The sequence below is a fragment of the Marmota flaviventris genome, chromosome X, assembly GCF_047511675.1.
Source record: "Marmota flaviventris isolate mMarFla1 chromosome X, mMarFla1.hap1, whole genome shotgun sequence".
NCBI classification, from domain to species: Eukaryota; Metazoa; Chordata; class Mammalia; order Rodentia; family Sciuridae; genus Marmota; species Marmota flaviventris.
This window is the reverse complement of record NC_092518.1, coordinates 47,047,583-47,191,761: the sequence shown is the minus strand read 5'-3', so window position 1 is coordinate 47,191,761 and position 144,179 is coordinate 47,047,583. Positions and strand designations below refer to the sequence as shown.

General features: G+C 39.6%; 4 protein-coding genes and 1 pseudogene across 4 annotated transcripts; 2 read left to right on the top strand and 3 right to left on the bottom strand.

Moving 5' to 3' along the window:
- Positions 1-23,547: 23,547 nt before the first annotated feature.
- On the bottom strand, positions 23,548-24,498 carry Foxr2 (forkhead box R2). Its single transcript, XM_027924835.2, has one exon. The coding sequence runs from the start codon at positions 24,496-24,498 to the stop codon at positions 23,548-23,550; it is 951 nt and encodes a 316-aa protein (XP_027780636.2).
- A 39,753-nt stretch (positions 24,499-64,251) lies between these two features.
- Mageh1 (MAGE family member H1) lies at positions 64,252-65,677 on the top strand. The gene has a single exon (XM_027924838.1). It carries the CDS (start codon positions 64,480-64,482, stop codon positions 65,137-65,139), a length of 660 nt encoding a protein of 219 aa, XP_027780639.1. The 5' UTR covers positions 64,252-64,479; the 3' UTR covers positions 65,140-65,677.
- A 20,161-nt stretch (positions 65,678-85,838) lies between these two features.
- Positions 85,839-89,522, top strand: Usp51 (ubiquitin specific peptidase 51). The gene is made up of 2 exons (XM_071606045.1): positions 85,839-85,996; positions 86,791-89,522. Exon 2 carries the CDS (start codon positions 86,840-86,842, stop codon positions 88,967-88,969), a length of 2,130 nt encoding a protein of 709 aa, XP_071462146.1. The 5' UTR covers positions 85,839-85,996; positions 86,791-86,839; the 3' UTR covers positions 88,970-89,522.
- Positions 89,523-112,266: 22,744 nt separating this feature from the next.
- On the bottom strand, positions 112,267-114,929 carry LOC139703126 (melanoma-associated antigen E1-like). Its single transcript, XM_071606067.1, has 3 exons — positions 114,778-114,929; positions 114,660-114,724; positions 112,267-113,810 (listed from the first exon to the last, which is right to left on the bottom strand). Exons 1-3 carry the CDS (start codon positions 114,927-114,929, stop codon positions 112,267-112,269), a joined length of 1,761 nt encoding a protein of 586 aa, XP_071462168.1.
- Positions 114,930-120,704: 5,775 nt separating this feature from the next.
- On the bottom strand, positions 120,705-121,327 carry LOC114083562 (ubiquitin carboxyl-terminal hydrolase 27-like; annotated as a pseudogene).
- Between the last annotated feature and the right edge of the window lie 22,852 nt (positions 121,328-144,179).

Genomic DNA, 144,179 nt, shown 5'->3' with positions numbered 1-144,179 from the left:
ACACCCATAAATCAAAGGCATTTCTGTATATCAGTGATAAATCCTCAGAAAGGAAAATAAGGGAAACTACCCCATTTACAATAGCCTCAAAAAATAAAAAAATAATACTTGGGAATCAATTTAACAAAATAGGTGAAAGATCTATACAATGAAAACTACAGAACCCTAAAGAGAGAAGTCAAAGAAGACCTTAGAAGATGGAAAGATCTACCTTGCTCTTGGATAGGCAGAATTAATATTATCAAAATGACCATACTACTAAAAGCAGTATACAGATTTAATTGTGCTACTATAAACATTGATGTGGCTCTGTCCCTGTAGTATGCTGTTTTTAAGTCCTTTGAGTATAGACTGAGGAGAGAGATAGCTGGGTCAAATGGTGGTTTCATTCCCAGTTTTCCAAGGAAAATTCGGATCAAAATCCCAATGGCATTCCTCAAAGAAATAGAAAAAGCAATAATAAAATTCATCTGGAAAAATAAGAGACACAGAATAGCTAAAGCAATCCTTATCAGGAAGAGTGAAGCAGGTGGTATCACTATACCAGACCTTAAACTATACTACAGAGCAACAATAACAAAAACAGCATGGTAATGGCACCAAACAGAATAGAGGACACAGAGACTAACCCACAAAATTACAATTACCTTATATTAGACAAAGGTGCCAAAAACATGCATTGGAGAAAAGATAGCCTCTTCAACAAATGGTGCTGTGAAAACTGGAAATCCATATGCAACAAAATGAAATTAAACCCCTATTTCTCACCATGCACAAAACTCAAAGCAGATCAAGGACCTAGGAATTAAACCAGAGACTCTGTGTCTAATAGAAGAAAAAGTAGACCCTAATCTCCATCATGTGAGATTAGGCCCCAACTTACTTAATAAGACTCCTGTGGTGCAAGAATTAAAATAAAAAATCAATAAGTGGGATGGATTGAAATTAAAGAATTTCTTCTCAGTAAAAGAAACAATTTGTGAGGTGAATAGAGAGCCTACATCCTGGGAGCAAATCTTTACCCCTCACACATCAGATAGAGCAGTAATCTTAGGGTATATGAAGAACTCAAAAAGTTAAGCACCAAAAAACAAATAGCCCAATCAATAAATGGGCCAGGAAACTGAATAGACCCTTCTCAGGAGAGAAATGCAAATCAAAACCACTCTAAGATTTCATCTAACTCCAGTTAGAATGGCAGTTATTATAATGACAAACAACAATAAGTGTTGGCAAGGATGTGGAGACAAAGGTATATTCACACACTGCTGGTGGGACTGCAAATTGGTGCAGCCAATATGGAAAGCAGTATGGAGATTCCTTGGAAAACTGGGAATGGAACCACCATTTGATCCAGCTATCTCTCTCCTCAGTCTATACTCAAAGGACTTAAAAACAGCATACTACAGGGACACAGCCACATCAATGTTTATAGCAGCACAATTCACAATAGCTAAACTGTGGAACCAACTTAGATGCCCTTCAATAGATGAATGGATAAAAAAATGTGGCATATATACATAACGGATATTACTCAGCAATAAAAGAGAATAAAATCATGGTATTTGCAGGTAAATGGATGGAGTTGGAGAATATCATGCTAAGTGAAGTTAGCCAATCCAAAATAACCAAATGCTGAGTGTTTTCTTTGATATAAGGAGGCTGATTTGTAGTTGGATAGGGAGAGGGAGCATGGGTGGAATAGACAAACTCTAGGTAGGGCAGAGGGGTTGGAGGGGAAGGGAGGGGGCATGGGATTATAAATGATGGTGGAATGTGATGATCATTATTATCCAAAGTACATGTATGAAGACATGAATTGGTGTGAATATACTTTGTATACAACCAGAGATATGAAAAATTGTGCTCTATATGTGTAATAAGAATTGTAATGCATTCTGCTGTCATAAATAAATAAACAAACCTTTTGTATAAAAACTTCCAGAAAATCAAACTTACAAAGGTCTTGGTGGAGCTATGTAAACAATTAGGCTAAATCTAATGACTTCAGTCTTGTTGTTTTGTAAGTAAGAATAATCTTTCCTTAAGACCATTTTTTATTAAAGATGTAGGAATTACTGAAGAGACATTTTGTATTTCTATAGAAAATTATTCATTGATTATAATAGGCCTTCAAGTTTTTTTGAGTCTAGGACTGTTCATTGTCTTCAAGTTATTTTGATGTCTTGTTATATACTTCAGGTTCAGTTGTAACTTCCCCAGTTGCAAAACCACTTTTGCAATTCAACTCAATATTCTCTTAATACCAATAAATCTTTTTCTTTGATTTGGTTATAACATTTCAAGTTTCCTCACTGAATGAGGAACAATTGTTCCTTTTTATTCTTGCATGAGAGTCATGATTTTCTGAAAATCACCTTTAACAAATTGAATAAATTTTGTTTTAGAAGTGTTACAATCAAAAAGAGTTCAGAACTAAATTTTCTCTATTACACTTTTTCAGATTGTTTGAAATTTTGTGTGATATATTGCCGCAGTCTGGCTGGGCACAATCAGGAGCCACTTGTCAAAAGAAACTAACTTTATTTTTACTACTACACACCAAACAAACCAGCCTCTCGGGAAAAATCCTCAGAGCCTCAACTGCCACCACCGGCTTTTTTACAAGCCTCTCTCTCCCCCCATCAAGCTTCTCCCCACCTCCCACAATCCTCCTGCTCTTGAGGCCGATTGGCTGGGTCACGTGGGCAGAGCCAAAAAAGTCCCCCAATGAGCAGCTCCGTGGTCTGAAAGGGCAGGGAAACAGTCCAATGAGCATCACCGCAGAGGAGCCAATCAGCTAGATGTTGCTGGGGCCGAGGAGCCAATCAGCTAGATGTTGCTGGGGCCGCTGTGAGCCAATCATCAGCCGGCAGCTGGATTGCTGGCAGCTGGAAGTTTGCTGGGGCCCCTTCGGCTGTGGCTCTCAATATCTCCCCCTCTCTGTTTAAACAACAAGCATGTGGCTTAGGGACCGTGTCTGTTAGGCAGTCCAATTCAACATATGGTCCTTACCCGTCATCGGATGAACTGACCTCTAGGCGTCAGCCTCCTGTCTTAGGTTGGTACCACTGCAATTGGATCATACCCGTCACTGACTACCGGTCCAGCATACAGCTATACTTGTGGATAGGCCTTTGCACCAGTGGGGGGGTGAAGTTCTTTGCCTCACCTCTGTTGGCCCCCAAATTTTAGACCATCACTAGTAGAGGAGGATGCAAAATGCCATGACATTAAGCCAATTGAGGGCTCCTTTGAAAAATTGTACCACCGGTGACATCATCAGCAAAAATACCCCAACACTACCACAAGTCGCTGCACCAACAGATAGTTCACAATGCATACAGGTGAGCTCACAATGTGTCCAGGCAAGTTCTGCAAGCAGTTCAGTGATGGCTATTGTAGAAGCTGTAGATTGGTTTTATCTTTGACTTCACCAGCACTGGGATGAAGATAGGAATTCTGGGAATAATGGCTAAAGAAAAAATTATGTAACATTACAGAAGGCACTAAAAGAAAACAATTTTCTTAACAATTTACATTGTCTTCACCGGCACTGGGATGAAGATAGGAATTCTGGCAATAATGGCTAAAGAAAAAATTATGTAACATTACAGAAGGCACTAAAAGAAAACAATTTTCTTAACAATTTACATTGTCTTTAAGAGAATTATTAAATATAATGAAAAGGAAAGGTGAAAGTAAACAAACAGATCTGTTAACCTTCTTTTTTGTTTACATATTAAAACAATCCTCAACAGTTGTTTACCCAATTTAAATTAAACCATATAAATCACGTGAAAAAAAAAATATTTGGATCCATTTTATCATGAGCGCTCATCATATATGATATATGGACATACATACATTCAAACATATAACACAAAACACAAGTGTGCACACATAATATAATACATACAACACATAACATTATAGTAAAGGCCTTATAACTTTTTACAGGTGAAATCTCCATTGCAATGTTTAAAAACTCTATAGTCAAAAAATAGAACTGATCAGCAAAACATTAACCTAGGTCTGTATGAGCTCAAAAAACAAAATAGAACTTCATGATATGGCAAAGGGCAATAATAAAATAGATATTGAAAAAAGCATCCTGGTTCTGTTGCAGATGTAAGAATAGCCAAACTGGAGTTTTGGATATCAGTTGTTATGGATTTGAGCCAAATCATCTTCTTTTTTTTTGTTTTTTTTTTTTTTTTAATATTTATTTATTTATTTATTTTAGTTTTCGGCAGGCACAACATCTTTGTTTGTATGTGGTGCTGAGGATCGAACCCGGGCCGCACGCATGCCAGGCGAGCGCGCTACCGCTTGAGCCACATCCCCAGCCCCCCAAATCATCTTCTTTTTGGTCTGTAGAAATCGCTTTAGTTAATCTTTCTGGAATCCAAATCGGCTGCTGTTCTCCCTGTGGAAACACATAAACAGACCCCCGACTCCAGACAATCACTGGGTCAGGACCTTGGTTAATCTCTCTGGAATCCAAATCGGCTGCTGTTCTCCCTGTGGAAACACACAAACAGACCCCCGACTCCAGACAATTACTGGGTCAGGACCTTTCCATTGTCCTGTTAGAATATCCGTCCAAAGTACCTTGGGCTTATGTACATTTTTTGGACACATATGCCTTTCCGCAGCACTAAGTCCTGATGAATCCAAATTTAAAAAGTTTAGAGTAAAAACGGTTATTTTAAGTTTATCTTTGGGGAATATATACCCCTTCCCAATTCCTTCTTTTTGCTTTAATAAGTACATTTTAATAGTTTGATGAGCTCTTTCAACTATGCCTTGTCCCTGTGGATTGTATGGGATTCCTGTTATATGAGTAATGCCAAATGTTGAGCAAAATTGTTTAAAAGAGGTAGAAGTATAACCAGGGGCATTATCTGTTTTTAACTGTTTTGGAACACCCACAGTGGCAAAATTTTGTAAGCAGTGAGCTATAACATCTTTAGTTTTTTCTCCGGCATGAAGGGAGCCCATCAAAAATCCAGAAGAAGTATCAACTGTAACATGCAAATATTTTAATTTTCCAAATTCTGGCAAGTGTGTGACGTCCATCTGCCAAATATGGTTAGGTATCAATCCTCTAGGATTGACTCCAAGATTAACTTGTGGTAAAAAGGTCACACAATTTTGACATTGTTTTATTATTTGTCTAGCTTGTTCCTTAGTTATTTTAAAACGCTTTTGTAAAGTATTAGCATTGACATGGAACTTTTTATGAAAATATATAGCTTCTTCTAGTGTAGAGAAAATATGTATGTCATGTGTAGTTTTATCTGCTAAATCATTGCCCAAACTAAGGGATCCAGGCAATCCTGTATGTGCCCTGATATGTCCTATAAAGAATGGATCTTTTCTGTCCCAGATTAGACTTTGTATAGTGGAAAGCAAAGAGAAAACAGTAGAAGAAGGGGAAATCCTACCAGCATCTTCAAGAGATACTATAGCATTAACTACATACTGACTATCAGAAAATAAATTAAATACAGAATCTTTAAACATCACAAAAGCTTGTAAAACTGCATTAAGCTCTACCTTTTGAGCTGATTGTTTGGGTACTAAAAATGTAAAAGTTTGATCAGGGGTAACTACTGCTGCTGTACCATTATTTGACCCATCAGTGAATATATTTGGAGCATTCATGATAGGTGTTTTTCTTGTCATTTTTGGAAAAATTACAGGATGCAATGACCAAAAAGACAATAAAGGATTAGATGGTAAGTGGTTATCAAATGAAACATTAGATTTGCACATGATTATTGCCCAAGTATTTAACTCATTAGCTAACTCATCAATTTGATTCATAGTATATGGAGTAATAATTTTATTGGGAGAAATTCCAAACACTCCCTTTGCTGCTTTTATTCCTTTGAGTATTAATTGTCCTACAGCCTCAGGATACCTAGTAAGAATAGTGTTAGGAGAATAAGATAAATGTATCCATAATAATGGACCTTCTTGCCAAAATACTCCTGTAGGAATATTTTTTGTTGGTAGTACAATAAATAATAAAGGCAAACTTATATCAATTCTATCCAAATGCATATTTTCCATATATGTTTCAATGATTTTTAATGCCTTTCTTGCTTCAGGTGTTAACATTCGGGGTGAATTTGGATCTGATGGACCTTTTAGGATATCAAATAAAGGTCCCAACTCTCCTGTTGGTATACCTAAATAAGGCCTTATCCAATTTATGTCTCCTAATAACTTTTGAAAGTAATTAAGTGATTTGAGTTGATCTACTCGTATTTGAATTTTTGGTGGACGGACCATGGTTGAGGATAATAGAACTCCTAAATAATTAATTTGAAAATTTAATTGTACTTTATCTATTGCTATCTCTAGATTATAATTTTTTAATAAGTTTGTAAGTGTGGCATAACATTCTAGCAATGTGTTTTTATCTTTGTGTGCTAATAATACATCATCCATATAGTGAAATATTTGTAGTTCAGGATTTTGATTTCTAAGTGGCTGGATTGCTTTGTTAACATAAATTTGACACATAGTTGGGCTGTTAGCCATCCCTTGAGGGAGTACTTTCCATTCATATCTCTGATCAGGACCTTCATGATTCAGTGCAGGGATAGTAAATGCAAAACGTGGACTATCCTCAGGATGAATTGGAATTGAAAAAAAACAATCTTTAATATCTATAAGTAAAACATACCAGGTTTTTGGCAAAGCAGACAACTGAGGAATCCCTGATTGAGCAGGTCCCATAATAACCATCTCATTATTAATGGCTCTTAAATCTTGCAATAATCTCCATTTACCAGATTTCTTTTTGATGACAAAAATGGGAGTATTATGGGGAGATACAGAAGGTTGTATATGTCCTTCCGCTAATTGTTGTTTGACCAGGTCATGGGCTGCTTGTATCTTTTCTTTAGTCAGGGGCCACTGAGGAACCCATACTGGTCTTTCTGATTTCCAAGTAATTTTTATTGTCTCAGTGGCCCTTTCTGAAAATCCAACCCATGTCTGTCTGTTCCTTGATCTATTTGTATTGGTGCTGCTATACCTTGTTCTTGTTTTTCTAATCTTTTTCCTTTCCTAAAACCTTGTCTAGTCATAATAGTGGGTGCATTTTGGTTGATGTTATTTGTTAATGTCAAACCTAATTGATCTAGGACATCTCGTCCCCATAAATTTACGGGAAGATGATCCAATACATATGGCTGTATAGTTCCTTCACATCCTTCAGGATCCTTCCAATCTAATACCATTGCACTTCTATGGGGATTAGTCGCCACTCCTAGGCCTCGAAGCGTTTGAGTGGCTTGTTGTAATGGCCAATGTTTTGGCCATTCTTGACGAGAGATGATGCTAAGGTCTGCACCTGTATCCAGTAGCCCATTAAATTCATGTCCTTGAATATTTAGTTTTAGCATGGGGCGAGAATCTAAATTTAAAGAAAGCATAGCCCAATCTACACCTGTGGAACCTAATCCCTTGGAACCTCTTTCTACAGTACGACTGGAAAATTTATCATGTAGGCTGGGTATTATTAGTAACTGTGCTATTCTATCTCCTGGTGAAATTACTGATATACCCTTTGGAGAACTGGCTATAATTTTTATTTCACCTTCATAATCAGGATCAATTACCCCAGGACTTATCATAAGTCCTTTTAGAGTAGAAGAGCTGCGTCCCAATAATAAGCCTACTGTTCCTTTGGGAAGAGGTCCTTTCACCCCTGTGGGAATGATTTGAACTCCCATCTCTGGAGTTAATACTGCTCTGGCGGAGGCGCAGATGTCCAACCCTGCGCTCCCTCTGGTTTGTCTGATGAGGGATCTGATGGACAATGTGTCCTGGGCACTACCCTGATGGGGTTGCTGGGTTCCTCCAGTGCTCCGTATATTTGTGGTTTTGGGCCCCGGAGCATTGGGCCCCCTTGTCCATTTTTTGGCAATGGAGCCTGATGCCTTTCTCCACGATATCGTGGATAAACACCTGGTCCTTGTTCATTTTTTGATAATGGAGTACCCTGTATGGTGGTTTGAGAACGGCATTCATTAGCCCAATGTCTCCCTCTACGGCATCGTGGGCAAATACCTGGTATTCTACTCCTTTGATACCTAGTTTTGTTAAACCCTCCTCCAATGGGGCAATTCCTTTTAAAATGTCCTGTTTGTTCACAATTGTAGCATGTTCTTGGCCTGGCATCTAAAGCCTGTTTTACTGCAGCTGCCACAATTTGCCCTTGTTCATTAATGTCTCTGGCATCTAAAGCCTGTTTTACTGCAGCTGCCACGACTTGCTCTTGTTCATTAATGTCTCTACATAATTTAATATATGTGTTTAAATCTTCATGTTTCCATGGTCTAATGATATCTCTGCACCAACGATTCGCTTGCTCATAAGCCAGGTGTTTTAGTAATGGCATTGCTTGTTCTGTATTCCCAAAAACTCTGGTAGCTGTTTGAATAAGCCTATCTACAAATTCAGCATAAGGTTCATTAGCTCCTTGTATTACCTTAGATAATTGACCTTGTAAACCTCCATGTCCTTGTAAAGTCTTCCATGCCTTAATTGCATCTGCAGCAATTTGTGCGTATACGCCAGGATCATATACAATTTGTTGCTGCTGATCCTCATAAGGTCCCTTTCCTAACAACATATCTAGATTTCTCTGAGGATAACCAGCTGCTGCATTTCGCCTAGCCGTCTCCTTGCAAAATTCCTCATTGGCAACCTTCCATAACAGGTATTGTCCTCCATTTAGCACAGCTTTACACATATTAGCCCAATCTGCTGGCGTCATGTTCAAGTTGTTAATGGATTCGACCATGCTTACAGTGAAGGGTGCTTGAGGACCATAGGTTGTTACAGCCTCTTTTAGCTGCTCCACTGTTTTGAAATTTAAAACTTGGTAAAATCGCTGCCCTCCTGCCTCAAATACAGGGCATGTTAATATTTGAGATCTTGTCTCAGGATCCCAACTATCAACTGCGGGGGTTGGGGACCTCCCAGCATATGGAGGTGGCCTTGTTAGTTGGACACTTACGTCCTCTGGTGATAGAAAGGTGTTAGTAGCAGTCTCCTGTAGAGGTGGTGCTGTTGGTTGGACACTTACACCCTCTGGTGATAGAAAGGTGTTAGTAGCAATCTCCTGTTGTAACTTTCCCCCTGATGGCTTTTTCTGTTTTACACTTTCTTTCTCTGTCTGACTAACTTGAGAGGCCTTCTCTTTTACTTGAATCTTTTCCTCTGTCTGACTAACTTGAGAGACCTTCTTTTTTACTTGAATCTTTTCCTCTGTCTGACTAACTTGAGAGACCTTCTCTTTTACTTGAATCATTATGTCTTCTCCTTCCTCTACCATTGTCTGAACTGAAGGCTTTGGACTAAGCAAACAAGATACGAACGTCCACAATGGCAATGTGCCAACTGGCAGAGTCCCTGGGCTTTTCTTTTCTATTCTTTTTAAATCTTCACCATGATGGTTCCATTGTGATATATTTAACAACTCCTCCTTAAAAAGCCATGGGCTACATTTTTGTATTGTATCAACGTATGCCCTGACTGTTCTTGATTTTACTGAGATGCCTCCTTCCTCTAACAATTTACTTAACACTCTTTCAGTTTGTTTTTTACTAATTTCTGATCCCGTATTTCTACTATAATACAACGCAACAAGATGACGCCAAACAAAACCGAGACAGAATGAAATAAAAAGGGAACAACAAAAAGTCATTATAGCCTTTCTATCCTCCTGACATGTGCATCCGTCCTTTCTCCCTATCTGTTCCTCAGACGTAAATAGTTTTTCCTCAGATGTGAGCGGTTTTTCTTCCGTCTCACTCATCTCCAGGGACAGGCAACTTAAAACAAAAGTGAAACAAAATAACAAAAGAAGAATCTTAAAATGGCTACCCATCCTCTCGCCCTGCCCTCAGGGGCGAGCAGTTTCACTTACCCTCAGTCGCTCCCCGTGCGAGCCACCAAATGCCGCAGTCTGGCTGGGCACAATCAGGAGCCACTTGTCAAAAGAAACTAACTTTATTTTTAGAACCACACACCAAACAAACCAGCCTCTCGGGAAAAATCCTCAGAGCCTCAACTGCCACCACCGGCTTTTTTACAAGCCTCTCTCTCCCCCCCTCAAGCTTCTCCCCACCTCCCACAATCCTCCTGCTCTTGAGGCCGATTGGCTGGGTCACGTGGGCAGAGCCAAAAAAGTCCCCCAATGAGCAGCTCCGTGGTCTGAAAGGGCAGGGAAACAGTCCAATGAGCATCACCGCAGAGGAGCCAATCAGCTAGATGTTGCTGGGGCCGAGGAGCCAATCAGCTAGATGTTGCTGGGGCCGCTGTGAGCCAATCATCAGCTGGCAGCTGGATTGCTGGCAGCTGGAAGTTTGCTGGGGCCCCTTCGGCTGTGGCTCTCAACAATATATACCTATTTACTGTTCAAATAATAGAATTCTGGAAGTGAAAAAGAAAAATCCCCTGCTAAAGCATTTGTTTGGTTAATGGATGTAGCAAGCGGTCTTCTAGCTGTTTCAGTCAATCTAATCTTTCGCTATTTTATCGACTAACAGGCTAAACAAAACCATAGACATTTTTATTCCTAGTAAGTTAAAGAGAAAAACCAGAAGCTAGGCATGTTTGACCTCTAGTCAAGAGGGTTTAATTCTCTGTGTTGCAATTCTCCCAAATGGTGAGAAAGCAAGAATAAACAATATAACGCCTATCATATAGCAGGAACTTTCCACATAACTCCTCCTTAATTTTTATAGCAATCCTTAAAATAAATATTAGTTCTATCTTACAGATGAGAAGAAAGAGATTTTGGAAAAACTTGCTTATGGGTAGTTCAATAATCTATGGAGTTGATCAAGTCTAGAGTGTTTATTTGCTTCTCTCTGCTACACCTAGCTCTAGTTCCTACCAAACTAATCTTGTTTTTAAGGGAGCAAACACTGTCTCATTTCTCACTCTTTGTTTTTGGGAAGGATTTCTCCTTCATAAGTACCAGGTGATTCATTATTAATTCAAATCAGAATGTTTTGCCCAAAATAAATCCCTGCAGGTTGGTTATATGGAAAGAGAATGGGAATGACCGTTGATAATATCATACATTTAATTTTTTTAGAGTCCCTACTGGCTGTCTTTATAATCCACCAATGCTACTGAAGAGGAGTTGGAGGCAATTTGGAGAGGTGGAGCTGGTGAACTGAGTTCCAGGTTTTAAATGTGCATGTTACTCCCCCTTAAAACAAACAAACAAAACAACAACAAAAACCCTTTCTCATTAGCCAGGTGCCTTTCTCATTAGCTCATGCTCGTATTCCCAGCTACTCAGGAGGCTGAGGCAGGATGATCCCAAGTTCAAAGACAGCCTCAGCAATTAATTAGACCCTGTCTCAAAAATAAAACGGGCTGGGGATGTAGCTTAGTGGTAAAACACCCCTGGGTTCAATCCTCATTACCATTTTTTTTTTTTATCTTACAGCTGTACAATTGTTGTAATGCAGTTGAGGGTAACCTGTTACTGTCAGTTCTAGGTTGGAGGGCTAGAAATATTGTTGCTGAAAGCTTAGTCCTTGTCCCTGATGCCAATCCAATAACAAGAACATAGTTTTGTGAAAAAAGAAAAAAAGAAGGTTTTTTGCTCTTCTAGCAAAGAAGAAACACAAAGGACTCCAGTCCCAGAGGCTGTAATTCTGCCCATCACTAGGAACAGGGGGCTTTTAAAGAGATGACTCAAAGGCTACATTCCACTGGTTCTCTGTCTGGAGTTGTAATTCACTTGTTAATTTGGGAGATATTGGTACATCCCCAAAGTCTGAATTACTTTGTTCCTATGGTGGGTTTATACTCGGGGACAGATAACTCTGCCAAGGATTGGGAAGAAAGGTAATCCTGTTTCCCCTGAGATTAGGGAGGGGGAGATATTAAGGAAGAGCAGTGTGAGAGGAAGAGAAAGAAATATGTCCACTTTAAAAATAAGTTGCAGATGGGAGCAGAAAAGATGGCCGCTGCGTACGGGGGTTGCTGAAGTGCTGAGCGTGGTGCTCAAAGCAGCGGCTTTAATAGAGATTTCTGTTAGAGCTCATTTCACCGTTAATCTGTAGCGGACCACTTTGCCAAGGAGCAGGAAGAACAAAGAAATCGAAAAAGAGACGCTTGGCTGCCCAGAGCCGTGGGCGCTTTGCTCCCATCTGCTTCCTCTTTCGCTTCGCTCCGGGCGGAGAAGCTGAATGTGTAATCAGCAGTGGATTGTAAGTACCCGAGGCAAAGAAAGCTCAGTGCGCCCCGCCTTCTTCTTTTTTTTTTTTTTTTTTTTTTTTGAATACTTTTTATACAGGGAGAGTTTGTGGATTGGGTTTGTTGGCGGGGCTGTGGTTTCTGTGCCGAAAATCCACTCCGCGGGAGCCGCCATTTGCTTTCTGCTTGCTGTCTTGATGGCTCTGTATACACTGTCCGGCAGCCGAACCTAGAGGTTGGAGCTGGGCTGCGTGCCGAGCCCTGTCCTCCGAAGGCTGGACTGCAGCCTCGAGTGTCTCGGTGGCCTGTTCGCCGCTGCACCTTCGGGCAGAGCCTGCTCTGGGGTCGTTCTGCACCCCCCTGCCAGGGGACCCGTGCTCCGGAGGAGGGGGACGGAGAGCCGCGGCGGCAGCCGCTTGGGCCCCTGGGGCTGGGCACAGGGCTGAAGAGCTGCGGAAGCCAGGGCGGCTCTGCTACGGTCGCAGACAAGCGTGGCCCAGAGACAGCGACAGCGGCAGGGTTTCATTTCTAGAAATCTGGACTGGAAACAGAAGCAGCAGTTTGTATAATCCCAAGAACTTGCTTATACCAGGAAGCTGTAAGGGCAACATGAATAGCATTGAGGAGATGTAACATGGTGGCAGGCGCAGAGAGATCAAGTCTCTGACATCTTCAACTGCGCGGGCATAGGGAGCCGTAAACTGTCTAAATGCTGTTTGCTCAGGATCACTAGGCAATGCTGAGCTGACGTGGATCTGGGGTGTACAGGCTGGGCCCCTCAGAACACACACACAGAGCCCGAATCGTAAGCAATTAAGCTCCGGTTCGCCTGCTTCCGGTGACTCAGCACTAACGATCCCGCTGAAATAATTGGCCAGCCCGTAGGAACTTACAGAGGTAAAAGCCAACCGAGCCTTCATAAGCAGTGGCCACAGGACTGAAACGGGGATTGGGAGAGACAGTCAGGACCCACCCGTTGCATTGGTCACCTGGCAAAGGGAACAAACGGTCACCATTTGCATGGGATATCACCATGGCAGAGAAACGGCGTCACGGGCGGAGGAGATAACTGCATTGAAACCAGCGCGACAGGTGTGTAATCCCCTAGTCATCTCTCTCCACACAGCAGGGAAAACTTAAGGGCCACTCCCAGCTCTCCTGTGAACGCAATAACCAGACCGAGGGAATCAGGAGTAGCGTGGGACTCGCGGCGCGGAACTCCCGGCTACCGCTCCCACCAGTGCTGACAACTGAGGTCTCTTGCACCAGCTACCGGGGGCGTGGCTACAGGAGGGCAAGCAAATTCGCTGGGGGATCTCAGCCCCAAGCTCTACAAACTTAGGGTCTGAGGGAGGCAAACAGGGAGAGTGAGCCCAGGTGTTCATGAAAACAGGGCTCCCAGGAGCAGCAGGCCTGGCGTGTAGCCAGTATTGTGGTGAGCGCCACAGGTGAGCACGGCCTGGCTTGAGGAAACACAAGACAAGGCCCTAGACACTCAGGATTGGAGACCCGCCCAGTCTAGGAGAAAGAGCGGCTGCACAGTGAATGGTTCCCACCTGTTGAGAGGAGAAGCTTGGCCCAGTGGGCACAGCGCCACCTACTGGAAGAGAAGTTAATAGAACTCTAGGACTGCATTTATTATTATTATTATCATTTTTTTTTCTTTTTCTTTTTTGTTTTTTTTTCTTTCTTTTTTTCTCTTCTTTTTCTTTCATTTTCAATTTTTATTTGTTGTTGTTCTTTAACTTTTTTCAATGTTTCTATTTTTTTTTTATTTTTTTTTATTTTATTATTATTTTTTTTTTAATTTTAATTTTAATTTTTTATTATCACTATTATTTTTCTTAAAAAATTTTTTTTTCATCTTTCCTTTCTTTCTTTATTATCTAATCTTTGTTATTCTTGTTTCTTTTGTCTTTTAATTTCTTTTCAATTTTCTTATTCCCCCTTCCCTGAATTCTACCTGCCTACTCTCATTCTCTTTAGTGACTTCTTCCCTTCCCTTCTAATATCTTTCCTCTCAAGCATCAAATAAATCTACAAGAGTAAACAGTAACTCAGCAGTCAAACAGAACAAGAAGAAACATGAGCAGCATAAAAAAGCAAGGAAGAAAAGTAGTACAAACAATGAAGGACAGCCTAAATATTCAGGAGGACCTAGAGTCAGCAGAAAAATGGTCATATAAAGAACTCAAGGAATACCTTAGACAGATGGAATGGAACCTTAAAGAAGATACGAGACAGCAAATTCAAACAGTGAAAGAACACTTTGAAAATGAATTACATAGACAGATAAAAGAAGAAGTTAAGCATCTTTATCAGGAGATTGAGATTATAAAAAAAAACCAAACAATAATTCTAGAAATGAAGGAAACGATAAACCAAATTAAAAACTCAATTGAGAGTATCACTAACAGAGTGGAGCAAGTAGAAGCCAGAACATCAGATAATGAAGACAAAATATATCATCTTGAAAAGAGCCTAGCCAACTCAGAAAGGCTGGTTAAAAACCACGAAAAAAACATCCAAGAGATATGGGATAACATAAAGAAACCAAACCTACGAGTCATTGGGATAGAAGAAGGTACAGAGATTCAAACCAAGGGAATGAGTAACCTGCTGAAAGAAATAATTACAGAAAACTTTCCAGAAATAAAAAAGGAAACGGATATACAAATTGTAGATGCATACAGGACACCGAGCACACAAAATCACAGTAGACCAACGCCAAGACACATTGTTATGAAGATATCCAATATACAGAACAAAGAGAAAATACTAAAAGCTACAAGAGAAAGGAGGCAGATTACATTCAGGGGTAAACCAATAAGGTTAACAACGGATTTTTCATCACAGACGCTGAAAGCGAGAAGATCCTGGAACAACGTATTTCAAACACTGAAAGACAATGGATGCCAACCAAGAATTCTGTATCCAGCAAAATTAAGCTTCAGGTACGATAACGAAATAAAAATCTTTCATGATAAACAAAAGCTAAAAGAATTTGCAGCCAGAAAACCAGCATTGCAAAGCATCTTGAGCAAAACACTACACGAGGAAGAAATGAAAAACAATAACCAAAACCATCAGTGGGAAGTGCCTCTATAAAGACAGAGGGCGGGGGGAAAGCTAACCATGGAGAAACAAACTAAATTAAAAAAAAAAAAAGAAGAAGATAAATAATCAAACATGGCTGGAAGTACAAACCATATATCAATAGTAACTCTAAACATTAATGGCTTAAACTCTCCAATAAAGCGACATAGGCTGGTAACATGGATTAAAAAAACAAATCCAACAATATGCTGCCTCCAGGAGACACATCTAATTGGAAAAGACATACACAGGCTGAAGGTGAAAGGTTGGGAAAAAATATACCACGCACACGGTCCTCGTAAGCAAGCAGGGGTGGCCATCCTCATATCGAATAAAATTGACTTCAAGACTAAATTAATCAAAAGGGATAAGGAAGGACATTATATACTGTTAAAAGGAACCATTCACCAACAAGACATAACAATTATCAATATTTATGCACCAAATAATGGTGCTGCGACGTTCATAAAACAAATTCTCCTCAAGTTCAAGAATCAAATAGACCACAACACAATAATTATGGGTGACTTCAACACACCTCTCTCACAATTGGACAGATCCTCCAAACAAAAGCTGAATAAAGAAACTATAGAACTCAATATCACAATCAACAACCTAGACTTAACTGACATATATAGAATATATCAACCATCATCAAGTGGATATACTTTTTACTCAGCAGCACATGGATCCTCCTCAAAAATAGACCATATATTATGCCATAGGGCAACCCTCAGTAAATATACAGGGGTGGAGATAATACCATGCATTTTATCTGATCATAATGGAATGAAACTGGAAATCAATGATAAAAGAAGGAAGGAAAAATCCTACATCACATGGAAAATGAACAATATGTTACTGAATGATCAATGGGTTACCGAAGACATAAAGGAAGAAATCAGAAAATTCTTAGAGATAAATGAAAATACAGACACAACATATCGGAATCTATGGGACACAATGAAAGCAGTTTTAAGAGGGAAATTCATCGCTTGGAGGTCATTCCTCAAAAAAAGGAAAAACCAACAAATAAATGAGCTCACACTTCACCTCAAAGCCCTAGAAAAGGAAGAGCAAAACAACAGCAAATGTAGCAGAAGGCAAGAAATAATCAAAATCAGAGCGGAAATCAACGAAATTGAAACAAAAGAAACTATTGAAAAAATTAACAGAACTAAAAGTTGGTTCTTTGAAAAAATAAATAAGATCGACAGACCTTTAGCCATGCTAACGAAGAGAAGAAGAGAGAGAACTCAAATCACTAACATACGGGATGGAAAAGGCAATATCACAACAGACACTACAGAAATACAGAAGACAATTAGAAATTATTTTGAAAACCTATATTCCAATAAAATAGAAGATAGTGAAGACATCGATAAATTCCTTAAGTCATACGATTTACCCAGACTGAGTCAGGAGGATACTCACAACTTAAACAGACCAATAACAATAGATGAAATAGAAGAAGCAATCAACAGACTTCCAACCAAGAAAAGCCCGGGACCGGATGGGTATACAGCAGAGTTTTACAAAACCTTTAAGGAAGAATTAATGCCAATACTTTTCAAGTTATTTCAGGAAATAGAAAAAGAAGGAGCTCTGCCAAATTCATTCTATGAGGCCAACATCACCCTGATTCCGAAACCAGACAAAGACACCTCAAAGAAAGAAAACTACAGACCAATATCTCTGATGAACCTAGATGCAAAAATTCTCAATAAAATTCTGGCGAATCGGATACAAAGGCACATCAAAAAAATTGTGCACCATGATCAAGTAGGATTCATCCCTGGGATGCAAGGATGGTTCAATATACGGAAATCAATAAATGTTATTCACCACATCAATAGACTTAAAAATAAGAACCATATGATCATCTCAATAGACGCAGAAAAAGCATTCGACAAAGTACAGCATCCCTTTATGTTCAAAACATTAGAAAAAATAGGGATAACAGGAACTTACCTCGACATTGTAAAAGCTATCTATGCTAAGCCTCAGGCTAGCATCATTCTCAATGGAGAAAAATTGAAGGCATTCCCCCTAAAATCTGGAACAAGACAGGGATGCCCTCTATCACCACTTCTATTCAATATTGTTCTCGAAACACTGGCCAGAGCAATTAGACAGACGAAAGAAATTAAAGGCATAAAAATAGGAAAGGAAGAACTTAAATTATCACTATTTGCAGATGACATGATTCTATACCTAGAAGACCCAAAAGGGTCTACAAAAAAACTACTAGAACTAATAAATGAATTCAGCAAAGTGGCAGGATATAAAATCAACACGCATAAATCAAAGGCATTTCTGTATATCAGCGACAAAACTTCTGAAACGGAAATGAGGAAAAACACTCCATTCACAATATCCTCAAAAAAAATAAAATACTTGGGAATCAACCTAACAAAAGAGGTGAAAGATTTATATAATGAAAACTACAAAACCCTAAAAAGAGAAGTAGAAGAAGATCTTAGAAGATGGAAAAATATACCCTGTTCATGGATAGGCAGAACTAACATCATCAAAATGGCGATATTACCAAAAGTTCTCTATAGGTTTAATGCAATGCCAATCAAAATCCCAACGGCATTTCTTGTAGAAATGGATAAAGCAATCATGAAATTCATATGGAAGAATAAAAGACCCAGAATAGCAAAAGCAATTCTAAGTAGGAAGTGCGAATCAGGCGGTATAGCGATACCAGACCTAAAACTATATTACAGAGCAATAGTAACAAAAACAGCATGGTACTGGTACCAAAACAGGAGGGTGGACCAATGGTACAGAATAGAGGACACAGAGACTAATCCACAAAGCTACAACTATCTTATATTTGATAAAGGAGCTAAAAGCATGCAATGGAGGGAGGATAGCATCTTCAACAAATGGTGCTGGGAAAACTGGAAATCCATATGCAACAAAATGAAACTGAATCCCCTCCTCTCGCCATGCACAAAAGTTAACTCAAAGTGGATCAAGGAGCTAGATATCAAATCAGAGACTCTGAGTCTGATAGAAGAAAAAGTTGGCTACGATCTACATATTGTAGGGTCGGGCTCCAAATTCCTTAATAGGACACCCATAGCACAAAAGTTGATAACAAAAATCAACAAATGGGACTTACTTAAATTGAAAAGTTTTCTCTCAGCAAGAGAAACAATAAAAGAGGTAAATAGGGAGCCTACATCATGGGAACAAATTTTTACTCCTCACACTTCAGATAGAGCCCTAATATCCAGAGTATACAAAGAACTCAAAAAATTAGACAATAAGAAAACAAATAACCCAATCAACAAATGGGCCAAAGACCTGAACAGACACTTCTCAGAGGAGGACATACAATCAATCAACAAGTACATGAAAAAATGCTCACCATCTCTAGCAGTCAGAGAAATGCAAATCAAAACCACCCTAAGATACCATCTCACTCCAGTAAGATTGGCAGCCACTATGAAGTCAAACAACAACAAGTGCTGGAGAGGATGTGGGGAAAAGGGTACTCTTGTACATTGCTGGTGGGACTGCAAACTGGTGCGGCCAATCTGGAAATCAGTATGGAGATTCCTGGGAAAGCTGGGAATGGAACCACCATTTGACCCAGCTATTGCCCTTCTTGGACTTTTCCCCGAAGACCTTAAAAGAGCGTACTACAGGGATACTGCTACATCGATGTTCATAGCAGCACAATTCACAATTGCTAGACTGTGGAACCAACCCAGATGCCCTTCAATAGATGAATGGATAAAAAAAATGTGGCATTTATACACCATGGAGTATTACGCAGCACTAAAAAATGACAAAATCATAGAATTTGCAGGGAAATGGATGGCACTAGAGCAGATTATGCTTAGTGAAGCTAGCCAATCCCTAAAAAACAAATACCAAATGTCTTCTTTGATATAATGAGAGCAACTAAGAACAGAGCAGGGAGGAAGAGCAGGAAGAAAAGATTAACATTAAACAGATAGATGAGGTGGGATGGAAAGGGAGAGAAAAGGGAAATTGCATGGTAATGGAGGGAGACCCTCATTGTTATACAAAATTACATATAAGAGGTTGTGAGGGGAATGGGAAAATAAACAAGGAGAGATACGAATTACAGTGGATGGGGTAGAGAGAGAAGATGGGAGGGGAGGGAGGGGGGATGGTAGAGGATAGGATAGGTAGCAGAATGCAACAGTCACTAGTATGGCAATATGTAAAAACGTGGGTGTGTAACTGATGTGATTCTGCAATCTGTATTTGGGGTAAAATTGGGAGTTCATAACCAACTTGAATCTAATGTATGAAATATGATATGTCAAGAGCTTTATAATGTTTTTAACAACCAATAAAAAAAAAAAAAAAAAAAAAAAAAAAAAAAAAATAAAAAATAAAAATAAGTTGCAGTAGGGGGCTGGGATTGTGGCTCAGCGGTAGAGCACTTGCCTAGCACATGCGAGGCCCTGGGTTCAATCTTCAGCACCACATAAAAATAAATAAATAAAATAAAGCTATTGTGTCCAATTACAACTAAAAAAAATAATATTTAAAAAATAAGTTGCTGTAGCAGAACAGCAACGTTTATATTCAAAGCATAAAGTGGACCACTGTTACAATGTGATCAAAAGTTGCCTCAGCCTCACTCTGAGTGGTGACCACCAGACACTGAGAGCTGACATAGGCTGCCATAAAAGGGTGCAAGAGTGAGGAGGTGGAGTTAAGTTATATCTCAGAAAATGCTTTCATTAGCATCCTCCACCTACCCCACCAGCAATACATGACTGGGCAGCCCCATCACTGCCAAGGAAGAGGAAGTCAGGGCTTCAGCGCACCAATCCAGTCCTGCCCGTCCTTCCCACCTTGAACAAACCTTTCATGTCTCCTCATTCCTTCTTGAAATCCACACCAACCCTGCTGCCCCTCCTGAACCTTACTCTGTCATTTCAGACCCCAAATTTGCTCCTACAGCCATTTGAGACTCCAACTCCATGGTCCCAGCACATGCCAGCCCAATGGCCCTATGAGTTGCTGTTGCCCTCTCCACTGCCTCCCTAAAGAAGTCAGTATTAAAGAACCTGAAAAGTGAGCTCAAATCCATAGAAGAATCTTGCTTTGGCAGAGTATCATAACAGTTACCTGGGTAAGGGTGATGGGCGACCAGAGGGCAAAAGTTTGTTTGTTTGTTTGTTTTTAATTACTAAAACTGACAAGGAAATTGGAGAAAAGGAGCTGCCTGATTTCAAAGCTCCTTCAAACTCCCCACATACAGCATTTTGAAGCATACTTGGTAGCAGAGATAATGTTCAAAACCAATTTGCCTGATGATACAGAATTGTGGGATTCAGAAGACATAACAAAGTTTAACAGAAATCCTTATACAGGGAGTTCATAACCCACTTGAATCAAAGTGTGAAATATGATATATCAAGAACTATGTAATGTTTTGAACAACCAACAATAAAAATTAAAAAAAAACCAGAATTTGGCCATGGATTAAAAAAAAAAAAGAAATCCTTATACAGTTACAGTGAAAGAGGATGAAATCTCTTACTAGGAGAAAAGAGGCATGAAAATGTGTTACTTAACTGACTTATCCAGGGGAGTTCTCAAATTGATGTTACAAATGCCAACCCCAGTGTGGGATCAATGGATAATAATATTAGTTTAAAACATAATTCTATGCCAAGCATATTATTATTTTTTCATTCTGCTTAACCTTTATAAAGGTCCAAATAAATGCAGGATTTTAAAAAACACAAACTCACTGACAAGAATGCCAGTGCAAGCAAAAGACTATCAGCTATATACCATTCTGCCAATCTTCAAAGTAATTACTGAGATTTACAAAGATTTTATTCATGTGGTGAGTGGTGAATATGTTCCCTTCTACAATCTGTTTTGAAGCTTCCAATGGAAAGATTAGTAATGCCAGAGCAAGCAATGGTGTCATCAATGAATGAGGAAGAGCTATAAAAAACTGTAGTTTTACAGTATCCTAGTGAGGATAGTGGAAAGAAGGAAAAGCAGGAGCAAAAACTTCCTCCAAAGGAAGACTGTCCTTCACTTGAATCATCAGAGATGACTGGAAGAAATGATCCAATGACTGCTTTTTCCAAGCAACAAGAGCAAAAAGAAGAATGGTGGAAAAAAAAAAACTAAACAAAGGGATTCAATGCTCAAAGTTGTGAAGTTGCAGCAGAAAAATTCAGGTTCAGTTCTGAAAATGAAAGTTTGACTTCTTTGGAAAGTTTACAGAGTAGATATATTAGAAACATGGTTTGCTATAAATAAATATAGTTTCATTAATTTCAGAATAGTCTCTTTTTTCTTTTTTTATTTGTTATTTTTAGGCTTTTTCTTATAAGTTAATTTGGGAAGAAAATGATCAGCAAACATTGACTACTTGTAAACACAGTAAGTTTATTAATCCCAAAACATTCTATAAATTTGGACAGAACAACTATGATACAGATGTAGCATTTATAATTATGCTTTTGAAAGAATTGTTTGAATATCTTGCTTTTGAAATACAACCTAAATGGTTGCATATCAGCTACAGTAAATCATTAGAAATGTAATCAGTCAATTGTTTAAATATTGAATTGTTTTTGTATTTAACAGACATTTTTGTATCCCCATTATTGAAACTTTTGCAACTAAATGGAAACTTAAAATCAATTTTCTAGATTTTAGTTAGTATATATTTGTTTAATAATAAATAAACATAGAAAACAAAGTCATTTTTATTTTTTACAAAAGCTTATTTGTACAAAAATACAAATTTTGAAATTAGAAAACCAAATACTGAAACATTTGTTTTGTTTTTGTTCTTTTGTAACACATCACTCATATCTCTTGATTCCCCAAAGCCCACGAAGAAAGTCTAAACACCCAAGTGGTACATAAAATGTCTTGTGGCTACTTTTCTTACAGCCATTCTTGGCCTTAATGTAACTAAACTGCACTGAACTTATCATTCCCCCAAACACCCCATTCACTTTGTTAACACTATTGCCCCTGTAATGTCCTTTCTCCTGTTTATCTGCTCAACAAATCCCTATTTATTCTTGGAAACTAGCTCAAAAATGTTTTCTTTTTGATGCTTTTTATGTTTCCCAGGAACAATCTCTCCTCTCCATGACAACTTCACGTTTCATCACATCTACATAAGAATTATCTATCTCCCACTAATATTTATCATTTTTTTAATCCTTAGCACCTAAGGTGGACCTTGACATATTGGCATTTTCTCAATGTAGGTTTGGTGAATGAAAGAATGAGGAAACCAAGCGTTGTCATCAAAAAGCTTGGGAGTTAATACAGCAGCAATTCAAGGTTTTTCAATATTCAAACAAAAAGTAGCTGCTTGTAATTAGTTGTCAGTACTGGAACTGGATGAAAATAGAACAAGGATGAGCAGACCAAGACCAGAAAGAGAAAAGTAAGGATCTGAAGAATAAAATGGCTCACTTAAAAAGTGACTAAACGTTAGGCCCAATTCTTTTTATATGTATAGAAATCTTCATGAGGTACTCAAGGTTGCCCACAGTCTGGGTCCATCATATATTTTACACTTTATAGGCCACCATTTTCTTTCATGTGTGAGCATACAGTGACTCTGGGACCTGACCATGAAAACTGTATCAAAAGTCACAAGATTTTAAGCTTTGGGGCTTTAGTGTAGGGATAGGTGAAGGAAGACATCCAAAAGGTCAGAAGTCTCTCAGGCATTTCTCGAAACTTCTGTTGGTGCATTGTTTGATGTAGTATATCGCGTCTAGAGAGCTCAGCAGTAGGCCTGCCAGAAGTACTGGAAAAAGGGGCATAGATATCTCACTGATCAGAGATCAGACTTAGAGAAACCTCAGCTTTCTGAAACAGCTCTGAACAGGGAAGTAAACAGAATTCCTTTCTCCCACAAAAATATTCCCTTCTTTCCTTAGCTTCCATGCCATTGTTTCTGGGATTTCCTGCCTCTATTCAAGGTATAGAACAACTGCCACTACCCTGATGAAATCTTCAATGATTTCCCACCTAGACTGAAGTCCCACCTCCTCTGAACCTACCTCTCACCTTATTTAACACCAGATTTGTAATACTAGCTAAAGACCAACTTGGCAATCAGGCAGGGTAGGCTGAGGGATTAATAAAGGGTCAATCAGAACATGGGTAGGCACAGAAAGGAGGGCAGTGTTCCAGAAAGGGAGCAGTTGTTCAAAGGTCAAAGAGGGAGGGCATCAAATCTGGTTGGCTCATGCAGTGTTGGATGCTCTCTCTTCGAGCAAAGGCTAAGAGACGAGTATTCTCCTTAAAGTGGCGGTGTCCTTCCTCGGTGAGCCTCCAGAGGCAAGAGCGAGGTTTTGAATCAGCCTCATCCTGAACAGTGACTGGCACCTTTTCAAAGCTGCCTAGGAAGCAGAGGTTGTGGCGAATGGTGTTTTTCCAGCCATCTGGAGCTGTCCAGAAAAAGGGGAAATGCTGTCGAGTGAAATTGTAGATCTGTTGCACATTAAGACCACACGGAGGGCTGTTTCTTAATGCTAGGGCAATGAGATGGCTATAATTGAGTGGGGGCCGTGGCCAGGATTTCCTTTCCTGGTTGTTAGCTTGCCACAGCTTTGGCTTCTGGAAGCAGTCTCTTTTGTTAAGGACCATGAGGGCCTCAGAAGACTTGTCCTTTTGTTCCTCAGCTTCCTCTTCTGTGAGCTCACAGTCACTTGGGGAAGAGAGGAGGTGCTTCTGTTGGGGAGACTGCTCATTGGAGGAAAGTGGCAGGGACTCCAACACTCCCTGAGCCTCTGAGAAGTTAGACTCTTCATCTTTTGTGGGTGCCTGAGGGGAAGAAGCCATGCTTATCAGATCCTTACTATTGGGCTTTGGGGCCTCCTGGCTGCTGAGAGGGCACACAATGTTGGGGTTTACCCACATCCACAAGTTGGGTTCAGACTGAGGAGTATCTTCATCAGGACCAGGTTTCCACTCCTGGGGTACTTCTGGGGGCTTCATTACTCGTATTTTGTATTTAACAAGGTTCTGCTCAGCTAAAGGGCTCTGGTCTGTGGTACAAGGCAAGAAGAACTCATTCCCCATGTCCCAGTCCAGAAGTCCTGGAACATGTCCATGAAGACTGTACCAGAAGTCAGGATTTTTTAGCTTTAGGTCCATCTTTAGTGTAGAAATAGGTGGAGGAAGAACTACCGAATGGACATAGGTCTCTCAGGCACGTCTCAAAACTTTGGTTGGGGCACTGATGTGTCTTTCTTATCCAGGGAGTTTATGAGTGGGTCTTCCAGAAGTACTGGAAAAAGGGATACCAATGCCTCACTCATCAGTGGTCAGACTTGGAGAAACCTCAGCTTTCTGGAACAGAGATTAACACAGGGAAATAATTTAAAAGAACATCTTAACAGGAAAAAGACCCAAGTGTATTTCCCGAGCTTTCACTGGAAGCAGGAGTTCCCCAAAGGCAGACCAAGAAACTTTGAATTATATGAAAACTAGGGTAGCTTGCATATCAGGTGATTATTTGGCCTATCTTCCAACTCTTGCTGGATTCATTTAATAAAAGGACAGATACAAGTAACAGTCATTTCATTTTTTAAAGTATCTTTGAATTTTTTCAAATGTTTTTACATAAATGACCTCAGTAAATTTTTCTGACAGACCTGTAAACTAACATAATTTGTATTCCTATAGGTATGAGAACAGATATTTACAGGATATTTTGGAACAAATACCTAAATAGGTAGGACCACAGCCTGGTTTTCTTATCCTTTCATGATACCCATTGCCTGCTGATCACATTCAACATAAAATAGGCAGCGATATATGTAACCTGAGTTTTAGAATACAATGGTAACTATCAGAAGATAGCCCCTATTAGTCTCAAACCCATGCTAGAACCCAACCTTGTTGTTATCTTCAATCATCTACTGAGAAACAATTGGTTTCCCTTTCTCCAGATTACCTTCTCAGGAAATGAGTTTTGAAATATACTTTGAAGATAGCAGGTTCAATGGTTAGCCATGCCATGCAAGGTCCTGGAAGCTCCAGAGCTCATCTTTCTAGTATGTTTATGCCAAATAAATTTTTTAAGAAACAAGATGAGAAGGTTTCATTTAGTCCAGTCTACATAAAATCCATCCATAAAGTGTTTGATTTCACTAAAACCATTACACAGGACTATATCACAGAGGTATGCAGCACATGCCAATGGAAGCTACTAAAGGGGCACACTAATTTTCCTATGGTTTCTCCACTCTCTGATTCTAATCTATTCAAAACTGATCCTCCATACAGGCTGCCAGAATGGCCTGTCTACTGCATCAATATAAAATTAATAATAAAAATGATATCAGCTGTTAATGCTTTATTGAATGTTCTAAATACTCTGTGATTAAATTTATTATTCTTAAAGGAGGAATTAAACTCATTAAACTCATTATTGGAGTGATTACTGTTACTATTCTCCCTTTACAGAATAAAAATCATACAACACAAAAGAAGACTAAGTTACAAAGCTAGCAAAAGGCTGAAGTTCAAACTCAGATAGCTTTGCTGCGAAAGATGTGCTTTTATCCACTATGCTAGTCTCTTTTGGTTTTTGTACTACAACATTAAATCCTATGATTCAATGAAGTATGAAAGGTCCTCCAGGATCCCACTCCTGCTTACCTTTCTAAGAGAACATCACTTTAGCTTCTTTACTTCATACTTCATATGCTGGAAATTCTAAACTGCTGGGATTTTCACCAAACACACTACCTAACTTTTGCCTATGTAGCTCTATTCAAGAACCTTTGCTGAGAATGGCCTACTTGCAATTACCTTGACTATGTTAACCCCTACTCATTTTTAAGACTTCAGAAATGCTGCATTCACCTCCATGCAGGGAATTAATAGATCCCCTTCACAGTGGGGCACTGGCCTGGGCAAAACAGAGGACAGAACTTGAAATATTTACCTTATTATGCCAATATCAGAGATCCTAATTCCTTAAGTGCAGGCTCAAGTGTTATAGAATTTCTCTTCTATATTCACCAGGAATCACAGTTCAACACATAGAGACTGGCTACTAAAACCAGGTCATTACTACATAGTCTATTTATTTAAGTCTCATTTAAAATATTCAATATTTAGATATTGAGCATCTACCATATGCCATGCAGGGTGTAATAGGCCTGCCAGATGAATAAGACACAACCCAAGAGGATAGAAATGCCTAATGGAAGTCAGACAAGTAAAGAGAAAATTAAAATACAGTATGATACATGCTAGACACTATGGTAAGATAGTAAAGAGAAGTAAAAACCAGATGGTAGTAATCAGAAAGGATCCCCATAGTAAGTGCTTCCTGAGGTTAAAAGACATGTTACCCAGATGCAGACACATGGAGAACAGGCCAGCATGTGCCAACCAGTTAACCAAAAACTTGTTTTTTAAGTGAGCTCCAAAAAAGGAGTTAGGGGCTCTTTACACACTCTGGAAAAAATACATAAACTCATACTTGTGGATATCCTGTTTCCCAGGCCAAACTCATCCCAAGTGTTAATATAAACAAAAACATCAGTGATTTATGAAACTATGTAGTAGGCAAAATAGGATACAAGAACATAATAAGTTAAATTGAAAAAAAGTGGAACCCTTAATGACCTTAAAAATTATCTTTTCCAGCTGGGTGTGGTGGAGGCGCACACCTGTAATCCCAGTGGCTCAGGAGACTGAGGCAGGAAGATGGTGAGTTTGAAGCCAGCCTCTGCAACTTAGTGAGGCCTTAAGCAACTTAGTAAAACCCTGTCTCTAAATAAAAAACAAAAGGGTCTGGGGATGTGTCTCAGTGGTCAAGTGCCCCTGGGTTCAATCCCCAGGACCAAAAACAAAAACAAAAACCCCTTTTTCAGCATATGTATGTTTATACTTGCTCTTTCTTTTACACACCCACACATGTATGCATGTGCACAAGTGCACATACACAAATAGTCCAACAGTAGAAGCAACACACTGGCCTGTCTTCAATTTTCAAAAGCATTCCTATACCCAGATATTGGTTCCCATTCAGAATTGGTAAGAAGAGTAGCTGATACATGTTTTGGATGACAAAAAGTTCGAGTTTTATTTAATAAATTCTCTTTTGAGAAAGTCAGGGACAGTGTTAAAAGGATAGAAATTCACCTTCGAGTGACTCTCACTACAAATTGTAATTTTGACCACACACATTATCATTAATTGAAACTACTTTTAATCAGTAAAAGAAACATGGTGCTACCCCAATGCTTTTATGAAAAGGTAGTTGTAGTGAAAAGAGCAAATGCTACAGCATATCTAAGTTTTGTTGCTTTTATATAGAAAAATGTTAAATGTTCACGGATATTTTCTCATTTTAAGTATATGTAAATATAGGTACATACTTGTTTCTATCAGTGGACAAGTAAGAAAGAGTACAGGAAAAACAATGAGGAAGTCACCTGTAGTTTCAGAAAAACATATACCATACCAATGGCTGTAATCCTATGGGTTGTAAACAGCCAATAAGAGAGCACAAAATTCAGCCTGAGCTTTGTTTTCCACACCAAGTGCCCCAGTTCTGGGCTGTGTCAGTCTACAGGAGGTACCTCTTTCTAATTCTTACAGGGGAACCATCCAGTTGCTATGTGCCACAAATTATGTCCATGGAGAGAGGCCATCTTTTTTAAAAAATATTTTTTAGTTGTCAATGGACTTTTATTTTATTTATTTATATGCAGGGCTGAGAATTGAACCCAATGCCTCACACATGCTAGGCAAGCACTTTACCACTGAGCCACCATCCCAGCCCCTAGAGAGGACATCTTTTTCTTGGTATACATTGCTACATAGACTAGTAGCAATGTATACCAAGAACTGGTAATAGAAATTAACATTGATGGATACAAATAGTCCCAGTAAGTCCAATAGAGTGTTGCAAGATGACTAACAATATAAACATAAAGAAGAAAACTACAAAAAAGACCCAATCCCTTATATTCTAGGAAATGAGTCCTCTAAGAAGCCATACTAATTATACCAAAATACAAATAAGGACTACATAAACTGTAATAATGCCAATATAATACATAAATATATCAAAAGACAGGATAGTTGATATTACTAAACATGTAAAAATTAAAGAATGCTTCATTTTTGCTAAAGACAAGTCACCCAAAACAACAACAACAAAACAACCTTGCGTGATACAAAGGAAATTAGAGATACCATGAAGTAACAAATAAAACATCATCATTGAAAGGATTTCAGCCAATACCTTGCAGTTAAATCATTTTACCACACAATCATATACTATGTCCCCCTAAAAATCAATTAGTTGATAATCTACATTCTGTTATCTTGGTATGTCTGAGATGGTATTTCTCTTTTTTGCTCATTCTGGTAAGATTATTGATATCCTAAAAATATTTTAAAAGTGAGAAGTAAAATTAGTGAAATCCTGAGAATATATCTAAATAAGTATAATATTAACCCAAGAAGGAAAAATATAAGGGCAGAAATAAAGAAGAAATAGTTAAAACCATGATTTTCATATTTTATAATAGGATTAAAAGTAAGTTCATATATATATCTTTGTATTTGTATAGATTCTACCCCAATGAGTAACTGAGAATATAAAATGAGATAATTAATTATCAATTAATGTCTAATGGGTATTAAGACCTAATTTAACATTATCCCATAAATATAAATTCTTAATTATGCTATTCTTTTTTGGGGGAATATAGATTCCTAAACATGAGTATGTTACACATTAATCATTTTGGAAAACAAAGAGGACTGATTTTAAGTACTATACATGGAAATTTCACTTATCTTGGCAAACTTGAGTGGATTTTTTTTTTCTTATAAAGACCCAAATCCTAAGGAAAACTGGCTGCTTTTATGCTTCAGTGTGATGAAGAACAGAGAACTGTGCAGAAATGGGATCTGAGGGTGACAGACAAGTGGGACCAGCAAGGCCTGTACATTTATTTATTTTTATTTTTTTAAGAGAGAGAGAGAGAGAGAGAGAGAGAGAGAGAGAATTTTTAATATTTATTTTTTAGTTTTCGGCGGACACAACATCTTTGTTTGTATGTGGTGCTGAGGATCGAACCCGGGCCGCACGCACGCCAGGCAAGCGTGCTACCGCTTGAGCCACATCCCCAGCCCTTGAGTGGATTTTTAACACTAAATTTAGTAATTACAATATGAGCTACAAAGCCTCAAAGTTTTAAGACTTATTTTATTCTAAAGACTGGAGAGTCCTGAAACTGTGGGGTAAAAATATCTGTTTATTTGGAATATTTTTCCCAAGTTTTCTGAGATACTTTGATGATCAAATAACCCCTTGTCACTTACTACTTGTTTCCCAAGGGCTTGACCTCAAGTGCCTAGGAAGGGACTCTCTACAAAACAAAACATAAAATCAAATGAAATCTTTGTCAAGATTGCTATATCCAGGACAAATTTCACATTGTTAAATACAAAGAAATTGTTCTACAATAGGGATTAAGTGACTTGTTCAAGAACACGGAGAGGCAGAAAGTAAAGTCAGGATCTCATGTCCAGTATGTTTCATACCATTTCAGCTGCTTGTTGTAATTCTCAAATATACATATATTAAACATATTGTAATGTTCATATACATATTGTATGTATATTTATATAAATATAAACATATTATATGTATTAAATATACATATTGTAATGGCAGCTATTATGAATACAAACAATAATAGTGTTGGCGAGGATGTGAGGAAAAAGGTATACTCATACACTGTTGGTGGGACTGCAAATTGGTGCAGCCAATATGGAAAGCAGTTTGGAGATTTCTTAGAAAATTGGGAATGGAACCACCATTTGACCCAGCTATTCCTCTCCCCGGTCTATACCCAAAGGACTTAAAAACAGCATACTACAGGGGCACAGCCACATCAATGTTTATAGCAGCACAATTCACAATAGCTAGATGCCCTTCAATAAATGAATGGATAAAAAAAATGTGGCATATGTATACAATGGAATATTACTCAACAATAAAAGAGAATAAAAATCACAGCATTTGCAGGTAAATGGATAGAGTTAGAGAAGATAATGCTAAGTGAAGTTAGCCAATCCCAAAAAACCAAATGCCAAGTGTTTTCTCTGATATAAGAAGGCTGATTCATGGTGGAGTAGGGAGGGGGGAGCGTGGGAGGAATAGATGAACTCTAGATAGGGTGGGGTGGGAGGGGAAGGGAGGGGGTATGGGGTGGAATGTGATGGACATTATTATCCAAAGTACATGTATAAAGACATGAATTGGTGTGAATATACTTTGTATACAACCAGAGATATGAAATATTGTGCTCTATATGTGGAATAAGAATTGTAATGCATTATGCTGTCATATGCAAATAAAAATATTTTTAAAAAGATAGTTTAGAAAATAAAAGCAACTTGAGATTTTTCTTAAACACATATTGTAGCCAGGTTAATATGGCACAGCGATTCCACATACTTTGGTAACCCTCTCCCCTTTACTCTAAACATATAAGTAATGAAGAAAAAAATTACATAAATAGGTACTGTGAAAGACAATCAAGCTCAAATACAAGAAAAAAAATCACATTATACCAGAAACACAAAAATGGTGAGCAGAAATTAAGCTATTTGCTTTCTGGGCTCTGGAATATCAAGCAGGAATTAGAAACCCAGAGTTTGTTTTCAAGGGAGGAAAGGAGACTAAAAGTCAGGGGCTATAACAGCTTGTGAAAGAAAAAAAGCTAAAATGTATGGCTGTCAAACTCTAGTGAATTAATAAAAAAGGTAAGACAGCAGAAAGTTCAGACAAAATCCTTGCAACTGTGAGCTATTATAAATGGTTCCATTGGCTCTGTGATACCCCCACTAACATCAACAGACAGTACTTGGAACTCTTATCCCGATATCTGGTGGTAGATTGAAGCCTAAAATGCTAGGAGGAAACAAAAATATTCTAGACCTGATGGGGGAAAGTGCAGACTAAGAAATAAAGGTAGGCAAGAGAATCAAACCTTCCATTCAAATTAGGCTGAAAACTAAAATCCCAAAATAAGTGAAAAACATTACTAATAAGGAAACAATTCATGAATTCACTCCCCCAAAACAGTAATATTATGGAGCTATCTGTAACATGAAATAAGTATGTTCAGGATGTTCAAAGTGACAAGCTAATACATTAAAATGTATATAATGAAAGGAAGAGATGAAATGAGAATGAGAAGGAAGCAATTTAAAATTTTGGAAATGAAAAATGTCACTGAAATTTTGAAAATGCAGCATATGAGACACAGTTAGAGACTAAATTGGTGAACTGAAAGATAGAGGACTTACCCAGCATACACACACACACACACACACACACACACACACATTTTTCAAAGAGAAATGGTGGATATATTAAGAAGCTCCAACATTCATCCAGTAGAGGTTTCAAAGGAATAAGAGTACAATGATAAAGAATCATCAATTAAGAGAAATTGCCAATTACTTTCCAGATTTGAAGAAGAGAAATTGACATTGATGCTTAGACAGTCTGTGATGCTAATATTTTAACTGATAAAGCCAGAGTGCAGACCCAGAACCACTGGTTCACCTACAATGTAAAAATGACACTGGAGATTATAGCCCAGTTTGTTTCAAACCTGGCTATGTAATTTGGAGAAGATGCAGATCCAAATGCCATGCTTCTTTTCTTTAAAGAATTTTCCCACTGTTTCATAAGGACTCTTCTGAGACCTTTGTATAGTGTGATGGCTGAACAACTGTCTCTCCCTTAGAGGGTACTAAGAGTTCTTTGCAGGAACTTTACAAGTTCTGAGCCTTTATAAAAAAATTAGAAATAACTTACTTATATTTAAATCATCAAACATACATTATGCCATTTAATCACTTTTGACCATTGCATACACCTATGAATACTACTACTACTACTAATAATAATAATAAAGCAATAATCATAAAAGCCACCAGAGGGAAAACTGCTTTCTTCTAAAGGTATATCATCTAGTCTGGTGGGCAACAATGAATGCTAGAAATTTTGACAAATGCTGAAATAAAATAATTGTCAATCTAGATTTCTGTACTCAAAAAATTAGTCAAGTTTGAGGACAAAATAAAGACATTTTTGATTGTTGATCAGAGATAATCCCTCTAATAATACAAAGGTATACAATAATTCTTAGCAATAAAAGAAGTAAGCCAGAGGGAAAACAGGGAAAAAGAGGACAATAATGAGCAAAGCAACTAGTAGACTATCTACATAATAACTATTGTGTGTTTAAAAGGGAGAAAACAAAAACAACTGTCCCAAATAATGAGCAGTTCAATGGGTAGCTATGGCATAATGAAGCCATAACTGAGAGGATAGGATGGGTAAAAATGTTGAATAACTAAAGACTTTGTTAGAGAAATTTATAGTCATGTGTATTTCTAAAAAAAAATAAAGTAAGATCATAAATAAAACTTATAGCATCCAAAGTAGCAGAACATAATAGAAGCCAATAAAAATGATGTTGAACTGAAAACAAATAAAAGATAGCATAAATGGGTCAAAATATATAAAAAACATAATAATGTAAACAAATGGATCTCACCTGATAAAGAAAAAATTACCAGAATAGATTTTTGTAATAGTTATATGCTATTTATTAAACTATACTTTAAAAAGAAAATACCAAATGATTAAAGTATAAAAAGCTTTGCCAAAACAGAAAAAGTGGATGAAGAATATTAATATCAGGGAAAACAGAATTAAAGACAGAAATAACCAATAATAAAAAGGGATAATCCACAATAAGAAAAAAAAAATACCACATACTTACATGTCACAAGGTGGCGATAAAATGTATAGAACAAAACCCGCAAGAATTACAAGCAGACATTTATACAAACAACACAGAATTATGCCCCTTCTGTTACAAACAGATCCAGAAAAAACAATAAAATGAGAAGCTTTGAGCAATAAATTTAAAAAGCTCAACTTACGAAATAGAAAATATTGTTTTCAAGAATTTTTTTAAAAAATTGCCAGATATTAGGTCACAACGGAAGTCTCAAAAAATTCAAATAATGTATAACATACAGACCCTTTGGCTGATCATAATGCAATTAAGTATGACATATCAATAAGAAAAGACAATCTAATAGAATATGCCAAGTATATGAAAAGGCCCATTTACAGAACAAAACAACCCTGAATGGCCAATAAAAACCCAAGAAGTACTTCAATAGTAATCAAAGAAATGCATACCAAACCAAAAATAAGGTCAAGTTACACATCGTTAGATTAACCATAGGTAATAAATTTGAAGACAATTAAACTTTACAACCTGGGAATTCTTCTTTTAGATATATGTTCAAGAAAAATTCTTTCACACGGGCACACTGAGCAATATTTAGGAAACTTGCACTATTTGAAATGGTAAAACAAATAAAAAATAAGGAAAAGGCTGTGTCTTTATAGCAAGCAAAAGGTATATATTGATGTATAATCATTATAACGGCCTATTCTAATATTATAATGTGAACAGGTATCTATCTAAATAAGTGGCTTTTCAATATGGATCAATTTAAAAATATAATTTTGGATAAAAAATTATAAATGAATATATTCTACATGCCATCACTTAATGAAGTTTTAAAGGCTTTAAACCAATACTATTTTAAATATCTAGATTTGAAAACAGAAATTTAAAACCATGCGAAATGCGAAAAGATAATAGGTTTAGCTATACTACAGAGCAATAGTAACCAAAAAAGCATGGTACTGGTACCAAAACAGGCGGGTGGACCAACGGTACAGAATAGAGGACACAGAGACTAATCCACAAAATTACAACTATCTTATTTTTGACAAAGGGGCTAAAGAAAAGATAGCATCTTCAACAAATAGTGCTGGGAAAACTGGAAATCCATATGCAACAAAATGAATCTGAATCCCTTTGCACAAAATAAATCTGAATCCCTTTGCACAAAAGTTAACTCAAAATGGATCAAGAAGCTTGATATCAAAACAGAGACTCTGCATCTGATAGAAGAAAAAGTTGGCTCCAATCTACATACTGTGGGGTCCGGCTCAAAATTCCTTAATAGGACACCCATAGCACAAAAGTTAAAAACAAGAATCAACAAATGGGACTCACTCAAACTAAAAAGTTTTTTTCTCAGCAAGAGAAACAATAAGAGAGGTAAATAGGGAGCCTACATCCTGGGAACAAATCTTTACTCCTCACACTTCAGATAGAGCCCTAATATCCAGAGTATACAAAGAACTCAAAAAATTAAACAATAAGAAAACAAATAACCCAATCAATAAATGGGCCAAGGACCTGAACAGACACTTCTCAGAGGAGGACATACAATCAATCAACAAGTACATGAAAAAATGCTCACCATCTCTAGCAGTCAGAGAAATGCAAATCAAAACCACCCTAAGATACCATCTCACTCCAGTAAGATTGGCAGCCATTATGAAGTCAAATAACAACAAGTGCTGGCGAGGATGTGGGGAAAAGGGTACTCTTGTACATTGCTGGTGGGACTGCAAATTGGTGTGGCCAATTTGGAAAGCAGTATGGAGATTCCTTGGAAAGCTGGGAATGGAACCACCATTTGACCCAGCTATTCCCCTTCTCGCACTATTCCCTAAAGACCTTAAAAGAGCGTACTATAGGGATACTGCTACATCGATGTTCATAGCAGCACAATTCAAAATAGCTAGTCTGTGGAACCAACCTAGATGCCCTTCAATAGATGAATGGATAAAAAAAAATGTGGCATTTATACACAATGGAGTATTACTCAGCACTAAAAAATGACAAAATCATGGCATTTGCAGGGAAATGGATGGCACTAGAGCAGATTATGCTAAGTGAAGCTAGCCAATCCCTAAAAAACAAATGCCAAATGTCTTCTTTGACATAAAGAGGGCAACTAAGAACAGAGTAGGGAGGAAGAGCATGAGAAGAAGATTAACATTAAACAGGGATGAGAGGTGGGAGGGAAAGGGAGAGAGGAGGGAAATTGCATGGAAATGTAAGGAGACCCTCATTGTTATACAAAAGTACATACAAGAGGAAGTGAGGGGAAAGGGAAAAAAAGGGAGAGAAATGAATTACAATAGAAGGGGTAGAGAGAGAAGATGGGAGGGGAGGGGAGGGGAGGGGGGATAGTAGAGGATAGGAAAAGCAGCAGAATACAACAGACACTAGTATGGCAGTATGTAAAAATGTGGGTGTATAACCAATGTGATTCTGCAATCTGTATATGGGGTAAAAATGGGAGTTCATAACCCACTTGAATCAAATGTATGAAATATGATATGTCAAGGGCTATGTAATGTTTTGAACAACTAATAAAAAAAATCCAACCATTAAAACCATGTTTAGCTACATTACATAAATAGAATTATAAAGGAAATAATCACAATTTATTGTTTTTCTTTTGAAAAATAATAAAATTTGCATGTTCAATGTTATCCCAACTTTACTAAAAAATGAAAACAGATGTTATGTATATAACATTATTATAGTGATTTGTTTGTCATGGATGGTGAAACAACAATCTTCATTTTTATGTTTTTCTGAATTATCAAAATTATCTTCAATAAACACCATTTTTATAACAAAAAAAAAAAAGATAATAGGTTTAGGGAGCAGTACACAGGGATTTTCAAATGAAGTTTTAATGTGGGAAAAATAAATCAACTTTGAGATATCAATTCATACCCTGGTTTTGGCAAAAGTTAAAAAGGAAGCCAGGGGCTGGGGTTGTGGCTCAGTGGTAGAGTGCTCACCTAGCATGTGTGAGGTACTGGGTTTGATCGTCAGCACCACATAAAAATAAACAAATAAAATAAAAGTTAACAAAAAAAGAAGCAAGCCAGACACCTGGCTCACACCTATAATCCCAGCAATTTGGGAAGCTGAGGTAGGAGGATCGCCCAGGTTCCAGGAGAGCCTTAGCAATTTAGCTAGGCCCTAAGCAATTTAGTAAGGTCCTTTCTCAAAATTTCAAAATAAAAGGGCAGGGGGATGCAGCTCAGTGATGAAGTGCCCCTTTGTTGAATACCCAGTATTAAAACAAAAACAAATAACAAAATAAGCAAAAACATTAAGCTTTGACAAAAAAGGGAAACATTCTCATCCACCATCTGTGGGAGCGTAAATTAGTGTAACTACTTCAAAGAGCAATTAGTCAGTGACTATTAAAAAATTATAATCTGAATACTTTCAACAATTTTTACTTCTTGGTATGTATCCTAGAAAATGCTTGGGAATATGCTTAAGAGAATACATAAGAGGGTTCTCCCCACAATACTGCTTGGAATGCTCAAAAATAATTAAATATCTGTAATAGAAACAGCTGAATTAAACACGGTAAAACACGGTAAAAACACTAAGCAGCTTTTTTACAATGCTTTTAGAACAAATTTGTCTGTAGGAAGACTAAATACCGTCGAGTTGAAACTGGTGAAATAAAGTTGGGAAAGGTTACAGTATACTACCAGAAGGTGGCTTTTATTGAAGTAAAGGCCAAGATATAGGTCTTGATGACCAAAAGTCTACCTATACTGAAGAAAAAGGCCCTAAAGTGGCCAAATTGAACTGAAGACTACCTATGAGGAAGAGAAATAAAAATACTGTTATGGTGGCACGCACTAACTACGCCTTAAGATAAGGATGCAAAAGAGAAATGTGGCTTACGGTGCGGTGCAGCTTTCCTGTATAGTAAACATTCCTACCTGAGCATTCGAAATGACCCATGGAAAAAAGAAACATTATGATGTGGGTGGCGTTAATGGGGAACTTGCCAATAGAAATCAAACACATCCTACAGGCGGCCGGTTACCCATAAATCTGTTCGTGTGGTGAAGACCCTTTCATGGAGGGGGCTGTCTAAAGGACTGCCTATAAAGAAAAAAAATTGCTGTGAACAGGCCTAAGGAGAGGCCTCCTAATAGAAAAAATAAGACCCTAGTGTTTATAAGGTTGAGCATGATATTGCCTATATGATGTGGAAGACCATGGTGATGAATGGAGGACTGCTTGTAATGAAGGATCCTGGTATTAGCGGACATACAACGTATACACATCCTTCACTTACTTGGTTAAGTTTTTCCTAAGCATGTATTTGATGATATTATAAATGGAATTTTCTTCTTAAATTTTTTTTGATAGTTCACTGTTAATGTATAGAAACATGCAATTAAGTTTTTTAAAAAATATTTTTTAGTTATAGATGGATGCAATATCTTTATTTCACTTATTCATTTATTATGTGATGCTGAGGATCGAACCCAGTGCCTCCCATGTGCCAGGCAAGCGCTCTGCCACTGAGCCACAACCCCAGCCCCTAAAACTAAGTTTTACATGTTGGTTTTGTATCCTACAATTTTATTGAATTTATTACTTTAAAATATGTATCAATATATAGTTTATGTACATAGACAAGTATATATAATAAATATATAAATACCATATATACTGGGAATTGAACCTGAGGGTGCTGCACTACTGAGCTAACATTCCCAGCCCTTTTTTATTTTTTATTTTGAGACAGGTTCTCTTAAGTTTCTTACAACTTCACTGAGTTGCTGAGGCTAGCCTTGAACTTGTGATCCGTCTGTCTCCACCTCCTGAGTCACTAGGATATATCTCTGAGCACAATAATCCTAAGTGACTCAGGAGGTGGAGACAGACGGATCACAAGTTATAAACACAAATATATAAAAATATATTTATAATATAAATATGTATACATAAATTTATGAATATATTAATATATTTATAATATATGAATATATGTACATATATTTATAAACATGCATATATTTATATGTCTATTTTTTTCTGTATATAACACCATGCCAGGGCTGGGGAGGTGGCTCAAGCGGTAGCGCATTCTCCTGGCATGTACGGGGCGCTGGGTTCGATCCTCAGCACCACATAAAAATACAATAAAGATGTTGTGTCCACCGAAAAGTAAAAAATAAATATTAAAAAAAGACCATGCCATCTGCAAACAGATAATTTTACTTCATCCCTCAATTTGGTTGCTTTTTGTCTCTTTCTTGTCCATTTGTTTGGGCTAGGACTTCCAGTAATAGCTGAAAAAAGTGGTGAGAACGATATTCTTGCTTTGTTTCAGCTACAGAAAAATCTGCTTTCATCAGATTTTTAAATCATTGAATATGTTATTAGTTATGAGATTTTCAAATGTGGCCTGTGTTATGTTAAGGTAAGTTCCTTCTACATCTTATTTGTTGAGAGTGTTTACCATTAAAGGGTGTTGAAGTTTTTCAAAGGCTTTTTCTGAATCTATTGAGGTGATCATTCAGTTAATATGTTCTAAAATATATAATCACCCATACATTCCAACTTTTAATGTACTGTTAAATTTTTTTCTAATATTTTATTAATGGTGCATGTATCCATGTTTATCAGGTATATTGGCCTGTTGTTTTCCTTTGTTATAGTGTCCTTGTCTAACTTTGGTATCAGGACAATCTTGTCCTCAAAACAATAGTTTTTGAGTGCTTCTTCTTATATTTTTGGAAATATTTTGGAAAGGATTGGTGTTAACTCTAACTTAAACATTTGGTAGAGTTCATTTGTGAAGCCATCTGATCTGGACATTTGGGGAGTTTTTGATTACTGATTCAGTCAAATTTTTGTTTATGGAGTATTTCAGCTTTCTGTTTCTTGTTGATTCAAGATTGGTCAGATGCCTCTTCTTAGGAATTTATCAATTTCTTTTAGGTTACACAATTTGTTGGTGTGTAATTGTTCATAATACTCCCTCATCTTTTTAAAATTTCTGTGGTATTGGTCATAACTATCCTCCTTCACTCTTGATTTTGAGACATTCTCCTTTTTTCATAGTCTAGCTAAGTATCAATTTTGCTTACCTTTCTACAAACCAATTTTTAGTTTCATTGTTTTTCCTTATCATTTTGTATCTTCTATTTGTTTATTACTGCCTTCATTTTGTTATTTTATTCCATCTACTAGCTTTGGATTTAGTTGTTTGTTTCCTAGTTCCATGAAGTGTTCATTTATTTAGTTGAGATCTTCTTTTAATGTAGGTGTTTATCATTAGTCTTTTCTCCAACTACTAAGTTTTATTTCATGTTTTAATTTTCTTTCCTCTGGAAATAATTTCTTGTTGTCATTTTGACTTCTTCTACTCATTGGTTGTTAAGGACTATGTTTTATAATTTTCATGTATTTCTTATTTCAATTTTCTTTTGTTATTAATTTCTAGTTTCATTCTACTATGTCAAAAAGGATACTTGGAATAATTTTAACCATAAATTTGTTCAGACTTGTGATCAACATGGTCTATCCTGGAGAATGTGTAGCATGTGTTTGAGAAGAACGGTTATCTTTTTTTTTCCATTTCATGTAATTTTTTCTTTTTTTATCGAATGTGTATCTTTTTGCTATTAAATGATGTCTTACTCTTTTAAAGCTACTATAACAAAATGTCATACATTGAATGGCTGATGAACAACAGAAATTTATTTTCAGAAGTTCTGCAGGCTAGGAAGTCAAATATCAAGGCACTGCAAGATTCATTGTCTGGTGAAAGCCTGCCTGCTGCACATGGCAGAGGGGCAAGGGAGTTTTTTTAATAAATATATATAAGGTCACTAATGAGTGTTTTGCCTTCACTATTTAATTGCCTACCAAAGCCTCTCCCATAAGATACCTTCACACTGGGAATTAGGTTGCAGTGCATTTAGTCTCTAACATAACAAAAATTCATTCTAGATCAAGTGAAAGGTTCTGTATATGTCTGTAAGGTTCATTTGGTGTATAGTTATTGTTCCAGTCTACTATTTCCTTATTTTATGGCTACCATATCCATTAACATTAAAGTGGCAAAACTCGTCAATACTAATATTTGATATATTTTTTTTTAACCTGGGTATAACAAAACAAAACAAAATATTAAGTAAAACCCTTTTAGAAAAATTCTTAAATCCTTCAAGGAGAAATTGTATCTGAAATACAAAAGTAATTTAGTGACTAATTGTAAAACTCATTAAACTAAAAGTAATTTATTTAAATGATCTTTGCTTTAAGGTTTTAATTGCAAATTTAATTTCATTGCTTGACATTGATTTTTTAAAACTTTTTTGAGTTTTCTATATCTTTATGTTTCAATTTGGATAGGTCATATGTATCCAGAAATTTGTCAATCTCTTCAAGATTTTCTAGTTTATTGGAGTATAAATTTTTATTCTCAATTTCATTAATTTTGGCTCTGATCTTAACTTTCCTATATTTAACTGATTTCAGTATTAGTTTGTTATTCTTTTTCTAGAGCCTTGAGATGTAATCTTAGAGTATTTATTTGGTATTTTTCTATTTTTTAATGTTGGAGCTCATTATCCCTCAAAAGGTCATGTGTGAGACAGTGTAAGAAAGTTTAGAGGTGAAATGACTGGGTTATGACAACCTTAACCTAATCAGTGCATTAATCCCCTGATAGGGATTAACTGGGTAGTAACTGTAGGCAGGTAGTGTGTGACTGAAGGAGGTGGGTCACTGGGGCAAGGCCTTTTGGGGATTTATATTTTGTTCCTGATGACCAAGAGTTCTCTTTCACTGCTTCCTGATTTTCATGTTCTGAGCTGCTTTTTATTTATTTCTAATGCTTAATCAAACTCGATTCTTCTTTAACTGACTCTTTTTTAGTGCAATTCATCCCTATGCTCTTTTCATTTTTATTTTTCATTTCTTTTGCATGAATTATTTCACTGAATGTATGTGTGTGTGTGTGTGTGTGTGTGTGTATACATATATTTTGTACCAGAAATTGAAGTAAGGGCACTCGACCACTAAGCCACATCCCCAGCCCTATTTTGTGTTTTATCTAGAGACAGAGTCTTACTGAGTTACTTAGCACCTCACTTTTGCTGAGGCTGGCTTTGAACTCATGATCCTCCTGTCTCAGCCTCCTGAGCTGCTGGGAATCCAGGCATGAGCCACCACACTGAGCTCATTGAATGTTTTATAGTGCAGGCTTAGTGGTTATGAGTTCTTTTGGTTTCTGCTTATCATGGAAGGTTTTTATGTCATCTTCTGAAGGATAGTTTTGCTGGACATAGTAATTTTGATTGGCATCTGTTTTCTTTTAGTGTCTAGATTGAGATGTCAGTTGAAATTCAAATTGGCTTACCTCTAAATGTGACTTGCCATTTTTCTCTTGTGGCTTCTAAATTCTCTTTTTTCTATATATTCATTTTATGTATAAAGTGCCTTGGAGATACTCTTTTTATCTTGCCTATTTGGAGTTCTTTATGTTTTGTTGTTGTTTGTTTGTTCTTTTTTTTTTTTTTTGGTACTGGGGTTGACCACAGGGGCACTTAACCACTGAGTCACATCCCCAGCTCTTTTTAGTTTTTATTTTGACACAGGGTCTCACTATGTTGCTCAGGCCCTCGCTAAGTTGCTGAGGCTAGCTTTGAACTTGTGATCCTCCTGCTTCAGCCTCCCTCTGCTGTGATTATAGATGTGAACAACCACACTCAGCTCTATATGTCTCTTGTATTTTCATTTTATTCCTACAGTTTGGAAAATTTCCTGTTATTATTTCTTTGATTGGTTGTACATTCCTTTTGTTTGTATTTTGGAGCCTTCATTTGTGCCAATGATTTTTAGATTTGGTCTCTTAATGTTATCACAGATTTCTTGCATATTCTGGTCATGGTTGCTTAACATCTTTTCTTTATTGCTTTATTTTCAAGATTATATACTTTGTCTTCAAGTCCTAAGAATCTGTCTTCAAAGTGTTCTAATCTACTAGTGATCTTTTACATTGAATTTTTAATTTGATTTATTGAGTCTTTCATTTCTGGCATGTCTGCTTCTTTTTTAAATTGATCTTTAAAAAATAAACAACAGAATGCATTACAATTCTTATTACACATATGCAGCACAATTTTTCATATCTCTGGTTGTATATAAAGTATGTTGATACCAAATAGTGTTTTCATAAATGTACTTTGGATAGTGATGTCCATCACATTCTACCATCCTTGCTAACCCCCTGCTCCCTCCCTTCCCCTCCCACTCCTCTGCCCTATCTAGAGTTCATCTATTCCTCCCATGCTCCCCTCCCTACCCCACTATGAATTAGCCTCCTTATATCATAGAAAACATTCAACAATTGTTTTTTGGGGGATTGGCTAACTTCACTTAGCATTATCTTCTCTAACTTCATCCATTTACCAGCAAATGCCATGTTTTTATTCTCTTTTATTGCTGAATAATATTCCATTGTGTATATATGCCCCATTTTTTTTATCCATTCATCTACTGAAGGACATCTAGATTGGTTCTACAGTTTAGCTGTTGTGAATTGTGCTGCTATAAACACTGATGTGGCTGTTTCCCTGTAATGTGCTGTTTTTAAGTCCTTTGAGTATAGACCGAGGAGAGGAATAGCTGGGTCAAATGGTGATTCCATTCTCAGTTTTTCAAGGAATCTCCATACTGCTTTCCATATTGGCTGCACCAATTTGCAGTCCCACCAGCAATGTATGAGTGTACCTTTTTCCCCACATCCTCTCCAACACTTATTGTTGTTTGTCTTCATAATAGCGGCCATTCTGATTGGAGTGAGATGAAATCTTAGAGTAGTTTTTTAAAAATATTTTTTATTAGTTATTGACGGACCTTTATTTATGTATCTGTTTATGTGTGGTGCTGAGAATCAAACCTAGTGCCTCACACATGCAAGGCAAGTGCTCTGTGACTGAGCAACAACCCTAGCCCCATAGAGTAGTTTTGATTTGTATTTCTCTAATTGCTAGTGATGATGAACATTTTTTTATGTATTTGTTGATTGATTGATTATCCTCTTCTGAGAAGTGTCTTTTCAGTTTCCTGGCCCATTTATTGATTGGGCTATTTGTTTTTATGGTGCTTAGCTTTTTGAGTTCTTTATATACCCTAGAGATTAGTGCTCTATCTGATGTGTGAGGGGTAAAGATTTGCTCTCAAGATGTAGGCTCTCTGTTCACTTCACAGATTGTTTCTTTTACTGAGAAGAAATTCTTTAGTTTGAATCCATCCCATTTATTGATTTTTTATTTTAATTCTTGAGCCACAGGATCCTTATTAAGTAAATTGGGGCCTAATCTCACATGATGCAGATTAGGGCCTACTTTTTCTTCTATTAGACACAGAGTCTCTGGTTTAATTTCTAGGTCCTTGATCCACTTTGAGTTGAGTTTTGTGCATGGTGAGAGATAAGGGTTTAATTTCATTTTGTTGCATATAGATTTCCAGTTTTCCCAGCACCATTTGTTGAAGATGCTATCTTTTCTCCAGTGCATGTTTTTGGTGCCTTTGTCTAATATGAGATAATTGTAATTTTGTGGGTTAGTCTCTGTGTCCTCTATTCTGTACCATTGATCTGCCAGTCTGTTTTGTTGCCAATACCATGCTGTTTTTGTTACTGTTGCTCAGTAGTATAGTTTAAGGTCTGGTATAGTGATGCCACCTGCTTCACTCTTCTTGCTAAGGATTGTTTTAGCTATTCTGTGTCTCTTATTTTTCCAGATGAATTTCATGATTGCTTTTTCTATTTCTATGAGGAATGCCATTGGGATTTTGATCAGAATTGCATTAATTCTATATGTTGCTTTTGGTAGTATGGTCATTTTGATAATATTAATTCTGCCTATCCAAGAGCAAGATAGTTTTTTTTCATCTTCTAAAGATTTCTTTGGTTATTCAGGATCTTTTATTTTTCCACATGAATTTTGGGATTGTTTTTTTCTACTCTATGATGAATGTCATTGGTATTTTGATGGGGATTGCATTGAATCTATAGATCACTTTTTTATATTTATTCTTTTTAGATATAGGTGGACACAATATATTTTATTTTTCTATAGTGCTGAGGATCGAACCCGGTGCCTCATGCTTGGTAGGTGAGCGCTCTACCTCTGAGCCACAACCCCAGCCCCTATAGATCACTTTTGATAATATGGCCATTCATCAGTATTAATTCTGCCAATCCATGAACATGGGAGGTCTTTCCATCTACAAGGGTCTTCTTCAATTTCTTCAGCATTCTCTTATTATTGTAGAGGCCTTTCATCTTCTTGGTTATTTCTAGGTATTTTAATTTTTTAAATATACTGTTAGTTGAATTGTTTGATTTCTTTCTGAGCTGGTTTGTTAATGGTGTAGAGAAGTCATTGATTTTTGTGTTTTGATTTTGTATCCTTCTGCTATGTTAAGTTTGTTTATTACATCTAAAAGACTTTGGGTCAAGTTTTTTAGACATCTAAGAATGGAATAATCTCATCTGCAAACTGTGATAATTTGACTTCTTTTCTTATATGTATCCCTTTTACTTGTGTAATGGCTCTGGCTAAAATTTCAAGTACTATATTGAACAGAGTTGGAGGAATAGACAACTCTGTCTTATTCCTAATTTTAGAGGAAAAATCAATATTTTCTTATTTGGTATGATTTTGGTTTTCCATTTGTCATATATAGCCTATTTATTTTGAGGTAAGATCATTCTGTATCTAGTTCCTTCAGGAATTTTATCATGAAAGATGTTGAATTTTGTCAAAAGCTTTTTTTTTTGCATCTATTAAAGAATATCATGAGATTTTTTTCTTGATTGTTTTTGGTGTATTACACTTTTTTATTTGCATATGTTGGATGATATTTGCATTCCTGAAATCAAACCCACTTGATCATTGTGTATGATCAGTTTAATTGTTGTGCTGAATTTGGTTTCAATAATTTTATTGAGGATTTTCACATCAGTGTTTATCAAGGATATTGGTCTATAGCTTTTTTTTGTTTGCTGTGTCCTTACCCAGTTTTGATATTAGAGTAATATTGGCCTTGTATAATGAGTTGGAAAGTGTTACATCCCTTTATATTTCATGGAAGAGTTTGAGGAGTAAAATTCAGACATGAATCCAGTTGGGCCTTTTATTTTGGGGGAGACTTTTTATTACTTCTTTAATTGCATTGTTTGTTATTGGTCCAAGTTTTTTTTTTATTTGTTTATTATCATTATACAAAATACTTGAATTTATTTCAACATAATTATACAAGCATGGTCCCCAGAACTTCCCCTTTCCATCCTCTCCTCCTTTTCCATGTTCCTTTTCCTCTAGTTTATTGATTTTTTCTGTATTTATTTTTTTTACTTTTTAAATTTGTGTGCTATGTGTATATATAATGATTAAATTAACTGGATATTCAAATATGTACATAAGAAAGTTTGTTTAGATTTATTCCACCATTTTTCCCTTTTCCTGTCCCTCCTCTATCCCCCCAAAATCCTTATCTTTATTCCACTGATATCTCTCCTATTTTCATGGAATTCCCCTTCTTTCCCTGCCACCTCTCTTATTGTGGTCTAGCTTCTGTATAAATTTAAAAGCTTCTGTACATCAAAGGGAACATTTAAGAGTGAAGGGAGAGTCTACAGAATGGGAGAAGAACTTTGCCACCTGCTCTTCAGACAGGGAAATAATATTGTTCATTTAGTACTTCTTTCATTAATTTCAGCTCTTTGTTGTTTCTTTCCTCCTATTATTTTGGGGATTAGCTTGTTCTTGTTTTACTAAGACCTTGAGAAACATCACTAGGTTATTTAAGATCTCTCTGCTTTTATAATAGCTATAAATTTACCACTTCTGTCTTTGCTGTATCCAACAGATTCTTTTTTTAATATTTTATTTTTTAGTTGTAGTTGGACACAATACCTTTATTTATTTAGTTTTATGTGGTGCTGAGGATTGAACCCAGTGCCTCACATGTGCCAGGTGAGCACTCTACTGCTGAGCCACAACCCCAGCCCCCCAACAGATTCTTTTATGTTATTTTTCATTATTACTGGATTATAAGAAGGTTTTAATCCCCCTCCTAATTCATTGATGACCCACTGGTTATTTAATAGTGTATTGCTCACTTTCTGTATAGTTGTATAATTTTCTGTAGTTTCTTTTGCTGTTGATTTCTAATTTCATTCTTTTATGATCTTGTTGAGGGCCACAGCCCCCTCGGGATGACACATGGCATTCTGTCAGAAGGGAGTGGTTGAGAGGTGAGGCCAGCAGTCATTGAGATAATGATGGTTATTTTAAGCTGTGTATTCAGTTGTATATGGACCCCTGCTATCTGGCAATAGGGTGGCTCTGGGAATAGGGTGGCTCCTGCTGCCTCGGTGCCCACTACTTTGGAGTTCCCGTTGAGTTCTTGCGGGAGCCCAGGGGAGAGCTGAGGGAGTTCCCAGGGAGTGTGCGTGGAGTGCTGGTGGAGTTCAGGCAATAAAGTTTCCTGCTTGAACATACAAGTGCTTTGTGGCAGCTTGGTGATTTGTGCCCAGCCAGACTGCGGCATTATCTGATAGTTACAATAAGTTATTTAAGATTTTTATATTTCTAAGACTTGCTTTATGGCCTAAAATATGATATATTTTGGAGAAAGTTCCATGTGCTAATAACAGTGTATATTTTGCTGTTGTTGAATGGAATGTTTTCTAGATGTCTGTTAATTTAATCCGGAGTATAGTTTCACTCTTGTTTCTTCATGAATATTTTGTGTGGATGAGTATTTCTGAGAGAGAGTGGGATACTGAAGTCACCACTATATATTGTGAACTATCTGCTTTTTATGTCAAGTTGTTTTTTTTTTTTTTTGATGTTTGAGGTATATATATTTACAATTGTATTTTCTTGGTGGAGTTTTCCCTTTACTAATACCTAATGACTTTCTGTTTCTTCTAATTGTGCTATAACTGTATCAGTGCAGTAACTCCTGTTTCCTTTCAGATTCCACTTGCATGGAATGTCAATTATAGCTCTTAACTTTCAATTTATGTATATCTTTGATGGTAAAGTGTATTTCTTGCAGGAAGAAAACATTTGTGTCTTTTTCTTTGTCGGTGCATTATAATTATATATAATAATGGATTTGTTATATAACATAATTTGATCAATCTCATTCCACTTTTCCTTTAATTTCCCACTCCTCCTACCTCTGCCTGATCCACTTGCTCTACTCTACTCATTTCCTTTCTATTATTATTTGTGTAATAATTTTATATAAAAGCTGAATTTATTGTGATATATTCAAACATGGACATAGCATAATTTGGTAAATTTTGTTCCCCAGTACTTCCTATGTCATACTCTCCTCCATTCTCTACCACTTTCTCTATTTTGTTGGTCTTCCTTTTTTATTCAATTTTTCTCTCTATCCCCTTGTTTTTTAATCCAATTTGCCAGTTTGTGTCTTTTGATTGGATAATTAAGTCTATTAAGACTATTTACACTTAGAATTATTATATAAAGGTCATAGTACATCTTATTATTTATTTTTTTATTTGCTGTGTTGGTACTTGAACCCAGGGGCATTCTACTACTGAGCTACATCTCTAGCCTTTAATTTTTTTTTTTTTTTCTGACAGGTTCTCACTACGTTGCTGAGGCTGGCATTGAACTTGCAATCCCCCTGCCTCAGTCTCCATTGTCACTGGAATTACAGTTGTGAAACACTACACCTTTCTCATTTTGTTATCATTTCTAATTCTCATTTTTAATCTCATCTTCTAATGAGATTTATTCTTTCCCATGTTCTCTTGGTTGTGTTCATCATCCTCATCTGTGTGTAGGATTCATTATATTCTGGAATGTTGGCTTAGTGGTCTTGAATGCCATTAGTTTATGATTATCTTGGAAGGTCTTCATTTATTCTTCTATTCTGAAGAATGGCTTCATTTGGTATAGTAATCTAAGTCAGTTATTTTATTTTAGGATGTGTTAACTTTTCATCCCTGTCACCAAAATATCCAACAAGAATAATTTAGAGGAAGAAAAATTTATTTTGGCTCACAATTTCAGAGGTTCAGTCCATGGTTTGGTGACTCTATTGCTGTGGGCTTTAAGTAAGGCATAATATAAAAGCAGAGAGAGCATGGCAGAGAAAAGCTGTTCTTCTGGTGGGCTGGGAGCAAAGAGAGAGATCAAGGCACCAGGAACAACCTATGTAATCCCTAAGAGCATCCCCTCAGTGACCTACCTCTTCCAGCCATACCATACCTGTCCACAGTTATCACCTACTCCATTCAAATTACTAATCCATCAAATGAATTAATCCATTGATTTGATTACATTTTCATAATCCAATTATTTTGCTTCTGACATTCCTGTATTAACACAAGAGCTTTTGGTGGACACCTCATATCCAAACCATAACACAGGACTTGAAATACCTTATTTTATGTCCTCCTGGCCTTTAGAGTTACTGATGAGAAACATGCTATTTTGATGGGTTTGCCTTTATAAGTGACACTCTGTTTTTCTCTGGCAGCTTTTAATATTCTTTCTCATTCTGAAATTTTAGCACTTGGAGAGGCTCTTTCCTGGTCATGCCTGATATGCCAGAATGTCCATCTCATTCCTAAGATTCGTGAAATTTTCTGCTATTATTTCACTGAATGTTTTTTATACCATTAATTCATGTCTCTGTTCTTTCCTCAAGACCTGTAATTCTTAAGTTTGGTCTTTTGATGTTGCTTAGAAATCACGTATATTTTGTTCATAGTTTCTTATATTTTCTTTATTAATATCTGAACATTTTAGTTTATTCACCTTATCTTCAAGTCATGATACACTTTCTTATGCTTGGTGTAGTCTACTGGTGAGACTGTTACCTGATTTATTTATTTGACTTATTGTACTTTTCATTTTCAATATTTCTGCTTTTTTAATAATATCTATCTATTGAAATACTCGTTCATATTCTGTACTGTTTTCCTTAATTCATTCAGCTGTTTGTTTGTATATTATTTGAATTCATTGATTGTTTTAACAATCAATATTTTGAATTCTTTGTCCAGCATTTATCCACTTTAGTATCTATGGATTCAGTTTTTTGGGGAGTTATCAATTTTTGGATAAGTCTTATTACCTTGATTTCTAATATTTCTAGTGTTTATGTGTTGACATTTGTACATCTATTAGGATGGATATCTCTTCCGCTATTGTGTGGGGTCTTTTTAGTGAACAGCTTTCTCTTTATTATGTACCCTGGGCTGAGGGTATATCTCTACATGCACCCATTTGGTGTGTTCAAGTACTAGGCTCAATCCCCAGTACCACTTTGAGATGGGAGATTAGCCACCTGTAACAGTGACAACTTAAATGAAAGCCAGTGTCAACATATAATAAAAACTTATTTAAAATGATCTCTATGACTCCACTAGTTATAAAAAAAAGGGATCATTGGAGTATAGAATATGCTGAAAATGAGGTATTGATAAAAATGAATTCAATACCAAATATATAGAGAAAAGGGGGTAGAGAATAGATATAAAGGAAATGAGAAGAGAAAGAAAACATTGGAAGGGAATAATTGAAAATGAAGAAAAGAGGTAGAAAATCTAATTAAAAGATTAAAAGCCCCTACAATTAGATAAAATATGAAAAAACAATGAACCAAAACAACATACAATAAAAGCAAAAGCAAAAAAAGAAAAATACTGAGGTTTCTCTTTGCTGAAGCACTTAAAATGGAGGCACTTCTTTCTAATACTTCCAATATTTAGAATTTACCAAGTATGGGGAGGGGTTTGTTTTCTCAGCTCTAGCCCAAATAGGCCAAACCAATTAGGGCCGTCTCTACTCTGAGGTCCACCCCTCCTTGCACAGCAGAGAGTGCTAATGGAAAGTTATCCGCTGTGGTGCTAGATTCATATCCAATACCTTTGTTTTTTCATATCTGGGGATAGATCACAGCAGTAGGAGGAACCTCACACCTCTGCACACCCCTAGTCCTGATGCACTTATTCAGTATCTTCAGGGGCATGGCAAGTGTCTAACCCATACCAGCCAATCCTCCACTTGCCTCTCAGAGTGGAAGAGGCAGCCAGACCCATGGGATCTGCACTGGGATAGGGAACTGCAAACACTAAGCTTTCCTTCAGTCACAACCATGGCACTTCCTGATTCAACTCCCTTGCAAATCTTGCCACACATCAGGTCTTGCTCATTGTTGCAGAGTTCAAACTACCAGTTTTAAATAGAAGTGCCTTCTGATTCCCCTTATCTACCAAATTGGCAGGCCACACCTCTCACTACCCAGAATTTTCAGAAGATTTGTGTCACAATCACTCTCCTATACCCTGGATGACTCTTGGGTAAGAATCTACTGACCCAGCAAAGAAAAGTAGACATTGGGTTTTGGGCAGGGCTTTCTGATCTCCCATGCAGCAAGCCTAGTCAATGGGACCTTCTTAAGATGGTTACCCATCATAACACCATCTGAATCCAAAGGGAAATGGAGGGAACCTCTTCTCTCAAATAAGCGGAGTATGCATAATCTAGGTCTGTCTGCTCAGATAGCATATTTGCCCTATAGCAGAGTCTGAATTATTTGATAATGCTGAGATTCTCTCTTTCAGCCCACCAAAGGTGAGCTTCCTTTACCCCTGCTGAGTCTCTGTGCATTGAGTACTGGTGTACTTTATTTCTCTCATTATTTTAAAAGTTGATATTTCTGGGGTTTACTTAGTCACTGACTCACTTGAGTTGCACTCCAGTGTTTTCCTACAACCCCCTACCTCATCATGCAGGCAGACACCTATTGATTTAATTCAGTCTTGGGGAGAAGCAACTAAGTACTGAGTACTTCTAATCCCTTGTGCTCTCTTAACATTTTCTACCTTCAGCCATAATATCAAGAATGCCTTATTTCTCCCACCTTTGGAAAGATGGGGTTCTTTGAAGAAACTGCATTTTCCTCAGGCAATTGGTTCTGAATAATTTGGAACTACATATTGATACTTGGAGGTTCAGCTGGAGGAGGAGGTTGAACAGTCAACCTAAAGAATGTGGGCTTCTCTGTGAGAAAGACCTGTTATATTATTTGCTGAATTAGAAGCAAACTTTTATTCCCTCGTGAAAGACAAAGATTTAGCTTGGCCAACTTTATTCAGGCTTCTGCATCTTCTCCTGAGCCCATCTGGGCACTTCCTTGTAATATCCAGTTTTAGAAACCTGCTAAGCCAGTTTAACAAGAAGTTCCCATCCTTGATATCTAATCATCCTTGATAACTGATCTGAGTCCTCATCCTTCACCATCCCCCAGGTGATGTCTAATCAGCCTAGCCTGTGTTTAGCAAGAATCCTGTTAGGTCAGTTTAGCCAAAATCCCCCTTTACCACTGACATATTATCATAGTTATTTTCCATTAACTGACTCCACACTGTTTCTTGGCCATAAATTCCTACTTAGCCATGTTATATTTGGAATTGAGACTACTCACCCCCTGCCCACTGCAGGACTCCATTGTAGTGGTCCTTATATTTATCACAATGGTCCCCCAAAAAGTCTTACTTACTGTTTTAACAAGTATCATTGGATAGTTGCTTTTATAATAAAAAGATTGGAGAGCCCTGATATAACCAGATCCCTGGCAGTGGAAGAAACATGAAGCCCTTCCCTTGGGGATATCAATTAGCTGAAAATGGTGTTTACTAAAGACAAAGGAAAAGTTTTGGGGGCAATGAAAGTGATAGATAAGTGATAGGCCCTCTGTAGGGGAGTGAAGAAAAATGGAGAAGTAGTAGACTTAGAATTGACTTGGAATTGTTTGTTGTGAATTGATTATGTGTATTGCAGTGCCCAGCATTAAAGATTGTTATTTTCTGGATTAAAAAAAAGACACTTCAGTAAAATAGGCCTATTAAAGTATTCTTATTATGATATATAGATACATGAGAATACATAGTAACTTTTATTTTGAGTGAATTTATATATTTACATATTCTAGGTAATCTTTTCAATATGAAAAAGATTCAAAAGATACAAGTGGTTGTATAGTACACAATTTTATAAAACAACAACATGACAATGTAAGTATATTTTAATTGATGTGGAAGATTTCCCTTATATTATTTTTATTTCAGTCATTTTCAAAAAGTAATATGAATAAGCCACATGCTACTTCAACATGTATCAATAAGAGGGTGGAGTATATAAATTGAAATTAGCCATATGTTGGCAACTATTCAAACTGAGTAATGAATATTCAGTGCATCATTTTATTCTATTTTTGTTTTTAAAACTTCTATAATATTTTATCTTATTCACAACAGTATTGAGAAAAATTATCTTTAATATCAGTAAGTAACACATGCATATTGTCTCTATGAAATCTTTGCACTTATAATATTTCCTTTTTCACCTTTCACTCAGGAGATGAGTTTTGCTCTTCTTATTCTCTTTCTTTCTGTTCAATCCACCCTGGCCTCTTGGCTGTTTCTCAAACATTTCATGCTCATTACCACATCTGATACTTTATATTGTAGATTATTATTTACTATATTATTTAGATTATTATTATATTATTTAGATTGTTCACTTTACATGAAGTACTCTTCCTCAGAGATCCTTGGTTCAGAATCCTTCATTTCTTTTCTTGGTTTATTCAGTTGTCCCTTCAGTAATGCCTATCTAATCACTTGTCTTAAAAATTCTGTCCCAACCCACTCCAGGACCTCATAGATTCCCAACACCTTTTACTTTCCCCCCTCATTAACAGTTAAATGGCAGACTAATAATTTAAACTTAAGTTTGTCCAAATTCAGGCCATACATTTTACCCAAAGTCAGTGCCAAAGATGAAATTAGTGGACCAACATTTTAAAATGTAATAATGTAAACATATCTGTTTCATTAGAAACTCTTTTAAAGCATAACATTAGGTCTACACTGAGATTTTCATGTGGAGATGGGAAGGAAATATTTTTTTAAAAAATTCTGGTTATTTGATTTTACACCTTTATTTATTTATTTATTTTTATGTGGTGCGGAGGATCAAACCCAGTGTCTTGCACGTGTGAGGTGAGTGCTCTGCTTCTGAGCCATAACCCCAGCTGGAAAGAATTTTTACAAACCACATTCCATGAAGGAAAAATGGTAAAATCCCTGTATATATCCCTCTTTTTGCTTCCAGATTTTTCCTTGGGCAGAAATTATACATGACATACTGTATCTTTTTTCTTTCTTAAAATACTCAACATTTATTAAATGTATAACCTTTCTTTCTTCACTTATCCTCTCTGTCTTGGTAATCTAATCCACATAAGGATAGTAATAGAATCTACGTGGTTGGACTGTAATGAGGATTAAATGAGTAAGTACAGGTAAAGACTTAAGAACAGTGCCTAAGTCATTGTAAATGTGTTTATTTAGAAAATAAAAGTTTTTATTTAGAAAATACTCCTTATAAATATTTTAGTTTTCTTCTGTAAGTTCCATAGCTATCTGTCCACTACTATTTCTCTTTGCTATGATTTCCATTACCTGACAGCCTCTTGTTCAACTTCCAGCTGCTGCTCTAAACTCTAGGATCTGGTCACCACCACCCCATCCCTTTTTACAAGCATACCATTGAAAGCCTTTCTTGGCTCCTTCTTTGTATTAGCAGACAAAGAATCCTGCTCTTCCACGAAAGACCCTCTGCAGGACTCACATACCTTAGAAGGGAAAAAATGAAATGGTAAATAACAATTATCTTTCCTTTAAAACAAAAAGGATCAAAATGAATTACCCTGACACAAAGAACTAGAAAATCAAATATTGAAATTTCAAGGTAAAAATATGTTTGGTTATCCTGGGCCTGTGGCCACAAGACCTGGTAAGAGATCTACAGAATGAAAACTGACAAGTTTTAGGAGATGAACTCAAATAAGTAAAGGGTTTTAAGAGAAATGGAAATGAAATCCGTGGAATTTGTTGGGGGCAAAATTAAGTTGGGAGTTTCTAATACTATTTAGAATTCAGTGTCAAATAAATCAAGGTTGGAATTTTGATTAACCATATCATACAAAGACAAATGCATTTTATTTGAACACATTCTTTGAAGATAAATTGAAACAATATATATTAAGTGCATAATACAGTCTAAATGAATAGAATTGACTTTTACTTGTATTTTAACATCAATTTTTAAAACATTTTTTAGTTGTCAATAGAATTTTATTTATTTATATGTGGTGCTGAGAATCAAACCCAGTGCCTCACACATGTTAAACAAGTACCCTACCACTGAGCCACAACCCCAGCCCTTAACATCAATTTTAAATGTTTTCATTAATTTATTTAATTTGGTTGTATTTATCTTTGCACTTATATTTATAGCAAGTACTATTTTGCTTAAATTAAAAAATACTAAGCATAAAGTAGTACAGGTTCTATGTGGATATAAAAAAAAAATACCTTGACAGTGACAGCAAAGTCATTGAAATCTTAGAAGTTTTCCTTACATAAGAAATGGGCTTAATACAAAAGGAAGATAATGGAAAGGCAAGAATAGACTATATGACTTTAAATCTGAGTAGGATTATAGAATCATTCTAATTGCTATTAAAAATTGTTATACTAAAAAGAAAAGAAAAGAAATGGGCTTCCAGGTGCAGTGCCACATGCCTGTAATCCCAGTGACTTGGGAGGCTGAGGCAGGAGGATCATGAATTTAAAGGCAGCCTCAGCAACTTAATCATGTCCTAAGCAACTTATCAATACCTTGTCTCAAAATTTAAAAAGGAGGAGGAGGAGGAGGAGGAGGAGGAGGAGGAGATGATAATGATGATGTGGCTCAGTGGTTCAACACCCCTGGGTTCAATCCCTAACTTTTAAAGATCTCATTGTTAAGTAGGTAAGAAGGCATGCAAACACAGCAGTTGAACTAAGAAAATGATAACTATGTCAGAAAAAAAGATGGAAGACCCAGCAATATGAAGAAGAAACCTTATTTATAGTCTTAAAGATAAGGAAGCTTTATAATGCATGTCCCATAATAAATGACAGCCACATTTGAATACCAGTCACATAAGTGAAGTGTTGCCAGTTGAGACTGGAAAGAGAGTTTGTTTTTCTGTCAGACAGACCTAGGTGTGAACCCCAGATCTGCTACTTACTAGGCTTAGTGTCTCAAATCCCCTCTTATACTTTCCTTATATGTAAAAGCAAGATTTCTTTTTTTTACTTTTTTTTTTTAGTTATACATGCCAGTAGAATGTATTTTGACACATAGAGTATAACATCCCATTCTTGTGGTTGTACATGATGTGGAGTTACACTGGTAATGTATTCATATATGAATATGAATATAGGAAAGTTATGTCCTTCATTCTACTGTCTACTATATGATTCACTGTACTGTCTTTCCCATTCCTGTACCCTCTCCTTTGCCACACCCCCCCATGTGGTGAACCTCTCCTCCCTCCCCTCCCTCACCAATTATGAGTTAGCACCTGCATTTCAGAGACACCACTCCGACTTTGTTTCTTTGGGATTGGCTTACTTCAGTTAGAATTAGAGCCTCCAGTTCCATCCATTTACTGGCAAATGCCATAATTTCATTTCTCTTATGGCTGAGTAATAGTCCATTGTGTATATATGTATAAACCACATTTTCTTTGTCCATTCATCCATTGAAGGACTCCTAGGTTGGTGCCATAGCTTAGCTATTGTGAATTGAACTACTATAAACATTGATGTGGCTGTGTCACTGTGGTATGCTGATTTTAAGTCCTTTGGGTGGGATAACCTCAAGGAATGGGATAACTGGGTCAAGTGGTGGTTCATTCCAAGTTTTATGAAGAATCTCCATAGTGGTTTCCAGAGTTGTTGCACCAATTTGCAACCCCACCAGCAATGTATGACTGTACCTTTTTCCCTACACCCTCGCTAACATATATTGTTACTTGTATTTTTGATAATTGCCATTCTGACTGGAGTGAGATGAAATCTCAGTGTAATTTTAACTTGCATTTCTCTAACTGTTAGAGATGTTGAACATTTTTTCATATATTTGTTGACCATTCACATTTCTTCTTCTGTGAACTGTCTATTCAGCTCCTTTGCCTATTTATTTAGTGGGTTGTTTTTTTTGTTTTTTTTTTTTTTGTTTTTTTTTTTGGTGTTAAGCTTTTTTGAGTTTTTTATATATCCTGGAGATTAATGGTCTATCTGAGGTGCAGATGGCAACAATTTTCTCCCATTCTCTAGGCTCTCTCTTCACATTCTTTAAAAGTGAGATTTCAACACCACCTTCTTGAGGTCTTTGGGAAATTTTAAGTGTAGAGTCTGGCACATACATGATCACCAGTAAAGGTCAACAATAAGATGCTATGCCAAATGTCTTTCTACTTCCACAGAGTTTTTCAATAGTAAGAACATTGTCAGCCACATCTCTGCTCACTCATCCTGCTGTTTAGACCTAGCCATTGGTCATTGGTCTATAAATGCTTGTGGAGCAAATCTAAACCAGGTCTCAGCCTCTTCCATCTACAAACTGAAGGAGTTCACCTTGGAGATGCTTTATAACTCTGAAATGGATTTATGCTATACTAATATTAATGTCCTTCATACACAAAGTTAAATTTATTACATTATGACCATTGCTATGATGCTTTTTCTTTGTGTCTTTGAGCCAGCTGCATGTGACTAATGGGTGGGCCATATATGGTTCTAACTCTCCACTGGGTTGAATGACATAACACAGAATCATCTTATTATACCCAGTAGACTTGATGTCAGAGTAAAAGTACTGCCTATGTTTAATTTAAATTGTCTAGTTTAATTAATGAAGTTTTGGTAAAATAACTGTGAGTGTTCTTATCTTTGCTAAACTTCATTTTGCAGTTTCACATCAGTGAATATGTTTTTTCCAGAACATACAAAAATCCATATAAAGGAATATTACTCAGTAATTAAAAATAATAAACAGTCACTGGGCACATTGGCACATACCTATAATCCCAGGGGCTCAGGAGGCTGAGGCAGGAGGATTGTAAATTCAAAGCCAGCTCAGCAACTTAGCTAGATCCTAAGCAACTTAGTGAGAACCTGTCTCAAAATTTAAAAAAATAATAAAAAAGGACTGGAGATGTGGCTCAGTGGTTAAGCACTCTGGGTTCAATCCCTAGTACCAGTAAATAAATAAATAAATAAACAAACAAATAACTAGCAATTCATGCAACAGCATGGATAAATCTTGAATGTGTATTGCTAAGTAAAAAAATTTTCAGGCAATCTGAAAGTTTGCACACTATATAATTCCATGTATATGACTTTCTAAAAGATTACATTTTAATTATAAAGAAAATTTCTGTAGTTGCCATACTTACAGATGGGGAGATAGGTTGACCATGAAGTGATAGTATAAGGAAATGTTTGGGGATGATGTATCTGTTCTATACCCTGATTGTGGTGGTGATGATGTAAATCTATTAAAATTCATAGTATTTTACTCTAAAATGGGCCAACTTTACTCTAAACATTTAAAAGTATAAAAAGGAAAAATTATGTGCACTGACATAAAAGCAGTACTTAGGAAGAAATCCATAGCTATATGGAGAATGGCCTTGACATAGTGATCTCAGTTTTCACCTTAAGCAACTAGAGCAAGGAGCAATTACACCCAAAGTAAGTTTTTTAAAGTCAGTTTTTTAAGAAGTCAATAAAATTTACAAACCTCTAGTCACATGATCAAGAAAATAAGACCAAATACACAAATTGTCAATATCAAGAATAGAAAGATGAAATGTAGATTGTAGAGATTTTTAAAAGGATAGGGGAATATAACAAAGATTTTCATGTTAATAAAGCACAAAGCTTAGGTTAAATGGACAATTTATTTGAAAGGTACACACTGCCAAATCTCAATCATGCAGAAATAGGTTACCTAAATAATCCAACATCTAATGAATAAATTGAATTTATAGTTAAAACCATCACACACACACACACACACACACACACACTCACACTCACACACAAACCTACAGACCTAGGTGGCCTCAATGTTGAACCATCCTCAACATTTAAGCAAGAAATAATGTCAATTCAAAAAATTCTTCCAGAAAATTAAAGGAGGACTACTTCCCAACTCATGTTAATCTTAGGTTAGATAGTAATTTCTTAGTTATTCCACCAAAGGTATGATCCATACAAGGAAAAAAGTTGGATTTCATCAAAATTAAAAGTTTGTTTTGGGGCTGGAGTTGTGGCTCAGTGGTGGAGCATCTGCCTAGCATGTGTGATGCCCTGGGTTCAATTCTCAGCACCGCATATAAATAAATGAATAAAATAAAGGTCAATCAACATCTTAAAAATATTTTATAAAAGCGTGTTTTTAAAAAAAATACATTGTCAAGAGAATGAAAAGAAAAGATAAGCCATATACTGGGAGGAGATATCTATATCTAGATCTAGATATCTGTATCTATCTATATCTATCTATCTATATTTGTGTGTGTGTGTGTGTGTGTGTATATATATATATATATATATATATATATATATATATATATATTTGTACCAGGAATTGAACCCAGGGCACTTTACCACTGAGCCACATCCCCAGCCCTTTTTAATATTTTATTTAGAGACAGACTTGCGCTGAATTGCTAAGGGCCTCTCTAAATTGCTGAGGCTGGTTTTGAACTTGCAATCCTCCTGCCTCAGCCTCCCCGAAAGTTATCAAGTTGTATTCCTTAAAATTGTGTAGTTTATATGCCAATTATGTCTCCAAAAACATAAAAAACTTAGATTATTAATTTGTAATATGCCTAATAATGCTTAGGGCAGAGAAATATGTGGTGAAACAGACAGGCTCCATTCACTGATGTTGATACTTCCCATGAAATGACACAATCATTCAAGGTAATCCGACTGGATATATGTATCAAAGTTTAAATGTACATAATTATCCAAACCAGAAATTCAATGACTGAAAATAAATTGTAACTAAGTGGATAAATGTGTTCAGGATGAGGACAATAGCATTTATTGATTCTAAAAGTAAATAAATACATATTCAGTAGTAAGGTCATAGTGTAACAAATTTGTACAGCTATACAGTACATTATCTAACATTATGAACTAAAATATCTCTGTGTGTGATGTTGTAAATCTAGAATATCTTCCAATATCTCATGTATTCAGAAATGGGGTTTTGGAGACTTGATTGGATCAGGATGGCTCCACCTCATCAGTGGTCCATTTATGGACCAATGGCAAGTAGGACCTAGTTGGAGGAAGCAGGTCAGTGGAGCAGGATACAGAAAAGTTTGTTTCTTCACAAACCCTTTCTCTTCTCTTCTCTCCTTTCCTCTCCCCTTCCATCCTCTCCCCTCCCTTCCTCTCCTTTCTCTCTCCTTCCCCTTCCTCCCTCCCCTCCCCCTCCTCCTTTTTCTTCTTTCTCCTCCTCCTCCTCCTCTTCTTCCCTCCCTCCCTCCCTCCCTCCCCCGTCCTTTCTCCTTCTCTGCTTCCTGGCTGTCATGCAGTGAACAGCTTTCCTCTGCCATATCCTTACACCAAGATGTTCTGCCTCCCTTCAGGCCCAGAGCCTTGGAGCTGGCTGGCCAAGGACTGATTCTCTGAAAACCATAAGCCAAAGTAAACTTTTCCTCTTCTATGGTAAGTTGTTCTTTTTAGGGAATTTGGTCACAGTGATGAAAAACTAACACAGTGTGCCTCAAAATCCTCAGATCACACTGATAAAGGAAATAAAACTTGGCTCTTAGGGAAAGTGGTTTACAATCACTAAAAATCCTGTGTGTGTGTGTGTGTGTGTGTGTTCATTTTGGTTTTCAGGTCCTCAAACATTCTACTATATTTGTATGGAACACTTTTCTTCACTCTTCTCCTACTTAACTCATACTAAACATTCAGTTCTCAGTCTAACATTCACTTATTTACTCATATATGCCTTCCTTGGGTACATGAAGTTAGGCTCATTTCCCAGGGTTTTCTACTTGGAAAACCCAAAAGTCAGTATGCCTCATCTAAGATTCTCCTAATCAAAGTCAGCACCTGTTATACTCCACTTTTAAATTTTTTCTCTATACTAATAATAGACTGTGACCTTACCCTTAAAACTCCAGTGCCTAGCATGTAATAGATGTTCAGTAAATATGATTCTTTTGAGAGAGAGAGAGAGAGAGAGAGAGAGAGAGAGAGAGAGAGAGAATTTTTTAAATATTTATTTATTTATTTTAGTTTTCAGTGGACACAACATCTTTATTTTTATGTGGTGCTGAGGATCGAACCCAGGGCCCTGCACAAGCCAGGCAAGCACGCTACCACTTGAGCCACATCTCCAGCCCCTAAATATGATTCTTATATGAATAAAATGTCTGGCACATAGCCATTGTTACTGCTAATACTATTTAACTCTGAAATAGATACTATGGGAAAAGAGGTTATATGAAGTCAATGAGAATATTAAAAAATGATAATATAAAAAAGTCAAGGTTCCAGGTGCAGTGGCACACACCTGTAATCCCATTGGATTGGGAGGCTGAGGCAGGAAGTTTGCGAGTTCAAAGCCAACATCAGCAAAAGGGAGGTGCTAAGCAACTCAGTGAGACCCTGTCTCTAAATAAAATACAAAAGAGGGCTGGGGATGTGGCTCAGTGGTCGAGTGCCCCTGAGTTCAACCCCTAGTACCCTCCCCCACAAAAAGCCAAGGAATTTGGATGTTGAAAATGAATCCTGAGTATAGTGCTAAATTTTTTATATAACTGGAAACACTTTAGGGAAACACCTACTCAACAGCTCAGAGTTATTAGTAATGAACATATACAGCAAACACAATGCTGTTCTTAGCACTTAACATGTATTAACATGTATGTTCAAATATGGAGTTTATCCTAAGCAATCTCCCTTCAAAGTCCATGCCTTTAAGCATCAGGCACTATTGCCTCTCTCTAGATCAATAGGACACACTGTGGAAATCCTTTTTTATGACTAAGGCTAGATGGATTATGTGGCATAATTTTAGAAATAAAGCAAGGAGAGCAAGAGGCTCAGGAAGATGGTGTAGTGAGCAAAGGGTCTGGTACTGGGATACAGATATTCTGCATAAAAATTCAGTGTTCCCCTTCAGGAAGCCATCACATCTTTGATGACTGAAGGTCTGCCACAACTTGCATAAGCCATTACCCTTTAATCTTCATAACACCACTATGATCTATCCATTTGTGAGGGGGAAATTTGGGCTTAGAATGAATAAGTAATATTCTGGACTTGACACCACTTGAAAAGTGTAGAAATCCTGAACATGGAAATCCTGGTCAGCTTTTCCTACATCTGTCCCTTTTCTCTTCTCTTTCCATTATGCTCCTATCTTACGGGAACACAAACACTCTCTTCCCTGTTAAACCTCGTTGAACCACCCAATATACACTGAATTGGATGGAGCAGCTTTGATGTATGATTACAGAAGCCAGAGTTCATGAAACTGATGATACGGGTTTAAATACTGACATCATAAGAGCTATGTTCCTGGACAAACTAGTTAAGCCCTCTCTACTTCCTGTGCTACTTCCTCAAAACAGATAACAGATCCCCAGTGTCTCAATATATAACTTTATGATTTTCTCCTGCTAATACCATGCCTAGTGATATTTTTACTATTAAATACACTGTGTTTATTGAATAATAACCTCTTTGGCCTTGTCTTACATAAATGTGACTATTAAGCTTTGGGAAACACTGCAAGTAGCCCACAATGACCTCTATTCCTAATGACATCTTTGGAGAAACTGATTTTAGAGCTGAGGCCCTAGGCTAGACATTACATAAGGATACCCATCCAGGATGGAAAAAAAGAGCTGTTTTGTCCTTGTTTTGTATTGGAGCAAAGGTTCACTCAGGTGAAGGCCATGACAGGGAAATGGCACCCTCTGCTTAATCAGCTGGTTTGTGGGCAGGAGTGAAGCAACAGATATGCACTACCTCAAATATGTATATGGCTAGATTTATCAAACAGGAAGTCTCAATAGACATTGCCTACAAATAAATTTTCAGTAAGAAAGTGAATTTTTGGAAGAGAATAAGTTTACCTTATTACATTCCCAGGCTATCAAATTAGAATAGGTAAACAATTTAAAAAATATTCCCAATTTTGCAGTATACTAGGAATAAAGAATTTCAAATACAACAAGGAATGAATTAATAAATGAATGAATGAATCAATCAATCTTGAACTCAGGTGAACCTGCTGTAATCCAGAACCTCTGGTGTGTGCTGTAAGACTTCTAGAGAAACTTATAAGTCAGGCAAACAAGGCTAGAGAGATCAGCCTTTTCTGTTTCTACAGAGAAAAATCAAAGGAATGGATATTAGGTGAACTTATCAAGGTTAAAGTACATGTAAGTGACTTAGAATGGGTCAAAACTCATGTTCCTAGGTTTGAATTCAATGCCTGTTTCTCCAACGGAAGCACCCACTTTCTACACAAGTGCAGATGTCTGGACCTCGCTGGGTACAATTTGGCTGCCAATTCTGCTTTCCCAGTGATACACATTGCCTATCATATAGAATTCATTCACCAGATGCAGCCATATTCTATATCACAAACTCCAATAAAGGCCAAGAAATATCAAAGACTATAGGCTAGACAGGGCCTTTCCCCAAGTGGGACTACAAACTGAGCCTCTGTTGAGCAAGCATTTAATCTCTTCCAGCCAAACAGGTAAAAACCATTCACTTGCCTTTTTTAAGAGTTAAGAACACATGTAAGAACTTTAACATCATGTATTCTTTCAACATGAATTTATTAAATGCCACACTCTCAACACTGCTTCAACACCTTGAGAGGCCTGCTCTGTCTGTGCCTGCTATGTGAAAAAGGCTTTTCATTCATACAATCCTATGAAGCCAGTACTTTACCTCCATTTTTCAGGTGAGAAAACAGCCTCGAGAAGTAAAGTGACTTGAGCAAGCAATGACATGAGAAAAAAAATACAAAATGCCAGCTCTAGGGCCTGCCTCAGGGCAGCAAAAACTGGCTCAATACCCTTTTAGACCAACCAAGATAAGCTTCAGGGAGAAAGATGCCTCTGAGCAGGCAGATGGAATTCAGATAGTTGGAGAAGAGAGAGAAGGTGATTTAGGCAGAGAAAACAAGTGAGCAAAGTTCAGAGTATGCTCTGAAAGAAGCAAAATAAATGAGGTACTCAGGGAGACTGGAGCCTGGAAACCTTGGAGCCAACCTGCACTCCCCTGCCCCCACCCCATTCCCCATTTCCATATAGTCTCCTAAGCCTTTCAGTGGTCACCCTCAAAATGCCTGTCTCCATCCCCATAGCAACAGCCTCAAGGCTCACTTTCATGCCTCTTGCATCTTATTTTAATTGCTTCCTATGTGGTCTGCCAGGAGATAGGCTGCCGCTCCTTGAGGCTGCACAAATGGAGGTCTGATCCTCTTACTGCCCTGCTTAGTAACCCCTGAGAACGTAGAACATTGTAAAGGCTCTGCACCTTTTTCACACTACTGGCTTTGCACTCCTATGTCCTCTCATCGCCCAGCACTTTAGCCATAACATTATTATCCAGGTCCTAGATGAGCCTAAGAATTAATTAGATACGTATAGTATAAATGCTTTCTGAAAACAGGGAGAGTGAGTGAATGCGCTGCATACGCCAAGAGAAAAAAAAAAAAAAAAAAAGAGGGCTGGGGTCAAATGATTCCTTCCAAGAATACAACTCCTTCCCCCCCAGACTTCCCCCCTCGCCAGCTGGCCTTTGGTGCGGTGTGAATGGGATAGAGACCCACTCTTTCCCCAAAACCAGCGAATCAATCTTGGAATGTCTGTAGTGGACTGAAGAATACAGAATGGTTTGGGTATTCTTTTCCTCCGTACATACCCCAAACCCCACCAATCCCTAGCCGTCATTTCTACCCTTGTCCCACCCCTGCCGTACCAAGCTCCTTTTCCTATCTGCTAGCGGAAGTCCCTGTGGAGGACTGGCCCACTTCCTCTTTGGTGTTCGGCGAGTGCGTGGCAGGGGGGGTGGAGTCAATTCTGCTGAGCTTTCTTGCGCGCTTGCAGCTGCGGCAAGTACCGGCAGCGACTGCTAGTGCAAGTCAGCTTGCGTGGGAACGAGCTTTGTGGCTGAAAACGTCTGGTTTGTTGTTACAAAGACTCTATTGACGTTTGTAGCTTCCGCCGCGGCTGCGTTTTAGGATAGAGATAATTGCTTTCTACAGAGGCTACGGGCATCCTTCCCTAAGACTGTGTAGGCTTTAAGCACCTTGCAAGAGACATGCCTCGGGGAAGGAAGAGTCGGCGCCGCCGTAATGCAAGGGCCGCAGAAGAGAACCGCAACAATCGCAAGATCCAGGCCTCAGAGGCCTCTGAGACCCCAATGGCTGCTTCTGTGGTCCCGAGCACCCCAGAAGACGACCTCAGCGGCCCGGAGGAAGACCCAAGCACTCCAGAGGAAGCCTCCACCACTCCCGAGGAAGCCTCTAGCAGTGCCCTAGCGCAAAAGCCTTCGGTAGCCCGGAGCAATTTTCAGGGCACTAAGAAAAGTCTCCTGATGTCCATATTAGCCCTCATCTTCATCATGGGCAACAGCGCAAAAGAGGCTCTGGTGTGGAAAGTGCTGGGGAAGTTAGGAATGCAGCCTGGGCGGCAGCATAGCATCTTTGGAGATCCGAAGAAGGTCGTTACAGAAGAGTTTGTGCGCAGAGGGTACCTGATTTATAAGCCAGTACCCCGCAGCAGTCCGGTGGAGTACGAGTTCTTCTGGGGCCCTCGAGCACACGTGGAGTCCAGCAAGCTGAAAGTCATGCATTTTGTGGCAAGGGTTCGTAACCGATGCTCCAAGGACTGGCCATGTAATTATGATTGGGATTCGGACGACGATGCAGAGGTTGAGGCTATACTTAATTCAGGTGCTAGAGGTTACTCTGCCCCCTAGGAAAATCTGAGGTAGACCCTAGGGAATGGAAAAGAGAGTTCAAGATACCCCAGGAGTAAGTGGCCTGGGTCCGGAGTTGAAATGACGTGAATGGGGGAGGGCACTGTATTTGGTATTTGTGATCAGTGCTAATTGTTTAACTGCGAAATAGAGTGTTTGCTTTGGATATTGTAAACTTGTATTCATTTTATAATACTGTTAATTAAGGATCACAATATGTTTAAATATATAATTGAACAGTTTTTTTTCTGTTTTTTTTTCCTGTCGATAAGATTTAGTATAACAGTCTTGCTAACGTTAATGAAATGAAGTCGTTCCATCATATTCTGTGATGTGGTACAGAATTTATATCATTGAAATGGGCTATTCTTTGAAAGTTTGAAATAACCAGTAAAATGGGAGGAGGTGAGGGAATTGTTCATATCTGACCATTCTGAAACGCTTTGTGTCTGTTGTCTTGTAAAGAAAACTGACATTTTCCCTAATTTTGCTTAGTTACTGCAGAATATAGAGAAAAATAAAACCATAATAACTAGCACACGTTGTTCATTTATTGACCACCTGTTATGTGAGGAACAAGTATAGGCCCTGGGAATACTCTGTAATATGCAGGCCCCATTACAACGAATGTTCTAGATTGTGTGGGAGAGAGAAATATGTAAACTAGCAGTTCCATCAGTGCTGTGCTAGAGAAAAAGCATGCGATACTAGGAAATGTGGAAAACATTATGTGACCAATTTGGGGGGGGGGGTGGAACAGAGAAGAGGATATCTCAACATGCTTAAAAAATTAAGAGATTCCAAAAGAAGATAGGAGAGGATTGAAAGAGACATCAGAATATACTATGAAATTATCTTGTATTGGCTATTCTTAATTCAGTGTCCGGGAGGGGCACTGTCAAAGAGAAAGGGACATGCTGTGCTGTGGAAATAGAAAATACACTTAAATTATTAGAGGAGGGGAAAGAGTGGAGGAGTGGTGGCAGGGGAGAAAAGGACAACCATATGCTACAAAAATAAAAATGAAGGGACTGTAAGAAAATTCTTTATAAGATGACAATCTGATTAGTGAAAGTAATACTAGAGATGGGAGAGCGTAACTATACAGGAACTGAAGCAGCAGGGACATTGGAAGAATGACAAGGTTTACACTGAACTGTTAAGAGTCTGTCAAGGGAAAACCAGAGAATAAGAAATGAGGCAAAGGAAGAGGGGAGACTGACCAGAGCCTCAAAGGGTAGCTATTATGGCTGAATTTAAACTAATGATAATAAAATGACTAACAAAAAGGATGAACCTGGAATAATGTGGAGAAAAGCTCTAAAACAGCAGAGTTACTCGGATTTTAGAGGAAAACCTGTAGCATCTCTTAAAGGTAAACTTAAATTTCTCTCAGGTACTACAGTTTGGTGTGGTGCCCACATTGTTTAGAATGTGTGTGTGTGTGTGTGTGTGTGTGTGTGTGTGTGTGAGTGCTCAAGCACATCTCTCCAAGGGGTAAGGTAGAATTAGCATTTCCAAGTGACACCATGTCAGGATAGCCCATGGTGTACTAAGTCTAGAGGGATGGGGTATCTTCACACCCCCAGGAGATTTTGCACTCTCACCTGGTGAGCTCAAGGAGCTCAAAGCTCTTATCCATTCCACCACAGGGGCTTCTGAATCCTCAGCCTCACCCTACACCAAATCTGGGCTTGTGGGAATCACTTTGACCATTCTCACTAGCAACAGGCAGAGAACACTCCAGGAAATTCTGACCACCTCCAGAGCTTACAACTTTTATCACCAAGAACTAGACAGTGTGTGAACTAAGTTCCCCAATAGAGAGCATGGGTGTCAGGTGCCTAACCTAGGCTTGTGGGTCTCAGCATAGCAGTGGTCTTAAAACAGAGTAGCCAGGCAACCTGCAGTCTTGCCCTGCTTCCAGCTGAGTGCCAACTCAAGTCACTGGGTGCAGGGTAAAGGCTCAGGGACCCAGAGTTATGAGCCTTTGGAACCATGAGACTTCAAACAAAGGCAGTAGCTTTGAACCCTCAGCAGCTCCAAATTCATCCAGCAAGCAAGAAACTAGTGCGAGCCTTCTGTGTTTTCAGCAGTGTGAGAGAAACTGGGCACAGAAAATGAAAAGGCATGTTTCCTGCTCTGAGAGAGCCAAGTTTGCCAATGCATCCCCAGAGATACACAAGCTGGGAATCTGAGGTACAGGTTCCTACTTAATGACAGAGAGGCTGCAAACCTCAGATCCTAGACAAGACCCCAAGTCTCTTCTCTGAAATTCCAGAGGGCTTTCCTGTAGGTCATCCTGCTTTCTGCTTCTGCCTGCCAGTGCACTTAAAAGGGGTCTGTCCTAAAATAAAGAAATAGAAAGCCCCCCCCCAAAAAAAAAAAAACTCAGAATGAAAGAATAGGAAGTTTTGGGCTGCAGTCTCCAGTCCTTTGAGGGTGGGGAAGACTCAATTAAACTTCTCCCCATTTTACAGAAGGGGATGCACAGAGGTCAAGTCAGCTAGGAAGTAGGAGAACCTGGAGAGCAGAGATGTGTTGAGCACCTCTTCTATGCCAGAGGCATGCCATGTATTATTCCTAGCAGGTCAGTATGATCACCTCCCATTGTACAGAAACCACGAGCTAGCTCAGAGAAAGACATGATGTCCTTCCCAAACCTGTCTGAATCTGTGCATTCTTAGGCCCTGGTGGGAATAAATGTCCAATTGCCAAGTAAAGGTCATTGGCAAGTGTGGGCCAAGAAGCTTAAAGCAGAGGACCAGCAGTACCACAGTTAAGTGGAGAAAGACTGGGAGGGTATACTCCAGCTACACAGTAATGGAGAGATGATGCCTGGCCCAGTGGCCACACCTGTAATCCCAGGCAGAGACAAGAGGATCACAAGTTCCAGACCAGCCTGAGCTAAAATTTAGCCAGGCCTTACCTCAAAATAAAAAGGGGGGGGGGCTGGGGACTTAGCTCAATAGTAAAGTGCCCCTGGGTTCAATCACCAAAAAAGTGAATGGATGAATAGGTGGATAAATAAATAACAAGTAAATAGATATCCCAAAGGCCTCAGGCAGGACGCTCCACAGGGGACTGGGAAACAAAGGATGAGTGATCTGCCCTAGCCCCAGGAGGGGGCCTTCAAAGCACCAGGCTCATTCCCCAGTTGCCAGTTGGTTCAGTCTTCCCAGCACACTGCATTAGCACTACAAAGAGTTAAACAGCTTTTGATTAGGTAAACAGCAGAGGAGGGCGGGATTTCCGGTTGGCTGAGAAATGAATGACAGGTCTGAGGGAGGGGCAGGCAAAGGGGCTTCTGGAAGGTGGTGAGCAAGAGAAGCCAAAGAGAATATACATCCTGATGTTGAACGAAATCCCTGGGTTTTGAACTGTGTGCACATGGGGCACCAAGCTGTGCGTCTTTTGCTCTGGGAATCTGAAAACTAAACTGGCCTCAACCCAGCAGAGTTTCCCTGAAGTGAGTGGGAGAGCTGCAGTTTTAGTGGCAGGGATGACTGTGAAGCTGGTGGAGTTGCTGGGTCCTAGAACACTCCAGTTGTTCAGGGAACTCAGAGAGAGAGAAAGCACAAACCTTTCCAAGGCTAGGGACAGTAGCAGCTGGCATTTGCTGAGAGCCTCAATGATGCCAGACACTTGCATGGCTGTCTACATGCAGCATCTCTAACTTATTCACCGCACAGCAAGATGCCTGTCACCAGGCACAGGAAACCAAGGCAGAAACTCTAGGCCAGATCTCTCAAGCAAGATGGTGGGGTCACATGGCTGGGTAGTGACAGACTAGCACCTGAACAGAGGGCCAGCCAAGTTGGAAGCCCACACTGCTGTGTTACAAGAACAGGCACCACCAGCAGGACACCTGTGGCTTCTTCACCCAGCCTTGGGAAAGTCTTATGCTTTCAGACTCCACCAAATCCCAGGGTCATAGTGAAAATGATCATGTCACGGAAGGGTCAGGAGGTGTGAGAAAACGAGGTGAATATGCACTTTGGGAATTAGCAGTCAAAGCCCCTTTATTCTGACTTATTGTTGGTGTATAGGCAGGCATCCTTGGAGAGGTAGGTGTACATGTGGAAAGAGTATTCCTTCCAAGACAGGTGTGTCTTCCCTATTAGAGAAACTTAACCACCCTGCACACCCCATCAGTCCTCAAATCCTAGGTCCTGGCTTTTCCCACAGTGGAGCAAGCAAGGGACAACATTTCTGGCCCTGTAACCTTGCACCCTGGCACTGTATAAGGATCCAGAAGATACAATGGGCGGGCAGGACTTCGGCATCCCCTAAGCAGAGCAAATTGGATAAAACCCAAGTGGCAAACAGTGGGCAACTGCCTTTGACCAAATGACAATTTCAGTGACATCCTCCTTGGGGCCAGTATTTGGCTTTGGCTTTGGCTTCAGCAACCGGGTGCAGAGCAGATGGTGAAAGAGAAATATGGATTCTCCTTGGGCAAACAGCGGCCTCTAGGAGGTGGGTAGTGGTCAGGAGCCCTCTAACCCTTCCTTTGGCATGAAGGTGCAATACCACTTTTCTGAGGGAAAGGCTTTTGAAGTAGTGATGGAGATGCAGAAGGGCAATTAGGGTGAAGATGGACTGAGTCCTGCACACAGGCTCACACTCCATGGCTCATGGGTCACAAGCCACAATGGTTCAAAACATCAAAGAGCTTATGGAATTTCTTTGAAAATCCGTGTGAGGGCACGTGGATAAAAGAGGGTCTCTGCTCAATCAAGATTACACAGAATAATCACTGTGGAGCCAACTGAAGCTGAGAGAACAGGCTTCTGTGGAAAAGTGGACAGTACGCTTGCAATGCTCGCCACCAACAGGAAAAGTGTTCACACAGGGGAAGGAGGGGATGGCTGAGCCCATGGACAGCTAGTGAAAAGCAGGCCCAGTCAGTCCTTGACTGGTCAGATCCTGCCCTCACTCACACAACAACTGACAGCCTGGCCAAGGTGTCTCGCCATTTGCAAACGGGGAAAGTGGCAGAGATCCCTCCTGTGGCAGAGTGCTCTCCTGTGACTCTGGCCAAGGGTGCCCTGGAACCCTTCTCGGATAGTCACCTCTCAAGACTGACATGACTTGTGTCAGTTCCTGTGCTGTGATTACTTGTGGTGAAATATGAGAGAAAGGGCAAAAAAGAGGAGGAATACGATCTCCCACACCTTTGAGGTCTGGTATTGTGGTGCCTCCTGCTTCACTCTTTTTGCTTTGGCTATTCTGGGACTCTTATTTTTCCAAATGAATTTCCTCACATCTTTTTCTATTTCTATGAAGAAAGTCATGGTGATTTTCAGATGAATTGCATTAAATCAGTATACCACTTTTGATAGTACGGCCATTTTAACAATATTAATTCTGCCTATCCAGAACATGTCAGCCCCATTTTAAATATTAGAAAAGTGAAGATGGAGGATGTTTTCAAAACCAGAGGATGGAGAAAAGATGGAAGCAGAAACCCTGGTCCAGGCAGTTAGAGGAGCACATATGCACACATAGAGTTTCTCTCTCTCTCTCTCTCTCTCTCTCTCTCTCTCTCTCTCTCTCTCTTTCTCTCTCTCTCTCTCTCTCCCCCTTAAACACAGACACAGGCACACACACACACACACACACACACACACACACACATGCTTGTGCTCTCACACTCCCAGGTTCACGTGTTGCTGAGAGAGACCTGCCTAGGTGGGGAGGGAATGGTTATCACAGCTGCCCCTGCTGTGTCCACCTGGGACAAGTCAGATGTTCAGGCTGCTCAAAGACTTACATCTACATACACGATATGAAGAGAATCACTACTCTCTTTAACTCATACAGGACATGATCATTATTTGCTTCAGTAGGCCATAATGAGGGAAAAGGAATACTCCAAACTGAGCAAAATAGGACCCCACGAACTTCAGGATAAAACTGCTCTTAGTCGCAAGGCTGAGGACCAAAGTCAGCCCACAAATTGACCCTGGTTAGTGAATATCTCAGCCCCACAGACCTCAGGGCTTGGTACAGATCAACATAATCTGTGTTGAACAATCGGGCTGAGGTAAGAGGGAGGTGGCACTGCAGTCCAGCACCTCAGGGTCTCCTTTCCCTCTGAAATTGTTTCCTTTCTGCTCTGTGGCAGCACACACCTTCTTCCCCACATTCCCCTACACGTTGGCCAAAGCCTATGTTCCTGTTGTCCACCAACTGTGTCTGGCCTTTCATCTGGGCCACAGTCCCTGGGGCAGGTCCCAGAAGCCAGGGTGCCATGAGTCATTCTAGCCACCTCACCACCGCTCCTGAACATGTGGCTCTGGGCTCCCTAATCTAGGACCTTGTCTCATGACTCGTATTTGCATAAACTCATCTCACCCTCCCAGCCTCCTGCCTCCCATTCTGATTGAACAAACCTTAGTTCTCATCCTCATCCCATTGGCTGAATGGTGCTCACAGGCATGTCTTTGACCCCAAAAAGTGACAGGGCAGAGAAGAGACATTGAATCCCTTCTCCCTGAAGTTCACAACCCCACTTTGCCTCCCAAGTCATACAGTAATACACTGACCTCTCTAAAGGTGCACACATATATCCCCAAACTCAGCAACACTCACCTCCCACATACCCAGGCACTTGTAGATAGGACACCACCCCAACCTCAATTTCTCCTGTGTGTTTGTAGATTTGCATTTCCAACCAGACACATACCAAAGTGCAAGCACACACACACACACACACACACACACACACACACTCACCAATTGGTTACAGTACATGCACCCCACAAACAGGAGTGACACATATAATCACCAAAATCACATACATAAATGTACAGGCGTCCGTTAGTCACACACAGCAAACCCAAGCCCACTAATAAATTCCTATGCATGCACAAGGATAGAGGAATATCCAGGCATTTAAAAATCCCAGAAACAGGTAGCAGGGATGTGGCTCAGTTGTAGAGCGCTTGCCTAGCATGTAGTTTGATCCTCAGCACGACTTAAATAAAATAAAGTTATTATGTCCATCTACAATAGAAAATATTTATTAAAAAATCCCAGAAACAGGCATAAATGCATATATGAGCACATACTAGGAGGCTAACACACCCTGAAGACACTGGTACACTCACTGATACAAACACACTTACATGTAAGTGTACATAATGTATAAATGGGTACACACACATACACACACACACACTTGAGAAGAAGCTAATTATGAATAACAAACCAATCTCTACTTTAAGAGGGAAAGAAGGTTAAAGATGCATATCTGAGCCTCTGTTTTTTTCTGTCTTTCCCAGGCCTAGAAGGCACAGATGTGACACTAATGATCTGGTAGGCATGCTGTCGCTCCTATCTTTCTCAGTCTCTCTCTTTCTCTCTCTCTCTGTTGAATAGAAACACACACACACACACACACACACACACACACAACTGCCCACATTCTCAGTGAGGGAAGAAAGGAATACTCCAATCTGAGCAAAATAGGACTCTATGCTCTGAGCAGCAGTTATGAGGAGTCAGTGGTGTTACAAGCTTCCCTTGAGATCTGGGACCCAGAAGAACCCAGGTCCTGGCGCCCAGCCTAGACAGCTCCAAAGGCCAGTCATGGCCCCTGCTTCTCTGCTTCTCAGTGCCTTCTCTTCAATGCTCCCTGCTTCCTCTCCCAGCTGTAAGGCCTCTCTTCCCTCCTGGAAAGGGCCTCTTGGAATGTAGCTGCAGAAAGAGAGCAGGCATTTCTGTTGTTCCCTTGGAACAATGGTCTCAGGAATCCCACCTCAGAAAGAAGCAAAGTGCATGTGTGCAAGGAGGATAAAGGAATAGAAACTGCAAGACAATGAAGAAGATGTTAGCATGTAAGCTGGCTTCCACATATCTGGGGAGGAGAGGAATGAGAGCGGGGGTGAGGCCGGGGTGGGGTGTCAGGGGGTTGGGATCCAACCTCTGATGTGAAGCTGCAATCACAATGAAGATTTCCTAAGAGCCAGGCGTGGTGGGGCATGCCTCAAATCCCAGTAAATCTGGATGCTAAGGCAGGAGGACTGAGGCAACCTCAGGAGCTTAGTGAGACTCTGAGCAACATAGCAAGACCCTGTCTCAAAAATATTGCAAAGTGTAAAATGTAATTGGGGTGTAGCTTGGTGGTAAAGTACCCGCAGGTAAAATTGATTACCAGTACCAAAAAGTAAAAACAAATAAACACATAAATTAGGAAATATTTCTTATGATGTCCCAGGAAGGCTAACAGGTCACTTTACTCCTTGGATCTCTGTAAAATCAGACCGATCATCTAGAAGCTCAGTCATCTTCATGCTGGACTCTGATATGAGGCTTGGATCCTGTAATTAAACAACAACAACAACACTGGAACCTTCTAAAGAAATCATATCGGTCTCTGTTCATCCAAGGGCTCCAGGCACATCTCTAGTCAGTCAGTTCATGGTGTCAGCAGAGGAGGAATGGACTCCTCCTCACACCATGTGACCAATGCCTCACAAAGCCCTCTGCACTCTCTCTATAGACTCCCACAAGGAGGGGTACAAGAGCCCCAGAGGTTGGAGTGGGACACTCAGGTCAACTCTGTGGGTCAAGGACCTGGAAAACCATGTTGTCCTATCCTCCCCTCCCCAGCCAAAGACCCAAATAGGACACCTGTGCCTCTCCAGTTCACACAAGGAGGGGGTGGACTCCTGAGGAGCTAATGTGAGAGCAAGAGCAGAAATTGATTTTGAACAATGCCTCCAAAGGATTAGTGTTAAGAAAGCTGTCAGAACATGGTGCAGGAAGAGGGTGGAAGGACTTGTCCCTAGAGCCCCAGCAACCCAATTCAAGGTCTACAATAGGGTTTCCCTCAAAGTGGCCCCACAGTCTACCCACATGTATACATTCCAAATGGATGTTGGAAACGGTTCTATCAGTGCAGTTGACACCAAAGTGGAGATGGGAAAGCCCTAGGGAAATGAGAGTGCTGCACTGGGTTTACCATGCCCAGAACCCACGGACTACAAGTAGTCCTCTCCTTCCATTCCAGTCTACCAGGTACTGTGCTTGTGGATTTTGGATGGCATTGGTGGTGGGCAACTCAGGGGATGCCACATTCACCTCCTGGGAGAGAGAAGCAAGTTTGGACTGGCTGCTGTGAGTTCCTTCTCCAAGCCCAATCACATTCTAGCCAACTACAGAGGGTGCTCACCAATTACTGTGGGTATCAATAGAAAACGACTCTCTTTCCCAGTCCCATGTACCACAAATATGCACTTTGCTGCCAAGGAGAATTCAGCACAAGAGTAAGCCCTTTTGGGCACACACATATGTTGTTGGTTTGACTGGAAATTAATACCACCACTCTGGAAAACAGTGCACACATTTCACACACACACACACACACACACACACACACACACAAACCAGGAATGGGACCAACTTATGACCCAGCTATCCCCTTCCTCTGCATATATTGAAAATTTTAAAAGCAGCATACTCTTGTGATACATACACATCAATATTTATAGCAGCTCGATTCATAATAGCCAAATTATGGAACCAGCCTAGATACCTATCAACAGATGAATGGATTAAGAAAATAGGGATATATATATATATATATATATATATATATATATATATATATATATATATACACACACACACAGAGAAATTTACTCATCCCAAACGAAGAACAAAATAACTGCATTTGCCAGCAAATGGACGGAAATGGAGAAAATCTTATGAAGTGAAATAAGACCTACTCAGAAAATGAATGTTAGAATGTTTTCTCTCATATGTGGAAGTTTGAGGAAAATAAGGGAAAGAAGGTGGTGGGAGGAGATTGGATATCATTAAGATGTAGAGAAGTTCAGTTGAGAAACAGAAAAACAAGAAGGTGGGAGGATGAAGGGAAGGGGAAAGGAATATGGAACGAATTTAACCAAATCATTTTATATACATGTATGAATGTACCTCAGAGAAACTCAGCTTCATGTATATGTAGAAACGATCAATCAAATGCAAAAAAGTATAGGACTGCAAAGAAGATCCGGAGAGTTTGAGAGGAAAAAAAATGGGATGGAGGAGGGGAGCAACAGGGCAGGGAGAATGGAATTGAAATCAAATTCCTTGTATGTCTAATTTTGTTAAAATGAACACAAATGCTATGCATAATGATCATTCTGTAATACGAAAAACTAAATACAGACTTTTAAAATTAAAAAATGAGAAAGAACTTTTGGTCAGATATTGTTGTACTTGGGAAGAGAGGACTCGGACAATCCATCAACCACTAGGCCACCATTGAAGGTACCAAGTTCCTGGTTGTGGAAACATCACAGATCACACCCAGGCAATTGCTTTAATTCTTCAATAAACACTCTTTCCTTCTGTGACTGCGAGCATGCCCACAGTCACACACACACACACACACACACACACACACACACACAGTCATTTTCATGGGCCCCGTGGGTTGAGTTTCCTGTACGACTTTCACCCCAGGGGCAAAGTATGGGATCTGAAGTCAAAGGTGTGACTTCCCCAGGTCGGCTTGAATGTGTGACAATGGAAAAAGCCTTTCAGGCCTTTGACTCTCAGCATCCTCAACTGAAGAACAGATATGGCAATATAACATTTACTCAACAGCATGGCTGGGAAGTTAAATGAGATACAGTGTGTGAAACTGCCTTGTACAGTGCACAGGGTGTTAAGCACATATGCCGATTCTTATTCCCAAACACAATAATAGATAGGGGAGCACTATAGAGCTGGCCCCATTGCTGCTGATATGGAAACAAAGGCTGTTATGTCCTGCCTGGTTTCTCTGGAAAGACAGCAGAGTGGGCTGCCAGGCGGGTCAGTCCAAGTACTATCACCCTCATTTTACTAGAATGTAAACACCAAGGGATCAAAATTCCACTGTTTTTTCCACTTTGTTCACTGATGGGTCCCAAACGCATAGAGCAGTACCCTGTGCACACTACACAGACAATAATTACGAAGGGCCCATGAACAGAATTTTTAGCATGTAGCGATGAGGATGTCAATGGTGGTGATTGTGGACAATTTCAGGTGAGTGAGGTACTCACACAAAGAAACTAGCAGATGGCAGAACCTTATTCTTCCCATTTTGACTGAGGGATACAGACGTATTCTTCAAAACCAAGACCACTGAAGCTCCGGAGGTGTGCTTCAAGGTAGCTAAGGCTGTCTTCTGCAATTACACAGTCTGAAAAGTTTGTGCTAGGATGCACTGAAGGTGCTACAGGGTTCTCCCTCTGAACCTGGGGGCAGATTCCTGAATAGAGAAAGACAGGGATGAAAACCAGATCTAGGGCTTATGTTTATTGAGCACCCACTCTGCTCTGGACATTTATTTCTATTAATCAACTTCAGCCTCAGCACAACTGCAAGCAGTAGATTACATAATCCCACATTGCTCCCAGGCAAGGAAACTGGGATTCAGACACCTTAGGTAACTCATCCATGGCTATGTGAGGTCCATATTAAATAGCAGAACTGAGTTTTGAAATTGGGTCTCTCTCTCAGTCCAAAATATCTACTTAGCCATTAAATGTTAAATGACCCTGCCTTCCACTATCTGTGAGCTGGTCCAAAATTCTGATATGGAACATGTCAGTATTTAGGTGCAGTTCCAAACCACAAGAGGGGTATAGAAGCCATAAATTTGAAGAGATGCACAGCGACACAGACACAGAGCATCTGCTATTGAAAGTGCAAAGTTTAATACAGCACATGCTGTCCTGCACATATAAAGAAACTTATTTGTTTTTCAAAATAAACTTACTGTTAGAGTATCTACTCCTATGGGTACTAGGCATGAGGAGGTGGTGACCAGTTACAATTTTATCATTAAAATTCTTCCAGTTTGGATGCCAAATTTTAAGCAACTGTTGTGGCCCTTCCAAGTTCTACTTACTTCCCATTGTCCCTCCACAAAATGATGTCTGGGGATGGGAGGGAGGTATGCAACTTAAGTGATACCATGGAGGAACTGCAGGGGGCCGGGGGTCTGAGTAATCCTCTCAGATTCTCCTGATGGGGCTCTGCAACTTGAATACTGCTTTCTTACTGAACTGTGCTCTTTCTAAAATTATGGATTCCCACTGAGATTCTCTTGTAACTCAAAGTTGACTGCAGTATGCATGCCCCATGTGACAGTTGCCATAGGAATATAATCATTTTTCACCAGACATTATACTGGGTTGAATAGTTCCTTCCACATCTCTCATCTACCTAGAAGCTCAGGAGGTGTTTTCAGTTTGGAAAGTAGGTCTTTGCAGATGTAATCCATTTTGATGAGGCTATACTGTATAGGGAAGCCCCTGTGGAAGTTACAAGAGAAAGAATACACAGACTCAGAGACAAACAGAGAGGAGAACACCATGTTAAGGTACAAGCAGTGATTAGAGTGAGGCCTGCACAAGCCAAGGAACACCAAGGATTTCTGTGACCACCAGAACGTACAAAAGCCAGAAAGATTTCTCTCCTGGAGCCTTCAGAGACAGCATGGTCCTGCCAGCACCTGCTCTCAATTTCAGCCCCTGGAGCACAGGCGTACACACACACACACACACACACACATACACACACACACACACAGGTGGGGGTGGGGGAGAGAACACATATCTGTTCTTTTCAGCTATTACACTTGTGGAAGTTTGTTACTAACAAATGCACCAGTAAGCAAAGTTGTGGATCACATGACTCCAGTATATGTAGATTTATTTACAAAGTCTTACCCTGGTGAAACTTTATTAATATGTATTTCTCAGTAAAGAGCACATGCCAAAATTGGATTTGAAAGGATGTGATTAAAATAAATATGCATAGAATTTCTAGTATTTCCCTCTCTTACTTTAATGGCTCTTTGTGCCCTCCCTGTATGCGTGCACCACCCTTTTATAGAGAGTATGTTCCAAGATCCCTTCTCCTCAAATTAGGGTGACTGGGTTGTGCTTGGCATCAATCATGCAGCTGCCTTCTGAACACTTCCATGAGGAGAGTGAGGTATTCTTAATCTCTCCTGAAGCAAAATGAGAGCTGAGGAAGACTCAGGAATGCAGACATGGAGCCCATGCTCCAAATCCACTCTGTGAGGCATGTCTTCATGCAGACTGCAATAAATCCTTCATCTTTCAACAGTCAAGATAGGTCCAGTGTTGGTGGCAATGCTCTGTCTATAATCCACTTTCCCATCCATCTTATGTCTCCACTCACAGGATTTTTCAGGAAATGGTGTAAGATCACTCATGCCCATATAATCCAAACCTTCCTCTCCTGCCGTTTTCCCTGTCTTTTTCTAAGACTTCTTATGGGGAAGAAATCATTTCATGTTACTCCCTATATCTAACTCTCAGACATAATTCCAATACTAAAGGTCACTCTTCTTCTCAAGGAGACATATAATCTTCACACCAACCTGGGGACTTTGGGGCTTCTGGAAGGCTAAAGTTTCATTACAAAAGAATGACAGATGCTACCCTCCAGTACTTTGAAACAGAATCCCACCCTACAACTTTGCTTTTGATTTTGGAAATCACCGAATCTTGAATAAGCGCACACAGCGAGATCATCACTGGCCTCTGGGACCTGAACACATCCCACTTAGATGAGAAAGTCCAATGCAGGGTTGCTCCCAGCTTGAATGTAAAGCAAGAGTGGAGGCAGTAAGCTCCAGACTGGACAGTGATATCTGTAGCCTGGTGGCAACTTTTACTGCTATTCCCTGGAAAACCTAGAAAGACCTGAATGGTGTGGGTCAAAGGGGCTCCCATTTCTGCAGAAATTGGAGGTGAGGGTTCAGTGACTCTTTTGCTCCCAAGGGTGCACAAAGAGACAATCTATTTGTGAATCTTTACCCTTGGGTAGAGGAGAGCAACTTCTCCAAGGGAGCCTGCCAAGATTTACCACAGACCTGGTACACTTAGTGGTCAGGAGGGAGAGTAACTAACTGAGTTATTAACACTGATGTGGACGTATTTGAGTGAAAAATTGTTGGGGAGAGATGGCCCCTGGTTCCTACGAATGCAATGCAGAATATGTAACCATCCTACAGTGACAATTGAAGCCATGGAGGCTGTGGTCTCAGTGAGAGTCTTTGTTTCTACTTACTCATCTATTAAAAATTATTTCCACATGAGACATGTTAAAGTAAAACTTATCAGCAATGCTGGGGATCAAACCCAGGGCCTCACACTTGATGAGCAAACACTCTACCACTGAGCTACATCCCCAGCCGTAAAGTAAATTTTTTAAGTTGGAAAAAGAAGGAAAGGATCATCCAAAAGCTCCTAGGCGCAAACCTCTGGACCAAGGACCAGGGAAACTGGGACGCCCATTAACCCTCCACCTGGACTTATAAGCCGAGATCCCTTTGTTTCTTCAGTCCTAGCAAAGGTGAGCAGGTCATATTTTCTTGAACACAGCCATACAATCGCTTGAAGCTCTAAGAGACTTAACAACCACATGAAATGCGCAGTTTTTCTGGTCCTGTAGCACTCTTTCATGAGACAACTGGGGAGATGGAAACGGTAGTGACTGTAGGTGATGTTGAGTCACTCTTGGTCATTTTTGTGGTCATGATATGGTACTGTGATAATGTTAAAAAAACGGTCCTTATCTGTTACAGTGTATTCCTGGAGGTAATGACTTGATGGGTATACTTGGCTTCTCAGTACTCCTGAGGGAAAAAAGAAAAAAGGAAGAAAGCATGATGGGGCATAGATGAAACAACAATTGAAAGTTAATGATTGTTGAGGTTGATGACTCTTGAATTTAATGGGTACTTAGGGTGCATTGTACTATACCTTCTGCTTTTATGTGTTTGAAATTTTCCAGAATCAAATGTTAAAAATAAGGAAAGGAACACTTGGATTAGTGAGGCACGTGGGGGCAAGAAATGAGAAAGGGAAGACGTGAGAAATGGTCATGTCCGTGGGAACAATAGAAGAGAAATACGAAAAATACCTGTGAATTATCAGTCCACAGGTACTTTTAGGTGTCCTTCCAATTGTAGATGCTCACAGATAAAAGCAAATGGTGCCCCACAGTGAGAAACAACAAATAACGAGAGAGGGGAATGTCTTCCTCGCTTGTTAATCAACCATATTTTGCTCTAAATAGGTATCCCTTTTTTGTCATGGTTGTTATTGAACAAACAAATTCTGTATGTGATCATATGCACCTCTGGTAAGAATGTGGAGGATGTCAGTTTGGAGATTTATGTACCCCAAATAAACCGAGAAGTAGGAATTATTATTATGTGAGCATGGTGGAGAAAATAACTGAGATGCAAATAGGTTTTTCAGGGTCAGAACCAGGGTACACCCCTTTACCAAATTCAGAACCATTTTCAAGGCAATAGAGATATAGCAAAGGAAATTTGAACTTTCCGCTTTCAAACTTTGACCCTAAGGGACACTCTGTTCCTAGGGATCCATTTTCCTGGGGCAGGGGGGTGACAATCTTTCCATAGTGGTGACCCACCAAATATCACATCTCTGTTCATTGTCATGCTAGTGGTTAGACAGGGTACTACCTCAGAAAATTCTCAAATTAGTGTGTGAGTGAGTTTGGAGCAAAAGAATTTCTGTGTATGTGCCCATTTCTGTGTGTGTGTGTGTGTGTGTGTGTGTGTGAGAGAGAGAGAGAGAGAGAGAGAGAGAGAGAGAGAGATCAGCTAATTCCCGTGGGAATGGGATTGGGCCTGGTGGGAAAGGAGTGGTGAGAAGCAGTTCTAACAAACATAACTACTTTTCTAAAGCAAATATATAGAAAAGTCATCTGAAAAAGGTTAATTCTTATTAAGTATTTGTTGATCTTCGTAAATGCCAACATGTACACTGAAACAATCTCTGGAAGCAAAGAAAGTCACATATTATCTCACCATTACAAATTTTCACTGTATGCGTTGTTATACATTGACTCCCCATTTATATGCTATGCATATGTATGTTGTAAGTGGTCCAGATCATACCAAAAATGAGCATTGTAATCTAGGGGTTTTTTTGCTTGATATTATTTTTATTTGTGGAAGTAGGCATATGAGTACTTGTGAAGATATAAAAATCGGATCACATTTTCCCACACATTGAGCAAATTGTACTTTTAAGAATGAGACAATCAGATGCAATCAAAATGGCCCTGGAAATATAGAGCATCTCATCTCCATAAGCTGGCTGAGTGTAATGACAGATGGAAAGAGCCTCAAGTCTTCCTACCACTGTCAAAATTTGAGGTGGGTCCTGGCAGGGTCCAAAGAGGAGAATGTAGTCAAGGGTGGATGCTTAGCAGAGGAGACACATGCCCTTTGTAGCATCCAGCTCATGAGGGGTGGGGGGAGGGAATCACTGCTCATTTCTGCATGCTAGTTTCCCATGAGAGATTATGAGTCTAAATTGCAAGGATACACAGGTTTACCTTTATTATCTCTGAGGATCTGTTAACATTTCCTTACCACAAGTGATTCTTTATTACAAAGTAGAGAGTCATCCCTCAAAATTCTCATGATATTTTCTGATTATTCTTTGCGTTTGCTTTTAGAACATTTACATGAAATGTTTTTGAATTTTCTATGACAATATATCTTTTTTTTTTTTTTTTGGTGGTGCTGGGGATTGAACCCAGGGCCTTGTGAATGCTAGGCATGCACTCTCCCAACTGAGCTATATCCCTAGCCCTTTTTTGAATTTTCAACATTTCTTTGTAAGTCTGCTAACCCAGAAATGAGCAACAGTTTTTTTTCCAGCTGGGGTTGTGCAAATGCTCTTATCAATGTGAAAAACAAACATGTTTTCCTCATAATTCAGTTCATTACTCCAGTTTTTTCCATTCATATTCTTCTAAGTTACTGAGATTTGTAGGTGTTTGGGGCTGCTCTTCCACAGGATATATTTCTTCCTTGTGGGTGACCTCTTCATGCAGGTCTCCCTCTTCTGGTCCAGCTGCCAGGTTGGTAAAGTTAAGTAGATTGGTATGGGCTCCAGCCTGAGGGATGCATCTTTGATGCTGAGGTCCCCACTTGGGTATTGCCTCTGTGTTCTGAGATCTCCTCCCCTCCTTATGTGTGGGTTATGAGATGCCTGTCTGGAGAGTGTATCTCTGGGGCTAGCTGTAAATGAGGGGAGAACCTGGAGGGACACTGGATGCATGGAGGTTTTCCGACCAGGGCACGTTCTGGGGGTGACCTGGTGTCAATTTGCTCTCCTGTGGCCTTGCTTCTTCTCCATGTTTTAGTTCTCTTTGGGCTCTACTGTGATAAAGTGGGTCAGAATTCGCAACATTGTTCTGTGTGAAGCATCAGCAGTCATTCTGGTGATGACTGGGTAGTTTTCAGTGGAAGTGATATCCCTGGGACACTCAGGGTCACTGTGCTCTCCTTATTCCTCTTGAAAGTTGTGGCAGTAAGTAAATACTATGTATACAGTAATTCCAAAGGAGGAGATTAAAACAGCCTTGTAGGGGAAGCTACTTTGTAGTCACTAAGGACCTTCATATTCTCCTTTGCCACCTATCTACCACCTACTTAGAAGCAAGGCCACTTCCTCACTCTAACTCTGCCTATCCTATTATTCCTCTAATGATCTATTAGTGATTTTATTTCTGGATCTCTTTACCTTGCTGTAGCTTGGTTGTGTGTGCTCCTCTTCCTGTTGATACATGTTGTCTAAACTATTCCTCTAAGATATGCACACATTCTGTTTTTAATTTATATCTATTTATTTACTATTTTTTATTAGACTTCCTTAAAAACTCCAGCAGAAGACATTCTACTGTGCCTTTGTCATCTCAATTTGAGCTGTTCATTTTACCTTTCAAGATTGCTTTTCAAGGCTTTTATAATTAGAATGTGTCTGTGTCAAGAGAACTTGTAAAATCTAATCTGAAAATACTCTTGTGTGAGAGGTTCCTTTAGAACCCTGGGGGATGGCAGTGGCTTTTCAGTCACCTATGTAGATACCAGGTGATTTCAGACTGCTATGTTATGAATATGTGTCCGCAATTCATTTGTTGAATCTTAACCCCCAATAAAACAGTATTAAATATTAATGCTCTTTTAGAGGTGATTAGGTGATAACAGTTCATCCCTCATGCACGGATTAGTGCTCTAATGAAAGGGCCAAAGGGAAATATGTAGGTACCCTTTTGTTTCATTATTCCTTCCACCAATTTTTTTTACTTTATAAATTTTTTGTTTCAATTAGTTTTACATGATATCGGGATGCATTTATGCATTTTGATATAGCATACATATGGGTTATAATTTCTCAGACTGTACATGTTGTAGAATCACGTTGGTCATGCAGTCATATGTGTACATAAGGTAATAATGTCTGTTTCATTCTACTATCCTTCCTATCCCAATATCTCCTCCCCTCCCTTAACTCTCCTCTACCTAATCTAAAGTAACTCTGTTCTTCCTCAGACACCCGCCCCTTATTGTGCATTAGCATCTGCATATCAGAGAAAACATTTGGCCTTTGTTTTTTTTGGGATTGGCTTATTTCACTTAGCATGATATTCTCCAACTTTGTCCCTTTACTAACAAAACCCATAATTTCATTTTTCTTTAAGGCTGAGTAATATTCCATTGTGTATATTTACCACATTTCTTTATCCATTCATCTGTTGAAGGGCCCTAGGTTGGTTCTATAGTTTAGCTATTATGAAGTGAGTTGTTATAAACATTGACATGGCCAAGTCACTGTAATATGTTGATTTTCAATTTTGAGGACAGTGTTATTCCCTCTGGTGGAGCAATGTCTAAAGTACTATCTTGGAAATAGACAGTAGCCTTTACTAGACACCAATCCTGAAGGCACCTCCATGTTGAACTTTCCAGCTTTTAGAACTGTGAGAAATAATTTTCTGTTCTTTATAAATTACCCATACCTAGGTATTTTGTTTTAACAGAATACGTAGACTAGTAACAGGGTCAAATATCTTTAAGTTGGAAACTGCATTAGGATTCTTGCAAAGTTGATATAAGTTTAAGTTAACAACTGGTTAACAGGTTTCTATGATTTGGATATTAAATGGTTCCCAAAGGCACAGGTGTTAAAAGATTTGGTCACTAACCTGTAGTGCTACTGGGAGCTGGTAGAACTTTTAGAAGGTGGAGCCTATTGAAAGGACATTAGGTAAACAGGGGCTTGTTCTTGAAAGTACATTGGAATTCTGGTGGCTTTCTGTCTCATATTTTCTGCTTCCAGTCACCATGAGGTGAGCAGCTTTGTTTCACCATACACTTCATGATGTACTTCCTTGATACAGGTCCAAAAGTAATAATATCTAGGGACCCATGGGCTGAAACCTTTGAAACCATGAGTCAAAATATTTCTTCTTTTAAACTGATTATTCTTAGGTATTTGTTACAGTGATGAAAAGCTGACTGACAGGTCAAACCAGCTCTTTCTTACTAGAGCAAACCAAACCTCAAGGATGACATGTGGCTTGCCCAAGGATACAAACATAGTTAATAACAATGGGAAAGTATGAGAACACTGCTCTTTTGACTTCCAGGCAAATGTTCCTGCTAACAAATTCCTCTGAAAGAAGACTGGCTCTTATTTCAACCTCTAAACATATACTCAGTGTGGGGGAATTGAATAGTTACGATTATTCTCTTGAAGAGCACATTAGTCTATGCTCACTCAGAAAAGTCAAATATATGAATGAATCTGTTCAATGTCCTAAAACCACTGACATCCATTGTGGGGAGGCATCTATTAAATCCTACTCCTGAACCTAGGAGAGTGGAATCCCAATCTTGACATTTAGAGGGAAGGTGCATGAATCTCCAAGGGAGATTAACATAGCATCAAATATTTTCACTAAAAAATAGTAATAATCTTGGTATTGGTCATGGGCTCTGGAGTTAGCAGCTTTCCTGGGGATTGTGGTCTTGGATTCTGTTTTTGTCAAAGTGAAGGAAAATCATCCTGGGCTATGAACTTCCTGAGGATACAAATTGTTGTACATTTGTTTCTCATAGCACAGAGTACCTAGCACAGTAGTACATTTAAATGTACACTTCATGTACATTCCTGTGCATGAAGTGCCTATAATGGATAATCAGGTGAACTGAGTAGCAACTTTGAGAGAGTTCATGAACAGAATGATCCTCTCTTTTCCTATATTCTCTGTATGGGAGCACTGTGCTATCAGCTGTTTAAAGTGGGGGATAGCAAAGAGATATAAATGTTAAGGCTTTCCATAAAGACCTTTTTACTTTATTTGCATTATTATTTAGTGTTAATACATGAAGATTATTATTCCCATTTTTATTTAACAGATGGCACAACGTAAGGCTCAGAGAGTTTAAGTCTTGTACCTGAAGTCATACAGCCAGGAAATACTTAGGTTCAGGTCTGTTTGAGCCAGAACCCCTTGCTTATGCTTCCTCTGCTCTATACTCAAGGATAATATCCCTCTCTCCACTTTATTCCCAGGGATCAGATTCTGAAAGGTTCCTGAGGGATTCATGCCAGAGACTTGTCGTTCCTATAAACCCTTACCCCCACCTTGATTAATCATTTTTTTCTGTAGAGAGTGGGCCTGGAACCAGGTGAAGCCCGAGTCTCCATTCCAGGGGCTTTCCTCTAAAATCTGTCGCTGTTGTTGACTCCAGTAGAATCTGTTTCAGGAAGAGGTTTGCCTGCCTGCGCGGGACAGCGGTGCCATTCATCACTGCAGGAGGACAGAATCCGGGGCTGGGGGCCGCACGTCGAGAGGGGAGGGGCCAGGGGGCGGCCCCCTTGTGACCAGCCCTGAGGAGAGGTCAGGAGAGAAGGCTGGCTGAGGAGCGCCTGGACAGCAGCAGCTGCTGACGTTCTATATCACGCGCCTTGGGCCCAAGGTAACGCAGACCTTTATACAAACGCCAGGGCTGGGGGCGTTGCAGGGGGCCAAGGTGGGAGAAGGGGGCAGCGGGCAGGGACTTCAGGGATCGCGCACTGTGGCTGGAGGTAGTCATGGGGGTGGCGACGCGTGGAGGGAGTAAGAAAAAAATATGAATTCAAAGAGAAATCCTAAAAAATGAGGGGGCAAAAGCCAGAAAAGGGGTGTGAGAGCACAAGCGCTAAAGAGCATGAGAGGGCGCAAGAGCTTGACGTGCTGAAAGTGCACTTGGGGGTTCGGCCACAGGATAGAACATACCCGGACCTAGAAGCAGAGGTAAAATAGGAACAGGAGAACACTTTCTCGAGTCCATTTTCCAAAGGTGGCCTCCTTTCAGCCATATTTAAGATAAAATGTTGACCCAAGTGTTTTTAGGATATAAGGAAAGAACGTCAGAGGAAGCTGTACCAAAGCGAGGCTGGAAAGGCAGTCAGAGGGTGGCGCCTTTTTTAAAGAAGTTTCCATCCTTTCTGTCCTAATGCTCAGGCTGTTCCCCGCTCTCTACATTTTATTCCTCATCTTTCCTCCCCACAGCCTCAATACCCGCATGATCAGATCTCCTTTAAACCAGGTAGCCGGCCTGGGTCTGCACACCAGCTCCCGGAGCCTCTCGGTTGAGGGGGTGGAGCTCACAGCAGCCGCTGGCTGAGCTCTAAGGGCCAGTGGGAGGGGTCCCGAGAGCGCTAACGGCGCACCGCGGCCATGACGCTGGGCATATCATTCACAGAAGTTCCTGTCTCATTCCATCTACAGTCGCGGCTCCTTTCCAGGCGCATTTCTTCTCAAGCTCGGCAGTGAGCTGATGGCCCAGTTTCGAGAAGCTTCCCTGTCCTCCAGCTCCGTGGCCCGTTGGACCTCTGGAGGTGGAGGAGGAGCCTCTCAGGAGCAGGGAGTCCAGAAGGCGGGGAAAATGGAGGCGGAGGCCCTGGGGGCGGCGATGGTTTACGCGGTCCAGGAAGCAGAGGAGATGAAGCTGGAGCCGTGGCAGGAACGCAAGCCTGCACCCGAGGGGAACTTGACGTGGAGCGACATTGGCGGCAACGAGAAGGTGCTCCCTTCAACCCCCCCTTGCTGTCACAGCAGCTCCTCGCCCGTTTGTCCGCGCCGCAAGCCCCGCCCTCGGCCCCAGCCCGGGTCCCGCTCCCGCGGCCGGCACGGGATCTTGGCCCCACCCCCACTTCCAGCGCGGCCCCCACCACCGCCTCCACTACCCCCGTCACGTCCCCCGACCTGGCGCAGATCCCGGCGTAGGTCCAGGCCTGGGTCCAGGCCCCAGACGCGGAGAAGCTGCTCTGGTGACCTAGGCGGTTCTGGGGATCAAGGTGGCTTAGGGGACTGGTTACTGGAGGTTGACTTTGATCATGGTCCTACAGGCTGCTCTCATGTGGAGAGCTTTAAAGTAGCTAAGAACTGGCAGAAGAATCTGAGGATGATCTACCAGCGTTTTGTTTGGAGTGGAACCCCAGAGACTAGGAAACGTAAGGCAAAATCATGCATTTGTCATGTATGTAGTACTCATATGAACAGACTCCACTCTTGTCTCTCCTGTGTCTTCTTTGGCTGCTTTACTGAGAAACATATTCATAAACATGCAGAAACAAAACAGCACAATTTAGCTGTAGACCTCTATCATGGAGTTATATATTGCTTTATGTGTAAGGATTATGTATATGACAAAGATATAGAACAGATTGCCAAAGAAACAAAAGAGAAAATTTTGAAATTATTAACTTCCACCTCAACAGACATTTCTTATCAACAGTTTATGTCATCCGGGGTTGGAGAGAAACAGTCAACCTCTGAGTCAAAGGAAGAGGAACCAAAATTGGTGAAACCCAAGAAAAAGAGAAGGAAAAAGTCAGTGTATACTGTAGGCCTGAGAGGGCTAATCAATCTTGGAAACACCTGTTTTATGAATTGTATTGTTCAGGCACTTACTCATATTCCTCTCCTGAAAGATTTCTTCCTCTCTGACAAGCACAAATGTATAATGACAAGTCCTAGCTTGTGTTTGGTCTGTGAAATGTCTTCTCTTTTTCATGCTATGTACTCTGGGAGCCGGACTCCTCATATTCCTTATAAATTACTGCACCTAATATGGATTCATGCAGAACATTTAGCAGGGTACAGGCAGCAGGATGCCCATGAGTTTCTTATTGCAATATTAGATGTGCTACATAGACACAGCAAAGATGATAGTGTTGAGCAGGAGGCCAGTAACCCCAACTGCTGTAATTGTATCATAGACCAAATCTTTACAGGTGGCTTGCAGTCAGATGTCACGTGTCAAACCTGCCATAGTGTCTCCACCACCATAGACCCATGCTGGGACATCAGTTTGGACTTGCCTGGCTCTTGTGCCACATTTAGTTCCCAGAGCCCAGAGAGGGCTGACAGCACGGTGAGCAGGGATGACCGCATACCAGGAATCCCCTCACTAACAGACTGCTTACAGTGGTTTACAAGGCCAGAGCACCTAGGAAGCAGTGCCAAAATCAAGTGCAGTAGTTGCCAAAGTTACCAGGAATCTACCAAACAGCTCACAATGAAGAAATTACCCATTGTAGCCTGTTTTCATCTCAAACGGTTTGAACACGTAGGCAAACAGAGGCGAAAGATTAATACTTTTATCTCTTTTCCATTGGAACTGGACATGACTCCATTTTTGGCCTCTACTAAAGAGAGCAGGATGAAAGAAGGCCAGCCATCATCAACAGATTGTGTGCCCAATGAGAATAAGTATTCCTTGTTTGCAGTGATTAATCACCATGGAACTTTGGAAAGTGGCCACTATACCAGCTTTATCCGTCAACAAAAGGACCAGTGGTTCAGTTGTGATGATGCCATCATCACCAAGGCTACCATTGAGGACCTACTCTACAGTGAAGGGTATTTGCTGTTCTATCACAAACAGGGTCTAGAGAAAGACTAATCTTACCAGACCAGAAAAAAAGAAATGATTAGGTAAGGATCCTGAAGTGACACACAAATCTACCTGGAATGGACAATGACAACAATACCCTTAAAACAACAAGCACCTCGTGAAGTAACACAAAAACCTACCTGGAACGGACAGTGACAATAACACCTATATGACAACTAGCACTTTGATATAAAGGACCTACTTTAATAGGGACCATGAGTCTGTAGGAGGAAAAAAATGAATACTAACCAGTGATCATTCAGCCTTAGAAATGGGAGGGAGAAGGGGTTGAAAATGATCACATAAAGCATAATTAAATGAAAAGAGTGTTCAAGATGAGGAAAGGTGGGAATAGAGGTGTTCTGACACTACTTATGCCATTTATTTCTACAAAAATATTGTGGGAAGTCCTTAAATATTCCTTTATTAGGAAAAAGTTTCACAATTGGTGTTACAGCTGTGGGCAATCAGCCAAATAGTTTCGAGAAAAAGAGTATTTTAAAAGAAAAATTTAAAAGCTTTAAAAGAAAACATTTAGAAAGAAAAAAATTTTTAAAGTTTCAAAAGAACATTTTAAATGTTAAAAATGTTTTAAGTTAAATATTTTTAAAATAAATATTTTGAAATATTTTTTTAATTTAAAAATGATTGAAAATTATTAAAATGTTTAGAAACAGAATATTTAGAAATCTTAAATTTTAAGAAAGGTAAAATGAGTTAAAACAAGGTTAAAAAAGTTTACAGAAAAATTAAAGAAATACTTTTAATTTAAAAAGTTATAGAAAGAAAACATTTAAAATCAGAAGTTAAAGTGAAAATAGATTTTTAAAAATTAAAGCATAAAATATATTGAAAAATTAAGTTTACAGAAGTATGATAATTATAAATTTTTCATAATATGAAGAATGGAATGAAAATTCAAGTAAAGTTTAGATAAGTGTTTTAAAAGAAGAAAGTTAAGAACAATTCAAGACAAAGATGAGATTTGCTTAACATTTTTCAAAAACAAAAATTAGAGAAAAACAATTATAAATTATAGAAAAACCTTAAATAAGTTCAATTTGAGAGAGCTAAACAAAAATTTAAACATTTAAGGATAAAAATAAAAAACTAAAACTTTTAAAAAGAAAAGCACTCATGTAAAAATTGACAATTGAAAATTTTAAGATATTCAAATAGAAAAAATTTAAAAAGTTTTATTTTTATTTAAGTATATCAAAATACAGTATAGAATATTAAAAGACGGGTATAGAAGGAGTAAACACAGGAGACAGGAATAACAAGACAAAAGGGTTTGTGAATATATATATCTTTTGAATTATGTGTTAATACAGAAGTAAAATTTGGGACAAATAGACACTTTAACCCTTATCTTACCGTCTGTGAGATGGCTATGAGGCCTGAACAGTAGCCCACCTTTCCCTCTCAGATTCCATGCCCCTTCTGATTTCCTGAAGGAAGTAGAGCTACTTAGGCAGAATCAACTGCATCTGAGAAAGATGAAAACATCAGGGGCTTTCCCATTTAGAACTGCATTATTCACACAAATTCTTGGCTTCTGAAAAGAGGCTTTTAGATAATTTGGTGGTTTAGAAAACTTAGATCACAACTGTGAAGCTCTGTCTTTGGTGTTTGAGCCCCCATTGCCTGATTGAGGAAGTGGCAGGGACCCATGTCTGAGGACCTCCCACCCTCTCTGCTTTCTGTCTTTCCACTCTTGGGGAAATAAGACCTTTAATTTCCACAGTAGAGCTATGGGTTTGTGCTTGGCGGTCCTTCTGTGCATTCCTTATTATTTCCCTTTTCTGTTCATTCATGCCTGATTCCCTGAACCCCTCATTTAACCTGGCCTTTACCTAGGTCTCTGAGCCTCAGCCTGCAAGGCTCCTTCCTTGACTATTCAAGACCCAACTCACAGATGACGTCTCTGGAACCTTCCCTGGATACTCTAGGCAGGCATAAATTGGATAACTGTCACCCATCCCTTACCCCTCTCACTGTGCCTCCAAAGTACTTTGTCCATACCTCGGTGATAGTACTTATTCTACTGTGATTCTACTGTAGCTTTGTGATTGTCTGCCCCTCTGCACCAGGTATCCATCCTGACAACAGAGGGCCAAGCCTTATTCATTTTCGTGTTAATAAATGTTTGTTGAATGTGGGAGAGAGTTCTATTATTTGCTCTATTCACCTTGTCAATACTGTATTTTCACTCATTCATTCATCCATTAAGGTTTCATCAAATGCCCAGTGCTGTCATATGTTATGATCAGTGCAGTATCTTCTCCAAACACATGTGAGATGCTGCTCAGCTGCAGAGAATGTCTTAAGAAATTTCTTCCTGGGGTGTGGAGGAAGGCCCAGGTGCAATGTAAGGAAAAGAGCGCAGTCATAATAGTTGGCAGTCATGGGAGACTGGGTGGGAGTGGGGAAAAATAGCTGAAGGTACAGCTGAGCTCTCTGGTATATATGTGGCAATACTACCCCTCATCACAGTGTCCCTCAGACCCCCCCACAGTCTCTCACAACTATGTTCTAGACCTATCTTTCATAGGTCTAGAACATAATTTGCCTTCCCTGTGACTGTACCTCAACTTTCCACAATGTTATATATCACACTGAACATTATAACTGATACCGAGGAGTGATGTCTGGTGGCTTATGTTTATGGGAGAGCTATAGTTCATTTATCACTTTTGATTTTCCTCCATTCTTTGTGGATGGAGTGGGGCTATGAATCACTTTGCCCTGCCTCTGTCTCTGTACCCAGAGTGGACACATCTCAGGCTGAGACAGTTTAGAATTTCCAATTATCTGTACCACTGCCACAATAGTAATTCTTCTAAGGGTTGGCATAGGACCCAGGTAGGGCCAAGCTAAGTCTATTGCTAAATTGTTTATGGACACTAGAAGAAAAGAATGCATTTCTTCCACCCTATATCTATGCAGTATATCTAGGTTAGGGTGACATGAATCTGAGAGTTCAAAATGCATACCATGAGGAAAAAAGAGAATCAGAGTTTTGGAGAAAGATTCCAGAGTGTATCATTTGGACATTGTGAATTCAGCTGTGCCTGAAGCCTCCAAAAATCCAGCTGAGTCAATAACATCATTCACTTTACTTAAGCTAATTTGAGTACGAATCCTGTCACTTGAAGCCAAGTGTTTTCAACATACTTACATAGCTATATAGTTAGCTGGGGGCAACTCATTCCTAAGATCACAAAGGGTGGAAAATGGAGCGGATAGTGACCTCACATGAACTACATCATGTCATACTTAGAATCCAGAATTTCCCATACAAGTCTAAGAAGCAGGTGTCAGCTCAGCCACTGATCTGGTTGTATGCTTTGTCCCATTTGTTAGTGTTCAAATAGTTCCTTTGACTTTCTAGTACACTTAGGGAATAAAAATTGTTACCTATCTGGAAGAACATGTCCTAGCACATTACAAGGATTGCCTGACCAGACTTCAGTTTTTTTAATATTTATTTTTTAGTTGGACACAATATCTTTATTTATTTATTTTTATGTGGTGCTGAGGATCAAACCCAGGGCCTCACATGTACTAGGCAAGCACTCTACGACTGAGCCACAACCCCAGCCCCAGACCTCAGATTTAAATCCTCCACCACCAACGTATTCTTCAACTGACGCATTTTTCACTTTGTCATACAGGATCTGTATTAGAGTCTGCCTTAATGTTGACCATGCATGATAAACAAGAAATAGGAAGCAAGAGAGTTCGAAAGTCTTCCCAAAAATAAACAGTAGTGATATGGAAGAGGTGGAACATCAAGCCCTGAGTTCAAGGCCTTAAACAAAAGGTGGTGCTGCTCCTTACAGGCAATCCATGGCTTTACAAACTGCAATAATTTGGGTTCTTTCTTACATTGCACCTACTTTTCATCCAAGCAGTGATATTAATACCATGCAGCTTTCAAAGATCCCAAACATAATAAGGAAAAAGGGCACTCAGAAGAAAGAGGCAATACACCAGCAGGTAAAAATGTATTCCTCATTTCTGAGTTAGCAAACTTACAAGGAAATGTTGACTTGGCTTTTGGCTGGCTGCTGAACCCGTGGCTTGGATCCTAGCTTCTCTGAGACTGCCTTACTTCTTTTAATAAAGACAGGCAGTGCACAGTTTACAAGGACTTAGGTCTTCTGAGCCTCCATTTAGTCATGGGTAAGGTGAGACCCATGAGAAAGCCAGGGTCTCCTAATTCATTTATGCAGGACATGGAAAAGGAGCACTGTGACAGGCACTAGGAATGCAAAACCAGGAACAAAGAAAATAAGCCAGAGTCCCTCACTAAGGGAAAGGACATGAAGATGAACATTAGCTAACACACATACAAGGGCACTTGCAATCCACAACCTAACGTAGGTGAAGTGGGATTGCAACTGTGCTTCGAATGTTTTGTGAAAGCAGTTGTAGTGACCAGATACACCCCTTCAGTCAGCCCAGAGTCTATCATTACCAAACAAACTTCTTCTTCACCAATAATGGTCACATGGGAAAACATGTCACACTGGTGTGATGCATTATTTTTGCCAGAATTGGAATGATTGGGTCTGGGTGGTTTAGGCCTTTCTGAAAGTCACTAGTTACAAATTGGCCTGCCTCTGAATCTCATGATGGACTCAGTAAAACAGATGGGAAGTGCCCCGTCCAGAGTTTCTCATTCCTTGCTGACATTTTGATAACTGATGCTTATGCTCTGGGAATGGGGAGTGCACTTTCAGAATCTCTGATGTGAGTTCATGTAAAATAAAACAAGCAAAAAAAAAAAAACAAAACAAAACACCAAACAGATAAACAAAACAGGACAAGGTAAGCAGACTTGAGTAGCAGGGGCCATTTCTGATGGAGCTGATTCCAGAATGATTTCCATCTTAGCTGCTTTCATAGATTTCCATGTGCAGCAGGTCCTGGGGTATGTTGCTGGTGAAGGGTGGCATAGAAAGAGCAAGATCAGGAAAAAATGTGCTTCTGTGCTCTTGGGGCCCTGGGACCTTTAAAATCGGCTCTCTGAAACCCCACTCAGGCTTCTTTTTCCCACCTGGGCCTCTTCCCCTCAGTGACCTCACTTTCCTGAGGCCAGCATCCCAAAAGGCAGACTGCAGCCACTGCCTGGCTATGACTAGAGCCACAGGGGGAAGGGCTGTCAACTGGCATTCAGTCTTTGAGGACTCACACTGTATGTCCAATCTCCTCCAGGGACCTGGCCTCCCTCCTGGTTTCCCTTCATTGACACCAAATCCAGACATATACCCTGCAGGCCAGCCTTCTGGGATCCCACACAATAGGAGCAGATGGGGCTCTCAGAACTCTGAGGCTCCACCCAGGCAGGATCCCAAGCAAGTGATGACCTTTTGTCACTAAAACCCATGCTGCTGGAAATATACTGGTGCAACTTTATATCCCATAGTTTTGTGTCTATTGGTGGGAAAAACCCCTGGAAATCTGTGCAAAAGGCATTCCTGGAGTCTACTGTGTACCAGGCTGGAAGTGATGAGCCCAGACTGCTCCCTGTCATCAAGAAGCTCAGAGACCAGCAGGGCACACAGACAGGTCACCAGCAGATTCAGCCTGGAGTGCATGGGGCTCCAGTGGGGAATGAAAGGGTACTTCCAGGGAGAAACATTGCCCAACAAATTGAAGTAATGCCCATCGATTCACTTCATTTCTGACTGGAGGCCACTGTACCTCATGTGTAGTACCAGGCATCAGATTTGACATGACAGGATGCTCAGTGAACATTGCGGGAAGGAGGAAATAGGCCTTCAGTTCTGACACTGAGACTACAATGCCAGGCAGGGCCCTGGGACTGTTTTCCCACTGTGTCTTCAGACTTGCTGTGTGAATTTGGGCCAATCAAGTCTCTTTCTGGCCTTTCTTCCTATATCAATGACATGGAAGGTAACTAAGTTGTGAGAGGTTAGGTTGGTGGATAAGGGTGTGGGATGTGGGCCAAACAATGGTTTGCATCCTGAATGCCCACCCCTGGCTCTGTGAGCTCCAACAGGTGACCTAAATGCACTCTGTCTTGGATTACTGCTGTGTAAAATGAGGCTGATTATAACAACAACCCCTAGGTTTGTCCACCACTCTTTGTGGATAGTATTCAATATGTAAAGAAATATCAAGTGCTTAGAACAGAGATTGGAGCACAGTGAAGTGAGAAGCATGTAAGTTCTATGTTCCATCTGAAAACGCAAGTTAACTTTCATCCCTGGAGCTTTGTATTCATTACTAGACCTGGAACAGTCTTCCCCTATAATTTCCCTTCTCTTCTGATTGCTGTTCAACCATCACCAAGAGAGGCCTTCCACCCTCTAAGGGAACAAAACTCTGTCCCTGTCTCTTCCATTTCTAAGATTTATTCCCCTCTCTATTAATTTTGCTTGACTTTATTTCCCACTTTACCATACCTGCTTACTCTATGTTTCTCTAATAGGATCAAAGTAGACCAAAGGGAGAATTTTGTTTTTCTTTTCTTAAGTGCTACCTTCATTTTCCCTAGAAAAGTGTAGAGAACACATTAGTCATTAAAAGTCATGGGTTGACTACTTATTCATTGAAATATTAGCTTCAATGGGATGCCTACTGTCATCATTCTCATTATACCACATAGACTTACAATCGGGACTGAGACCTTAAGTCCACACAAATTGACCTCTCTCTTTCTAAAATGATTCTGGGTGTGCAAGTGATGCACATGGCTGTGAAAATTATGTCTGAAATTTGAAATTCCAATACTCACATGATTCCAAGAGTGACAATTACTTTCTGTCACTTTGGGTTCAAATGAGTAAAATTTACAATCATAGACGGTGTACAACTTAAATGTTCCTCAGGTACCAGTTCCACTTAATCACACATTTAAAATAATAGAAAAATTAAAACCATTTCATGTAAATGTTCTAAAAGCAAATGCAAAGAATACTTAGAAAATATCATGAGAATTTTGAGGGATGTCTCTCTACTTTGTAATAAAGAATCACTTGTGGTAAGGAAATGTTAACAGATCCTCAGAGATAATAAAGGTAAACCGATATATCCTTGCAATTTAGATTCATAATCTCTCATGGGAAACTAGCATGCAGAAATGAGCAGTGATTCCCTCCCCCCACCCCTCATGCCCTGGATGCTACAAAGGGCATGTGTCTCCTCTGCTAAGCATCGATCCTTGACCACATTCTCCTCTTTGGACCCTGCCAGGACCCACCTCAATTTTGACAATGGTAGGAAGACTTGAGGCTCTTTCCATCTGTCATTACACTCAGCCAGCTTATGGAGATGAGATGCTCTATATTTCCAGGGCCATTTTGATTGCATCTGATTGTCTCATTCTTAAAAGTACAATTTGCTCAATGTGTGGGAAAATGTGATCCGATTTTTATATCTTCACAAGTACTCATATGCCTACTTCCACAAATAAAAATAATATCAAGCAAAAAAACCCCTAGATTACAATGCTCATTTTTGGTATGATCTGGACCACTTACAACATACATATGCATAGCATATAAATGGGGAGTCAATGTATAACAACGCATACAGTGAAAATTTGTAATGGTGAGATAATATGTGACTTTCTTTGCTTCCAGAGATTGTTTCAGTGTACATGTTGGCATTTACGAAGATCAACAAATACTTAATAAGAATTAACCTTTTTCAGATGACTTTTCTATATATTTGCTTTAGAAAAGTAGTTATGTTTGTTAGAACTGCTTCTCACCACTCCTTTCCCACCAGGCCCAATCCCATTCCCACGGGAATTAGCTGATCTCTCTCTCTCTCTCTCTCTCTCTCTCTCTCTCTCACACACACACACACACACACACAGAAATGGGCACATACACAGAAATTCTTTTGCTCCAAACTCACTCACACACTAATTTGAGAATTTTCTGAGGTAGTACCCTGTCTAACCACTAGCATGACAATGAACAGAGATGTGATATTTGGTGGGTCACCACTATGGAAAGATTGTCACCCCCCTGCCCCAGGAAAATGGATCCCTAGGAACAGAGTGTCCCTTAGGGTCAAAGTTTGAAAGCGGAAGGTTCAAATTTCCTTTGCTATATCTCTATTGCCTTGAAAATGGTTCTGAATTTGGTAAAGGGGTGTACCCTGGTTCTGACCCTGAAAAACCTATTTGCATCTCAGTTATTTTCTCCACCATGCTCACATAATAATAATTCCTACTTCTCGGTTTATTTGGGGTACATAAATCTCCAAACTGACATCCTCCACATTCTTACCAGAGGTGCATATGATCACATACAGAATTTGTTTGTTCAATAACAACCATGACAAAAAAGGGATACCTATTTAGAGCAAAATATGGTTGATTAACAAGCGAGGAAGACATTCCCCTCTCTCGTTATTTGTTGTTTCTCACTGTGGGGCACCATTTGCTTTTATCTGTGAGCATCTACAATTGGAAGGACACCTAAAAGTACCTGTGGACTGATAATTCACAGGTATTTTTCGTATTTCTCTTCTATTGTTCCCACGGACATGACCATTTCTCACGTCTTCCCTTTCTCATTTCTTGCCCCCACGTGCCTCACTAATCCAAGTGTTCCTTTCCTTATTTTTAACATTTGATTCTGGAAAATTTCAAACACATAAAAGCAGAAGGTATAGTACAATGCACCCTAAGTACCCATTAAATTCAAGAGTCATCAACCTCAACAATCATTAACTTTCAATTGTTGTTTCATCTATGCCCCATCATGCTTTCTTCCTTTTTTCTTTTTTCCCTCAGGAGTACTGAGAAGCCAAGTATACCCATCAAGTCATTACCTCCAGGAATACACTGTAACAGATAAGGACCGTTTTTTTAACATTATCACAGTACCATATCATGACCACAAAAATGACCAAGAGTGACTCAACATCACCTACAGTCACTACCGTTTCCATCTCCCCAGTTGTCTCATGAAAGAGTGCTACAGGACCAGAAAAACTGCGCATTTCATGTGGTTGTTAAGTCTCTTAGAGCTTCAAGCGATTGTATGGCTGTGTTCAAGAAAATATGACCTGCTCACCTTTGCTAGGACTGAAGAAACAAAGGGATCTCGGCTTATAAGTCCAGGTGGAGGGTTAATGGGCGTCCCAGTTTCCCTGGTCCTTGGTCCAGAGGTTTGCGCCTAGGAGCTTTTGGATGATCCTTTCCTTCTTTTTCCAACTTAAAAAATTTACTTTACGGCTGGGGATGTAGCTCAGTGGTAGAGTGTTTGCTCATCAAGTGTGAGGCCCTGGGTTTGATCCCCAGCATTGCTGATAAGTTTTACTTTAACATGTCTCATGTGGAAATAATTTTTAATAGATGAGTAAGTAGAAACAAAGACTCTCACTGAGACCACAGCCTCCATGGCTTCAATTGTCACTGTAGGATGGTTACATATTCTGCATTGCATTCGTAGGAACCAGGGGCCATCTCTCCCCAACAATTTTTCACTCAAATACGTCCACATCAGTGTTAATAACTCAGTTAGTTACTCTCCCTCCTGACCACTAAGTGTACCAGGTCTGTGGTAAATCTTGGCAGGCTCCCTTGGAGAAGTTGCTCTCCTCTACCCAAGGGTAAAGATTCACAAATAGATTGTCTCTTTGTGCACCCTTGGGAGCAAAAGAGTCACTGAACCCTCACCTCCAATTTCTGCAGAAATGGGAGCCCCTTTGACCCACACCATTCAGGTCTTTCTAGGTTTTCCAGGGAATAGCAGTAAAAGTTGCCACCAGGCTACAGATATCACTGTCCAGTCTGGAGCTTACTGCCTCCACTCTTGCTTTACATTCAAGCTGGGAGCAACCCTGCATTGGACTTTCTCATCTAAGTGGGATGTGTTCAGGTCCCAGAGGCCAGTGATGATCTCGCTGTGTGCGCTTATTCAAGATTCGGTGATTTCCAAAATCAAAAGCAAAGTTGTAGGGTGGGATTCTGTTTCAAAGTACTGGAGGGTAGCATCTGTCATTCTTTTGTAATGAAACTTTAGCCTTCCAGAAGCCCCAAAGTCCCCAGGTTGGTGTGAAGATTATATGTCTCCTTGAGAAGAAGAGTGACCTTTAGTATTGGAATTATGTCTGAGAGTTAGATATAGGGAGTAACATGAAATGATTTCTTCCCCATAAGAAGTCTTAGAAAAAGACAGGGAAAACGGCAGGAGAGGAAGGTTTGGATTATATGGGCATGAGTGATCTTACACCATTTCCTGAAAAATCCTGTGAGTGGAGACATAAGATGGATGGGAAAGTGGATTATAGACAGAGCATTGCCACCAACACTGGACCTATCTTGACTGTTGAAAGATGAAGGATTTATTGCAGTCTGCATGAAGACATGCCTCACAGAGTGGATTTGGAGCATGGGCTCCATGTCTGCATTCCTGAGTCTTCCTCAGCTCTCATTTTGCTTCAGGAGAGATTAAGAATACCTCACTCTCCTCATGGAAGTGTTCAGAAGGCAGCTGCATGATTGATGCCAAGCACAACCCAGTCACCCTAATTTGAGGAGAAGGGATCTTGGAACATACTCTCTATAAAAGGGTGGTGCACGCATACAGGGAGGGCACAAAGAGCCATTAAAGTAAGAGAGGGAAATACTAGAAATTCTATGCATATTTATTTTAATCACATCCTTTCAAATCCAATTTTGGCATGTGCTCTTTACTGAGAAATACATATTAATAAAGTTTCACCAGGGTAAGACTTTGTAAATAAATCTACATATACTGGAGTCATGTGATCCACAACTTTGCTTACTGGTGCATTTGTTAGTAACAAACTTCCACAAGTGTAATAGCTGAAAAGAACAGATATGTGTTCTCTCCCCCACCCCCACCTGTGTGTGTGTGTGTGTATGTGTGTGTGTGTGTGTGTGTGTACGCCTGTGCTCCAGGGGCTGAAATTGAGAGCAGGTGCTGGCAGGACCATGCTGTCTCTGAAGGCTCCAGGAGAGAAATCTTTCTGGCTTTTGTACGTTCTGGTGGTCACAGAAATCCTTGGTGTTCCTTGGCTTGTGCAGGCCTCACTCTAATCACTGCTTGTACCTTAACATGGTGTTCTCCTCTCTGTTTGTCTCTGAGTCTGTGTATTCTTTCTCTTGTAACTTCCACAGGGGCTTCCCTATACCAGTATAGCCTCATCAAAATGGATTACATCTGCAAAGACCTACTTTCCAAACTGAAAACACCTCCTGAGCTTCTAGGTAGATGAGAGATGTGGAAGGAACTATTCAACCCAGTATAATGTCTGGTGAAAAATGATTATATTCCTATGGCAACTGTCACATGGGGCATGCATACTGCAGTCAACTTTGAGTTACAAGAGAATCTCAGTGGGAATCCATAATTTTAGAAAGAGCACAGTTCAGTAAGAAAGCAGTATTCAAGTTGCAGAGCCCCATCAGGAGAATCTGAGAGGATTACTCAGACCCCCGGCCCCCTGCAGTTCCTCCATGGTATCACTTAAGTTGCATACCTCCCTCCCATCCCCAGACATCATTTTGTGGAGGGACAATGGGAAGTAAGTAGAACTTGGAAGGGCCACAACAGTTGCTTAAAATTTGGCATCCAAACTGGAAGAATTTTAATGATAAAATTGTAACTGGTCACCACCTCCTCATGCCTAGTACCCATAGGAGTAGATACTCTAACAGTAAGTTTATTTTGAAAAACAAATAAGTTTCTTTATATGTGCAGGACAGCATGTGCTGTATTAAACTTTGCACTTTCAATAGCAGATGCTCTGTGTCTGTGTCGCTGTGCATCTCTTCAAATTTATGGCTTCTATACCCCTCTTGTGGTTTGGAACTGCACCTAAATACTGACATGTTCCATATCAGAATTTTGGACCAGCTCACAGATAGTGGAAGGCAGGGTCATTTAACATTTAATGGCTAAGTAGATATTTTGGACTGAGAGAGAGACCCAATTTCAAAACTCAGTTCTGCTATTTAATATGGACCTCACATAGCCATGGATGAGTTACCTAAGGTGTCTGAATCCCAGTTTCCTTGCCTGGGAGCAATGTGGGATTATGTAATCTACTGCTTGCAGTTGTGCTGAGGCTGAAGTTGATTAATAGAAATAAATGTCCAGAGCAGAGTGGGTGCTCAATAAACATAAGCCCTAGATCTGGTTTTCATCCCTGTCTTTCTCTATTCAGGAATCTGCCCCCAGGTTCAGAGGGAGAACCCTGTAGCACCTTCAGTGCATCCTAGCACAAACTTTTCAGACTGTGTAATTGCAGAAGACAGCCTTAGCTACCTTGAAGCACACCTCCGGAGCTTCAGTGGTCTTGGTTTTGAAGAATACGTCTGTATCCCTCAGTCAAAATGGGAAGAATAAGGTTCTGCCATCTGCTAGTTTCTTTGTGTGAGTACCTCACTCACCTGAAATTGTCCACAATCACCACCATTGACATCCTCATCGCTACATGCTAAAAATTCTGTTCATGGGCCCTTCGTAATTATTGTCTGTGTAGTGTGCACAGGGTACTGCTCTATGCGTTTGGGACCCATCAGTGAACAAAGTGGAAAAAACAGTGGAATTTTGATCCCTTGGTGTTTACATTCTAGTAAAATGAGGGTGATAGTACTTGGACTGACCCGCCTGGCAGCCCACTCTGCTGTCTTTCCAGAGAAACCAGGCAGGACATAACAGCCTTTGTTTCCATATCAGCAGCAATGGGGCCAGCTCTATAGTGCTCCCCTATCTATTATTGTGTTTGGGAATAAGAATCGGCATATGTGCTTAACACCCTGTGCACTGTACAAGGCAGTTTCACACACTGTATCTCATTTAACTTCCCAGCCATGCTGTTGAGTAAATGTTATATTGCCATATCTGTTCTTCAGTTGAGGATGCTGAGAGTCAAAGGCCTGAAAGGCTTTTTCCATTGTCACACATTCAAGCCGACCTGGGGAAGTCACACCTTTGACTTCAGATCCCATACTTTGCCCCTGGGGTGAAAGTCGTACAGGAAACTCAACCCACGGGGCCCATGAAAATGACTGTGTGTGTGTGTGTGTGTGTGTGTGTGTGTGTGTGTGACTGTGGGCATGCTCGCAGTCACAGAAGGAAAGAGTGTTTATTGAAGAATTAAAGCAATTGCCTGGGTGTGATCTGTGATGTTTCCACAACCAGGAACTTGGTACCTTCAATGGTGGCCTAGTGGTTGATGGATTGTCCGAGTCCTCTCTTCCCAAGTACAACAATATCTGACCAAAAGTTCTTTCTCATTTTTTAATTTTAAAAGTCTGTATTTAGTTTTTCGTATTACAGAATGATCATTATGCATAGCATTTGTGTTCATTTTAACAAAATTAGACATACAAGGAATTTGATTTCAATTCCATTCTCCCTGCCCTGTTGCTCCCCTCCTCCATCCCATTTTTTTTCCTCTCAAACTCTCCGGATCTTCTTTGCAGTCCTATACTTTTTTGCATTTGATTGATCGTTTCTACATATACATGAAGCTGAGTTTCTCTGAGGTACATTCATACATGTATATAAAATGATTTGGTTAAATTCGTTCCATATTCCTTTCCCCTTCCCTTCATCCTCCCACCTTCTTGTTTTTCTGTTTCTCAACTGAACTTCTCTACATCTTAATGATATCCAATCTCCTCCCACCACCTTCTTTCCCTTATTTTCCTCAAACTTCCACATATGAGAGAAAACATTCTAACATTCATTTTCTGAGTAGGTCTTATTTCACTTCATAAGATTTTCTCCATTTCCGTCCATTTGCTGGCAAATGCAGTTATTTTGTTCTTCGTTTGGGATGAGTAAATTTCTCTGTGTGTGTGTATATATATATATATATATATATATATATATATATATATATATCCCTATTTTCTTAATCCATTCATCTGTTGATAGGTATCTAGGCTGGTTCCATAATTTGGCTATTATGAATCGAGCTGCTATAAATATTGATGTGTATGTATCACAAGAGTATGCTGCTTTTAAAATTTTCAATATATGCAGAGGAAGGGGATAGCTGGGTCATAAGTTGGTCCCATTCCTGGTTTGTGTGTGTGTGTGTGTGTGTGTGTGTGTGTGTGAAATGTGTGCACTGTTTTCCAGAGTGGTGGTATTAATTTCCAGTCAAACCAACAACATATGTGTGTGCCCAAAAGGGCTTACTCTTGTGCTGAATTCTCCTTGGCAGCAAAGTGCATATTTGTGGTACATGGGACTGGGAAAGAGAGTCGTTTTCTATTGATACCCACAGTAATTGGTGAGCACCCTCTGTAGTTGGCTAGAATGTGATTGGGCTTGGAGAAGGAACTCACAGCAGCCAGTCCAAACTTGCTTCTCTCTCCCAGGAGGTGAATGTGGCATCCCCTGAGTTGCCCACCACCAATGCCATCCAAAATCCACAAGCACAGTACCTGGTAGACTGGAATGGAAGGAGAGGACTACTTGTAGTCCGTGGGTTCTGGGCATGGTAAACCCAGTGCAGCACTCTCATTTCCCTAGGGCTTTCCCATCTCCACTTTGGTGTCAACTGCACTGATAGAACCGTTTCCAACATCCATTTGGAATGTATACATGTGGGTAGACTGTGGGGCCACTTTGAGGGAAACCCTATTGTAGACCTTGAATTGGGTTGCTGGGGCTCTAGGGACAAGTCCTTCCACCCTCTTCCTGCACCATGTTCTGACAGCTTTCTTAACACTAATCCTTTGGAGGCATTGTTCAAAATCAATTTCTGCTCTTGCTCTCACATTAGCTCCTCAGGAGTCCACCCCCTCCTTGTGTGAACTGGAGAGGCACAGGTGTCCTATTTGGGTCTTTGGCTGGGGAGGGGAGGATAGGACAACATGGTTTTCCAGGTCCTTGACCCACAGAGTTGACCTGAGTGTCCCACTCCAACCTCTGGGGCTCTTGTACCCCTCCTTGTGGGAGTCTATAGAGAGAGTGCAGAGGGCTTTGTGAGGCATTGGTCACATGGTGTGAGGAGGAGTCCATTCCTCCTCTGCTGACACCATGAACTGACTGACTAGAGATGTGCCTGGAGCCCTTGGATGAACAGAGACCGATATGATTTCTTTAGAAGGTTCCAGTGTTGTTGTTGTTGTTTAATTACAGGATCCAAGCCTCATATCAGAGTCCAGCATGAAGATGACTGAGCTTCTAGATGATCGGTCTGATTTTACAGAGATCCAAGGAGTAAAGTGACCTGTTAGCCTTCCTGGGACATCATAAGAAATATTTCCTAATTTATGTGTTTATTTGTTTTTACTTTTTGGTACTGGTAATCAATTTTACCTGCGGGTACTTTACCACCAAGCTACACCCCAATTACATTTTACACTTTGCAATATTTTTGAGACAGGGTCTTGCTATGTTGCTCAGAGTCTCACTAAGCTCCTGAGGTTGCCTCAGTCCTCCTGCCTTAGCATCCAGATTTACTGGGATTTGAGGCATGCCCCACCACGCCTGGCTCTTAGGAAATCTTCATTGTGATTGCAGCTTCACATCAGAGGTTGGATCCCAACCCCCTGACACCCCACCCCGGCCTCACCCCCGCTCTCATTCCTCTCCTCCCCAGATATGTGGAAGCCAGCTTACATGCTAACATCTTCTTCATTGTCTTGCAGTTTCTATTCCTTTATCCTCCTTGCACACATGCACTTTGCTTCTTTCTGAGGTGGGATTCCTGAGACCATTGTTCCAAGGGAACAACAGAAATGCCTGCTCTCTTTCTGCAGCTACATTCCAAGAGGCCCTTTCCAGGAGGGAAGAGAGGCCTTACAGCTGGGAGAGGAAGCAGGGAGCATTGAAGAGAAGGCACTGAGAAGCAGAGAAGCAGGGGCCATGACTGGCCTTTGGAGCTGTCTAGGCTGGGCGCCAGGACCTGGGTTCTTCTGGGTCCCAGATCTCAAGGGAAGCTTGTAACACCACTGACTCCTCATAACTGCTGCTCAGAGCATAGAGTCCTATTTTGCTCAGATTGGAGTATTCCTTTCTTCCCTCACTGAGAATGTGGGCAGTTGTGTGTGTGTGTGTGTGTGTGTGTGTGTGTGTGTGTTTCTATTCAACAGAGAGAGAGAGAAAGAGAGAGACTGAGAAAGATAGGAGCGACAGCATGCCTACCAGATCATTAGTGTCACATCTGTGCCTTCTAGGCCTGGGAAAGACAGAAAAAAACAGAGGCTCAGATATGCATCTTTAACCTTCTTTCCCTCTTAAAGTAGAGATTGGTTTGTTATTCATAATTAGCTTCTTCTCAAGTGTGTGTGTGTGTATGTGTGTGTACCCATTTATACATTATGTACACTTACATGTAAGTGTGTTTGTATCAGTGAGTGTACCAGTGTCTTCAGGGTGTGTTAGCCTCCTAGTATGTGCTCATATATGCATTTATGCCTGTTTCTGGGATTTTTTAATAAATATTTTCTATTGTAGATGGACATAATAACTTTATTTTATTTAAGTCGTGCTGAGGATCAAACTACATGCTAGGCAAGCGCTCTACAACTGAGCCACATCCCTGCTACCTGTTTCTGGGATTTTTAAATGCCTGGATATTCCTCTATCCTTGTGCATGCATAGGAATTTATTAGTGGGCTTGGGTTTGCTGTGTGTGACTAACGGACGCCTGTACATTTATGTATGTGATTTTGGTGATTATATGTGTCACTCCTGTTTGTGGGGTGCATGTACTGTAACCAATTGGTGAGTGTGTGTGTGTGTGTGTGTGTGTGTGTGTGTGTGCTTGCACTTTGGTATGTGTCTGGTTGGAAATGCAAATCTACAAACACACAGGAGAAATTGAGGTTGGGGTGGTGTCCTATCTACAAGTGCCTGGGTATGTGGGAGGTGAGTGTTGCTGAGTTTGGGGATATATGTGTGCACCTTTAGAGAGGTCAGTGTATTACTGTATGACTTGGGAGGCAAAGTGGGGTTGTGAACTTCAGGGAGAAGGGATTCAATGTCTCTTCTCTGCCCTGTCACTTTTTGGGGTCAAAGACATGCCTGTGAGCACCATTCAGCCAATGGGATGAGGATGAGAACTAAGGTTTGTTCAATCAGAATGGGAGGCAGGAGGCTGGGAGGGTGAGATGAGTTTATGCAAATACGAGTCATGAGACAAGGTCCTAGATTAGGGAGCCCAGAGCCACATGTTCAGGAGCGGTGGTGAGGTGGCTAGAATGACTCATGGCACCCTGGCTTCTGGGACCTGCCCCAGGGACTGTGGCCCAGATGAAAGGCCAGACACAGTTGGTGGACAACAGGAACATAGGCTTTGGCCAACGTGTAGGGGAATGTGGGGAAGAAGGTGTGTGCTGCCACAGAGCAGAAAGGAAACAATTTCAGAGGGAAAGGAGACCCTGAGGTGCTGGACTGCAGTGCCACCTCCCTCTTACCTCAGCCCGATTGTTCAACACAGATTATGTTGATCTGTACCAAGCCCTGAGGTCTGTGGGGCTGAGATATTCACTAACCAGGGTCAATTTGTGGGCTGACTTTGGTCCTCAGCCTTGCGACTAAGAGCAGTTTTATCCTGAAGTTCGTGGGGTCCTATTTTGCTCAGTTTGGAGTATTCCTTTTCCCTCATTATGGCCTACTGAAGCAAATAATGATCATGTCCTGTATGAGTTAAAGAGAGTAGTGATTCTCTTCATATCGTGTATGTAGATGTAAGTCTTTGAGCAGCCTGAACATCTGACTTGTCCCAGGTGGACACAGCAGGGGCAGCTGTGATAACCATTCCCTCCCCACCTAGGCAGGTCTCTCTCAGCAACACGTGAACCTGGGAGTGTGAGAGCACAAGCATGTGTGTGTGTGTGTGTGTGTGTGTGTGCCTGTGTCTGTGTTTAAGGGGGAGAGAGAGAGAGAGAGAGAAAGAGAGAGAGAGAGAGAGAGAGAGAGAGAGAGAGAGAAACTCTATGTGTGCATATGTGCTCCTCTAACTGCCTGGACCAGGGTTTCTGCTTCCATCTTTTCTCCATCCTCTGGTTTTGAAAACATCCTCCATCTTCACTTTTCTAATATTTAAAATGGGGCTGACATGTTCTGGATAGGCAGAATTAATATTGTTAAAATGGCCGTACTATCAAAAGTGGTATACTGATTTAATGCAATTCATCTGAAAATCACCATGACTTTCTTCATAGAAATAGAAAAAGATGTGAGGAAATTCATTTGGAAAAATAAGAGTCCCAGAATAGCCAAAGCAAAAAGAGTGAAGCAGGAGGCACCACAATACCAGACCTCAAAGGTGTGGGAGATCGTATTCCTCCTCTTTTTTGCCCTTTCTCTCATATTTCACCACAAGTAATCACAGCACAGGAACTGACACAAGTCATGTCAGTCTTGAGAGGTGACTATCCGAGAAGGGTTCCAGGGCACCCTTGGCCAGAGTCACAGGAGAGCACTCTGCCACAGGAGGGATCTCTGCCACTTTCCCCGTTTGCAAATGGCGAGACACCTTGGCCAGGCTGTCAGTTGTTGTGTGAGTGAGGGCAGGATCTGACCAGTCAAGGACTGACTGGGCCTGCTTTTCACTAGCTGTCCATGGGCTCAGCCATCCCCTCCTTCCCCTGTGTGAACACTTTTCCTGTTGGTGGCGAGCATTGCAAGCGTACTGTCCACTTTTCCACAGAAGCCTGTTCTCTCAGCTTCAGTTGGCTCCACAGTGATTATTCTGTGTAATCTTGATTGAGCAGAGACCCTCTTTTATCCACGTGCCCTCACACGGATTTTCAAAGAAATTCCATAAGCTCTTTGATGTTTTGAACCATTGTGGCTTGTGACCCATGAGCCATGGAGTGTGAGCCTGTGTGCAGGACTCAGTCCATCTTCACCCTAATTGCCCTTCTGCATCTCCATCACTACTTCAAAAGCCTTTCCCTCAGAAAAGTGGTATTGCACCTTCATGCCAAAGGAAGGGTTAGAGGGCTCCTGACCACTACCCACCTCCTAGAGGCCGCTGTTTGCCCAAGGAGAATCCATATTTCTCTTTCACCATCTGCTCTGCACCCGGTTGCTGAAGCCAAAGCCAAAGCCAAATACTGGCCCCAAGGAGGATGTCACTGAAATTGTCATTTGGTCAAAGGCAGTTGCCCACTGTTTGCCACTTGGGTTTTATCCAATTTGCTCTGCTTAGGGGATGCCGAAGTCCTGCCCGCCCATTGTATCTTCTGGATCCTTATACAGTGCCAGGGTGCAAGGTTACAGGGCCAGAAATGTTGTCCCTTGCTTGCTCCACTGTGGGAAAAGCCAGGACCTAGGATTTGAGGACTGATGGGGTGTGCAGGGTGGTTAAGTTTCTCTAATAGGGAAGACACACCTGTCTTGGAAGGAATACTCTTTCCACATGTACACCTACCTCTCCAAGGATGCCTGCCTATACACCAACAATAAGTCAGAATAAAGGGGCTTTGACTGCTAATTCCCAAAGTGCATATTCACCTCGTTTTCTCACACCTCCTGACCCTTCCGTGACATGATCATTTTCACTATGACCCTGGGATTTGGTGGAGTCTGAAAGCATAAGACTTTCCCAAGGCTGGGTGAAGAAGCCACAGGTGTCCTGCTGGTGGTGCCTGTTCTTGTAACACAGCAGTGTGGGCTTCCAACTTGGCTGGCCCTCTGTTCAGGTGCTAGTCTGTCACTACCCAGCCATGTGACCCCACCATCTTGCTTGAGAGATCTGGCCTAGAGTTTCTGCCTTGGTTTCCTGTGCCTGGTGACAGGCATCTTGCTGTGCGGTGAATAAGTTAGAGATGCTGCATGTAGACAGCCATGCAAGTGTCTGGCATCATTGAGGCTCTCAGCAAATGCCAGCTGCTACTGTCCCTAGCCTTGGAAAGGTTTGTGCTTTCTCTCTCTCTGAGTTCCCTGAACAACTGGAGTGTTCTAGGACCCAGCAACTCCACCAGCTTCACAGTCATCCCTGCCACTAAAACTGCAGCTCTCCCACTCACTTCAGGGAAACTCTGCTGGGTTGAGGCCAGTTTAGTTTTCAGATTCCCAGAGCAAAAGACGCACAGCTTGGTGCCCCATGTGCACACAGTTCAAAACCCAGGGATTTCGTTCAACATCAGGATGTATATTCTCTTTGGCTTCTCTTGCTCACCACCTTCCAGAAGCCCCTTTGCCTGCCCCTCCCTCAGACCTGTCATTCATTTCTCAGCCAACCGGAAATCCCGCCCTCCTCTGCTGTTTACCTAATCAAAAGCTGTTTAACTCTTTGTAGTGCTAATGCAGTGTGCTGGGAAGACTGAACCAACTGGCAACTGGGGAATGAGCCTGGTGCTTTGAAGGCCCCCTCCTGGGGCTAGGGCAGATCACTCATCCTTTGTTTCCCAGTCCCCTGTGGAGCGTCCTGCCTGAGGCCTTTGGGATATCTATTTACTTGTTATTTATTTATCCACCTATTCATCCATTCACTTTTTTGGTGATTGAACCCAGGGGCACTTTACTATTGAGCTAAGTCCCCAGCCCCCCCCCCCTTTTTATTTTGAGGTAAGGCCTGGCTAAATTTTAGCTCAGGCTGGTCTGGAACTTGTGATCCTCTTGTCTCTGCCTGGGATTACAGGTGTGGCCACTGGGCCAGGCATCATCTCTCCATTACTGTGTAGCTGGAGTATACCCTCCCAGTCTTTCTCCACTTAACTGTGGTACTGCTGGTCCTCTGCTTTAAGCTTCTTGGCCCACACTTGCCAATGACCTTTACTTGGCAATTGGACATTTATTCCCACCAGGGCCTAAGAATGCACAGATTCAGACAGGTTTGGGAAGGACATCATGTCTTTCTCTGAGCTAGCTCGTGGTTTCTGTACAATGGGAGGTGATCATACTGACCTGCTAGGAATAATACATGGCATGCCTCTGGCATAGAAGAGGTGCTCAACACATCTCTGCTCTCCAGGTTCTCCTACTTCCTAGCTGACTTGACCTCTGTGCATCCCCTTCTGTAAAATGGGGAGAAGTTTAATTGAGTCTTCCCCACCCTCAAAGGACTGGAGACTGCAGCCCAAAACTTCCTATTCTTTCATTCTGAGTTTTTTTTTTTTTGGGGGGGGGCTTTCTATTTCTTTATTTTAGGACAGACCCCTTTTAAGTGCACTGGCAGGCAGAAGCAGAAAGCAGGATGACCTACAGGAAAGCCCTCTGGAATTTCAGAGAAGAGACTTGGGGTCTTGTCTAGGATCTGAGGTTTGCAGCCTCTCTGTCATTAAGTAGGAACCTGTACCTCAGATTCCCAGCTTGTGTATCTCTGGGGATGCATTGGCAAACTTGGCTCTCTCAGAGCAGGAAACATGCCTTTTCATTTTCTGTGCCCAGTTTCTCTCACACTGCTGAAAACACAGAAGGCTCGCACTAGTTTCTTGCTTGCTGGATGAATTTGGAGCTGCTGAGGGTTCAAAGCTACTGCCTTTGTTTGAAGTCTCATGGTTCCAAAGGCTCATAACTCTGGGTCCCTGAGCCTTTACCCTGCACCCAGTGACTTGAGTTGGCACTCAGCTGGAAGCAGGGCAAGACTGCAGGTTGCCTGGCTACTCTGTTTTAAGACCACTGCTATACTGAGACCCACAAGCCTAGGTTAGGCACCTGACACCCATGCTCTCTATTGGGGAACTTAGTTCACACACTGTCTAGTTCTTGGTGATAAAAGTTGTAAGCTCTGGAGGTGGTCAGAATTTCCTGGAGTGTTCTCTGCCTGTTGCTAGTGAGAATGGTCAAAGTGATTCCCACAAGCCCAGATTTGGTGTAGGGTGAGGCTGAGGATTCAGAAGCCCCTGTGGTGGAATGGATAAGAGCTTTGAGCTCCTTGAGCTCACCAGGTGAGAGTGCAAAATCTCCTGGGGGTGTGAAGATACCCCATCCCTCTAGACTTAGTACACCATGGGCTATCCTGACATGGTGTCACTTGGAAATGCTAATTCTACCTTACCCCTTGGAGAGATGTGCTTGAGCACTCACACACACACACACACACACACACACACACACACATTCTAAACAATGTGGGCACCACACCAAACTGTAGTACCTGAGAGAAATTTAAGTTTACCTTTAAGAGATGCTACAGGTTTTCCTCTAAAATCCGAGTAACTCTGCTGTTTTAGAGCTTTTCTCCACATTATTCCAGGTTCATCCTTTTTGTTAGTCATTTTATTATCATTAGTTTAAATTCAGCCATAATAGCTACCCTTTGAGGCTCTGGTCAGTCTCCCCTCTTCCTTTGCCTCATTTCTTATTCTCTGGTTTTCCCTTGACAGACAAGACTTAACAGTTCAGTGTAAACCTTGTCATTCTTCCAATGTCCCTGCTGCTTCAGTTCCTGTATAGTTACGCTCTCCCATCTCTAGTATTACTTTCACTAATCAGATTGTCATCTTATAAAGAATTTTCTTACAGTCCCTTCATTTTTATTTTTGTAGCATATGGTTGTCTGTTTTTTCCCCTGCAACCACCCCTTCACTCTTTCCCCTCTTTTCATATAATTTAAGCATAGTATAATGTCCTCTTTTCCATCCTATTACTAAGGAGTGTTCTCATAATGTTCCATATTTTTTGGCACTTCATTCTGAGTCTCTATGATAGTACTTACCATACTTCCAGTTCACATATTTTTCTTTCATGTTATCTGGGCCCCGAGTGCTAAGAGTTATCCACAGAACTTATTCCTCACACAACAGATAGGTGGTCAGTAAATTAACATAGTTTACTGGTTAATAGGCTTTTATTTTTCTCTTTAATCTGTGGTAATTAACACATGGAAAACTAAATCATGGAAAATTTCAATCTTACAATAAACACAAAGAATACAGAAGGATATACATAAATGTGTTTGTTTTGTTGTCATTGTTTTCCTTATTTAGGATACATCTATTTTACTTGTAAATCCATTCAAATATTTATAGATCCGTCATTTTAAGTACTATATATTTAATTCATATCAGTATATGATGAAAATTTCTCATTTTTTTAAAGCAGTTACAACACTTATGGCATATCTCTACAACAATAGGAAATCCAATCTTTAAAACTTATGAACACTTAATACTATGATCCATTACAAAAATTACAAAAATCTAATTGACATATACTGTGAACTTCAAGCAAGAGGCAAAACTTAGCAATATTCAAATAATACCTAAATCCTAAAGTTACTCACACAATCCCAAATACTAATGCCATACACTGTTTTTTTTTCCTTCTCTCCTTTTCTCTTCAAAATTGTTAATACCCATTGATCTGATGTTCTTACTTCTGATTGCTCTTTGTCACCAAGTGATCATTATGACTTATCCTTTACTAGCTGCAGGACTTGTTGCTGGTATTAGCACTGGAAGTGCCAGCAAAATTGGTATTGGAACTTGCACAAACACCTGCAGGTATTTGAACTCTGGCATGGGCTTGGACTCGGACATCAGTCAGTGCTTTGGTTTTCATCCTGGCTCTGGCCTCCTCCTGTTTCACAGCTTCCCTATATTGTGATGGCCAATCCCTGGGGTCTCTGTTATAAACTTTGGCTACAAATTGTAAAATTTCCATTTTGCTGTTTTCCCGGTTGGCTTTAGGTCCCCAGAAGAATGCATATTCCAGTGGACTACCATTGTTCACTGGCTTATATTCCAGGTACCCACGCTGTACAAACTCTTGGGTGATTACCTTCTTTAGGTTCCCAAATATTCTGTACTTCTTTTTCAGCTGCACCCCTAACTTTTGCAGAACCTCCCAAATGAGGCTTTCTGTAGCACAGGTGCCCACCATGAAAATGATGCCTAACATCACAGTTAGGAGACCTTTTTTGAAACTTTTCTCACGTTTGATAGTGCTTGGGGATCTTGAGTTTTTCTGGGTCTTCAACATACCCCAAGCCTTTGAGATTCTTTGTTTCTGAGAGATGTTTGAGGCCTCTGAGTAGCTAAGGATCTCTGAAGAGCTGGGTTCCTTTGAGATTCCAGGGGCCTCTGGAGTACTGGGAGACTCAGATGCAATCAGAGAATTTAAGGTGCTGGGGGATCTGAAGGTGCTTGGATCCTTCAAGGTACTCCAGGCCTTTAACATGCTAGAGGCCTCTGAGGTGCTTAGGGTCTTTAAAGTGGTGGAGGTCTCATGCATGCTTGGAGGTTTCAAGGTGGTAAGGGCCTTTGTGGCAGCCGGGACCTCTGAGATGTCTAGGGTCTTTGAGGCACTCACCGTCTCTGTGGTGCTTGGAACACTCAAGGTGCTCAGAGCCTTCAAGGTACTTGGGACCTCAGAAGTGCTGGGGGCCTTAGAGGTGCTTTGAGCCTCAGAGATTCTGGGGTCCTTTAAAGTACTGGAGGTCTCCATGATGTTGGAAGCCTTTAAGTTTCTTGGGGCCTCATACCTGTTCATAGATGTCGATGTATTGGGATCCTCATAGATCCTTGGGCCATTAGAAACTCTTGGGGCCCTCAAGGTATTGAGATCATTTGAAGCCATCTCAACTTTCAAGGCTCTTGGAATTTCAGAGATGCCTGTAATCTCTGAGGTACTAGGGACACTTGATATATTTAGATGATTAGAAGTACTTTGGTCCCTTGAAGTGCTAAAGCCTGTGTTTGGACCACTGGAATTGCTCGGGGCCTCCCAGTTGCTTGGGTCTTGTGAGGTGTTTGAGGTCTCCAAAGTACTCAGGTCCCAGGAAGGACCTGGAGTCTCTGACATACCCAACCCTTGTGATACACTTGGAATCTCAGAGATACTGGGTCTCCTAGGAGTACTCTGGCCATGAGAAATGCTCCAGTCATGAGAATTATTCCAGCCATGAGAGCTGCTGCAGCCTTGGAAGTTGCCACGACCCCTTGAAGGACTTGGGCCCCAGGAAGTGCCTGGGACCCACATGGTGTTATGAGTCTCAGATGGGCTCTGGACCCGTGGATTACCACGGCCTCTGGGACCATTAGGGCCTCGCCAAGTGCTTGCACCTCTCCAGGTACTTGGGCCCCTCCAGTTGTTTGGGGCCTGCCAGGTGCTGGGGCCTCTCCAAGGGCTCCGGATCTCTGATGGGTTAGGGCCCCTCCAGGTACTCAGGCCTCGCCGAATGCTCACACCTAGTGAGGCACTGGGATCTTGCCAGGTGCTGGGGTCCTGCCAGGTGGTTGGGTCTAGCCAAGAGGTTGGGGTCCCCCAAGTATTTGGTCTCTGCCAAGCTGTGGGACCCCTCCAGACGGTTGGGCCCCTCCAGGAGGTGCTCAATCCTTGTGAAGAACTCAGTCTCCACAACATGTTAGGATTCCATCCTGTGCCTCTCAAGTTGTTGGGGCAAAATGAATAAGGACTAAGGGTCTCCATGTTGTTTGACATCCCCAAGGTGCTTGGGCCAAGGGAGGCCCTGAAGGTCCTGGAAGCCCCTGGGCCTTGTGAAGACATCAGGCCCTGTATATGGCTGTAGGCACCTCAATTCTCTCCCACAGTGTATGAGTTTCGATGAGGCCCACTATTTTGTCCTTGCAGCTTGTTTCCAGCCCCGTTGGGAATGGGGGATGGAATTCACGCAGGCAAGTCAAGAGATCTGTGCATACAGATCACACCAGACTGGAAAGCAGGAGGGAATAGTTTCTGAGTAGCCTCAGAAACTTATCGCTTCAGCTGATACGGCTCCCACTGCTGTCACCGCGGCTTCTATCATTAAGGTACCTACTTTCTCTACAGCAACCTCCGCCCCCTACCTTCCCTACCTCTGCCGTCGCCGATGTGGCCGTCGCCGCTGCTGTCGCCTCTACAGCTGCTGACAATGCTGTTCCTGCCACGGGCAACAAAAATGTCACCGTTAGCCGCTATGTGGTTAACTCCCACGCAGCAGCTTCCAGGCTAACCGCGCCCGCCTCTGGCCCTCCGGACTTCCTTCCCAGAATCCTCCAGTCAGAGAGCTCCCCTTGGATGGCTTCGCCCCGCCCCACTTCCTGCACGTCCGCTGACTCCTGCACCGGAAGTGAGGTGGTCTGCATTGCCAGTTTCCGTGGGCTGGCGGAGAGAATGGGAGGCGGGCATCTGAGAGTGGGAGTGGGGGTGGGGAAAAGGAATTGGGGAGGGGGAGGAGGAGAAAGGGGGAAAGGAATGAAGATCATTCTTTATATTCTATAATTATTACCACTGGGGTCTTGGGAAAGAGTGAGTCTCTATGCCCAACGGAGGCCGGCAGGAGGTGGGGGGGGGAATGGAAGGCGTGCGGGACAGAGGTGGGGGTGTATTCTTGGAAGGAATCCCTTGACCTCAGCCCTCCTTTCCTGTTCTGTCCTACGCAGCGCATTCACTCACTTTCCCTGTTTTCAGAAAGCATTTATACTATACGTATCTAATTAATTCTTAGGCTCATCTAGGACCTGGATAATGTTATGGCCAAAGTGCTGGGCCATGAGAGGACATAGGAGTGCAAAGCCAGTAGTTTGAAAAAGGTGCAGAGCCTTTGCAGTGTTCTGCGTTCTCAGGGGTTACTAAACAGGGCAGTAAGAGGATCAGACCTCCATTTGTGCAGCCTCAAGGAGGGGCAACCTATCTCCTGGCAGACCACATAGGAAGCAATTAAAATAAGAAGCAAGAGGCTTGAAAGTGAGCCTTGAAGCTGTTGCTATGGGGATGGAGACAGGCATTTTGAGGGTGACCACTGAAAGGCTTAGGAGGCTGGAAGGAAATGGAGAATGGGGTGGAGGCAGGGGAGTGCAGGTTGGCTCCAAGGTTTCCAGGCTCCAGTCTTCCTGAGTACCTCATTTATTTTGCTTCTTTCAGAGCATACTCTGAACTTTGCTCACTTGTTTTCTCTGCCTAAATCACCTTCTCTCTCTTCTCCAACTATCTGAATTCCATCTGCCTGCTCAGAGGCATCTTTCTCCCTGAAGCTTATCTTGGTTGGTCCAAAAGGGCATTGAGCCAGTTTTTACTGCCCTGAGGCAGGCCCTAGAGCTAGCATTTTGATTTTTTTTTCTCATGTCATTGCAAGTATTAGCTTGCTCAAGTCACTTTACTTCTCTGAGGCTGTTTTCTCACCTGAAAGATGGAGGTAAAGTACTGGCTTCATAGGATTGTATGAATGAAATGAGATAGTAAATGAAAAGCCTTTTTCACATAGCAGGCACAGACATAGCAGGCCTCTCAAGGTGTTGAAGCAGTGTTGAGAATGTGGTACTTAATAAATTCATGTTGAAGGAATACATGATGGAAAAGTTCTTACATGTGTTCTTAACTGAACTCTTAAAAGGCAAGTGAATGGTTTTTACCTGTTTGGCTGGAAGGGATTAAATGCTTGCTCAACAGAGGCTCAGTTTGTAGTCTCACTTGGGGAAGCCCTGTCTAGCCTATATATAGTCTTTGATATTTCTTGGCCTTCATTGGAGTTTGTGAAATAGAATATGGCTGCATCTGGTGAATGAATTCTATGGTAGGGCAATGTGTATCACTGGGAAAGCAGAATTGGCAGCCAAATTGTACCCAGGGAAGTCCAGACATCTGCACTTGTGTAGAAAGCGGGTGCCTCCTGTGGAGAAACAGGCATTGAATTCAGACCTAGGAACATGAGTTTTGGCCCATTCTAAATCACTTACATGTACTTTAACCTTGATAAGTTCACTAATATCCCTTCCTTTGATTTTTCTCTGTAGAAATAGAAAAGTCTGATCTCTCTAGCCTTATCTTCCCGTCTTTTTTTTTTTTTTAAATTTCTCTCTGGAGATACTTTAAATGAAGTGTCTTGCAGTCATGATCTATAGGTGGAAGGGATTCTCATCTTGAGAAACAGGCAAAATGTTATAGGTTCATGTAGGGTAAATCAGAAGACAAACTCCAACAATGAATTTAATATTATGATCTCTTACAAGTGTTTCGCAATGGGCTGGTGCTGTTCTAATTCAATAAATTTTCAGGAAAGAACAGATTCAATAAAGAAATGGCCTTCCAGCTAAGGCTAGTGACTCATTGTGGTTGGGATGGGGAATGATGGGCAAGGAAAGCCGTGTGGGGAAGGATCAGTGTTAAATACTTGGGATCTTCCTAAACGTGGCAGTCATTTCTTCCCATTGACTTGGATCCCTGATTCATAGACGAACTGAACAATATAGCCAAGGCCCAAACCTGAGAGGGCCTGATTTTTTTACATTTCCATGTATCCTCCACACCTCTAGTAGTGCTCTTGATTCCACTGCATTCTACAGTGCCTTTTGGATTAAGGGTTAATGACAAACAGCTAAGGGGTACTCACTGACTCTCTGATATATATTGGCCTATGTTAACAACAAGGCTATGGAGGCTTCAATTGAAGAGGAGACAGAGATTCTGGAGGACATTGTAAGTCTTCTACTTCAGTTTGAACAGTAATTGAGTAAAAAACTCTCAGTGTTTAGTCCCTCATGTCTGCAACTTCCCAGGTGAAAAACCCAGTGGGTTGTGGGGAAATAATTCTGTATTTTCATTCAATAATGATATGGATGAGGCAGAACATGGTGTCCTTTGAGCCCTACTCTTTTGTTTCCTTGTGTTCTCTCCTAACTTATCATTTTCATATCTGGAAAGGTTGTTGATAAGAGATTTTTCCATGTGTTGGAAGAAGTCCAGTAAAGAGGAAGGATAAGATCCTAGCCTGACACAAGGGGAAGTGGCCATGTCCACTCAGGAAACTAGCATGGAGGGGTGTGGTCAACAAATTATTGATAAACAGCATATACTGTTTGTACTCAAATACCCAGACAGTGGCATACTACAGGCTCCACTTGATTCAGGCTGAACTTTGTCTTTTATAATGAGTGAGAACAGAATATGATGGGCATAAAAGTCTTCTAGGAGTCAAATAGCACACACCAACCACTCTGGTTCTCCTCTCCATTTTATTTTATTTTATTTTTTTGAAGTTTGAAGTTATATGTGCCTAGAGTACTGAAAATTATCTTTTTTTGGTTCTAATTAGTTATATGTGACAGTAGAATGCATTTTGACACATCATACATAAACGGAATATAACTTCTCATACTTCTGGTTGTCCATGATTTAGAATCACACTGGTCATATAATCATATATACACAGAGGATAATAATGTATATTATTGTAATGAATAATAATAATTCTTTAAAATTTCTTCTCAACTCTGGTAGGATTTTATGGGAATTCAGTGTTATAAGCTCATTCTCTAACTGAATTTTTCTTTGTAACCAGAACCTATAAGACCTCCTTTTGGGTAAGCCTACCAGTTTGTGGCAGTGAAGCAAGTACTTCTTCAGGGCATAGAGCACTCTTGCATCAGCTCCCCATTTACCACAACCTTTGCACTCATTGTGAGTTTACTTAGATTACTGGAAAAAGTGAGTCTAGCCCCATCTACTGTACCTAGTTTGGGGACTTCTCACATTTCTAATCCATTGATGATTCTTATGAATTGTTTTGCAATGCAGGTATTGACTTTTTTTTTTTACAATTTCCAAAATTTGGGGGCTTTCAAGGAAGTTTATAGTGTGTGCATTCCTATGATTATGAAGCAAAAAGGATTACATTTGCAGTTTGTTTGTTTTTAGGGTGAAATATTTTTATTGTGAATTAATCTCAAACATACAGACAAGGAAAAAGATTAATATATATTCCCTTGTAACCAATGCCTAGCTATATCAAAACTAAAATTAGATCCTACTTATGTAAGTCTTTATGCTGAATTTAACATATGAAATGAATAAAAAGTATAGTAGAAAATTACTCTGCTGTTGTTTTATCCATGTATCCTCCATTAAAACAAGGCAGGCTTGATTTATCCTAGATTTTCTTCCTTTCTTCTATAAAATAGGTAACAATTACATGATCTATTATCTGGAGTTGAGGCACCAATGGGAATTATTTATGGTGATGAAGTCATCCCTACCATACTCACAATTAATTATATCTCATGGACCATAATACTAGTGTCAGAATTCTCTTCCTCCTGCTGTCTCTATCAGGATAGTTCTTTTAATCTTCCTTCTTGATTTGGCTGCTGAGAACTTATTTCTCCTCTTGTCTCTTTTCCGGTTGAGAGCATGTAGACACTTATCACTGTTCATTTCTTACTGTGATTTCCTCTGCCTATGATAAGTAGGTTATTCATATTTTGATACTTGCTGTTGTAGTATAAATGCCATCATCTTTCATTTAGGAAAGTCTTTTAGAGCTTCAGAAGGCTGTGTATTTTTTTCTTTCACAGTTTTTTTTTAATTTTTTTATTGTGGGTTGTTCAAAACATTACAAATTTCTTAACATATCATATTCCACACTTTGATTCAAGTGGGTTATGAACTCCCACCTTCACCCCATACACAGATTGCAGAATCACATCAGTTACACATCCATTGATTTACATATTGCCATACTAGTGTCTGTTGTGCTCCGCTGCCTTTCCCATCCTCCACCCTCCCCCCTCCCCACCTCTCCCCTCCCCTCCCCTCCTCTCTCTCTACCCCCTCCACTGTATAACCCTGAGGGTCTCCTTCCATTACCATGCAATTTCCCTTCTCTCTCCCTTTCCCTCCCACCTCTCATCCCTGTTAAATGTTAATCTTCTCCTGCTCTTCGTCCCTACTCTGATCTTAGTTACTCTCCTTATATCAAAGAAGACATTTGGCATTTGTTTTTTAGGGATTGGCTAGCTTCACTTAGCATAATCTTCTCTAATGCCATCCATTTCCCTGTAAATTCTATGATTTTGTCATTTTTTAATGCAGAGTAATTCTCCATTGTGTATAAATGCCACATTTTTTTTTATCCATTCGTCTATTGAAGGGCATCTAGGTTGGTTCCACAGTCTTGCTATTGTGAACTGTGCTGCTATGAACATCGATGTAGCAGTGTCCCTGTAGCATGCTCTTTTTAGGTCTTTAGGGAATAGACCAAGAAGGGGAATGGCTGGGTCAAATGGTGGCTCCATTCCCAGCTTTCCAAGAAATCTCCATACTGCTTTCCAAATTGGCTGCACCAATCTGCAGTCCCAATCTGCAGCACCAATCTGCAGTTTGATGATCAGCTGGGTAAAATTTACTCATGTTTAAGGACTAGTTTGTGATAGAACAGTAAATGCCCTCGTTGTCCAGCGTCTCCTTAATATTAGTCTTGGTTATAATGGTATCATTACTCTTGAACTACTGGTCTTTATGGTGCCAGATGAAGCTGGTATAGTGGCCATTGCACAAGGTTCCTTGGTAATTAGTCATTACAAACAAGGAATAGTTATTATTGTTGTTTTATGTATTAGTCTACAGCTGCAACTGTCTGTTCATCTTACTCTTTTTTACTTAAGGCCATATATGGTATCATATCCAGTTCCAGAAGAAAGGAGTTGTAGGTAGTGGTTTTGTGCCTCTGTTTGATCAGGTGTTCAAATGAGATCAAAACAGGCCACAGTGGGTAATTTATTCATTGTGAGGAATATGCATTTGATTTTGGTCATGCTTCTGAGGTACTCAGGCCTTGTGAATCTTCACAGGTAATCTGTGGACATAGTTCTGATTGAGATGCTCTTCTTTCCAGGGATCCTGAGCAGGATCAGCCAGATCAGGATCAGGGAGGAAAAGCTAGATAAGCACATGGGCCAGGGTTGTAGCTCATTGGTAGATCACTTGCCTAGCCCATTGTGAGGCACTGGGTTCAATCCTCAGCACCACGTACAAATAAATTAAAAAAAAAATGTTTTGTGTCCATCTATAACTAAAAACATTAAAAAAAAAAACCCAGATAAGCGTGATCTGATGTCCCAGAATGTGATGGAAACATTTTGATAGGTTTAAAGGGTGACATCAGACTGCAGGCCACCTGTGAATATTTGGTTTATAATGCAGTTAAAGTGGTTGAAATTATTAGTTGCCTTCTCAACATAATCACATTTTCAATGCCTGTGCAGCCAAAATAAGGAATTGTAGGCAGTCTGTTGCCTCTTCTCTGCTAAATGATGAACATGTATCCATATCAGGTGCAGTAACTTATAGGGAATGTGAGGAAATGGGTTTCCAAAATACAACTCCCAAAAGACTGAAGACATCTCACAGACCAAACTCAACTCTGATTTTAACATTTCATATATGTGCCTCTGAGAGGGAAGAATATCTCTCAGTATTGGAGTGAAGGTAAGATCTGGACAATGCACTTCAGAAAGCATGTGTTGCCAAGATTTATTGGTCCTTTTAAGCCTATAATGGAATTTGAGGGGAGTTTTTTCCTGTTTGGGTTATGCCTTAGCAATTCTAGTTCCTGTCTAGTTGGTTACCAGGAGGAATCTTCTTGCCAAGGTTTGAAGCTGTACATTTTTGGTGAGAAATCCCCACTGGTGTTGAGGTTTGGAATTTCTAAGTTTTCCATTTGCTCTTTTCTTACAATATGCTCAATGTCTTGAGAAGTGCAGAGCTCCATCAAACTCTTGCAGTAAAAGACTTGTTAAATTACAGAACAGCTTCTAGCAGCATAATGTCATGTCCCTAACATGATACCAGCTCCCCATTAAAATGCCTGCCTAAAAAAGCTTAAGGCTGCTAGAATATACTGTTTTTTTCTAGCCAACACCAGGTAATAAGGCCCCCGACCTACTTTTCTTAGTGCATATACCAAAAGAGGCTTATATTTTTGAATATGTGTATCTTACTATTCAGAAATGTCTTTCTAAAGGACCTGAGAGCCATTCTCTTGAAATGCAATAATCAGGAAGGATAGGGCCTCCTGTCCCAGTGTCTATGGAAGAATAGAACCCAGCTAGCAATCTCAGCTGGTCTTATGACATATATGCTGGTGAGCCCCCTGTAGTTTTTCACTTCTATTAAGTCTACTGAGTCCCTGCTCTCCCTCTTTCCTCATTCTACCTTTAGAACTCACAAATTACTTCTATGTAATTTGGAATGAAGCTTAGCTATTTTCTGTACTGTCAGTATTTACTGAATAAAATCTGTTTTCACTGCTTTAACTATTGTCCAATTGTGTTTATCAAGTAATCTTTATCATGTATATAATCATGAAACATAAAACCTAAAGTAACTTTATTGTAGAAGTCCACAGCTAAGTGGTACTGTTTCAACATATTCATTAACATATTTCTCTGTAAAGCAGGTGTTTTTAGTCAGCTTTTCTGTTGCTGTGACTAAAAGACCTGATAAGAACAACTTAAGAGGAAAAGTATATCTGCTCATGATTTTAGAGGTTCAGTGCATGGTTGGCAGACTCCATAGCTCTGGGCTGAGGTGAGGCAGAATATCATGGTGGAATGGTTAGCAGAAAAAAGTAGCTCAGAACATGGCAAGCAGGAAGTACAGAGAGAGCTCTGCTTACCAGGGACAAAATAGATTTTCTAAAGGCAAACCCCCCAGTGAACTACTTCCTCCATCCACACACTACCTGCCTACAGTTACCACCCAGTTAATCCATATGAGTGGATTAATTCCTTATTAGGTTACAGCTCTTATAATCTAAACCAAAGCAGCAGGCAAAAAAGACACATGAAAAGCAAGAGTAGACTCTGTTCATATACTGTAACACCCATGACAGCTGCCCAACTTTGTCTTGCTTTTTCTGCTTTCTTGAGTTTCTGCTTCATATAAAGCATAATTTCTACCTCTAGTTATAAACTGTTCATGTGGGAATAGCCCAGAGGACCCATAGCAAACTCTACATGTAAGAATCTGTCTAAAGGCCTTGCCAGAATGCAAAACCTGTCAGGGATCTTGTATATAACCTGAACAGGGGAACTGAACAGAAAAGGACAGGGTGGTGCTAAAAGAAGTGCAGTGTAAAGGGAGGAAATCCACTAACTCTACACTCAGGATTATAATTCCGAAGACCAATCTAGCTTTTAACAATGCAGCTATCTTTTATGCCTCCTTATTCTGATGGTTTGAACATGGCAAAATTGGATCTAATCAACCAGTATATCCCACCATATCCTAGAGGAAAGTTGCTCAGAATAGATATTAATGGTGAATGGAATGACCTTGGCAAGAAAATCTAGCAAACGTACACTACAGCTATAAAGGCTTAGAGGATTCCCCTGGGTCTCCTCAGGTCTGACTCCTTTGTGGAAGTCAGGACACCCTCTGCCCTACTTCAGGTGCTAAAGCTTCTAGACAAGGCAGAATTACTCCCTGGCACTTGTATAGAGGAGGGAAGCCCAGGGCAAGAGAGTTTTCTGCTTTACTCAGTCCTTGAAGCCTCTGTAAATCAAGTCACTAAGCTATTTCTGGTACTTCTTTGCTACTATGTTCCCATCCTCCTACAGTCTAATTCCATCACTAAACAAATCTTGAAGCCCCAACACCCTCACTCCACCACCCAACAATATCCCTGGATCCTTTATTTACTTAAAGGTCTAGGTTAACTTGGGCTCCAATTATTCCTTAGCCAGCCATCTCTTCTGACCTATCCATTAGGTATAGTCACAAGGGAGATACTCCTGGCCTAGTTTCCATAGCAAAAAAAAAAAAAAAAAAAACCAAACAAACAACAACAACAAAAATATTCACTGGTGCCCAGTGGGTTAAAGGTTTAGAGGAATGGCAACTTTTTGGTATGAATTCCTAAGGGACCAATAAGAGTCTAATTTCAGGGAGTAAATTGGAGATAGGGATATTATCTTGGAGTGTAGGAGAGAGGAAACATAACCAAGGGCATCAGGCTCAGACTTGAGCCAAGGAACTTAGTAGCTGTGTGAGCTCAGATAAAACACCTATGCTCTCTGAGTCTTAATTATGTAATCTGTTACAATGATTTCAATTGTATTTTAGTTTTCAACTGATTGGTGTAAAAGCAATACTCATTCAGTAGAAATCATACTTTAAATTTTGAATTTTGATCTTTTGCTGGGCTAGAAATATATAATACAATATTTCCTTGAGAGGCTGGGAGGTGGTGGCAGCAGCAGCAGCAGCAGCAAATCGCAGCTCACAGTCAGCCATTAAATCACAAACAGACAATACATAATGGTGTACTGTGTTGTTAAGCTGTGATGGTCAGTAGACAAAATATATTGAGCATGCTTTCAAATTACAATTTTTTTCACACTATAATAGGTTTATTGTAGCATAAACCCAGTAAGTTGATGAAGAAATCTTTATAGCAAAAAATCTTTATGGCAAACTTCAACTTTCATACCCCTCTTTCTTAATCCCCACCTTTAAACCAGTAGATAGCACAATGTCTGATATACAGAACACAGGAAAAGAAAACATTTTCCTTCAAAGATATCTCAAAGTTGTGACCCAGTTCACCTGATGATCCATTGTAGGCACTTCATGTACAGGAACATGCACTCAGTAAATAAAGATCAATCCTTTAAATGTACTACTGTGCTAGGTACTCTGTGCTATGAGAAACACAGAGAACAACAATGTGTCCTCAAAAAGGTTATAGCCCAGGATGATTTTTCCTTCATTTTGACAAAAAACAGAATCCAAGGCCACAATCCCCAGGAAAGCTGCAATCTCCAGGGCCCATGACCAATTACAAGATTATTACTATTTATTAGTGAAAACATTTGATGTTATGTTAATCTCTCTTGGACAGTCATGCACCTTCCCTCTAAATCTCAGAATTAGGATTCTACTCCCCTAGGATTAGGAGTAGGATCTAATAGATGCCTCCTCACAGTGGATATCAGTGGTTTTAGAAAGTTCAACAGATTCATTCATGTATTTGAATTTTCTGAGTGAGCACAGTCTAATGTTCTCTTGGAGAGAATAATCATAACTATTTAACTCCCTCACACTGAGTATAGTTTTGGAGGTTGAAATAAGAGCCAGTCTTCTTTCAGAGGAATTTGTTAGTAGGAACATTTGTCTGAGAGATAAGAGAGAAGTGTGCTTATACTTTTCCATTATTATCAGTGGTGATGTATACAACCTACACATCATCTTTGAGGTTGAATGCTCTAATAAGAGCTGATTTGACCTGCTAGCAGTTGTTACCATAAACTCACAGAAATTTAGCAAAATATAGTTTCCAACTTGTAGATACTTAGATTCTGTCCTAGTCTGTTTGTGCTATATTAGTCAGCTTTTCATTACTGTGAACAAAACACCTGACAAGAACAACTTAAAAGAAGAAAAGTTTATTTTATCTCACAGTTTCAGAGTTTCATCCAACACCATTGCTCTGGGCCCACAGTGAATCAGAACATCATGGCATAGAAGCACTGCTCCTCTCATGGTGGCCAGGAAGCAGAGTGGGGTGAAAAGCATAGGGAAGATGAACCCTTCCAGGGAATACCTCCAGTGACTTGACACTTCCGGCCATCCCCCATCTGCTTATAGTTACCAACCAGTTAAGTCTATTCAAACTATGATGGAATGATTAGGTTATAGCTCTTACAACCCAATCATTTCACCTCAGAGCATTCCTGCATTAACACAGGATCATTGTGGGGCACCTCATACCCAAATCATGACAACTGCTACAAAAAGTACCACAGATGAGGCAATTGATAAGGAATAGAAATTTACTTCTCACATTTTCAGAGGTTGGGAGGTCCAAGATCAAACTGCCTCCAGGTTTGGTGTCTGGTAAGGGCTGCTGTTTCCACGATGGTGCTCCAGAGGCTGCTTCTTCCAGAGGGGGGAATACTGTATCTTTTTTTTTTTTTTTTGGTACCAGGGATTGAACCCAGGGTGCTTGACTACTGAGAAACATCCCAAGCCCTTTTTTGTACTGAGTTGCGAAGTGCCTTGCTAATCTGCTGAGACTGGCTTTGAACTCATGATCCTCCTGAGTTACTGGGATTACAGCAGTGCATCACTGTACCCAGCAGAATGCTGTATCTTTACATGAAAAGGACAGAAAATCAAAAGGAGACCTGGCTAGGTCCTTTCATCAACTTATTAGGGCAATAATCCAAGCTCAAGAGCTGAGCTTCCATGCCATTATCATTTTTCAAAGGCTATACCTCTTAATATTGTTGCACTAGAGATTAAGTTGGAGACTATTAATTGTGGGGGACACATTCAGATCATAGCAGCTCCCAACTCAGCTGGTGTTGCTGTAGGTGCTGGAAAGATCACTGCAATTCTCATGGTTCTAAGTGACATCACCTCATACAGTGTGAATAGAAGGCTTACAATTTTCAGGCTAGCTTTTTTTAACTTCTCTCAACATACACACTCTGTTTAAAAAACACCATGACAAGAAGCTTCAAGACATGTTATGATCTCTGCAAAATGTGGTGATTATTCCATATGTTGCCTTCCTCTGAAGTTTTCAAGGAGGTTTAGTGAAAAGGAGAGGGGGAGGTGGTGGAGATATTGATTATGAGACTCCAACATCTAGGAAATTGGACCTCACTGCATATCTTAGAATTAGGGTTTAAATAACATAAACAGGAGGTAGAAGAGCACACATAACCAAAACTCCAGTGAGGTGAAAACAGGCAGAAATGGAGTCACTAAGAGGTGCTCAGGGGTCAATGAGGTACAGGTTTACAGATAGGAAATGGCCTGCCTACCTATTGGTCGGTGGAAGCATGTCAAAGGGGAATATGTGGTCTTTACTGGTCTCAATTAGCACCACCTATATTTCTGGTCTCCTTCAATCATTTGGAATTATTCTATGTAGTGTGTGTGTGTGTGTGTGTGTGTGTGTTACTGGCAAAATTTGAAAGGGAGAAAAGAGAGCACAGTGGCCCTGAGAGTCTCAGGGATTCCACCTCCATCAAAAACTACCCAGTCATCACCAGAATGACTGGTGATGCTTCACACAGAACAACGTTGCTAATTCTGACCCACTTTATCACAGTACAGCCAGAGAGAACTAAAACATGGAGAAGAAACAGGGCCACAGGAGAGCAAATCGACACCAGGTCACCCCCAGAATCTGCCCTGGTTGGAAAACCTCCATGCATCCAGTGTCCCTCCAGCTTCTCCCCTCCTTTACAGCTAGCCCCAGAGATACACACTCCATACAGGCTTCTCATAATTCACACATAATGAGGGGAGGGTCTCTCAGAACACAAAGTCAATACCCAAGCAGGGCCCTTAGCATTGAGGAAGGGAAAGGTGCATCCCTCAGATTGGAGCCCATCCCAATTTCCTTAACCTTCCTAATCTTGCCCCTTTACAGCAGATGGAGACCTGCATGAAGAGACCACCAACAAAGAAGGAATGTGTCCTGTGAAAGAGCAGCCCCTAAACACCTCCAAATCACAGTCTTGTAGAAGCACATGAAGAAGGAAAAAGTACTCTGGAATTATGAATTGAATTATAAAGAAAAATGTTTTTGTTTTTCACATAGGTGAGAGCATTTGCTTAGCCCCAGCTGGGAAAAAACAAGTATTGCTCATTTCTGGGTTAGCAAACTTACAAGGAAATGTTGACTTGGCTTTTGGCTGGCTGCTGAACCCGTGGCTTGGATCCTAGCTTCTCTGAGACTGCCTTACTTCTTTTAATAAAGACAGGCAGTGCACAGTTTACAAGGACTTAGGTCTTCTGAGCCTCCATTTAGTCATGGGTAAGGTGAGACCCATGAGAAAGCCAGGGTCTCCTAATTCATTTATGCAGGACATGGAAAAGGAGCACTGTGACAGGCACTAGGAATGCAAAACCAGGAACAAAGAAAATAAGCCAGAGTCCCTCACTAAGGGAAAGGACATGAAGATGAACATTAGCTAACACACATACAAGGGCACTTGCAATCCACAACCTAACGTAGGTGAAGTGGGATTGCAACTGTGCTTCGAATGTTTTGTGAAAGCAGTTGTAGTGACCAGATACACCCCTTCAGTCAGCCCAGAGTCTATCATTACCAAACAAACTTCTTCTTCACCAATAATGGTCACATGGGAAAACATGTCACACTGGTGTGATGCATTATTTTTGCCAGAATTGGAATGATTGGGTCTGGGTGGTTTAGGCCTTTCTGAAAGTCACTAGTTACAAATTGGCCTGCCTCTGAATCTCATGATGGACTCAGTAAAACAGATGGGAAGTGCCCCGTCCAGAGTTTCTCATTCCTTGCTGACATTTTGATAACTGATGCTTATGCTCTGGGAATGGGGAGTGCACTTTCAGAATCTCTGATGTGAGTTCATGTAAAATAAAACAAGCAAAAAAAAAAAAAAAACAAAACAAAACACCAAACAGATAAACAAAACAGGACAAGGTAAGCAGACTTGAGTAGCAGGGGCCATTTCTGATGGAGCTGATTCCAGAATGATTTCCATCTTAGCTGCTTTCATAGATTTCCATGTGCAGCAGGTCCTGGGGTATGTTGCTGGTGAAGGGTGGCATAGAAAGAGCAAGATCAGGAAAAAATGTGCTTCTGTGCTCTTGGGGCCCTGGGACCTTTAAAATCGGCTCTCTGAAACCCCACTCAGGCTTCTTTTTCCCACCTGGGCCTCTTCCCCTCAGTGACCTCACTTTCCTGAGGCCAGCATCCCAAAAGGCAGACTGCAGCCACTGCCTGGCTATGACTAGAGCCACAGGGGGAAGGGCTGTCAACTGGCATTCAGTCTTTGAGGACTCACACTGTATGTCCAATCTCCTCCAGGGACCTGGCCTCCCTCCTGGTTTCCCTTCATTGACACCAAATCCAGACATATACCCTGCAGGCCAGCCTTCTGGGATCCCACACAATAGGAGCAGATGGGGCTCTCAGAACTCTGAGGCTCCACCCAGGCAGGATCCCAAGCAAGTGATGACCTTTTGTCACTAAAACCCATGCTGCTGGAAATATACTGGTGCAACTTTATATCCCATAGTTTTGTGTCTATTGGTGGGAAAAACCCCTGGAAATCTGTGCAAAAGGCATTCCTGGAGTCTACTGTGTACCAGGCTGGAAGTGATGAGCCCAGACTGCTCCCTGTCATCAAGAAGCTCAGAGACCAGCAGGGCACACAGACAGGTCACCAGCAGATTCAGCCTGGAGTGCATGGGGCTCCAGTGGGGAATGAAAGGGTACTTCCAGGGAGAAACATTGCCCAACAAATTGAAGTAATGCCCATCGATTCACTTCATTTCTGACTGGAGGCCACTGTACCTCATGTGTAGTACCAGGCATCAGATTTGACATGACAGGATGCTCAGTGAACATTGCGGGAAGGAGGAAATAGGCCTTCAGTTCTGACACTGAGACTACAATGCCAGGCAGGGCCCTGGGACTGTTTTCCCACTGTGTCTTCAGACTTGCTGTGTGAATTTGGGCCAATCAAGTCTCTTTCTGGCCTTTCTTCCTATATCAATGACATGGAAGGTAACTAAGTTGTGAGAGGTTAGGTTGGTGGATAAGGGTGTGGGATGTGGGCCAAACAATGGTTTGCATCCTGAATGCCCACCCCTGGCTCTGTGAGCTCCAACAGGTGACCTAAATGCACTCTGTCTTGGATTACTGCTGTGTAAAATGAGGCTGATTATAACAACAACCCCTAGGTTTGTCCACCACTCTTTGTGGATAGTATTCAATATGTAAAGAAATATCAAGTGCTTAGAACAGAGATTGGAGCACAGTGAAGTGAGAAGCATGTAAGTTCTATGTTCCATCTGAAAACGCAAGTTAACTTTCATCCCTGGAGCTTTGTATTCAATACTAGACCTGGAACAGTCTTCCCCTATAATTTCCCTTCTCTTCTGATTGCTGTTCAACCATCACCAAGAGAGTCCTTCCCTGATCCACCCTCTAAGGGAACAAAATTCTGTCCCTGTCTCTTCCATTTCTAAGATTTATTCCCCTCTCTATTAATTTTGCTTGACTTTATTTCCCACTTTACCATACCTGCTTACTCTATGTTTCTCTAATAGGATCAAAGTGGACCAAGGAAAAGAGCAAATGCATGCATACTGTTTGTATGAATATAAAGTAGTACCTCTATTATGAAAAACAATTTAGATATTCCTCAAAACATTAAAATATTGCTAGTATGTGATCCAGCAATCCTGCTATTGTGTGTGTATGTGTGTGTGTGTGTGTGTGTGTGTATCTCCAAAGGAAATGAAATCAGTATGTGGAAATAATCTGCGCTCCTATGTTTATTGCTGCATTACTAATAATCACCAAAAAAAATGGAAAAAAACCCTAAGTGTCCATAAAGGGACAAATGATAAAAATGTCATACATTATAATTATTTTTAAAACATTTATTGCATTTTCCAATATTGTTTACTATTTTTTTGACATTTCTTTGCTTATGCAGTTGAATAGCCTACTTGTTCACAACTCTGGTTTTTATTCTTAATACACAAATGTAACACTAAAAATAGCACAAATTCAGCAAGAATACTGAATCTGATTTTATCTGTCTTTAAAAACAACACCAATATTTCTCAATCTGTCCCAAAATATTGTAGGATATGTTCACTGTGTTTAATTTCCAAATGAATTTTCCTAAACTCTCTGTAGCATTTGAACATTCATTATTTAAAATGTAGTTTTAGAACTGCATGCAATCAAATGTAAAATCACTTTGCCTTGCTGCTCTACTCTTATCAAGCCCTCTTTGCACTGAGTCATGGCATCAGACTTAAGTTATGGCATAGAATTAAATATCTTCTGAAAAATAGCAATTGAGCACATATTTTGCATACTAGTAATAGGTTTTAGATTCATAAGAATTGCTTTGTGGATTTCCAAAAATGTCCATCCATTATGTTCCCCCTATATATTTGTTTTGTCAGCCAATCTGGTTCTATATATGCAAAGGCTCTCCATATATAAATGTCTGTAATTTCTAAATACTCTAAAGTGCATTGGACACCATTATATGTTACATTTCTCTTTATTACAGAAAGTGATTTTAAAATTCAGAAATTATTTAAACTTTACTTTTAAAGTAGTCTTATCTCCAAATAAAAGTTATTTTTTTTTTGCCTTGAGTTTTTGTTGCAACATATAATATTGTACAACTCAGGTACAGTCAATTGATTCTCTCTTAGTTTTGACAAAAAGTCCCTTCTTGACCAACTTCTAGCCAGACTCCTCTGAGGCATGTTCACGACTAGGCCTAAACCTTGGCTTATAAAGACTTGAATAAACACTAACATATTTTCTTGCATTTCTGGAATGACTCTAACTCCTCCTCACAGTCTTTTTTAAAAAAATATTTTTGTAATTGTAGATGGGTAGAATGCCTTTATTTTATTTGTTTATTTTTATGTGGTGCTAAGATCGAACTCAGTGCCTCACATGTGCTGAGGCAAGAACTCTGCCACTGAGCCACAGCCCCAGCCCTCTCCCCACACCCTTAAAGTGACATGTTGAGAAACCTCAGGTGTGCCAAAAAGAACATACTTTTTTTTTCCAGCCAGTACTTTAAGATTAAGTCCCTGAATCTCAGTCTCTGTGAGAGGATAGGAGCCTAAACTTAAATAAGTGTCAGTTAGTAACCCAGATGAATTTAACATGAACCAACTGCCCATTCCTGCTGTTGTAAATTTTTACTTCTTTGACTCTGCTCAAGTGCCTCTTGTTCCCTCTCCTCATTCCTTCATTATAAAATGTTTAGTCACCTCTATACAAATAAAGTTGTATTCAGTTCATGCTGGACCCTCTTACCTATTGCAATAATATTAATGATTAGGGTCTGTCCTAATTTAACTAGTGTCTGTTTATCTTTGAAAGGTTCCTTATAGCCTCTTCAAAGAGCTTCAGTTTTGGAGAAAAAACATAAGAAATTCTGTTTTATTAGAATCATTTTCTCTTTTCTTTTCTTCAATATATTTTAAATAGGCGAACATTATTCTTCTCTCACACTTTGAAAACAATTGCATGGCTGGCCAACATTTTGGCATCTTTTCTATGATTTGGAAAATTATAGCCATCTTCTAGGCATATGTTTAAGGAGGATATTCCATTTCTGTTCATTCAAAACTCTAATTAAGCACTAAGCACAGTGGTACATGTCTATAATCCCAGTGGCTCAAGACGCTGAGGCAGAAGAACTGCAGGTTCAAAGCCAGTCTCAGCAACTTAGCAAGGTCCTAAGCAATTCAGTGAGACCCCGTCTCTAAATAAAATGTAAAAAAGGGCTGAGGATGTGGTCCAGTGGTTAAGCACCCCTGGGTCCAATCCCAGTACCCAAAACAAACAAATAACAAACAAACAAAACTCATTAAACATGTTTGCATGTTTTGAGAAAATTGAAATGTGATCATGGCTCTTCATTATAAAGGCTTTCATATCACAAATAAGCAAATCACTCACAGTTTATCAGTGTTGTGTATAAGGTATGCAAATTTGGCAAGTAAGATATTTTCATTTTCTTTTTAAAGAAGCTTGTAGACTGAGCAGAATTTGTACTGCCTTTCATATATGCAGACATCTGAACAAAGTCTTATTTATATTTGGATAAATTTGAGACAGTTCCCAGTGATAGCAGTGTTTTAGATGTCTCTATATGACTTCAGTTATAGTGGGCAGTATGTGTGATCTCTTGGGGCAAGAAATTCAATAGGAATGAGGTGTTCGTGTGTGAGTGATTTTCAGATCAAAATAAATGACTAGCAGTGGCCAGATCATCATGTGCCTTGTAGTCAAGGTAATGAATTTGGCTGTTATTACAGATGTAGTGAAAGGCCCCTTGAAAGTTTTTAGCATTTGAATGGCATGACAATGTTTAAAATGCTTCACCTTTGCAATTGAATAAGGAATAGACTACAAAGGGTCAGTTGTGGAAGAAATAAAACTGTATGAGACTATTACAGATAAGAAATGAAGATGCCTAGCAATGACAAAGGTGGTCCAGAAAAGGTAAAGAAAAATTTTGTAACATATTTAGCAATTAGACCTACTAAACTTGCTGCTGAATTGGATAGAGGAATAAAGGATAGGTAAGAGGGTTTTAGACTGAGCAATTGACTAGATAATGGTGCCATTTATTAAGATGCAGAAAGAAAAAAAAAGATGCAGAAAGAAATAAATTTGGAGAGAAAAGTCTAGGGTTATATTTTGGACATGCTCAATAGACAAAGTCTGTTAATTGTTATGTGAAAATGGTGAGCAGCCAATTAGGAGGCTATTACAAATCAGCGAAATCATTAGTTAATCAGGGTTAGACACATGTATATGAGAATTATCAGTGCATATTTTTTAAAGAGAGAGAGAGAGAGTGAGAGAGAGAATTTTTTTGTTATTTTAATATTTATTTTTTAGTTATCGGCGGACACAACATCTTTGTTTGTATGTGGTGCTGAGGATCCAACCCGGGCCGCACGCATGCCAGGCAAGCGCGCTACCGCTTGAGCCACATTCCCAGCCCATCAGTGCATATTTGATGTTTAAAATCATGGGACAAGTATGTTCATCTATCGAGAGAGGGTAGAGTCAGTAGAGAAGAGGATCCAATATTGTGCCTGGGAAGAGTTCACTAAACTGCATTTGACCATCAACATCTCCAAATATTGATGATCATTTAACTTCTCAAAGCAATCTCTATATCTATCAATAAGGCAATCAGTAAATCCACGGCAGACATTTTGAGCTCACAATGTATGGCAGAAAGTTAGGTGGTGGAAATATAGAAAACCAACAAAGAAACCAACAGAATCCATGAAGCCCTGTGTATATTGTGGCATTTGGGCAGGTAGAGCCTAACAAATGAAGGGACAGTTACATTCCAATTGTATCACAGGTGCTACAGTGGAGGTAAATACAAAGTGCTGCTGGGTCACTGTAGAAAAAGTGCTTAACTGTGACATTGGAGTTCATTTCTGGTGCCATTTTAGAATTTTAGGAAAAAAATCTTTTAAGAACGGTGCCTTGGAATCAGTATTTTCTAAAAAGCTTCCAAGTAGCTTCTGATACAAAACCAGCTTTGAGACTCTGAAATCTAGCACAGTGATTTTCAAAATGTGGTTTCTGGATCAGCTACATCAGAGTCATGTGGGAGTTTCTTATAAATGCAGATTCTCAGGTCCTACCTAAACTTGCTAAAGCAAAATTTCTGGAACTGGGGTCCAACAAATTCTAACTTATTTATATTTTAAATTGATTATAATTGTATATAATTATTGTGTACAAATGGTGGTTTGGTAAATATATACATTGTGAAATGGTTATACATTTGTGTAAAGTGTGATGTATGACTCAAGTGTTATAGATATTAGAAGTTAAGATTAGAATAAAAAAATTCATATTTGTCCACTTTATGACTATCAGATGACTTGTGAGTATTTGGCAAACTGCCACCACTGAAAGGGGGGAAGCCTGTGAATTTGTTGTTGTTCAATAAAATCTGATGCTGTGGAAAGACACAAAAGTATTTGGTTTATGTTAATGGCATAGCTCACTTATGCTAGTCAGTAATCCCATTCATGAGAGCTCTGCCTTCATACTAAATCATCTACCAAAGATCTCACCTCTTAACACCATTACTTTGGGGCTTAGAATCTCAGTATACCAATTTTGAAAAGACATAAAATCTCAGTCCATTTCACCAATTCAAAACCGCAATATCACCTCACATATGTATGATATAAAAAGTAAACAGAGGGCTGGGGATATAGCTCAGTTGGTAGAGCACTTGCCTAGCACGTATGAGGCACTGGGTTCGATCCTCAGCACCACATAAAAATAAAATAAAGATATTGTGTCCATCTATTATAAAAATATTTTTAAAAGTAAACAGAAAATCAGTGTTGGATAAAAACAGAAAGAGAAAATAGAGTTTGGAGCAGACATGAAGATACTGAAAGCCTTTATGCACTGTTGGGCAGAATGTAAAATGTTGCAGCTGCTATGGAACACAGGAAGTAGCTTCCTCAAAAAATTAAAAGTACAACTACAATATGATCCAGAAACCCCACTACTAAGTATATAAACTCAAGAAATGAAAAAGGACCTCAAAGATATTTAAAACAGAAAGGCTAAAAAAGACAGCCACAATAATTCAGGAGGATGAACTGAGAACAAAGGCAGAGAATATGGAGGAATGTAGAGTCAGGTCACAGAGTTGTCAAAGTGCAGGAAATTATTTTAGGCCTGGTTCTGGCCTGATGACAGTTTTAGAATATCAACTTGGAGTGTCAGCTTATAGTGGCTGGGCATGGTCATCACAGGCAGGAGGAATGGTGCTGTGCTGAAACCTAAGAAAAAGATTCATAGGTTCATTGCTATAGTGATTTTTTCTGGACAAAGCTTATGACAAATGAACAGGCAATGGGGCCAGGGTGCCATTGTGTCCAGTCTCAGGGTGCTTCTCTTTTTCATGGGCTTCAAATGAGGAGGTTGCTTCATTCTGTGGTCTAGTGTGTTTGATATACTCAAGGGCCTGGTTTTCCAACAGGATTTTTTTTTTAAATTTTATATTGGTTGTTCAAAACATTACAAAGCTCTTGACATATTATGCCCATGCATCCATGTGCTCCTGATCAGTTTGATAAATTCACAGGTGGTCATTTTTTATCATCATTATTTATTTGTCAGTTTGTGCCTTATGGTTATGTTAGGCAGATAGTGGTTGTTTCCTTGTACGAACAAGATGTAAAGTCATTCCACCTCAGCACTTAAACTCGGAAGAAAATAGCTTATGGCAAACTATTGCTTCATTAAATGGAGTAACGCAGGCTTAGGCACAGTCTGGGAACTATTGTTCAATGTGTTATGGAGGGGCTGGGGATGTGGCTCAAGCGGTAGCACGCTTGCCTGGCATGTGCGGGGCACTGGGTTAGATCCTCAGCACCACATAAAAATAAAATAAAGATGTTGTGTCTACCGAAAACTAAAAATTAAATATTAAAAAATTCCCTCTCTCTCTCTCTAAAAAAAAATATGTTATGGAGTAACTATGAGCAGGGCACTGCCACAGTGACCTTATAAAAAAGGCCCTAGAAAAAGATCTCTCACCCCTTCCAGAAAACCTGTGAGATTACAGCAAAAAGATGACTTGAGGAAGTAGGTTCTCATTAGAAACAAAATTTACTGGTTTCTTCATCTTGACCTTCCTTGCCTCCAGGATTGTGATAAATAAATTTCACTGTTTACAAGCCAATCCATTTTGATTTTTGGTTATAGCAACCTTAATGGACTAAGACATTAGTTTCCCTGATAATTAGTGACATTGAGCATTGTTTTCAATGTGCTTATTAGCCATCTGTACATCATTTACCCACTTTTTAAAAAAATATTTTTTATTTGTAGATGGACACAATATCTTTACTTATTTTATTTATTTTTACATGGTGCTGAGGATCAAACCCAGTGCCTCATACATGCGAGGCAAGTGCTCTGCCACTGAGCCACAATCCCAGCCCCCTTTGTCCATTTTTAAGTAAGGTTATTTGTTGCTCTTTTTGTTGTTATTCAGGTGCAATTCTTTTTATATGTGGGTATTAACTCCTTATCAGATATTTCCAAATTTTTTTTCATAGTTTGCCTTTTCATTCTGTTGATCCTATCCTGTGATGAAAAGAAGCTTTAAGTTCAATGTATTTCATTTATTTACCTGTGCTTTTATTTCTTGTGCTTTCAGTATCATATGCAAAATAATACTAAATACAATTTCATGAAGATTTTTCCATATGATTTTTCATTATGATTTTATAAAGCCAGATCTTATATTTAGATCTTTAATCCATTTTGAGTTATTTTTTGCATATGGTGTAAGACAAGATTCCAACTTCATTATTTTTCAAATGGACATCTAGTTTTACCATCACTATTTATTTGAGAGTCTATCTTTTCCCTGTTTATGCAGCCTTGGCACAGTTGTCAAAGATCATTTGATCATGTACATGAGAGTTTACTTCTAGATTTTTTACTTAATCCCATTGGTCTATATGTTTCCTTTGATGCCAGTACTATACTATTTTGATTTCTGTAGCTTTGTAACAGGTTTTGAAATCAAGATCTGTGAGGTCTTCAGCTCTGTTTTTCTTTATGAAGGTTGTTTTAGATATCTAATGCCTTGAAATTTCCTTTTATCTCTGTGTTATTATTGATTTCTCCCATCAGTTCTGTCAACATGTGCTTCATATCTGCTGTTAGGTGCATGTATAACTACTATATATTTTTCTGTTGACCTGACCCTTTTATTATATAATTTTCTACTTTGTCTCCTTTTTCTTGGTCTGTTGTTGTTTGTCTTGGCTTCTGACTTGGTTTATTGTATATAAATATGTTCACCATTTTTCTCTTTTTGATCATTTGCATAGAATATTATCTTCATACTTTCACTTTCAGCTTATATGTGCTTTCATATCTAAAATGAGTTGCTTGTACAGAGAATATAGCTGCATCTTATTTTTTAAAAAATTAAAGTTGTCAATGGACAATTAATTAGTTAATTAATTAATATGTGGTGCTGAGAATGGAACCCAGTGTCTCACACATGCTAGGCAAGTGCTCCACCACTAAGCTGCAACCCTGGCTCCTGCATCTCATTTTTAATACATTCATTCACTCCATTCTTTTGATTGGGAAGGTAAATTCTTTACACTTAAAGTGATTACTGGTAGGAAAGGATTTACTATTGCCATTGGTTAATTATTTTCTCTATTCTTGTAGATATTTTGCTATCTTTTTGGTTCATTTTTTTAATAATGACAGCTTTGCTTCTTTTCCCATTTCCTTTTGTGTCCTACAGTTATGTAGAAAGCAAAAATCACAGGCAATAAACTTGTAAATTTAGTTGAGAATAGTCTTTTGCTAGTGCTTCTGAAAAATCAAAACATCAAATTGTTCACATACAGTATTTGAAGATATTAGACATGTGACTTGTTAATCTCATCCATTTAAAACAGAAGAATAGAAATTAGATTATCCAGGATATATCTGTAGAAGAATCTCTTGTTTAGTGTGGTGAAAACCCAAGACATGAATGGGATATCCATTAAGTTGTAAAGGGTGTTAAAAGTTAGAGCGATAGAAACACTGCAAGTTCTCTGAAAAAGAAAAATGAGAGGAAACAAAAAAGGTTATTGTACTTCTTAAATTCTACAGGCGGGAAAATTGTAAAACTACTAGGAAAAAGGGTGATTCTCAAAGTGGAGACTTGAACTCAGAGGGTGGGTCCAAGAGACACAAAGGATTACCTTTAGGTTTTGAATTTGCTTGAGGCTATTGACATTTTTCTTCATTCCATTTGATTGCTTTTGGAATGCAAACGTTTATATTTATTTTTCTATGTCTCCTTACTATTGTATGTCTGTCTTACTATTGTATTTTGGGTATATGTAATATTTGTTAAAATGCACAGGCCCAGAGATAAAAATTTTGCCTGAAGATGAATAATATCCAGAGTTTCATGCTTATATGATATAAATGATGATACATGGGACTTTGGGCCAATGATATTTAGTGAGATGTTAGGCTTGATACTGTAATAGGATGAGATTTTGGGGGTATGTTATTATGGGCTTAATGTGTTTGCATGAGGACAGGTATGAATCTTTGGAGGCCAGAAAGTGGACTAAAGTAGGTTAATGGCCCCCCAAATATCCTGCTTCTAATCCCTGGAACTTGTGAATGTTATCTCATATGGTAAAAATGACTTTATAGATGTGATTAAATGAAGAAGAAGTATAAGATATAGAGATGTGATTAAATGAAGGATAAATGTAAATACATGGAATTAAAAAAATCCCATTGGGCTCTGAATGTAATTATTAGGGTTATTTTTAGTGAAAGGCAAAGCAATATTTGAGTACAGAAGGAGACATTGTAATAACTGGGGAAAAATGCTGCAATTTTAGCTTTTAAGATGGAAAAAAAGGGTCACAAGTCCTGGAATGCAAGGAATACCTTTCTAGAAACTGGAATAGACAGGAGACAGAGTCTTTGCTTGAATCTTTGTAGGCAGCAGGTCCCTATAGACACTTCGAATCACTTTTATAGTAAAATTGATTTTAGGATTTCTGTCTTTCAGATCTATAAGAGAATAGTATTTTGATTTTTTTTAAAAAATTGATTGTGGTACAGTCATAGAAGCTACAGAAAATTAATACACAAAACTATACTAACTTATTATAATAAACTAGAAAATTTTCTTATGTAAAAAATTTTCTGAAAGATTTTAGTTAAATATTGGAAATATATATTCCTTGAATGAGTTTTATAACTCACTGTAAAATCACCAAGGCTTCATAGGAATACTTTTGAATATGCATTCATTTTCTTTTAAAGTTATAGGGTTATTTACCTTTTCTCTCTCTTCAGTTTTGATGAAGTGTAATTTTCATAGAAACATATACTTTTGATCCAAATTTATTGGAATAGAGTCCTCCATAATAGCTTAATAGATTTTCTCATTCTTGGTTATATCTAGACTTATAACAACATTTATTTTTGTTTGGGCCATTCTTGTCAGAGGTTTTTCAATATGACCTTTTCAATGAATCAGTTTTGGCTTTTTTATCTTCTATAATTGCAAAATCATATTCTGGCTACCTATTTCTGTACTTTATTCTGTTCCTTTTACCTTATTTGAAATGTTTTTATTATTTTTATATTGTATTTCCAAATATGGATTTTAATTTATATCTGTGCAATTGATTTATTTCTAAATTCTCACTGTGGCCAGAATTGTGGTCTTTCTGAAATTAATTTTTAAATATTTGTTAAAATGCTTATAGCCTAGTCTGGAGCAAGTTTTCTCAACTGCTCCATCTGTGCTTAAAAAAGAATGTTTACTTCCAAATTGTTGGGTTTAGGCTTTATACATGCATATTTAGGCCAAGTCATTTTTTATGATGTTCAAATTTTTGATAATCTATATTTATTTTTACTTCTGTGACATAAGCTTGTCTTTGTTTTGCTGAGTCTATCATTTTTGCTTTAAAATATTTTATTATGCACATATAATTTTAGAATACTACTCATGAATAGAAATTTTATCATTACATAATATTCTCCTTTATTTCTAGAAATATTTATTTTTTAAAAATTTATTTTGTATTATATTAGTAGAGGAAGCAATTTTGAAGTCAATTTTACCCTTTACTCCTTTTTTTCCAGCCTTGAATTTTATGCATCCTAAAATTTTATATTTGTCCTTCACAAATAAAGATGAATTGTTACTTTTTATAAATCCAAACTGGTGGTGTCACTTAATTAGAATTTATTTCATTTATTTTCATTGATCACCCATATTGAGATTTATTTCTCCCATTTTTATTGTGTGCTATTTGTCCTCACTCCTTTCATTTCTTCTCCATTTTAGCCTTTTACATTTAAAATTTAGTTTTCTTTCCCATTTTAACTTTCCTTTTTACTGAAAACATATTTTATTTGTTTTTATCTATACATGACAAATAGAATGTATTTTGACATATTATGCCTGCATGGAGTATAGTTTCCCATTTTCTTTTTTGTACCAGGGGTTGAACTTAGGGGTACTTGACCACTGAGCTATATCCCCAGCCCTATTTTGTATTTTATTTAAAGATAGGGTCTCAATGAGTTGCTTAGCACCTCCCTTTTGCTGAGGCTGGCTTTGAACTCGCAAACTTCCTGCCTCAGCCTCCCAAGCCACTGAGATTACAGGTGTGTGCCACCATGCCCTACTTACTTTCCATTCTTGTGGTTGGACATGATATGGAGTTATACTTGTCGTGTATTCATATATAAGGATAGGAAATTTATGGCCTATTCATTCTACTGTCTTTGCTATTCCCATCCTCACTTCCTTCCCTTCATCCCCTTTGTCTAATCCAATGAACTTCTATCCCCCACCTTTGTTATGTGTTAGCATGTGCATATCAGACAGAAATTCAACCTTTGCTTTTTGCGATTGGCTTATTTCACTTAGTATGATAGTCTCTAGTTCCATCCATTTACTGGGAAATGCCATAATTTCATTCTTCTTTAAGGCCTGAGTAATATTCCACTGTGTATATATATACCACATTTTCTTTATCCATTCATCTTTTGAAGGGTAGCTAGGTTGGTTTCATAACTTAGCTATTGTGAATTGAGCAGCTATAAACATTGGTGTGGCAGTATCACTATAGTATGCTGATTTTAAGGCCTTTGGGTATGTGCCAAGGAGTGGGTCAATTAGTGGTTCTATTCCAAGCTTTCTGAGGAATCTCCATACTGCTTTCCAGAGTGGTTGCACTAATTTGCAGTTCCACCAGCAATGTATGAGTGTGCCTTTCCCCCCACATCTTCGCCAACACTTATTGTTGTTTGTATTCTTGATAATTGCCATTCTGACTTGAGTGAGATGGAAACTTAGGGTAGTTTTAGTTTGCATTTCTCTAATTGCTAGAGATGTTGAAAATTTTAATAAATATTTTTTGACTGATCATATTTCTTCTTCTGTGAAGTGCCTGTTCAGTTCCTTTGCCCATTTATTGATTGGGTTGTCTGTTTTTTTTGAGGGGGGTGGTGTTTTTTGAGTTCTTTGTATATCATGGAGATTGATGCTCTATCTGAGGTGCAGGTGGCAAAGATTTTCTCCCATCCTGTAGACTCTCTCTTCACTTTCTTGACCATTTTGTCTTTTCGTCTATTAGTTCAATGTTTTACAATACATTCCTATTCTTTTAATGGTTACTCTTAAAATCTTAACATGTACTTCATAAATTTAATATCTTTACATAATATATTTAAAATGTTTCTCCTGGCATATGATAATGTTGTCTAATATTTTATCTTTATGTGTCTAGCCTTACAAAATAGACAGTTTCTTTCACTCTTTGTGCTTCTATTTACAAAGCTTGTTTTGCCATACCCATTTTCTTTGTCTATCACTCTTCTTTCATATCAGAACTCAATTTTGAGATTCTTTTCTTGCTTTCTGAACTACATCCTTCAGATATGCCTTCACTGAGGTTATCTTGACTCTTCAAATTTTTTATCTGAAGCGAATATTTTACTCTTTTTAAATGAAGTTTTGGTAAGAACTAGGTTGGCAGTATTTTCTTGTATAACTTAGAAGATATCATACTGTCTTCTGATGTTGGCAGTATTTTCTTGTATAACTTAGAAGATATCATATTGTCGTCAAGATGTCACCCAAGAGGTTAATTGCAATTCTTTCATATTTAATATCTCATGTTCTCTTGTTGCTTATAGCATATCTTTGTTTTTGAAGTTATACAATTTTACCATTATGTATTGAGGTGTGAATTTATTATTATTATTTTTTATTATTTTTTCTCCTATGGTACTGGGGATAGAATTGGGGCCTAGCATACCAGGGTATGCAAGCTCTACACTGAGCTACATGCCCAGCCAGAAAATTTAATTATATGCTTTCTATGGGGAATTCACTAGAATTGCTGAATGTGAGGGTTTATTTCTCCCCCAAATTCTGAAATATTCTCAGCCATTGTATCTTTAATATTTCTTCTTCCTTATTCTTTCTCTTATCTATATTTTATGCTACAACTAAATGTGTGTTCAATCTGCTTACCCTATTCTCCATTATCTTTCCATTTCTCATTTATACTTTCAATTTCTTAATTTCTCTGAATTTCATTCATGGTAGTTTATTCAAATAATTTTCCTGTTTACTTCATCTCACTGAAGATATGGTCATAATTGTAACACAGCCTAAATGTGTTAGTAGAGAATGGTAAGAAGTACGTACTCAAACATGACAATCACTCTTTTTAACCCTCCTCAAGTCTTCAATTCCAACTTATGCAGACATATGCTATTTTTTTAGTATAAATATGCTCCTTGTGGTAACTAGGACATAATTATGCTAAAAATTTACCATTTATTTGAAATTCAGTTTAACCAAGCATCATGCATTTAATCTGGCAACTTGAGTAGGAAGTCAGTTTCTACCATTGAGAGTGAGAGATCGAAGATATCTTTGTGAGGAATTAACTTGCTCTCCAATGCTAATTGTACTGAGCATATACTAAAATCTAAAGTTAGGACATATGCTCTGCCAAGCATTTTAGTGCAATTTCTGAATGTAAGAGACAAACTAATGAAATTTGCAGCTGATTTTCCACTCAGTGTGTGTATGGGGAAAGAATGCAGACTACTGGAATTTTCCTAAATATCCAGGTCATAAATTATCAATCATTAAGTATAGTTATTAAAAAATCAGGGACAGAATTGTTGCTTACTGGTAGAGTACTTGCCTAGCATGCATGATATACTGGGTTTGATCCCCAGCACCACATAAAAATAAAACAAAATAAAGGTATTGTGTCCATCTACAACTAAAAAAATATTTTAAAAAGTCATACAAAACAATTTCTTTTTTAAATGAAGTGTTATTTATTTTGGAGGATCACCCTTGGAGTTATAGATGCTGTTGTTTTTTCCTGTTTCAGGGATGTGTGCATGTGTGTGTGCATGCACATGTGTGTGTCTGTTTTAAAAACATTTAACATGACATATTTTTAAGTGCACAATAGAGTATTGTTAACTATAGACCTGATATTGTACCCTAGATCTTATATAACTGACACTATATAGCTGGTGAACAACAACCCCTAATTTTAATGATACTATTGTCTATCTTTTCCATTTCTATGTGTGGTAAAATCACGCAGTTGTGGAAAATCAGATGCAATTAATATAACCCAACTGAAACCCCAATTATCAGGATACTGTCAAATACAAACATTCACATTTTGTAGTCTTAAGTTTGGAAACTTTAAGATAGTGGTAGTCTTGTTTAAAGTAATAAAAATAAATTTAATAAACTATAAACATAAATAGGAATTTATACTTATTAAATTGACAAATAAAATATGAATTTGACAAATGCATATAAAATACTAATATTATTGATCCAGGCTAGATAAGAGGAAAGATTATGATGGGTAAGCACTATTTTTCAATCACTTATTTTAACTTACTTAATATAAACATTTTGCCTTAATAGCTTTAATGGGAATATTATCATGCATTCTATGAAGAAATGTTTGTAAGTTATATACAACAAACTGTTTGTGAATTATTATATGTTTAATTGTTTATTATCTTCTGAATCTAGATGGTGTATTTCAATTCTAATATTCAAATGGACAGAAGAACTGAAGACTTAATGTGTCATATTATATCAAGTACTTGGAGAATAGGTGGTTAGTTAATATATGGGTTGACTTTAATTAATGAGTTATTGTAATAGTCACTTTGTAAAGCTGTTTTGGAAAAGAAGACACATTTTCCAAATCAAATGTAAATAACATTTCATACGTTAACCCTCACAAATTTATAACCTTAGGGCTTCAGGTAAGGAAGGCATGTAGTTTTTAGGAGATAGGAAAAAGAAAACAATTTGAACTAATTTATGCTAAAAACTTCTTTGTAAAAAAAAAAAAAAGCTTTAAATGAATTGACACTTCTCAAAAGAAGTACAAATGGCCAATCATATGAAAAATGTTCGATGCTTTTGGCCATC

Bases quoted from the DNA above. Each gene is read 5' to 3' on its own strand.
- Foxr2 (XM_027924835.2), bottom strand. From the start codon at position 24,498: ATGGACCTAAAGCTAAAAAATCCTGACTTCTGGTACAGTCTTCATGGA.
- Mageh1 (XM_027924838.1), top strand. From the start codon at position 64,480: ATGCCTCGGGGAAGGAAGAGTCGGCGCCGCCGTAATGCAAGGGCCGCA.
- Usp51 (XM_071606045.1), top strand. From the start codon at position 86,840: ATGGCCCAGTTTCGAGAAGCTTCCCTGTCCTCCAGCTCCGTGGCCCGT.
- LOC139703126 (XM_071606067.1), bottom strand. From the start codon at position 114,929: ATGCAGACCACCTCACTTCCGGTGCAGGAGTCAGCGGACGTGCAGGAA. The intron at 114,725-114,777 runs GTGGGAGTTAAC...TGCCCGTGGCAG, and splicing joins GTTAGCCTGGAAGCTGCTGC to GAACAGCATTGTCAGCAGCT. The intron at 113,811-114,659 runs GTAGGGAAGGTA...TGTGGGTCCCAG, and splicing joins CCACATCGGCGACGGCAGAG to GCACTTCCTGGGGCCCAAGT.